The sequence below is a fragment of the Pygocentrus nattereri genome, chromosome 20, assembly GCF_015220715.1.
Source record: "Pygocentrus nattereri isolate fPygNat1 chromosome 20, fPygNat1.pri, whole genome shotgun sequence".
In the NCBI taxonomy this organism is placed as follows: Eukaryota; Metazoa; Chordata; class Actinopteri; order Characiformes; family Serrasalmidae; genus Pygocentrus; species Pygocentrus nattereri.
Window position 1 is genome coordinate 16,706,990 of NC_051230.1, and position 144,179 is coordinate 16,851,168.

Genomic DNA, 144,179 nt, shown 5'->3' on the forward strand with positions numbered 1-144,179 from the left:
AGAATGAACGTTGTCCTTTTCAAATGGATGGGAAATGATTCGAGGGGGGGATTTGCTGACAATTATACGGTGCGGGCTAATCAATTCAGCCCATTCACGGCGTGGAGTGGACTGATCCGCCTGAACAAAGGTCTGGCTGGCGGGGGAGGTACCTGAGAAATGGGCCGTCCCGGTGTAAGTAGCACGGGGAGACGCCTCCCCCCTCCGAAACAGCACCGGAGCATATGGCCCGGCTATGAACTTATTAGCCAGAGGATTAAGACCAAAGCCAAGAGCCAGAGGGCCACACTGCGGCCCCCTCCAGACCTGTGTGCTGAGGTGCGGTCCTCCTCAACCATAATGACATGATACTCTTATTCAAATAGATTCTCTTAGAAATGGACAAGCTTTAGATAGCTTGGATGGAAACCACTTTGCCATCTTCATACTTTTAAGATTACAATGTATATGTAAATATATAAGCATTTATTATATTTCAGCATCCTCCTATGGAATGCATCAGGTTTTAACCATTCTATTTTAAGAATTTGTATATTGTAAATGTCAATGTCAGAAACATTACCTTTACATGAAAATGAAAGAAATATTACCATTCATTAAAGTAACTTCTTTGAAAATTTAAGTCACTAAGATGGACAAAAAGTCATTCAGTGTGGTTCGATGTGCAATACACCATTCTAAAGAAACAGAATGATTCACAGTGTTAGCTATAGGAACCAGACATCCCTCCAAAAGTGCCTCTTAAAGCTACATCAGGACATTGTAAAACATACATTTCCTGATTCCTAGTACTGTATATTACATTAGTTTTGCAATTTGGTATAAAATGTATTAAATTACATTCAGGGCAAAGTGGTACCTGCAGGACATTGTAAGGCACAAATAGTCCCTAAAGACTTACTTGTTTTGGATTTACCACTGTTTTACTATTATCCATATAATATTAAAAAACACAGTGTGTAGGTTCATTGGCTGTTTTAGATAGTAAATTAATTTTCTATATTTGCAGTCTAGACTTCGCAGGCCCTGGTTCCTGTCAGTACCACTGTAAAGAAATACAGTTGGTGAGTTTATACAATGTATCATTTAACATGAACAACTTTGTTTACATCTCATCAATACAGGTGTGAAGAAATGTTGCTCCATAATTCTATTGGTTTGTAAAAAAAACTTTTGAACAGGTTTGCTTTTCAAAATTTAAATTTATATAAATGTATGGGCAGCTATTGTTTTCAAAAACACCAACATTACAGACACAAGGTTACCCTATCACAGCTATGATACACACTTCAAAAGTACGAATAATACTACAATGGTGTTGTGTGGCATAAAAGAATCTTGAATCTTGACTTTGGTCATCAGCCACCAAGCACTATTTTGCCTCATATATGCTGGAGCTTTAAGGTAATTTGACGTTTCTCATTAGCGGTGCTGATGGCTGCTGAGGTGGTATTATGATCAGAGCTGTTGAAAGGGGACTGGAGAAAGGACGGATTGCGCAGTGGGTATATTCATGAGCAGATCTTGCTCAGGAGGGAGACTCTTCTCCCGGACTTTGATGTGATGGAGAGAGTGACAGGTGATCGTGCTGCCCTTTCATGCCTGTCAGCAAGACTCCGTAACCTCCACAACCTCTCCTCTTGCCTAGTGGCAGTCAACAAGCTCTTCCCGATGTGCATTTAGGAGCAGAGGACGCCCAATCTGGTGCCAGACCGTGATGCTACTCTGCCTGGTTCTTCTCGGTTCTAAGAGAAGGTCAGCAAGGTCATCTTCTCAGCATAAACAGGGGGATATTTGTGCTCTTTGATAAATCCCTACTCCACATGGAGAGGACCCAAAGGTAGGACCAGGGTGCCCACCTGGTGCTTAAGACCAGATTATGGAGCAAGAGGAGGTCGTCCTACAAGGTCTGGAACCACACATAGAATAATGGAGGATGGACAAAGAGACTGTTGCATACTTTCTTTTACTATTTGTTCTCCTGTATCTTGTTATCAATCTTCATCCTCTATCTTTGCTTTCTTCATACGTCACCTTCGGCATAATTTTCCTTTTCTTAATTTTGCTGTCCTCCCCTATTGTCTTTTAACTGAATATATGCCTGTTTTGATAACACTGAGGTTCCTAATCACTCTGTAATGGGAACTCATAGAAGGTATAAGTGTTTGGTTTTTTTTTTCTTTTTCGTCTGTGTCCCTACCTCTTTCTCTCCTTATTTCTTTATAGCAGAAGTCAAACAGCTGGAGGGTTCATTAAGACAGTGCTGAGAGGTTAGCTGTTAACGAGAGAGGTTTGAACAGGGCTCGGTGGCTCCAGCAAGCCACACATTCGCTCTCCTCCGTCTGTCACACGACAGCAAGGTTAACCTACTTCACAGAGCTCCGTCTTCTCCGATGTCTCTTAGAACTTCAAGGAGAATTCTTGAGCACACCTCCCTCACTCACTACAGTAAAGACAATGCGATTCCTCCAGTCTCACTTCCCACACACACACACACACACACACACACACAAAACACGAGACAAAAATAGATGAGGCTTGGTGCTTCAAATTGAAGCAAAAGTCCTCCTCGTGGTCAGGCTTGTCACTCTCCAACAATACTCACTCACATGTTCCTTGGGTGGCAATATTTTCCACACAAATTCCTCGCTTGGCACTTTCCAACCTCGGCTGCCTCTCTGAAGAAGGTGACTTCAAAGACGGTGCTGACAGAAGAACAACTAGGAACATATGATTCTGTGTTGCATTCAGGTATTATTGAGAGCATCCATTTGTTTTGTCTAGTCAATTCAACTATAATTTCAGGTCCATTTACTTGATAATTGTCATATCTAAGACTGTGTATGTGAAATGATAGATACCCAAAATGCTTGTACAGTGTACAAATATGCTGTAAAGTAGGAGTACCCTGTTCATAATTTCTGTGTTCAAACACACCTGATTCAGTTCATCATTTAATTATCAGGTTTAACAGTTGTGTTTAAGCAGGGAAATCACCAAACAGTGCTTAACTGCAGACTGTCAGGAATAGACTTGCACTGCTAAAGGGGTGCAAAAGACAATTACTATTATAATAAATTAATCCATTGCCTTTTATTTGATTCATTGAGTAATTGAACCATTAAACCCAACAAAGTGCTTTTATCATACAAGGGTTTATCTGTGTGTCGAACGATTTCTTCTTTTATGGGGTAACATAACAAAAGAAGCCACAGTGCTATTGTTTTAATTGCTGTGTGTGTGTGTCGTATGAACATTGCACAGCACGCTTATTTTTAAGTAAATAAAATGTCAACATGTCAATCATCATCATGACTATTTAACACTGTCACCTAACTGTTGGCTTTCAGAGGCGTCTTATCAAGTCTCGTCCACATTTAGTCTAATATACATGGAGTCTCACATTATAATACAATCTAATCCCAAACACAATAATTGATGTAGAGGCTCTGGGGTGACCAGTCCATTGAACTGTTTGGGGGATTTGAGAACAACAGCAAATCTGAAGCAAGATTGGAGCTTGATTTTCTTTTTGCTCTCAAAGATAAAATAAGCTGTTTATCTGATAAGGAGAATTTCAGTGGTCTATCAGGTCTTGCATGGTTGTTCAGACTCTCAGTTTCTCCAAATACTTTAATAATTTTTTGATCTCCAGTTTTCGAAAAGCTCCTTTTTTTGTACGACTCGTGTACATATACACTCTTGTAAATATACACACTGACCAACATGTGCAGACAGCTGTACATGCAAATGCCCCTCCCACATGTACATTTGTTCAAAAATTAAATTCAAATACAACATTGGAACAATATGAACAACTATTGAGCAAAAACAAACAATACAACATGTACCAACTCTCAAATTCTCACAAATATAAGCATACTAGAGGAATACTAACATCTTCCTATACTTGCACAGATGAAACCACAGAATCGAAACAGTACTCGCTGGAAAACATAAAATCATGTGCTGTTTTATTCAATATTCAAAATAGAAAACTGTCACAGAGCAGAAAAAAGATGCAGGAGAGACAGGCTTAGAGTTTGATTCAATTTCTTTCTTTTTTATATAAACCTGTGCCACATAAACTGTCCCCCTAAACTTCTAATTTTATTGTTTTTAAGGGAGCTTAAGTCTCCCTTGGTGGAGCTAAGCTACGTCCTGGCTCCCCTGTAATCTGAATGCTGGATGTAACCCTATCTATAGGTCTCAGACACTATACATGTCTATGCATGTACTATGCTGTATAAATATCAAAATCTATTCTAAAACTTTGGCACAGGGCCTGAACACTTACAATGCTTAATGGCCATGGGGAATGCTTTGGCAAGGAGCCATTTTTCCCTTGTTGCCATCCTGGGCTTGGCTGCTGTATACCAGCCAAACAAACATAGGCAAATCAGGTTATCCCTATTTACTGTCAACGGCTCTCTTAACTCCACTCAATGTATCATTTTCAGATGGCGCCACAAACACTCAATCTAGCCACAGTGGTACAGCCAGTGTACAGCGACCCGTGTCCAGAGGGTCAGGCAGGTTTGGCTGCAAGCATGTTTGGAAATGGAGGGATGTAAGAGAAACGGGAGAAAGAGAGGAGTCAGTGACACACACTCACACTCTCACCATGACGGACTCACAGAGGTACAGATAGCTGAGGTCAGTCTGATGTCAGTAAGGCTGTGTTAGTAGGAATAGCCACAATGTCACATCCACCTGTCAAGGTGTGATGGCTGGCCCTGAGGTGACCACAGGATGGGGCTGTGTATGCATGTGCATCATGTGTGAATGTGTGTGCAGGTTCAAATCCCCCAAACTCTCAGTCAAGCCACTGACATGACCCATTCACACGTCGCATCAGGTGTGTCAATGTCAACGCCAAATCAGTTTTCAGATTTTTTTTCTTTACAGATTCTGTTGCTGAGGAACAGACTTCAAAAAGTGCAACAGCTCTTGTGTTTCATCCTCTATAACAATCACTATTGTTAAAAAAGAACTAGCGACACACCAATACAGGAATTGTGGGTCAATGCTGATATGTAATATTTTTCACTCATACCTGACGATGCAACACATAAATGTTTACAAAATATAGAAACTAGATCTACCTGCATTAACATTACAGAGAAATATATTTATACTGTAAAATTAATACAATGCTTATATTTTAGCAGAAGCCGAGAGTCACCTAAAGATTCTGCTCTTCCAGAGTAAATACATCTAATATTGGTTTGAAACATTGCTCAGATCAAAATATGATATGACCTTGATATCACTGTGCATCGATAGAAAGACCTATTGATAGATATTTTCTGAAAAAACATCATTGTATCAGACGATATTTAAGTTTGCATTAATGGTGTTAATTATCTCATGCTTCCTGAGGACTGGTTCTCCATGCTAAAGGAATGCCTTACAAACCTCACACAGTTCATGCATGTGGTGAACTTTACTCAGTGTTGTAAATACAAAAAACAGATTTATAGAATGGGAATTTATGTAGTTTTTGCTGTTTTAATTGTTCTTTCAAAATAATCTGTAGCATTCAGCATCTCTTTGTTATCTATCAATACCACTAAAGCTTGGGGAGTGCCCAGACTTTTGTCCTAGGGGGCCAAAGTGTGGTACGCTGAGGGCCAAAATGGCAAAACAATATACAAGTCAATAAGGTAGGTAGACTTCAAATTGAGTTTTTAAAAAAATGTATTTACAAATAACACATGTAACCTTACACTATGCTTAGTTTCTAAAATACTTAAAAATAAAATTTTAAAATGCAATAATTTCTTCCCAAACCTTTCCAGGCCAACTTTGGCCTGCTTGTTTGGCCCAACGTTTCTGTTTCAAATTATGTCAAAAACTGAAAATCGACAAAAATTGAGATATAAGTTCCAACAACAGCTATATATATATATATATATAAAATGCATGTTGGCCTTCATATTTTGCGAGAATTTCATGAGGGATGGACCAAAATAAATGGCCAAAAAATGACTTGTAAAAAAGTCTTACATATATATATATATATATATATATATATATATATATATATATATATATATATATATATACACACACACACACACACACACACACACACACACACACACACACACACATATATATATATATATATATATATATATATATATGTATATATGTATATATATATATGTGACTCTGCGTGTCTGATTAGCAAAATATGTCAATAACCCATTTTAAAAATAAAAGCCAGCAGAAGTGTGTATTTGATAGTGCTCTAGACCTGTGCCTGCTCAGATGGAAAGGTCAAGCTACAAAATAATAAGAAACAAATTGAATAAATGTTCAATGGATGCTGAATCTACATTTGTTAAACTTTAATTTACACTGAAAAATGAATTTATTCATGTCAGTGTCCTATTATAATTGTTATAACCATTTAATTGAATGAAAAATGAATCTAAAGTAGTGAACAGACAATTTGTATTGCTGGAAAACAAAAGAAGAAACAGTTACTGAAGCCAATCAAACAAACAAGAAAAAAAATCTGCTAATCTGTAATAAAAATCTGCAATTCAAGTACTAAAATTATACTGAGACTGTTTCCATTCATTATTGTGAACAAAATATGATCTGTCACTATTTATAGTTGGAGGAATGAAAATCTAAATAAAAAAAACAGATTTTTAAAAAACTGATGCACATAGTGTGGAAGGCCAGCAATCGACACCGGTTTCAGACAAGGTACAAATCACAACCCTGAACCCTGGGAGGGTTTAATTGTCAGGAACAAGCCTGAAAAAAATATTGCTAAGAAGTAGAGGAGAAAAAACGACATCTACCCGTGACAGATGTAATGAAGCTACATCAAACGATAGAACAATAGTAAACAGTGAACGTGTATACTGTACCTGCCGCTCACCAACACGTTCAGGTTCCCATGTCACTCAACAAGCACAGATGAAGAGTGAAGCTCCGTTTTAAATGATAAAAGTAAAAGCCCTAAAACTATATTAATATTGTCTAAAGGAACTGCTAATGAATACTAAAATAAGCCTGCTTTACCCTGTACAAATGACAAATTCCACAACAAGTCATATTACACGCAATGCCCCTCACTCATTATACTGTTAAAAGCTATTTATACACTGTATTTGAGACAACTATCTTTTTGGTTATTTACAAAAATAATGACTCAGGTGTATTCTTAGATTTTTCTTTTCTATTTTTTGCCAGCAGTTGTCAGTAATCTGCTCTGTTTCTCAAGGACATGACTGAAGAACAACGCTGCAAATGTGCATGATCAAAAAAGAAGAAAGGGAGAAACGTGTTTCCAGTTTTATTTCGAAGGGCTGCGCAGATCACGACACACACACACACACACAAAATTATTAAAAGATGCACTGAATAATTCTTAACATCTCACAAATAGTCTAAAGTGTGGAGAGACACAGAGAGACAGGGTAGGGGGAAGGGGTTTCCTTAAAAAAGCCCTGAATTAATTATTGCTGGTAATCTCTTACATTAACAGGTATAAAGGATGTCTTTTTTATTCCCCCTGTCCCTCACACACACAAAACAAAAGCCTCTCCCCCACCCCTTCCTCGACTGAAGTCTGTCTCTAAAAGGGGTTTGTAATTTTAAGGGGGTTTCATACAGCTTTTGTTGATTTTGCTTTTGCACCCTCTATCAAAGGGCTCAGAGGAAGAGTGTTAATCAGGTAGGAGCTGTGGGGCTCAAAGAGGAGGGCCGGGGCCTTTGTGCTGGTATGAAAGGCTCGCCGAAGGGGCGTCTCTTCACGTTTCTTTACTTTCACCTGCTGCGACCCATTTGGTCTCTTTCAAGGAGAAAAAAGGGAGCAAGAAAATGAATAAAGAAAGAGACAGAAGAGCAGCTCGTCCAGGCCGATGGCTTCATCAACAGCCACTTGGACTTGGACTGCCACTGTGTCAGAGCTTTAACTTCGATTTCCATGGAAAAAACACAATCCATATCATAGAAACTTCTACACTCCGGGAAAAGTTTGACTCAAAGATTCATGCATTTTGTGAAGAGCAGTGATGAAGAGAAAATTCAGGACTGTGGCTAAATCCAGATGTCTAAGGTCAAACTGTTTCTCCAACAGTTATATCATGCCGCCATCTAGTGGACAGAGTTCCATTATGTGACAGTAAGGGACATTCTTTTCTTATTCATACCAAAAACTGACCATGAATTGTTTTCACACTGTTGTTGAGAACTCTTCATTATTTTCCTGCATAAGCAGCTCTGAATTGTGCAAACAATTATCACACATTTCATAAAATCACAAATTTGGAAGGTTTCAATTTAACCAGCACTGGAGTAAAATAATCCTTTATTTAAATTCTTAGGTAAACAGAAGCATGATATTATTAAATATATGAAATAAAAAAAGAATAATAACAAGAAAGAGGCGAAAATGAGATTTTCCTCCTTATGACCACAAGGGGGCAAACACCAAGGTGTTTATATTCTACGAGAGAAAGAGAGAGAGAGAGAGAGAGAGAGAGAGAGAGAGAGAGAGAGCAGTCTTGTCTTTCAGCCATTTCCATTCATTTCTGTATTACTGTATTGCTACAGTTATTAATCTGATTGCTATAGTTATTACTCTACCTACCTAAACCTCAAACTTATCCTCAAGAACCTGAAGCTTGGCTCTGTTGACTCAAATAAAATCCATTATCTTCTAATTTCCTTAAAAATAATTTTTTTCTTCTATTTTTCTTGCAATACAACTGCAGACAGTGATCCTAAAAAGCATTAAGACATTTTAATCGTTTAACTATTGGTAAATGAAGTTCTTCAGGTTACTAACAACTGACCTGTTTCATCAGTCTGATAGTAGACTCTTAAAATTATGTCGTGACTGATTTATACGTCTTATATTCAGTACCTAAGAAGCAGCCACCCAAATACTCATCAGTTCAGTTTTTAGATTTTTTTTCACCAGTTTTCACTTTTTGTACTTCTCCATCCATTCCAGCCAGTACTGTGCAAGTACTTAATGACAGACACTTATCACTTGAACATAACAGGATATATGTCTACATGAATAAATACATACAGAATAGTAATATTTTAACTAAAAAAAAAGTAAAATATTCAACAGTACAGTGTACCTGACCACAAACACAAACTGTCCTTAAACAAACACAAACTGTCCTTAAACAAACACAAAATACACCTTAAACAAACACATATCACACATGTCACCAGGGTTCAACACTGCCTATTTCCCAATGTCCTTGGCCATAACATTTCACACTTTGGCCACTACAAATGCAGAGCTTGTGGCCTTTTAACATACCTATTTACTTGGACACAGAACAAATCAGACAAATTATGTTGAAATTTGTTAACAGCAACCACCACGCTAGCTAACGTAGCTGTGTGGCGATTGTGGTGCCCCCCCCTGCTGAGCTGGACCGCCTGGGATCAGAGATGCTGGTTCATTTGCGAACGTTTGCTAATACCGTTCTTTGAAATAAGGTCTTAAATAAAATATGGTGTTGAATAAGCTAGTGTTATACCAAGAGGCCATTATCGCAGCAGCTAAAGAGTACCTAATGAAATAATCTAGATCAGATAACGTCATGGCCAACCGGCTCGGCAGGAGGGACCACTGCAGCCCCCACGACAGCAATTTTATCATTAATGTAAAGTTTTTAATAAATATTCCCTTTTTAAAAGCAAGATCTGCCTGTTTCTTGGTAGTGAAGCATGTTTGTTCATTGTAAATACATGTTATCTATTAATCTGGCCACAGATCCTTTATTTTGGCCACAAGCTTCATTGTTTTGGTGGACACTAGTGGCCAGTGCAAATTGTTTTATCAGTCTGTATATCTATCTTTTTCCTGAAAGTGTTATAGAAGGAAATGCCAATGAAACATGGCCATAAAATTGACCTTAATTAATTGTTAATTGTATCAGCCCTCATATAATACTCGGACTGCAAAAGCATGCACGATGCAAAGAAGCCTCAAATAAATCACTAAACTTGAACCATTTTTGTCATTTTTTGTCTCCAACTACATCACACACTCTTTTTTAATTTATTGCAAGACGTAATAATCGCTGTACTTTTTAATGTAACCACAATATAGTATTTTGTCCATATTGTGCAGCTCAAGCATCATGGTGATCGTAATCACAGTGTTATTTATGCCCCCATCCAATGGTGAACTTTGTGCCACGACGCACACTCAAACACAGGGCCAGAAGCCCAGAACGGTGCGCTGGCAGGCCCTACATTACTTAAGCGGGGCTGGACATGCATCTATTTCTCAAGTCCAGGCCTGCTCTCCACAGAGCTGGTGGACATGCTACATTGATATAAAGGGGTCATTCTGGAGGCTTTGCGGAGGCTGTGTACTGTGGAGGATTGGATTCTCACATGAATGCTTGCACTTTCCTGTCCCTTCCCGTCCTCCCCCTCTTCCACGGCAAGATAGCTTTTGAATGGCAGAACTCAATCTCTGATTGCTGTTCGACTGCCCACGAAATAAATACACACCACCAGATATAGCAGAAGTACACGCTGGTATTGGAAAGCACACACAGAACGAGAAGTGTGGGAAGATAGATTTGGCAAACGTAGTCATCTTACAGCGCAGACAATCAGGGACAGATGTCCGAGATTATGAAATGATTTGGCGTGGATGAATCTCAGCTTATAGTGTATGACAACATGGAGGCAATCATCTAGTGCTTGGAGGGTACAAATAATATTTAATATCATTTTTAGTAAGTTTATCAGTGTCAGAGTATTAGATGATATTTAAGTTAACATTAAGAAAGTGCATGAACCTATTATTCCTGAGTACTGGTACTCTAGGCTAAAAGAAGGTTTGTTTTGATTGAGCTGTTTTTCTTAAAATGACACCAAAAGAACCTTAGAATACTGTAAACTTTGATCGTTACCTTTAGTATTAAACAGACTTTTTCGACAATTTATATTTAAAACTAATGTAAGTATATGCACACTGTTCTGACTGGCAGTCCTGTATTTGTGACTTACTGAATAAGAAGTCTGGGCTAACACACTCCTTATTATATTATACTATATTTATTAGTCAATAAATCGACAGACTAAACTGCTGTAGGCTGAATGTGCAAATGTTTTGGGTTTTGTGACATCACAAAAATAAAGAATTCAAAATGGGATGTTTTCACAGCTTAGTTTCCATATTTTTCTTATGTTTAATGACTTTCACAATGTTTACATAAGCTCTTTTATTTATTTATGTATTTTTTATGTACTTTTAATTGTTCTTTTAAAACAATCTGAAGCACTTACAAATATGTTGCAATGAACTACATTCTTCTATGTAATATTATTTAAGCAATGCTGGTAAACTAGTGTTGACGATATATTGCCTATGAAGAATGGAAAGGAAGAGTGACAAAGCCGATTCTTACATACTTGACTTAGAAAAACAGATGCAGCCATCTACAAGGGTTAGCGATATATCATTATCTTGATGAATTGCTGAGCATACAGTGGGTACTTTCACATCACTGATCAACTGAGTTTATTCCTGGTTTTAGACAGCATTTTTCAAATGGGCCACAACTGGTGCGTAGTGTCTGATCCTACATCAACTCTGGGAAAAACAAAATATTGTTATATGTATCATTTATTGTAAAAATGTCTTTAGGTATCATGATGTTAAATTATTGTCATATCGCCGACTCCTCTTCTACAGTATAGTCAGCTGGTTAATTCAGTTTAACAGTGTGTGGAGAGAGTCAGCGTGTTAGCGGTGTGTTTAGAATGCGAATCACGTAAAATGGGTCTGTGTTTCTCATTTTGTGCCGCCGCGTGCAGCTGGAAACGTGCCAAACTCTGCCATGCAAATGAGAGAGTGTGGAAATGAACGAGAGGCAGACACAAAGGTCAATTATAAAGGGGGAGGGGGTATAGAATGGTAGCATGCTGCTCAGCTAGTGAGGAGGTGTGTGTGTGTGTGTGTGTCTGTTGTGGGGGGCTGGGTGCCTAATGCCAACCTGAGACATTTCGCTTTCCACACCTGAATTCACAGACAGGCGTATGCCTTCATTGGCAGACAAAGCAGAAAAAAACAAACACACACACACACACACACACACACACACACACACACACACACACACATTTTTTCATCGTAGTCATGATCTGGGTGGCAACATGGTCATTGCCGGGCAGGGGAGTGTGACGCCATCTCCGTCTGCTGCAATCGCCTTTTGTCGCAACGCTTGGCAAAAGCCAATGGTGTTCCAGGGCAAAAAAGCCTCCAACCTATTGCTGTTTCTGCTTTAAAAAAACAAACACTGCGTATTTTAGACAATTTTTCTTCAAAATCTGCCTGTCGTTTTTCTAACTATATCACTCACATTCTGATTGCACTTTGAGTGATGCGCTCCATCAGCCAATTCTCATCAAACGTCACAATCAGAATTAGTGACCCCTCAGCAAGAAATAACATACACACACACACAGATATATGGAGCGCTCTGCCGAATTATTTTAAACTGCGGTCACACTGTAAAAAAACATCATTTAAAAAATAATTTAGCATTGAGACCTTAAATATTTTTAAATACTAAGGTTTATGTAATTGTGATTGAAATAGGTATAGGCTAAACATCTACAAAATCATCATTTATAGAGTACTTTTATTGGAAAGTGACTGTTCCAATCCCTAAGCCCTAAATTTCAACTTGTGGAAATACTACTATATTTTTACGTATATTTTTGTCAACATTGTTTTTTTTTTCTTTTTGATTTCTTCAAAGTGAAAATTAAAGATTTTCATGTCATGAATTTTCAAATAAAAAAATCTGGTGCACATCTTCATATCACTACCAAAACACAAACAGTCCACAGAAGGAGCTTTATTTTAGCCACAACTCTGCATTATAGAGCAGGAGGTTGAAACTGCATCCTTGTCCCTCATGTCCACATAGTGAGCAGTTAGATCCCACTGTTTTGAAGTAAATGTAAATGTGTCTGGCCAGCATTTTTGAGTAACGCTCAATATTATGATTGTTTTGGTAGTGACACAATCGAATGTTCAATCATTCATTTAATTAATTTATTTATACCTTTGTTTTAAAACATAATTAAGGTATAGGACCATTCAAAGCAAAAACATTTTAGTCTGAAGTCGAAGTCATAATATATATATATATATAGTTGTGGCTGATGCATATATACACTTAAAATGTATTCACCTGTCTTTTGACTTTGTACTTATAACTATAAACACAAAAGCAGAAACAAAAATGTTTTAAAAAGTAAATAGGGAGAAGTCAGCAGACAAAAACAAAAAATTTGTAGGATGACCTGAATGTAACAGAAACAGCAGAGAACAACAAGCAATGAACTCCACCACAATCATCTCCATTTCTACACCCCGTGCAGAAGTCCTCTGTTCAAAATAAAGCACAGAGATGCGCATCTAAAATTTGCACCCAAGCATTCATTGGTGATAGTTGAGCTCATTATGTCTGGAAAAGAAAGGTTGCGCATAGTATTCCAGGAAAACCACAAAAAAGTATGGAGGTGGGAGCATTATGATTATCTGCAAACAGTACAACGGCATTACACATAATTGAAAGACACATAAACAGAGTGATGTAGCAGGACATATTATAGAAGAATGTAATCTCATTGGTCAAGAAAGGGGAGAAGAAAGATGAGTTTCAACCAGACACTAACCTCAAACCAACAGCCGAAATAACTCAATAATGGTTTCTAAGAAATGAGAAGGTGTTTGCACGGCCAAGGCACTCTCCTGACTTAATTCTCATTGGAAATGCATGGAGGATTTTGAAATTGCAAGTTAAACAGAAGGACCCTTCTATCCTTGGGGAATTGAAGAGGATCTGGCAAGTAGAATGGGCCAGAATTTAACCCCAATGCTGCTAATTACTCCTTCACAATGCTGTAATTCCTAACGATGGCTTTCGAATAAAGCACTGATGTTATTGTCTGAATATATTTATCAGGTTCATGTTTATTTTTTTAACAAATCTTTGTCTATGCTTATGATTATACCCTTTTCTTATTGTGCAAAGTCAAAAGACATTATGTGTGGACTGAACTTGTATAATATACATAGTACATACACACAACACACATTTTAAAATATGAGCAATGGACGTAATCTGTTATTACTGTGTGTTCTTTAAAGAGCGTATGTGCAGTTGATCAAAGAACAGGGATGTGGGAATGCTCCCTGTATAGGAGTATTAAGACCTGATATATGAGATGACAGTGCATTTCGTGACAAAACTCCAGCAAATGAATCATCAGCCAATCCTGGGCAGCCACTATGATTTACGATATGATGCATTGTCCTCGCCTTATGCCTTTTCAGCCATGGCACGGTGCCAGCTAGTCTGCATGCAGGCTTGATGAGGTTGGCGTAATTCAACGGATGCGCAGGGGGAGCCACACTTGTTCCTGCTGTAGCTGTTAATGTCGCAACGGCCCTCCTCCAGTCACCATGGTAACGGGCAACAGAAAAACGAAAGGGAGAAATTAAATCACGCCATCGTGGGGCGGATGCATTAATTTTGCATAAAGAGAGGGTGAAGTGCGGATGTGCCGCCGCTTCTTTTGTTCCTGCCTAAAGCTTAAGGTGCATCGCTGAAACCATGCCAGCTTCACTGAAATATGGATATGACACATTTTTAAACTGGACAAAAAAAAATGGACAAAATCTTACCAAACAATGGCCTATACATCATGCACTGTATGCACCTATTATTACAGTCATACTTGCGGAAAGAAATTATGGAAATCAGGACAAAGTCTGCATTCTGACAACATGAAATTGTCTGTTACGTTGTTGAGTGGATGCTATCTAATCATATCTGGCTTATAGGGAACTACAGGGTTTAAAAGACTAGTTTTGGAAAAGAAAATCTAATTTACACAATTTTATGCTTAAATTAAATGTAGTCAATAAGATATGCTTGAAGATTTTAAACAGTTTGAAAAGCTTAGCATCATTAGGTACTATATCCTTCCAATCAGAATTACCTGTGCCCCTACTGCATCTACAGGCAATAATACTGAATGCATGTGTCTTATTTTTGTGTATAAACAAAGCACTGATAGTAAAGCTTTACAATTGAAAAATTGTTAAAACAAATAAAGCATATGAAAGAGGAAGAGAGAGCATGGGAAACACTATATTCAGTGTTTTCAGTGGCATTACGACCCTTTTTGGTCTCAACCCTACTGAATTTTTACTTTTTATGGTGAACTCTCAGTAGCAGTTGAATGACATAAATAAACAGAATAGGTGTTTTGCTTTTATGCCCCATAAATCCACTAATGTACAAAGAGCTATCAATTAGCACCAAACATAACATTTTGATACCATTAGCCTGTGGCACGTCACACGCAAAGACATTGTTTTGAAATTTTAAACCAGATCAGAGGAATTGATTCATTTTGAACGAAAGTTTTGAATGATTTAGAATGAACCACATACACACTAGTGAGCACACACACACTAGGGGGCAGTGAGCACACTTGCCTGGAGCAGTGGGCAGCCCTATCCACAGCACCCAGGATGCAGTGGGGGATTAGGTGCTTTGCTCAAGGGCACCTGTCAGCTCTGGGGATCAAACCGCTAACCTTCCGGTCAAAGGGTTCCCTAACCTCCAGCCCATGACTTCCCAAACAACAATGCAAGCAATGGAATTTGCAAAATTTGCATTATGCAAAAATGCATGACTAAATCATCACAAACTTTCCTCAAACTGTTAAATATGGGGCATTTGTTTATGTAGTTTCGGACACTAAATGATATTCAATTATCTACAAAAACAGACAAAAGTATGAGCAAAATTTAGGCTTTTAAGAACCTGCTACACTGTTTTCACCTGTGCTACAAACCATTGTCACTTTTTGCAGAAAACTGCCAAAAAGCAAGCCAAAAGTATTCAGTCACCCATCCAAATAATTGAATTCAGGTGTTCCAATCACTTCCATGGGCACACGTGTATAAAACCAAGCACCTAGGCCTGCAGACTGCTTCTATAAACGTTTGTGAAAGAATGGGTCGCTCTCAGGAGCTCAGTGAATTCCAGCATGGTACCGCGATAGGACGCCACCTGTGCAACAAGTCCAGTCCTGAAATTTCCTCACTTCTAAATATTCCACGATCAACTGTCAGCGGTATTATAACAAAGTGGAAGTGATTAGGATCGACAGCAATTCAACCACGAAGTGGGTGGCCACGTAAAATGACAGGGCAGGGTCAGCGGATGCTGAGGCTCGTAGTGTGCAGAGGTCGCCAACTTCCTACAGAGTCAATCACTACAGAGCTCCAAACTTCATGTGGCCTTCAGATTAGCTCAAGAACAGAGTAGAGAGCTTCATGGAATGAGCTTCCATGGCCGAGCAGCTGCATCCAAGCCTAACATCACCAAACACAATGCAAAGCAAACAAGCAAAGTTTATTTATATAGCGCTTTTTACAACAGGTATTGTCACAAAGCAGCTTTACAGAAAGAGAAAGAAAAGAAAATCCAGGTCCAGTCCCCCATGAGCAAGCCAGTGGCGATGGTGGCAAGGAAAAACTGGGTCTTCCTGCGTCAAATGTAGTGGTGTAAAGCGCCGCCACTGGACTCTATAGCAATGGAGACGTGTTCTCTGCAGCAACGAATCGCGCTTCTCCATCTGGCAACCTGATGAACGAGTCTAGGTTTGGCGATTGCCAGGAGAACGGTACTTGTCTGACTGCATTGTGCCAAGCGTAAAGTTTGGTGTAGGAGGGATTATGGTGTGGAGTTGTTTTTCAGGAGTTGGGCTTGACCCCTTAATTCCACTGAAAGGACCTCTTAATGCTTCAGCAGACCAAGAGATTTTGGACAATTTCATACTCCCAACTTTGTGGGAACAGTTTGGGGACGTTTCCTGTTCCAACATGACTGCGCACCAGTGCACAAAGAAAGGTCTATAAAGACATAGATGAGCAAGTTTGGTGTGGAAGAACTTGACTGGCCTGACCTCAACCCAATAGAACACCTTCAGGATGAATTAGAGTGGAGGCCTTCTTGTCTATCAATATCTGTCCTTACAAATGTGCTTCTGGAAGAATGGAAAAAATCCCATAAACACACTCCTAACCTTGTGGAAAACCTTCGCGGAAGAGCTGAAGTTGTTATAGCTGCAAAGGTTGGCCGACATCATATTCAACCCTATGGATTAAGAATAGGACGTCACTCAAGTTCATATGCATGTGAAGGCAGATGAGCGAATACTTTTGGCAATATAGTGTATTTAAGCTCACTTAACAACTTGACTTGGTTTGAGGCAAATGTATGATTAGGCATGCAGTTTACATCATGTTAACTGAAAGGCTTCTATTATTTCAGAAAGCAAACGTTTCTTGTATGATCAGCTGCCTTTGAGTTGGGAAAACTGTCAAAATTTGCCAGACTATTCCTTCAAGTCCTAGAATCTACCAATAAGAACAACCATTGTGTTCAAGCCCTGCCTGACATTCCCATGACGCGAGGAGACAACAGCAATCACGAACCATCGACCACACCAGTTCACCTGATCATCTGATGACAAAAGATCAAACTTGATATGTCAGTTTCTCATGATAAAAGAAGACAGGTTCGGTCTACCTCCACACAGCATACGTTTTTATGCTGATGACAAAAACCCTACACACTACCCTGACTACACAAGTTTATCACAGCGGTATTGATTTGATTAGAGTTCACGGCGCGATTCAGCACTGTCACAACACGGGTGTCTTTGATTTCCTGGCAAAGGCAGCGTGTCTGTGCACATATAGACAGCTGTTCATCATGGTGACAGTAATGCATGGAGTGTTCCCATGGTGCTTGCTGCGTTTTCTTCCTGCGGCAATCTTGGAGTAGCCCTTACCTGAATATTTTGCTGTTTTCCCTGCTCTAACACACCTAATTCAAATTATCAATTCATTAACAAGCCCATTCAAGCTGAAGGGGGCAAGTTAGAGCAGGGAAAACGCTAAATTGTGCAGGGCAGCAGTACTTCGGATCTCACAATGAGATTCTATTGAGAGAACACTGAGAAAATTTAGGAGAAACTAGAGTAAGAACTTATTAGGGAGGGAACAAACTGTGCGTGACATTTCAAAACCAATCCAACACATCTCGAGGGTGAATCTCAAAGTACCAGGCATTGGCACACAGATAAGCGCAAGTCAGCATGGCAACAAAGTCCCCCCAAAAATTCCAGCTGAGTCTTTTAATTGTACTCCAGGCATTAGAAGAGCATGGACTAGACTAGGGCAGGTTTTAGAGGAGGCGTACCCTTGTTAGCGGCCAATCAGCACTAAAAGATTAATACGTTGTCCCAAACATGTATTCATGTTATGAGATCATGTCTGGCCCCACGGCAGGACTGACAACTGCTTCCTTACATTCTTAAAAACAAAGGTGCCAAAATAGCTCTCAGGAGCATTTACTTAAAAGAACCACTTTAGATTCACTAAGGAACTGCTCAAATAGATGACTCTTTAAAGACCCATTGCTGTAAATGAGATGTGCAAAGTCTAAAGAACATAATGCAAAGGTTTTATACCAATTAAAAAGGACTCCTAGAGCCATGTCATGAATCATTCCAGAACCACTGTTTTTGAAAGCGTACTCGACTCTGATGTATGGGTAGCCAATACGGCAAAAATATAACTTTATGATACTTGAAGACGAAATCTTTTTTCTCTTTTTTCAAAACCTTTTTTTCTGCAAGCAAGTTAATAAAGACAAAGTTAAAGAAAATCCACATAATGTAAAGATTCTATATCAATTGAATGTTTTTTTTGTTTTGGTTTTTTTTGTCATCAGGTCAGCAATTGTATAGAAACCTTTATTTCTATGAGTATAGCTATGAGTGTCACTGAAGATTTTCCTAGAACTGTCAAGTCCAAGCCAAGAACCATTTAATAATCTTTATTTTTAACAGTGTAGCACTCAATTCACGCATAATTCAGCTGCAGTCTTAGCAAAAAAGGGTTCTACAAAGTACTAAGAAAATATGTTCTATGACCTGTAACAGTAACACAGCACTGATTTGTGCTATAGAGAACCATTTTTAAAAGATGCATTAAAAGATGCTTTATAAGAAGCATATACAACAGGTGCTCCATCACAGAGAAGAGCTATTCAACCATACAAAGAACCATTTATTCAAATGTGTATTCAAATGGTTCAAGTTATCATGATTCTATAAATATCTACTGCCTTCAAATAAAGAGTCACTGAAGAACCACTTCTTTTTAAGGATATGCGACTCAATGGGCTGCACCAGCGCTGGATGCTTCAAATAACAGGGATCAGTGCCTTGGTATGAGAATAAAAATGAAGTAAGGTTTAAAACAGCAACAAGGGAAAGGATGGAATCAGGATGCCAGACATGATCCATCTCATCAGCTGACCAGCTTGATACCATCAACTATCAAAAGTCCAACAGACCTATCAACACCATTTGACTGCCAAAAAGTCTCCTGATCAAATGAGCCAGACACCTTCTCAGTTCTCAATAACACAAAGCAACCAAGACCCCACTGGACCCAATCTGCATCCGGCGGCAGCTCGGGAAATAGCCGCTATTACATCAAATCTACAAATCCTGTGGATGCACAGCGCCGGACTAAAGGCTTTGCTGACACCGGAGAACCTGCTGCTGCATGACAAATAGATCATGCAAATGACCTTGCGCCGATTCAGAAGGGAGCGACCACATAAGGTGGAAGGAGGTAAACGCTATCCATCAACAATTGCTCTGTCCAAACACACGGAGAAGTCACTCATCAGGGTTCTACATGTACCCTGTGAACACAGTGAGATGCAGACAGCTAGTTCAAGCGCTGGGATGCAGGAAAAAAAAACACATCTGACAAAATCTTTGAAGAATCTTTGGGTACGATACAAGCGAAAGAATAAACCAAAGCCATCACTCTGTCTGTCTGTCGGGGCACCTTCTTGGCTATCTATATAGGCGAGCTGCTGTCTCATCAATAATGCAGCAGAAGTTCATGTTTATGCAATGGAGAGCACATATGCATGCTAGGTATTGTACATCCTGACAAGCCCCTCAACATGCACACGCACACACACACACCAACGTCTAGTCAGACCCATATCCGTTCAACAATTAAAACGGTCACAAAATGTTCAAATGGCACATCGCTGTCTGAGAGCGCGAGAGGGGAAAAAAGCGCAGAGACACAGAAAGAAAAAAGGTATTAAATACTCACCTTTTCTAGCACTTCTTTTGATTCTGTTTTAATGCAGCTTCTTAGTGCTTCATGATAGCACAGCACACGGAAAAAAAATAACTCTAGTGGCATGGTGATATGCAAATTAATGGATCACGCTGAATACTGGTGCATTTATTATTCATAAATTACTCATGTTTATGCAAATCAGGCTACACACAGCTACTGAAATGGGGGGTTGGTAATTCTGCCTTGTTGAAGATACAGACAACATTGGCTGCCTAGCAGGTTAAGGCTTTTTTGTCTTCTGATCATTTGTATACAACCAATTATTTGCTTTAACAAAAACAGTTCTAGTGTTATTTAGGGTTCATTGTGGTCACAGAACAGCCACAACAGTGCATATTTACCCTAAAACCTGCTTTTTTAAAATTATTCAAAGATATATTATGTTCTTCTTACTCTAATGTAACTGAGGCAAACAGTAGTGGTCACTATGGTGGCTTAACACGACTTGTAGCATTACACAAAAGCACTGCAACCTGAGGTTGATCACCATCACATCATAAGCCCCTGCGATATAAAACCACAAAAGCCTAAAATATGATGAAAGTATTATAGTACTTAATATGTTTAGCCAGATGTGCTTGTTATACCAAGCACAATATATAAAAAACCACTGAGATTTCCACTGTGTAATCTCCTGAACCTAGCAGACATTCGAGAAAATGACTGACATTCAGAAAGTCTGAAAAATTAACATTCATGTTTTATGCAGATCTTAACATCACATTGAAACAAAATGCAGCAATAGAATGTTTTGTCCAAATCATGGCACTCATCAGGCACAAAGGCACAATATGTGCAACTAAAGCTTGTGAACCCAACACTTTTACAGTTCTTTACAAACTATTTTCAAAAATTGCAATGCCAGTAAAAAAAAAACTTTAACATAATGCACATGAGAATAAACGACTGACATTCAACAGAACTAGTCAAGTTGAAAAAGAAAATTAACAAAGACGTTTGTGTACATTTCCATCCCTGACAGACTGGGACATTTAAAAAAAAAAAAAAAATCATTGAAATGGTGGCCAACAGCGACCTCATGTGGCCACATTAGAAAGCATTTCTGCAAATATGTCTGTCAAAACATTACTTCACACTGGCCTACAGGTTCTTTGTTGCAGTTTTGCTTGCTACTTCATTTGTTGTGAGGTATCTGCTAAAACAAATAGTGCCCAAAACAGTAACTTGGTAAGTTAAATATCTGTGGATGACTTGTTAAAGATCTATCACAACATAAACCTCTGTAGTGTTAATTACAACCTTGAGTCCATCTTTTAGTACGTAAAGGAGGCCTCTGTAGTTCAGTGCGCATCAGTCACCAAAAATACTTGGCAACATGTTCCTCCTTCAGATGGCAATGGTCAGAAAAAAAGTCTACTAAATTTGCAATACTAAAAAATAAATTCACAAATCCACACAGTGAGAATACAAAGTTTACAAATGTTTTAAACAGTTTTAAAATGAACATGGTGAACATCCCTCAATCTTCTCCGTATTTTCTTTGCCATCTTTTGTAGAAACTGGTCAGTGATCAAAACAAGGCATCCCTACTGAAGTAAAGTGGGAGGGAAGAGGGGAGTGGTGTATACGAAACAAACATTCACCTATGTCTCAAATGACTTGAGTCCCTTTTACACATGCAATTTTACATGCTAATCTAATGGTAATTAAATGAGATGGGGTTAGTGTGAATTTAAGCTGGAGTCAAAATCCCTAGTAAGACTGACTCAGCAATTCCCAAGAATCACTGGAATTTATTAGGAGGACTTGTCTGAACAGAAGTCAATACTTTTCCAGCATAGATAAGGTCCCGATTGTGCATGCAAAAGTGGAATGTTCCTGAGCTTTTAGTTTTGACAGTGGTGAGTTTTCAGTTTTCACAAGTGAAAACCATCACAGGAATGTATTTATTTTACTAGGGATGTATGATTACATCGAAATCGTATTTGCATCGGCAGATATTAGCCCTAAAAACATGCTGACATCAGACAAATGTGTAGATTTGACTCATATTTAACGATGTATCTTTATCCTCCAGAAAAGCAGAATGTTTCGTTGGCACTGGGCTACAGTGCTAAAGTGTCTGTACTTTACTGATTTTATTAATGTTGCCTTTGAATTGAAATGATGAATGTTCCCTTTAATGCTAATTCATTTGGATCTAGTACCAGTTTCTACATTGTCCAGATACGTCCATGAAAAATATCAGTTATCATCAGCATTGTGTCACAATTCCCATATCGGTGCTGCCCCATTTTATACATTATTCTAGCAGCACTGCATTCAAGAAGCAGCTAAAACGACTTGCACAAAAGCGACAGTATGGCCAGAAATGCGAACCGTTTCTGTGACTTTATTCCTAGTCAAATTTCCAGATTTTGAGAGTTTAAAATACAGCACAATTGTACTTTGTATATGATTCAGAAATGAAGGAGCTGCTTGTCGTTCATGCTGAGGATGTTACGTTCTGTATAATGGAACATTCATGGCATTCATAAACATGTACAGTAAAACACTGTTGGAGGCTGCAAGTTTCAATGTATACTGGATTTCAAGTTTTTTTAAGACAATGTTTTTGTTTGTTTGCTTCTGCTTTTTAAAATCTCTTATAAATTCTAGGGGCCATGATTTTTGGGGTTTGTTTTGTTAGAGGGCTATCACGGCAGGCACCTTTTCACCACATTAAATATTAAAAATGGAGTTCAATATTAACCTCGGAATTGAAATGTGATTTTCAGGATGTGTACGGTTACATCCTTACCATCCAGCAGCGCTTGCACTTCACATGACAAGTGCTGTACGAAGCTACATAAAGCCACTAACGCAAAGTTGTCAATAGGGTCCCATTCAATCAGGCCAGGAAACTGTCTTGGCTTCCCTGAGCCATGGATCTCTTCACAACACTAGCCACCTCTTTCTCGAACTGGTGGAGCAGTTTAAAGTCTGAGAACCCCCTATACAACAAGCCCGTAGCTAATGTCTTCATGGCCTCCTTCATCTGGTAAAGCGATGGCACGGTGATTGTCTGCATGCCTCCACTGATTTCAGCCATGACCACGGTGGGCTCACGTTTTACTAGAGGCGGCTCGTTCTGCTCCAAACGGACCTCGGGCCGCTCGGCTCCTTTGGCGTCTCTTTCCCACCCTGCGGTCTGTTGGTGCTCGACGCGTCCGACGCTTCCACCGCTTCCAGCGGCAGGTCGATGCCCATTGTCCGACTCTGGTCCCTCCGTGCGGTCCGCATCGTCCGGGTAGATGTGGTACCTCGCCCTCACCGTGCCTTCTCGTCTCTTAAAGCCGCTGTACCACGTCGGACTCGCCCTGAAGTTCATCACTCCCATACGCACGGCCAGATCCATCGCCTTCCTGTGGATCATCAAGTCGGTTACCGGGTCGCCCTGCCCCCTCGAGCCGTCGATCCAGCGCCACAGCGCGGCCTCCAGCCTCGGCACTTTACCGCAGCGGACGTACTGGTCGCCCCTCATTATGAGGCTCCTGTTTCGCAGGAGCGTCCACAGCAAAGACTGGGTGATGTTCAGGCGACTCGCCGCCTTCTTCTGGCTCATTCGGGGAAGCTGGTCATACATTTCCAGCAGTCTGCGCTTCTCTTCCATGGTGAATTTTCTCCTCGGCGCGGCCATGCTTGTTTACTGAGGAGGAGACGCCAGTGCGCATGCGTCACTTTAACCCGTCCGCGGCTGCGTCCAAAACAGCGACTAACGTTACCACATTAAAGTCCCCTCTTCTCCCGAGCCGTATGATCTTCGAGCCTTTCTGAGCACAAACCTTTTCTTTTCTTTCTTAAAAAAAAAAAAAAACACCATGTGACAAAACAGTGAGTTTTGTTTCTTATCATGTAAATGTATGTGTCAATAAAATTATGAAAATTAGAGGTAAAAATATTATTAGTACTGTTAGATGTTCATTCCAGTTAACACGTTATAATCTGAATCGCTTTAAACCAAGAAGAACTTGATTTGTGTCCTTTATTCCCCTTTTTTGCTAAATTCAGGTGTTTTTCACGAACGGGTTAAGACCGTGTTTATTAGTGTCGCCGGGACTCCTCGCAGAAACTTATCGATCTGTAATTTCTTCTCGTATGAAAGTAGTTGGATTATAAACAACATAAAATCTAGATTTTATTAGAGAAGTAACGGAGACCATGCTTTGATCGGACACGGTGCGCCAGGTGGCAGTATTGCTGTTTTCATTGTCTTCAGTCCGCCGACGAAGAAGAAGCTATCTTAGCTTTCTGGGTTGAGCTCGAGCTTTGTTGATCTCGGATCTGATGAGCTCCGACATTCAAGAAGGAAAGTCACCCTGTGGACACTGAGGTGAGACCAGCGTTGCTTTAGTCATTAGAGTGAAATCAGATAGCAGGTTAACTAGGCATGAACATGAACGGCGGGCTGTCTGTGGCTGCGGTGGCTTCTCCAGGAGGCTCAGCTCCACTGTGGACCATCAGGAAAGAGCGCCCACTTTAGACATATCCTAGAGTATTCCCTCTGGATCAACGAAGATGACGCAGAAATAACGAGCAAACTGCCAAGGAAAGCCTTCATAATTCAGGTCTCGGGACATGGGTGTCTGATATTGCCATATAACACGTTATCCTGTATTTTCTGAGGGTCCTCACTTCCTGAATCCACGCCACTCAGTGTTCCAGGTGCTTACTAATGACGCTTCCTTTTAAGCAGGCTTTCGTTCTTTACTCCCAACTGAGCAAAACTGAACCTAAAAAATATGAGACCAAGTCTCATAAGAGACTGTTTTTTGATATCAGAAATTAAATTTGAACAAATAAAATGGTTTCTGATGTCTTTAATTTTTACATATTAAAATAACTTATACAAGTAAAAAAAAAAAGTTTTAGACTTTAAGATTTCAGTTCTCATTAGTCAGTAATCAGTTCAAACAGATAACAATTAGAATGTCAAGATGTTAAAATGAAAGTTACTTGTTCAGATTGAATTTGTGATATCAAGAAAGTCCAGATGAAAAGCGAAAACAGCTTGGAATAATGAGTCGGCCTTCAGGTTGTACAACATACAGTAGCAGGTCAATACCAAGCTGCTACGTATGGCAGCACTTGGTTCTCTTGATCTTATGGGTGATATATAACCTTCAAGTGTTATCTATTTACAATGTTCTGTGTTTTCATTACTCAACAGATTTATAATTTGAGGAGAAACAGGGCTGCGTTTCAGTGGAAGCAGTACAGATCAAACTTAAAAATATAGAATTAGTGATTTGTGTTAAGATCTGACTTCTTATTAAGCTCTAACTGTGATTTATACTTGCATTAATGATGTGTTTATACTTGCACTCGTGACTAGAGTGTGCAGTGATATCAGAATCATACAAATGTTAAAAAATGAATTTACAGTTTCTACACAAGTGCTTATGCATCGGCATTGACCATTATGTACATGGATTAGATATCAATATGTGCTATTTCCATCTCCAGTCTTCATAGTCATGCGTCTAGCTTGAAAAAAAATAATAAATACTCGTATTGCTGTTCCAGCAGTTATGCATGACTAGCTGTATGTTCACATACCATGCCATTTATTTAATAATCACAATAATATTGCATATGATTAATATTCATAAGCACACTGACTGAAAATAACTGCAATTCTTTTAAAATTCAAACTCATGCAGCTCTGCTAGCTTGTGTAGCCTGTACCTAATCTGGCCAACGTTGACGACAAATGATAAAATATAAATGATTTGAGTTTGCGTGAGTACTGCCGCTATCAGGTGCAAGTGTGAAACATAAGACTGTCGACAGCAGGGTTATAAAAACTACTGCACACAACAATACATTAGCCAATAGCTAACTTGTGTCAATGTCTACAGCATCTCCAGCCATGTATCACAACAGCTCCCAGAAGAAATACTGGACTTTTGAAAATGAGGCAGCCTTGGAAAAATTGAGACAAGAGGCGAACCAGAAGTTTCGCTCAAAAGCCCTCAGTATCAGAAAGGTAAGAACGGTTTTCAGTGTTTCATGGATGACTGTGGTTACCAAAAAATATGTGGATACTGTATGTCATCAAACTAATATTAGGTCTAAAATATGTAATAATTCTTACGTAATAAGGTTTCTATGCAACGAGGGCTCTATTTATTGAAACAAAAATATCCACAAAATTAGTGAATCTTGGACAGTATCACTGTGTAAGTTTGCCTGCATGGGTATACGTATTTACATCTTACACAGATTTGATAATTGCCACAAAAGTTCCTTCTGGAAAGATGAATAGCAGACAGCTCTTGTGTTTGGTAGCTCTTCTCCAGTGCACACAGAAAAAACACTTGGACCTGGCTGTTATATATATTTATTTGTATTGTTTCTAATGCTTTTTTTTTTCCCCCGCTTAACAGCCTGGAATAAATGATTCCATATTTCTTGATCCCCGTGAAGAGAAAGTGCTTTTCAAGCATTATGAGAAGAGACTGCTGGACCTCTGCTCAATATTCAAACCTGCGATGCCCAAATCTGTAGTGGTAATTATTTTTGGTAACAGTTTGGTCAGAGCCTAATGTCGTGTATTCCTCATCATTCTTCATCAAATATTTGTATTCTTCTGTTGTAGGGTACAGCCTGCATGTATTTCAGAAGATTTTATTTAAACAACTCCTTAATGGAGTACCACCCGAGGACAATTATGTAAGTATTATGCCAACTGAATGACCTACCTATGGATTATACATTATATACGAAAGTAGATGATAATTTAATCCAGCAGGCCCTGGAGTACCGTTGTCCTGCATGTTGTAATGTTTTCCAGCTCTAACTAGAGCAGTCATGATCATGTAATTTAAGCTGATGATTATTTGTCATAAATAATTGCAATTAATCGGTTAGAGCACAAGTTAGAAGCTATAAATGCTTTAGTCCATGCTGTCTCTCAATTATTGCATTTACTGCTTTCCTTTATTTACACTTATTGGCTTCAACCCAACAGACACAATTAACACTTTGCTATGCTTTGTTACTGTGAGAAATGTCTGCAGTCAATAACTGTGATTATCTCAAATATCTGTGGTTAGGTGACTGTGACAATTGGCTGAACATGATATGAATATTAACTGGCTAATGTATGTATTATGCTGTAGTTCACTGACTTTCTGACTGTGCCAGAAGTCATTTCAAATGTGACATGTGGCAGTACAGTTACTAGAAGTTACTAGAATCTGTCTGTCTGTATATCTATCTATATAAAAATAATCACATTTTTTCAATTTATTGATTTTAACAATTCAGTACATTAGTGATAAGTCTAGTACATTTCTTGAATTAAAAGTAACAGATGTTTTTTTGTTTTTTTCTTTCTTTCTTGACTTACGCCAGGGTACTCTCACCCTTTTTCTTTAGTTACTGATTTTTCCCTTTTCTCCTTACTGATTTAGTCAGTGACAGACACGACACTTCTACTTCTAAAACCATGCGTTCTGGTTTCTTACCTGTTATTCTTCTGTCACTTGCCCTCCTCCTCTCTCCCTGTCCTCCTCACAACTCTCCTCATTCTCCAGTTTCTGGAGAATAGCAAAAAAAGAAAACACAAAATCTTCATGCAGTACATTTGACTGATTGTGATATAAAATGAACATAGGTATTTAGGAAGTCTTTTCTATAGATGTAGATAGATGGACACAGATACATTTTACAGAATTCATTTAAAATACTCCAGGGGTTTACAAACGTAAAACTCAGTTCTATTTATTTTTTTTAAACATCCATCCATCCATCCATCATCTTCCGCTTCTCCGGGGTTCGGGTCACAGGGGCAGCATCTTAAGCAATGAGACCCAGACCTCCCTTTCCCCAGCCACTTCCACTAGCACTCCGGGGGGGATTCCGAGGCGCTCCCAGGCCAGCTGGGCAATATAGTCACGCCAGCGTGTCCTGGGTCTTCCCCGGGGTCTCCTCCCCGGTGGACTTGCCTGTGACACCTCACGAAGGAGGCGTCCAAGAGGCATCCTAACCAGATGCCCGAACCACCTCAGCTGGCTCCTCTCGACGTGGAGAAGCAGCGGCTCTCGAGTCCCTCCCGGATGACCAAACTTCTCACCCTATCTCTAAGGGAGAGTCCAGACACCCTGCGGAGGAAACTCATTTCAGCCGCTTGTATTCGCGATCTCATTCTTTTGGTCATTACCCAGAGCTCATGACCATAGGTGAGGGTGGGAACATAGATCTACCAGTAAATCGAGAGCTTTGCCTTGTGGCTCAGCTCTTTTTTTACCACAACAGACCGGTAAAGAGCCCGCATCACTGCTGACCAGGCACCAATCCGCCTGTCAATCTCCCGCTCCCTTGTACCATCACTTGTGAACAAGACCCCGAGATACTTAAACTCCTCCACTTGAGGCAAGAGCTTATCCCAGACCCAGAGAGGGCTCTTCACCCTTTTCCGTCTGAGAACCATGGTCTCGGATTTAGAGGTACTGATTCTCATCCTGGCCGCTTCACACTCTGCTGCAAACCGATCCAGCAAAAGCTGAAGTTCACGGCCTGATGTCCCCAATAGGACCAGATCATCTGCAAACAGCAGCGATGTGACCTTGAGGTCACCAAACTGGACACCCTCCGTCCCCTGACTGCGCCTAGAAATTCTATCCATAAAAATTATGAATAGAATCGGTGACAAAGGGCAGCCCTGACGGAGTCCAACTCTCACTGGGAACGAGGTTGACTTGCTGCCGGCCATGCGAACCAAACTCCTGCTTTGTTTGTACAGGGCCTGAATGGCTTTTTAAAACATAGTTCATACAATTTCCATGGAAAGTAGGAACGTGCAGGAAAGCATATATATTTAATAACACACACACACACACAAACATAAATTAAATATGAAAAATCAGGGAGCAGTAGTGGGCTGGAGGTTAGGGAACTGGCCCTGTGACCGGAAGTTTGCCGGTTCAATCCCCAGTGCCGACAGCACATGACTGAGTTGTCCTTGAGCAAGGCACCCAATAGCTCCCCGGGCACCGTGGATAGGGCTGCCCACCGCTCTGGGCAAGTGTGCTCACTGCCCCCTTGTGTGTGTGTGTGTGTGTGTATTCACTAGTGTGTATGTGGTGTTTCACTTCACGGATGGGTTAAGTTTGGAGGTGGAATTTCCCCGTTTGTGGGATTTTAAAAAAAAGTATCACTTATAACCCATTTATAACGTGTGGGTGGGTGTGTGTGATGAGATGTACTTCGCTAGAATGTCGAAAGTAGTCAGTTGGTCATGTTTTGTAAGTTACTAGTTAGCCGGATAGCTGCTAACTAACCTAGCGCTAGCTGGCAGTGAAAGGCTGTCATTAGCAGGCTAGCTATAGTTAACCTAAGTTAGTTTAACAGCTATCGCCGTTTATCGCGGGCATTTTCAAATTAAATGACACAAATTTCCAAGAGCTTACATATAGAGTAGATGTACACTGTATCATCCAGGTTTGAGGACATTAGAAAGTGAGCAGACACCTCTGTTGTGGATAAAGCGTGTTCTCCGCGGTCTCAGCGTGACGGGAAACCGATTCCAAAAGAGCCGATTCCACTGCTCCGTCAGTGAGTCGGGTCGACGGGTGGCCAGCGATGCTTGAGCCGAAGTGTTTGGAGTCGACTCTTGCGCTGTACACTTCAGACGGAGGCGAGTGTAAAGCAGTACAGCTTTAAACATCGTCGAGGACAAACTCCGCGCCCGGAAACGTTTTTGATTCCCTCTGTTTTCTGCGTGATTAGGGTTTCAGTAGAGAATAATTAAAAACGGTACAAGTAACGAAAACCAAAAACAGCGTTTTCATTATTCCACCTTAAAAGGCGCTGCAGGTACATTCGGGCGCAAGCGCACCATTAAGGTAACTGTTCGCTTAGCTTAAGGTGGACCGGAGAAGTCAGAGACCAGAGGCTGAGGCCACTCCAGTCTCTTAAAAAACAAGATAACATCTAACTTTTTCTTTAAAAAACGTGTTTTAGATGTTGAGTATCAAAATATGCTGCAAATACAAATATAGGCAGTTAACCCCCCCCCCCCCCCCCCCCCCCAGAAAGATTACTGCTATTTTAATATACATGTAATACTTATTTTCTCAGTTTTTGCTTTAATTTTATTCTGTTTGCTGATTTTGCTTCTGGACTTGGACTTTTTCTTCTGAATTTTTCTTTTGCTTCTGACTTTTTAACAGGGGGCAGGTTTTAGAAGAGGGCGTTTAGCTGCTCTTTCTATTGCTCAGCTGATTTGGGCTGACAGGTCTTCTGTAAATGTTGCCACTCAGTGTGAACTGCCCCCAGCATGGCGAAACAGTGGTGTGTCCTACATTATGTACAATGTTTGTCATATTGCTTTTAGCTTATTAATGTAATACAGGTTTAGGGGTCCTGTGTTGACCTTTATAAAGGAATAAAACTTAATTTGGGCATTGACAAACAAACTTTTGAGTATGCAGCTGCAAGTACTACCTAGCCTTTTAGTGTCCTCTAGGGCTAACTAGGCGAGCCACACTGGTAATGAAACTAAACTGCTTTCCTCAACTCCATTCATGGAGAGGTACAAACAGGGTTTAGCAGATTTGCTACTAGTTTACTACTATTATTAACATTACATATAAAAACACAGAAGACCTATACGCTCACTGGTAGTTTAGGATGGTAAATAAAATGGCTATATTTGGGTTGTAGATACTGAGACCCAAGGTTTCTATCATTGTAAAGAAATCAGGATTAAAGGTGCAGTGTGTAAGATTTAGTAGCATCTAGCAGTGCAGTGGCAGATTGTAACCAACTGAATACCCCTCCCTCACCCTCCTTTCCTAAGCGCGTAGTAGAACCTGCGGTGGTCATTAGGGTCTCTGCCATCACCTGTCCCCGTTTCATTTTGCTTCTTCATGTTTTCACTTTTTGATGACGAGGATTCACCCTCTGTTGCTTTTTAAATAATAAGTATGATTCTTTCTTTGTCACAATTTGGGTTCTTAAACTTCTCACAACACAAAGTGGTTAGTCAGCACCAGGAACCACTGATTCTTTTTCTTCTTTTTACGGCTTCCAAACGGTTCTGTAGTGCCACCAAATTAAAGCTTAAAAAATGCAAAAGGCACTCTTTACAGCCAGTGTTTGGTTTGACCGTTCTGGGATACTGTAGAAACATGGCCACATGGCTGGTTGTATTGGAAGAGGACTTACTCCCTACTCAGATATGAAGGGGTCATTCTAAGCTATTGAAAACACAATGATTTGTTGTTACAGATGATTATACACAAATGGAAACATGGTTTTGTATATTATATTCCTTTTCTGCTAATAGCACCCCCTAAATCTTACACACTGCTCCTTTTAAAAAAGAGCAGAAGTTAATGAGTCCAGTCTTGGTGTAGGCACTCTATACTAAAAGAATCCTTACAAGTGATAGTTTGCTTTGATTGGGCTTTTGTGTTCTGCTTCTTTCACAGTTGCACTAAAAGAAACCTTTATTGTAAACCAGAGGTCACCAATGTTCCACAAAGGGAATAGTATGGCTGCTGGGTTTCTTTCCCATCGAGCAGGAGAACACCTGATTCTGCTTGTTTAATCAGTTGGTCTCAGTCATCAAACATTGGACTAGTTACATGAGGCATGTTTCTGTTGGGTTAGTATGAAAACCAGCTGTCACACTGGCCTTTTGGAGATGATGTAAATGTTAACCAGACACCACATTTACAGAGAAGAAACGTACCATTTATTTAACTGTTATGATCTTTCAAATCAATATCATTTAAATAAATGAGAGCAGTCTGCTTGGCATCGTGCATGCTGCGTGTTTGTGGAATAGGATGGCTTCACATGTAGTTCATTCACAGAGCAAGGATCATAGAAAGGCTGTAGAATTACTTTCTTTGCATATGGTAACAGTTCATGTGTTAATCTATGGAATTTTGGTCCGCTGTTCTTCCTTTAGGCTGACGTGTGCATACCTGTCCTGCAAGGTGGATGAGTTTAACGTTTCCAGCACTCAGTTTGTGGGGAATCTTCAGGAGAATCCAGCAGCTCAGGAGAGGGCACTGGAACAGATCCTGGAGTACGAGCTTCTCCTCATTCAGCAGCTCAACTTTCACCTGGTGGTGCACAACCCATATCGGCCCATGGAAGGCTTCCTCATCGACCTGAAGGTAGGATGGATGGGTTGTGTGTAGAAGTTGAATCTTTCAAGTAACATGGAGCTTTGAGTGGGCAGTGTGGCAAAAACATGATACTTGAAGACACTTTCATAATACATGATATTCATCACATTTTGTTTTTCTGTGGTTTGATAAGTTGAAACACAGTGTACTAGTAGTGGCATGTTTTGGGGGGTGCATCACATTGTCCAGTCGGTGGTTAGTGATTTTGGGGCCCTAGGCAAAAGCCAGGAATGGGGACCCCTGAATGTTAGTTTTTAAACTGTCTACACTGCTGAAAATGATATCTTGGCAAGTGAAATCATCTTAAATGTTGTTGTTGTTGTTGTTGTTCTATGTAATATTGGTCATTTTGAGTTTCCTGTAAGAATATTATGAGGTTAACTTATTTCTAGACATTTTCTACTTGTCATTTTATTTAGTGAAATTGTATCACTATATTGGTAGACCATTTTGCCTGTTTTATGAAATTTGCTTGACAAAAGTAGTATCTGCTAATATAGTGAGACAGTTTGGTAGGTTGGTCAGTATGTGAGTTAGGTAGAAGTTGAGTAATGAGTACTTTTTTCAGGAAGTAGTAAGTAATGTGATCCAATTACAGTTCGAGAGAATGGTTTATGTTTTTTTGTTTATGTTTTTTATCTTTGGCCAACACTGGAGCTATCTATGCTGACATTAAGGCTGGCATTATGTACGTTCTGCTGAGCCTGTGCCACTTGACTTTTCAGACTAATTCCAAATAAACATTCTCATAACAAATACACACTTTCATGGTTTTCTAAGGTCATAGCACATGACCTGGTAAACTGAACCATTCTAACCATGGCTTAAAAATGACACTTTTTCAAAAATTTGAGAAGCATCTATGGACCTTGGCATTAAACTTCATAATAAATTGTTTTTGGTTATGCCATCTGACATTTGAGGAAGTAAGAAGCTCCGAAGTAAGAAACAGAAGATTTTTAGGGAGTTGAAGTTTTAAAACATGACATTAAAAAAGCCTAAAAGTCATAAAGAAACGATTATATCAGTGCACCAAATACCTTGTTTATGTAAAAGTTTTGTTGAATTATTTGATGCTATATTTATTATATTTGGTAAAATAATGCATGCAAAAAAAATGCAGGTCATGTCAACAATACACATACATGCACATGCAATAATGACATCCATAGTACTGCGATATCATATTGTCATATTGATCTGACCTACATAGAGTTTGTAATGAAGGTTGTGAGTTCATTGCTTGAGACCCAATCATTCAAATTAACCTATCCACAAGATATTTTTCAAGGTGTGATCATCAGAAACGATATGATCTTTCTCTAGACGAGATATCCACTGTTGGAGAACCCGGAGGTCCTCAGGAAGAATGCAGAGGATTTCCTCAACAGAGCCGCAATGACGGACGCTGGGCTTCTTTTCTCACCCTCGCAGATTGCCCTGACCGCTGTGCTGAACAGTGCAGCTCGTACTGGCCTCAACATGGAAACGTGGGTTCACTAAATGCTGTCTTATGTGGAGCTCTAAAACAGCATTTGTTTTAGAATGAAACAAAGTTAGAAATATTGTTCACTACAGTATTCCTGGATATTTTGAATTATGTCCAGTTTGTATATCACACTTGTTAATGACCGTCTTCAAGGCACTGTTTTACAAAGCAGGATTTCTCAGTTAGCCAGATAACCAAGCCCAAAATCCAGCCTTACTAATAGAAGAAGAGTTAAGGGATGTTCCTGTTGGACAATCCTCATGCAGGGCTCAAATAATCTAGTTTACTAAGAAATCCAGTTTTATGAAATCCCCAGATTGTACATTGTACATGGAGCAGGGTTGGTGTCCACAAGAGGGCATGTTAACATGGAACTTCCCTCATTGTACCATCTGAGATTTGTTGACATATGAAACACAGTCTCTCAGATAAGTCATTTGTCCTCATAAAAGTTTACTCTCTACAGATACCTTACTGAGTGCATGGGGCTAAAGGATAATAAGGAGACCCTCTCAAAGATGTATGATGCCATGAGGCGTAAGTATTATTATTATTACTATGACCTGATAGCATATCAAAAATCAAGTCAAAATGCTTTTGTGTCAGGAAATTCAGGATGATCTTTCTGAAATTTTAGGAATAACAATTCTCATTAAGGAATATGAGCTTCCCAGAACAGATGAAGTGAACATCTACAAACAGAAACTGGAGAGGATTCATGCTGAATGTGCCCCAAACACAAATTTGTAAGTACAAAACATCAGATTTTCTCAGCAATCCAATCAACGCGTTTATATGCACTTGAGTAATCAGATAATGGGGAAATTGCAGGTCTACGAGTCAGGCAGTAATCTGATTTCTGCTTTGCAACCAGCCAATAAACTCACAGAAGATGATGTGATGCAAACGTAACGTAAAACTTGAGCTCCATGCTGTGGCTTAAATAAGTAAATTGCGCCTTTTTACCTGAAAATATGAACATACACCATTAAGAATACCATGTCACGGCAACGCTGCTTATTTCTAGTCTGTTTTTGCACATGCGCAGACTGGGAAATCTGAAAGAAGTCAGAGTAAGATTATACATAGTTATTGAGCTAAAATCCAGCTCTCTAACAGATTTCTTAATCAGATTTTTAGGTCAGAGTATGCTGTTAATATGACCATTTGAATAATCAGATAACTGCAGAAATCTGGTCATGATCGGATTATTGAGTGCAAACACACTCATTTATAGCAGTGATTCTCAAACCGGTCCTCACCAACCCCAGAGATGGTCCACATTTTTACTCTATCCAATCTGTTGCAAGTTTGGTTGGAACAAAAATATAGACTGTCAGGTGGTCCCTGAGGACTGGTTTGAGAACCACTGATTGCAGTACATATTCATAGGTATAAGTATTCATATTGGTCATTGAAAGGAAAGCACAAAACAGAACTATAATACAAACAGTTTTATTCAGCCTGGTCAGTTGTGTGGTGTCTTGGTATCTAAGATGCAAAAGTTGTGAATTGGTTTGTCAAATAGAAAAATAAAAATACATGAGCTTTCAGAAATTCACAGGAGTCATATTACATCAGTGTCATGCTGTTTCTCAGGTCAGTTAGATCACTGAACACAGCTAAGCTACATTAAGTTTAATGAAGGTCATTGCCTTGCAGCTACAAAACAGGAATATTTTGGTATATAGTGAAATCAAGTTTGTGGAGGTAAGTACATGCCTAATTAAGCAAAAGGTTTTTTTTGTTTTGTTTTTTTATCTTTAAGACTACCTCGACAACTAATCACGTACAAAAATGATTTGATTCATTGGCAAAGCTGTGTAAACAGGGAACAAATATTTTACCTTCACATAATTGACCAGCATGATGTCAGGGAAGCATAAAGACGTGTTACACAATGTAAAATCAAGATATACACACATCATTTCTTGCATAAATCACACTATGACACCATCCTACTGATTATGTACTGTGAGCAAAGGAGTTTGTAAAAACCCAAGGCAGTCAGTATTGCATTTCTTCATGATGACACTAGGGCAATTCCCAAAACCCCATACTGTCAGTTTGACAGGAAGTGATGCAGTCCACATTAAGTTTCTCAGTCACAGATTAGGTGAGAGTTCTGGGAGGGGGGTGCAGCTTATCAATGTAAACACATGCACAGAGCATGGAGGGGTTGCGGGTGGGGGTGGGGACAGGAACCTTATCTTTGCTTAGAACGTTTTATCCACCTTGTACATCACACAGATGCTGGTTTCTAGATAAAAAACCAAGGTGCAGCATTTCATCAAGCAAAGCAGCTCAGGAAGAGTTAGGATAAGCTCAGCTGCTATCTTTATAGGCTGACGTTTCCAATCGAACGCAGGAAGAGGTTGCATGGTGAAATTTGAGTGTAGTACGTTTCTTAAGGCTTGTACTTCAGGTGCTTCTTGCTTCCCTGATGATTCTTGTCCACTCTAAACAGGGCTTGAGTGCATACTGCAGAGCTCCCAGAGTAGTCTCATACCCTGGGCTGTTATAGGCAGTTGCATTTTTTTTTTTTTTTTTTTTGTAATCCCTAATTATCTGGTATGTAGGGGGACAAATCCAAGTTGATTCCAAGCAGTCCTTCAAAAGCTAGAAGGATCTGACTGCTCATGAATGGACTTTAGAAAGAAAGCTGTTTTAGAGAAGCTTCCAGGGGAGAAATTGGCAAAGGCAGAGGCTTTTCATTTTAGCCCTGAAAAAGATTGCAGTTCAAAAGCCATTTGTCCACACAGCAGTGAGGTTAAAAAAAAAAAAAAAAGGTACCCTGCCTCTTGGAGGACCACCTTCAATAACCTGTGTCCTCACATGATGAGATGTATTTTATGGGGGAGGGCGGGGGATGGCAAAACAGATGGTTTGAAGAGTGGTCCCAAAGTTAGAAGCCACAAAGTCACTGGTCCACAGCTGTAGCTTTGTCCCATGTTTGGATGAGTCCGTGCAGCAGTCGTTCTTATCAGAGGACCTGGATGGTGGCCGCCATAATGGTACATTCAGGTCTGTAAAATTTAGAAAGGTTTAGGCATCAAAGAACTGGCTGAAGATTATAATTGCCTCCATTAATGGGCTGTATGTTAGAAAAAAAATCGAACTTTGAACAGTGCAACACTCATTTTTCTAACTTCTAATTTGCGTAATTTTCAAACCGCAAGAAATTCCTACAAGATTTAAGTGGGGAATTTTACCTAATAGCAGAGCTTGTGAACTGCTTGTAGATGAGTAAGACCAATCAGAAGCAACCTATATACACTAAAATGATGTGTAAATGAGGAAACAACCAAACCTTACTGGCCTTTTGGCACAGCACATTCAGCTGTCAGGCTTGAAGCCACAATAAAATGGGACCTGAAGCTCAATTTATAGAAAATAAATTCAATTTAATTTCCATTCACAATAGTGCTTTGAACATAGCAGTGACATTTTCCCACTTGTTCACACAAAATATAATTCACCTATTAGTGAATTATAATCAACAAATAGTTATAGGTTTAAGTATTAAATCATACCTACCTTGTTCTGTTCTGATGGTGACTTTCAGCTAACTACATCTAATGTGAAACTACAAGAGGACATGGACATGAGTCTATGACTACATGTGGAGGATAAAGAGGGAGGAAGACTAGCATGCTCAGAGATGTGTAGGAGTGATGCTAAACTAAGAAATACAGTATCTACATAATCACATCTCAGAAGAGGCATGCTAGGAATATTCTAATGGGGTCTTGAATGTATTCTGTGCCTGTGTCCTCCAGGAAAAGAAAGCATGGCTATGAAGATGATGACCATGTAGTGAAAAAGCCCCTTATCACTGAGGAGGTAAGTGATGAATTCTGGACCTCCCTCAGTTCCCTTGGTACAATCTTCATCTGTCATATGGTATGTAATGAAAGCTTATCGTCTGTAGGAGTGGACCGATGAAGACCTGGATGCTTTGTGACGATAATACCTTGTCTTCAAGAACAAGCTTTATTTTATGAAGACACATTCCTGAGTTTTGGACAGTTTTACAAAGCTACTTAATCCACGTGTGAAGGGTAAAACCAGCCTTTCAGATTTTGCCACTTAGTCCTACAGACACATCGTGTGGGGAGTTTGTGTTTTTTTTTAATACCTAGACAATATTTGCCTTCTTGTCATACCGATTTATTTACTGAAAATAAAATTCTGTACCTAGTTTCATATAAAATGTTCTTTAAAATGGTTTCCAAGAGACATGGTTACAAGAATGTAGAAATGCTTGGACATTAGAAGACAAGAAAGACTTTAATTTCTCAGAAATTACACTTCCTTTTCATTCTGCGCCCAATCTGAGAAAGAAGTCAGTCAGTACTTTATAAAATGTTTAATACATGCATGCATTCCTGATACAGTCTGTACTATAACAGATTTTTACTGCTGTAAACATTTTATTTATTCTTGCCCTGAGAACAAGTCTGACTTTTCAATTAATCTCAGGGAAGACTGAACCAATCAAAAATATTGCAGGGAAAGGGGCGGGGGGTGGGTTTACGCAAATTATATACTCAGGATTCCAGCAAGAGAATTTATTGGTCTGATATAAAATAATCATACTCTCTTTTAAAAAAAAAAAAAACACAAACAAGAAAAAAAAATCCAGTCTACACCACAATCATAACTAAATGAAACGAAGAGAACACTAGTTTGAGCACATTTTGCATATTCATGACCTTGTAAATCGGTAACAAATTACAGTATAAAAAGCATTGTAGCTCATAATCCAGTTACAGGAGATCGCTGCAGCTTCGTGTCAGTCGAGTTTTCATATCAAGCAGACAAAAAGAGAACGCTTTGGCAACCGTGGTTCAATGGTACTCTGAGCATCATGGTCACTATTTGGACCCATTTTGGAAGAAAGGAAAAAAATTTGTACCCATGATGTGGGGCACAGTCAAACTGAAGTTGCTGTGTGAATAGCTTAAGAAGTCATTGGTGCAGGATTCGGGCCCCAGGCTTTTTTTTTTGTTTTTGTGTCACTGCTGTAGTTGCATAGTTCTCGTGGCGTGGCAGAGGAAGGGGAGGGAGAGTGGGGAAAGAGATGGGGAGAGGTTGCCATGGTGATGAGGGTGGAGCATGCTGGGATCCCACTGGCTACTCCATGGAGACGGAGACAGACTGAGTGACAGACAGAGAGTGGGAGATGGAACTACCTGTTGCTGTTGGACACGTAGTGCGCCTGTTTCTGCTGGAGGAGCTCAGTGATGGCCAGCAGCTTTTTCAGCACATGCTGCAGAGAAAGAGATGAACATAAGACTTAAAAGGAGTATGAAAAATGTGATAAGGCTGTCTGTTATTATGTAATCACCTTTGGGGCTTAATAAAGACAAAGCCTCTAAATAATAAATAAATACTTGAGTGTTGCCATTATTTGGGCCAGCCTTAAAAATAAGTAAAAAAAAAGTGAAAACTAGCCACTTTCAAATTACCTGGTTAACAACATTTTAGTAATTTAGTAAAGATGGCAATACATAACAAAACCTTCTGATCAGAAAGTGTATTTTTTGTAGAACATTTAAATAAGATTCTTCCAATACAACATTATACATATCAGAACTATTAAAACAAATTGAAAACACACCAATACCAAATCAATTTGATTAACCGGTTAACCTTACATTTTTGTTCCGTTGGCTATTTCTAATCCCTGAACAAGAGTTTGATTAAGTAGCCATTTAACTGGAGTTCATGTTTTTAATGAAGAACCTGTGGAGGACACCTGCTTTGGACCAGGCACATTTAAATGAATGTTCTCATTTGAAACGTTTGGCTGCACAAGGATCCACATATACCTGCTGTGCTCCTCTCTCATTGCTGAGGGTGCGGAGTTCATCCGAGTGAGTAGCACAGATCTCATGAAGGGCAGCAAGGTCTCGGGACAGATCAGTCCTAAAGTGCTCTGTAGCATCCGGCAGGTCAGGGACATTCTGAAAAGAACAGGGAGAAAACACCTGTTATCAGCATCTCTTTAGCAGAGCTCTACAATGAAACATTAGGGAAGAAAATACTGCAGATTCAGACAAAGTAACGTGGTGGTTCAACCTTAAATCTAACACACAATTTTCTCTAATACTTCAAAGCATAGATTATCAGTCAAGATATGTTTGGTGTCTGAAGTTTACTTTAGTAATGTAGCTAACAAGTAATGGAAACCTGTAACCACCAATTTGCACTGCACAAACTGCATGTATAAATTGCCTCAACCCATTTTATGTAAAATCAAACTCGACACCAAATCTGATATGTGGCCTATCTGTTGCTTAAAGCCAACCTCTGAACTGTCAGTGACTTTTTACTGAAATTTCTTTAGATAGCCATTTTTTTTGTTCTGTGGTCTAAACTTCCTCTGCATGCAGGAGCTTCTGTTTTGCATTATATGCAACTCACCCCCAACTCATCCAGAAACATGATCATCCGTTGTTTGTTGTTCTTAATGAATGGATTTACTCCTTCCATGTAGGGCTCCTACACCACAAATAGAAAGTCTCTCAAAATTCTCTTTTACCAAAAACAAAATACACTCATATACATAATGTGTTATGACAAACCTTGGCACCAAACTCCACCAGATTTGCCAGGTTCTGGACAGACTTGGCCACCAGGGTGAGCGTTCGGCCTGCGGTGGGGGATGGAGGGTCTGCAGAAGAACATGCACAAAACGCTGTTACATTTACTGCCTTTCTTTTTCTATCGGCCTCAGAATAGAATACCGCTACCCAAGTAAGCACTCTGTTTTAATGTTCTGTATCCACAAGCGAGAATTCTCATTATGTAAGCTGTGTCCTTACCAGCGATGATGTTGAACATTCTGGGGTTGAGAATAGCAGGGCAGATCAACCGCAGGAAGACAAAACCACTGTGGACAGACCAAAATAGAATAATCTTACTCAGCTGAAACAGAGGACTATGCTGTACCTGAGGGTTAGTGACAAAAAGTCTTTGAAAAAAAGTCTTTAAAAAGAAAAAAAAAAAATGCAGTGGTATACCTCACAACTCTTGTCCGCATTGTAGTGTTAGTGGACCATTTCTGCTGCACAGACTTCTGCAGGCAGCCATATATAAACCTCAGAGTCCTGAGACAGTGAAAGAAGAGGAAGGACAACAGCCAGTCTCAATATCAGAAGTCAAAAACAAGTATAACTCATCGCAACATAAAAGCTCCATGTGTTATTTTGCTTACGGAGGCAGGATCTCAGCAGCCATGAAGATTTTCTCCACCAGCTCAGAAAGGATGGTGAGCAAATGTGTTAGATTCAAATTTACATCCTCGTTCTTCTCTAGTTTGGACGGGTTCAGCTTCAAAGGAGAGAGCAGGAAATACTCAAAATTGGGACAACGGTTTGACCTATGATAAACTTCCAGATCAGGCAGTAAATTCATTACCATAACTCAGCTGCAGACTGATTTTAAATCAGTGCACATTTTTTTTTAGCAAAACAGGGGTTAAAGCAAAAACATAAGAAGCTGTTGTTTTGCACCAAAGATAGGTGCCACATTGTTATCAATAGCATCAAATTTAATATGTGCAATGCTACTCTTGCTGTTACAGAAACTTTAACACAGCAGTAAAAGTAACAGCAGAAACAACAAAATGCCAGTCTACATCATCCACAAGGAACTAATGAGTATCATCCCAAAAATATGCACTATGCTCTATGGACAAACCTCACAGGACTGCTTGCTTTCCATAATCTTGAGAATGGTGTCTTTGAGGGCATGGTGGACGAAAGGTGTGGCAGTGGCCTTCATGTACTGCTCCATCAGAGTGCTGGCCAGCGTGGTGGCACGAAAAAGAGTGGTGGCTTCATCTAAATAAATAATAATAAAAAAAAAGAAATTACATACTGTTAGTTACATCATTCTGCTAGTCTTTTCACTGTCTTCATTCACATACCTACCACAGACAGATCAGACAGTTACCTCACCACTTTCTTTATCAAAACACTAAGTTGCATTTTGTCTATTTGTTTATTCCCATCTACAAACCGTAACTCCTTAAACCAGTGATTCTCAGTCTATTTAAGCCCTGACCCTTTCAGCTGCAGCTCACCCTTAAACACTCAAGAGCAGCCTTATGTACGTATCTCCACCCAGAGGGGATGAGAACCTCTTAGTGCCAGTAGATGCAACATGCAAGTTAGTAATATTATACATGCAGCTACCACATGCACAAAAATTCATGGCATCACTGGCTATAAATTAACCGAACAACAAATCTTCGCAGCTTAATCATTCTGAACGAAGCAACATGTACACTTTATATTAATCTTTTAGCACAATTAGCTAAAATTAAAAGTAATATTGACTCACAAAAGTTAGCAGTTTGGTTTAGAGCTAAACACTACTAACCAGCCACACCAGTGAGAGCATTTTTTTCTGCACCCTCCATCACTTATATTGTTTTGATTTATAATGGCATCACAGAACTGGGAGATTTTATAGTGAAGCCATTTTCAAACAGCATAAAAGCATGACCTTTTTGACTAGGTTATTATAGTACAACAGCTGGAATAGGCTCCAGCACCCCCAGAGACCCAGAAGGCGAAGCGGCTTACGAGGTGTGTGTGTGTGAGATAGATACTACACTACCTTGCAGGTTAGGCTGAGCAAAGAAGACACACCTGCTGGGAAAATGTTAACATAATTTTAACTGTTCAGGACTGTCCTATACCTTCCATGTTTATCTCTCTGTCATTGAGAGTCCTCAGCAGGGGAGCCTCTACTCTCTCGTGCCTGAATATCTTGAGCAGGAGGCTGGCTAACAGAGTGCGGTCCTGACCACACACATGGGCCAACGCATAGATCACGTGGAAGTCTTTTTGTAGGATGAGCTGTAGAGGGTGCAAACAGAAGAGTGCTTGAATTAAAACCACAGAAAAAAAGATGAGATTAAACAAAGATAAAATTTGGCAGAAATCACTACTGAATAATGTTGCTTATAGGCAGAATGAGGCACACATTTTAATGCAGTTTAAAAAATTTTTTTAGTGAATTTAGTCCTATTCTAAACTACAGATTAGACTAAGCCAAATGAGTGAGAGAATGGGCTAATATATTAAAATATTAAACAGTGTAGTTTTTTTAAAATTAAGGAACATTTAGCTATTATATTTACATGCTAATATTGCATTTTGCATATTGTGGAGGTCTGAGGTTTCTACCTCTTTGAATTCATTGTATTCCTCCTCTGGCATGATTTTCTCCATGGAATAGCGTGCTCGCACCCGTAGGGTACCTGGTTCGATTCCCTTCAGAGGCACGTGAGAGCTCAAGGGAAACCACTCGTCAATCATCTGGCCCCTCTGCAGCCGGTTCAGCTGGCAGCGCATGAACACTGAATGGACAAACACATGGTACTTTTAGTATAACTAAACTCTTTATTTGAGCAGCAGAGGGTGCTCTCATGCAAAGAAAGGGAAGCGTGTCTAAATCACTCAATGCAGCAGTAACTAAAACCTACAGTAGCAGTGAAATAAAGTGTACACTAACCAATAACTGATATTATTGATTCTAACATCTAAAGTGCCAGTATTATGCATATAAAATATAACACATAATATTTATTTATTTAATATAGCTTCTCATAATGTACCATAAATGTAATCTGTGGTCAATAAAAAACTAAAGTAGATTGAAAGATTGCACTTAATTTCAACAACCCCCCCCCCCCGTGTACATTTACATTATCAACCAGCTTACTGTGCACTGTTCTTTACCCATTATTCAGTCTCATGTGTTGCTTCAATTCAGTTGTTTCAACTGAATGTGTGAGATTTGAAGTGGTATCCATGTATATTTATGCAGACAGTTTCAAATGTACACTTACAAATGTCATTTTCTTTGCTCTTCTTAGTTTTGTTGCTTAGGCTGATTTCAAATCTGTTGATTTCACTGGATAAGTCACTGAAAGAAAGTAAATGGGATGTCATCATTCTCAGCTGAAAGGATTTTTCTTGACACTGCACCATTTCCAAATCAGCTCTCCTGTAGCCATTGACTAAACAAGTCAGAATTAAATACATTTCTACTCACTCAAAAATGAATTCTTCGGTGAATACCGGGTTCTGGCCCTCTCTTGGGTGAGTCTTGGCTACCTGCACACTGTTCAGGTAGATGTTGCAGTAGGGGTTGGTGAAATGCTTAATGGGAAGTTTGTGGGCCTCTTCCACATAAAGCACTAAACTGCTCACCTGAGAAAAGGATGAGAACAGCTGTATACTTTGATACACAATTGATATGAGTTGCTAAATCAACCAATGACAAGCACTTTAGTATACAAAGAAATCAGTGCCCCTTACTTGACGTAGACGCTTGTTAGAGGGGGCCTGCGCTGGCTTCCTTAGGTTACTGCAGAAGGTTTGCAGACATTTCATCCAGTCCTATAAATATTGAACAATATGGTCATACTGAATATCAGTGCCAGTGATAGAAAGAACAAGTGAGGCGCTCCTACATACTTGAGCCTGCTCAGGTATGTCTCCTGCGAAGTAGAAAATGTACTGCTCCTCGCTAAAGTGCTGAACCACGATCTGGAAACAGTTTGGCCTACACAACAACATCATTACACGGTCACACACAAAAAATTACTTTATCAAGTCTATGTTTGGTGGCAAGCAGCATAATGTCCTCAAGTGCACTACGAGAACAGAAGGTGTTGGTTACCTGCCAAACAGACTCTCATGCACTCCATACACAGAGCACACGCTCAGGTCAATCAGCCCTTTGGGTTTGGTAGCACGCTTCTCACTTTCAAAATAGATGAGCTGAGCATCATTGCCCTCCAGGATGAAGTACAGGTTCTTCCAGCGCTTTCCTTTGCCTAGAATAAAAAAAACATGCACTTAAGGTATCATTCTAGGTTCTCGAATTTAGGCTATAAAGCACAGTGTACTGGAAAATATATTGTTTAATGACCATTATGTACCGATCAAAGAAAATGGTATGCTTTAAAAGGCTACCACTGGACCTTTATTAGTGCAGCACAATTTTATATAACCATATTTTATGCCATATTTTAAATAACAAAACCTCCAAAATTATACATTTACTTGAATATACATTAATGCAACAAGATTTAAGTCATTTTGGACCATTTCTATTGGTCAGTTTACCATGAAATGTTCACACAACGTAAAGAGCAGCTGATGTGCTCAAGTGGTGTTTAATAAAATGGAGTTAATGAGGCTTTTCTTTGACAGCGACAATAAGCTTTATGGTTGGTTACTGTTCGACAACATATCAATATTTCCCCCCAAAAGAGACATTTCATCTAGTGTCTAAACCACAATCAGAGAGACAGATGCTTTATTATACAACATTTGCTAAGTTGTGCCTTTGTGACTTTTGCTCATCTTCCCCTGCACCACTCAGAGCCCTGCTGAGCATCTGTGTGGGATGATCAAAGGGGGCTCCATGAGGCTATGAAGGTTTCCTTAAGAAACATCAGCGCACAGCTTATGCTTGTTACAGAGTACCTGATCTCCTTTTACTTTTTTGTCCTGCTGAGAGCAGAAATTGAATACAAATGCAGTTTAGTGTTTCGAACTAATGTGATCCATATAGTAAATGCTGCTAAAGTGAATAAAAAGACACTAGGCTTGTGTAGTTGGCTGCCGTTCAGTACCTTTGTTGAACAGGAGGTATCCTTTCTTGACAATGTTTTTGTAGAAGGCATCTTTCGTTTTTCGCCGGATAGTGTTATAAATTTCTCTTCCGTCGACAGAGTCAGACAGCACTTGTTCTTGTTGCTAAAAGCAAACAAGAAATAAATTGAGTGTGTTATCAAAAACAATAGCCAGCTACAAGAAAAAAAGCAGTTCACTTACCTGGACTGAAACAGGATCTTTCAGGTTATAGCCTTCCACAATCTGCTCTTTTCTGTAATGCTCGATGATATCATCAACACTGCCAAAAAAAGCATTGTGGAAACACTATTAAAGACCACCAGGAACTGACTGACTGCACTTTCCATTACTGATTACAAAAAATGCTCTTTCCCAATATGGTCATGCTTCACCTGAACAGATCACAAAATGCTGAATGTATTATTTTACTGATGGCTCTAACAGACTTACTTTATGAGCTACCTAAAGGAATACTTTGTTGTAAAGTTCTATGAAAAGGGAATACACGTCACATGAACTTTAAGGGACAAAGTAAAATGCTTTTTGAAAAAAGAATTCTCAGATCTTAATTAGTCCCATGAACTAGCACTAGCATAATAAAATTAATCACTTGCAAAAACATTTTCATGTAGGAAACGGTCCAAACAGAGGCTTTCTTTATGAAAGTTGTTAGTAGGACTACTAACCGAGGTTCAGTTTATAAACAAACTACTGCTGTAACAGAATCAAAGTTTCAATAATATAAAATTATTTTGGTTGAAAAACAATGTGTACAATAATAAGAGGAAGAATAAGGAACAATAAAAAGAAAGACAAGAGAAGTAAAACATTAGGAAACTGGAATAAAGAAAGAACTTTTTAAATGTGTATAGAATGGAGCAGCAGATGACTATAAATGACTCAGAAAGCCACATAGCTTCAAAGATGAATAGACTTTTAACTTTTCCTCAACTTCTTGTAGTTCCCAAAATGTTAATATAAATTACAAAGTACATACCAACAGATGTAAAATGTACATAAACATATACAATACTGAATAGGACATCTAAAATACCTTGGCATCAATTTATTTTTTAATTTGCAAGAAATTATTTTTTATATAAATAGATTATTCAGGGCACACTGATCCTAAATTAGCACTACAATGACAAGGTGGTTGAAAATAAGCACTAATGAAGAACCGATGAAGGACCAATACACATATGCATTTTTTTTTACATGGCTGCATCTGCTGATGCCAGTACAAATGCTGAGAAGCATTTATAAAATATTGACATATTTTATAATATGTCAATATAGTATATAGAAACTTAGATTAGCAGCACAGAGAAATTATCGTTTATTTTTGTAGGGTTACAAAAGCACTTTAATATTAAAAAATCTAAACCTCTGTTTAACACCAATATTTTTTATGTATCTATTGTTATGTATGTGTCTTTATCCATGCCCTACAGTTCTATGGTACAAAACCTGTTAAATGAGACATTAAATGTGAATGGATGTGAATTCCCAGTAAAACTCCCTTTTACAGCAGAGCATTGGGGGTGACTGCCTGCCTGTTCCTCAAGGGAAGCCCTCAGGCCTTGCCACTGCACTTCAAAGACATGGCCTTAGGACATACCTGTTGTAGTACCTCCCCCCCATCATGTACTGGTTGTTCGGGGTGGGGCAGATTTTGAACCTTTGGATGTTCTCATTGGTGCGGAAGAAAAGAGAGTAGTCCCCTGGCGTGTTGTCCGATGGCCGCACCAGAAAGCTGCACACCTGGCCCACTAGAGGGAGAGAATGAGGGGATGTTGTGATTCATATGCTGCCCTCATAATGCTATAAAACAGTTATGAGGCAAAGAATACAGTAATAAAGCAATGATAAATGCTGATGTCATGCTGTAATGTAATGAAGTCATGTGCCAGCGTGAGGTCGAGAGACTGAAATTAGCCAACAAAGGAAGTTCTTCATGCTTTTCACAGCAGATAATCTTTAATAGTCATGATGCAATTTCTGAACCTACAAACACTACATTGCTGTAAATTTATAGTTTAGGCTTTATTTCTCAGTTTCAGCCAGTGTGAGCAGCAAGTGTCCTGCACTGTGGTTGAAAAAAATGATCAAGACTGCAAAGGAAATTAACTCTGCACTGACTTGGCACTGCTTTTGTGCTCAGTTTGCATTCAATAATTCACTTGAGTTGAAACATTGAGGTCTTTATGGTATTTTCTTATATAATTAATCTATACAGTTGCATGTGCGTATCAGTCATTGCATATTAAATATACACACCTGTCATCAGCAGATTGTATGCCTCTTGCTTGCTGATTTTTCCATGGTACCAGCTATAAAGACAAAGAAAATGTAGAAAAAGGAAAATAATTAACTGGGCAAATCATGCCAAGAGAGCAACATTATAGCAGTGAATGCCTATGAGTTACAACTGTATTCTCCCATTAAAGCTGCTCCCAAAAGGAGTCATTGATACGTTCCTTTGGAGGCACGGAAAAAAATCTCTCTAAAATATTTCTATCACATTTCTTAAAAAACCTGAAAGCAAGTCTCCTGAATGGAATGGAAGCTGTAATAAAGGCAAAGGCCCAACTTATTAAATACTGAAAATGTGATGATACATTTAGTTGCTGAGGCTGTTTTTTGACTGATGCTGAAAAATTAGAAACTTTTACTTGATTGCAATTTTGACCAGAAATTAAATAAATGAATTAGTGGTTTCAAACCTCTGCACAATACTGCAAATACACACAGGTTTAAACCACTAAACCACTTTTAATCAAACTAACCCAACCAAAAGAAAATTAAAGGACAGCAGTAGGATTGCTAGTGTGGCAAATTGTGATTAACCTAGGGAAGATGGATGGATGGGCAAAAAAACAATATAATAATGAAAAATGACTTCTGAAAATTCAATGTTATTTCTAGGCTTTGAACAAAAAGCTACTTGACACCAAAAATCAGAATTTATGCAATGTGTGATACATTTCCATCCATGCCCCTCTCCAAAAGGCCACAACAGGTTCATTCCTGTGCTTCATACTCTGAAACAGTAGCATCATCAGCATCATGCCAGATATACGCATACAAATCTAAACAAATAAACGATCATTTATAGGGACGTTGCTTGTGTTATGTTGTAGGTCAGTAAAAATGTATTACTCCTTTTTGCGGTTTCTATTCCCTTAAAAGGCAGTTTGAGCATCAATAAAAATGGATTTGATCTGTGCATGCTGAATATTATTTCAATGTATTATCTTTAAACAAAAAAATGTAATTTATTGTATTGAAAAAGCAGGGAAGGGCAATATTTTCTCAGGGGGTTCAGAATTCCTGGCTGCATCTCTAGGGGGCACAGAACAGACAAATGAAAATCAGAGACATGTCTGCTTAATTTTACAGCATACAAATGAACAGTAATTACTGCTGCTTTCATCAGAGTGGAAACCCTGATGCTGTTTCAAGGTCGAGCATTAAAATGCTCTCTCTCTGTGAATGTAATGCAAGCTTCCAGTAAAAGACTGAGCTAAGAGTGGAGTCATTGGCCTTGAGAGAGCAGTAATACCTCTCAATTAAAACAAAGTGGCCTCTTCATGAGTGCTAGATTGCACATCACTTTAAGTAGGGCAGGGGTGTTAATCATTTTCCCTTAAATAAACTGTTAGACTGCGGTTCTATAAAATGGCACCGTCACTGGATGAAGAATTTCAATAAACATGAAACATTGATCACATTAATGCGGCAGCCTCCCCACAATATGAGACAATATAAAACATTGTGGCGGCTTACATTTTGCCCTCGTGGGGATCCTCCTCTCGTCCCTGCAAACAAAGTCAGTCATTAATCACAGTGAGCACCACTTCATGAGAAAACAGCACTACAGCCCATGACCTAGACTTTATAAGAGCTCTCACAGTCAATAGAGGAAGGACAATACAGAAACACTCTTCAGATGGTACTAGAAATGGCACGATACCACTTGTGCCATTTTCTTTTCCAATACTACATAATACAATAAAACTACAACTTTGTCTATTGGCTGATATTAATACCCCTTAAGTTTTTTTTTCTTGAAAAAGATTTAATTTTAAGCACTTCACTTCAGATAACTCTCAACAACCCAATACACAGCCAACAACATGACAAAAACCAACTTTCATGACTTACAGTGAAGGCAAAACTAGAATCCTCAGTAAATTAGTCGTCTATAAATTAGTAAGATACCTGTTTTTATGTTAATGTTAAACTACTGTTATCATGTGACCTACTTTGCTTAATATTATGGAGAAGTTTTTTTTTTTGGAGAATTGGAAAAGGCATTAAAAAAATCAAAAAGGTATTAGGATCTTTGACATGCAAATTAGCTTCTTTCTAATATTTGACACTCTTGTTGAAAAACCATCTAGTCGGTGAATGGACGTCATGTCGTGCTGCACTATGGGATCGTTACGGCATATTGGCAGGGCTGGTTCTTTGTTTATATGCTACAAATAATCAGACCACAAGACCTTAAAGAAATTGTTTCTTTATGTCATGCTTCATACTGAATGAAATGCAATGGAAGAGTATCCTACTAAACTCTAGAGGCCTCACTGAAGGTCTGGATCCATACAAACTCCCAAACCACGAGTGGAGTAATGATCTGGACATGCTAACATTACCTTCTTTTCTATTGATAGACTTTTTTCTTAACTGGTGCATGGGTTAAGTGTCTGTTCCTTTAAGTAGGTCAACATTTTCAGTAGTGTGTACAGTTTGTAAAGGTTTACATATTTACAAACAGTAGTTTCTCCAGAACCACTTTCAGATTGAACTCTAACTTACAGACATCTCAGCTACTGGCAGATTTACCTCAACTAGTTAGCAAACTAATGGCACAACTGCTGTACTGTACAATGTTAACCCCCATAAAAATCCACATCAGATCACACAAAGCTTACATTTACATTGAAGAGAAGAAACATACAAGTAATGTTAATCATCTTATACCTTGTACATTTCAACTGGAAAAACTTTAGGTCCATTTATCAGTAGTGGTGGTGTCACTGCACACCTTGCCACAATGCTAAGGTTTGCTCCCTACTCACCAGCTTCTAATTACAATTTTTTATTCCAACACCAAGTTGAAGTGCCAAAATCAGCACTATTAGTTACATCATAGTCCCAAGCCCTCTACGAAGTGTGCAGAAAAGCATTGATATACAAGAAACCCCAGTTCATTTTACACTCTACTTGTATTAATTTAATGGAATAAAAATTTAATCTAATTTAGTAAATTTATCAGATCTGGTATCAGGTAATTAACTCTTTACAAGCTTCTGCAATTTTTGTGCTAAAAGGTATGGGGTGAAAGTAGATCGGCATTTGTCTGTTTATTGCAAAAACACCTTTACTGCAGTGACACTTTTTCTGGGCGCATATTTCACATCACTTGATTTACATTATGGTGCACTGTAAACAATTCTGTGATCATTTGGGCCAATTTTGGTACCGGTTTATCACATAGGTGCTGTCTAAAAGAGATTCAGTCACTCACCACCTCCTCCACCAGATCGTCCACTATGAGGCCCTGCTCCTCCGTCCTCACGTTGGTCACCCACATCCAGCCGTCTTCAAGTTCATTGTGAACAATAAACATGTCTCCTTTGAGGAAACTGGCACACAAAGGCAGGTGTAATATGAGTAAATGACACTGAAGAGACAGTTTAGACAAAGATAAATATGAATGTACTGCATATTATTTGGAAACATGAGAGATAAACACGCTATGATAAATGAGAGGGCAAGGCTGCTCTAAGCATAAGGCAATATAACTATATGTACACTTAAAGCTACTGCGTGTTCAAACCTGATTTCATCTGTCTCTGGCACTTTGGTGTATGGAAGGATGGCTCTCACTCTTCTCCTGTCTTCGACAGGCTAAATGAAACAGACCCACACACCTCAGGTCAGCATAAGTCTACTAAAACAATTCACGCATCACTGCCATCTCAAATCTTGAGATTTTGACAAGGACATGAGTAAGGAGGGGGAAAAAAAAAGACTGCAACATTCATTTTTTGCAAAGTTCTAGAGGAGTCTGTCACTTCTTCATACATTATTTGACAATGATGCAGTTTATTAAAAATAAATGAGGCCCTCAGATTGCAAACATGATTATTTTTGTTTTAATGTCCTGAAAATCAGGGCTTAGAGAGTTTTGTGAAAAACATTTCTGGCAGCATTTCAGCCATATTACCTCTGGAGGAGCAACTGGTGATAGCAGCTTTTCACCTTTCAGTAGGCAAGACACATAGCTGTAATAACCAATGAGGTCTGACAAAGAAGAGAAACGCCTCCCACCAATGTAGTAATCCCCACACATGGCAATGATCCTGCAACAAAAACATGCATCAAGCTTAGCGTGTCGTGTTGTGTCTTTAAACTTCAGGCTTCTGCATACATGAGTACTAAAATGAAGCATTTAAGTAACACTGAAAGTGAATGTTTGATGCTGATCTTCTAAACGATCATGTTTTTTTTTAATAGTGTGCGCAAATATGTGTATTTATTACATACATACACTCCAGTTTTCTTCAACTGAAGCACTCAAACCTCCCCCTTGGGTCAATGTATCTATCCATCAATGTATCTATCCATCTATCTATTCTATTTTCCTACTAGGAAACTTCGGTGCTGGTGTAACAATCTCCTTGTTAATCTTAACCAAGAAAACCATAACTGAAGTCTGAGGACAACACACAATAATGATGCAGTTTGCTGGACGAATGAGTAAACTTCAGTCATATATTGGTATTAACATTATGCAAAACATGCATTGTGTCACTACGTATCACCTCTTGAGATGCACTTGTGTTTGGACCTAAAATTTAACATTTCACTCCTCTTGCATCCAGCACTTCTGAAAGTAGTGATAAACCAGAGAACTGCAGCACAACTGACAAATGGAGAATTGGTCAGTCCTTATTTCTAGTTCATCACAACAGATAATGACTTTACTGACCACTAGATCAGTATAAAACACACATTACCATCTGTATATATTCAGATAATGTTTAAACAGATGTCTATGCATAATCTATTAGCAGTTTAAATGAGGTCATACAAGGTAACTCGATTTGCCTTAACTTACTAGTGTAGCCTAGCTGTTGGCTACACTTAAGCACTTTCATTTAAAATATGACATTAAATCTTTCAGTATATTCCTACACTCACAACAAAAGATATGCATTTTTGACAGGAGTTGTGTAAAAGCAGCGCTGAAAATAAATGATTGGTGTCTAAAGCCTGAATCGAGCTGGATTTTTAATTTAGGAGGTGCTGTAATGAGTGATAACTGAATAGATCTGTGATTTTATTCCAGTATGAATCTGTCATGTGCACAGTTTTTACAAGTCTACTATGTAATAATTCCAGAGTAAATTACCTTCTGGAATTTGGAATTGCCTCTGATAATGGCCGGCACCCCTCACTAAAATGACAAGTAAAGCCACCTGCCATGTCCGCGTGATGACTATTAGGGAAAATTTGGGGAAATTTCACAGGTCCTCTATCCCATAATTACATGCACAATGCACAAGTTCCATTAATGGACCTCCTCTGGTAAAAGTAATTAAGCTCAAACAGAGTTTAAGTTAGAATAAACCAAATAGGAGCCAAACTGAACCAAATATCTGCATGCAATACAACAGATTAGGGTCCTTAAACAAAGCTCAATTATCCATCAAATAGCAGCCTCTTCCCCACATGCAGGACAGCAGGAAGAATTGTCACAACATTTTATTTACATATAAGTTTATATGTTATTGAGGTGAATTTTTTTTTTTTACCCGACATTGTGTTCAACAGGATTTTTAGTTTTCTGATACTGCAGAGTTTACAGCAGTCAAATACCACTGTTTACCCACTGACAGAAATAAATGAATGAATGTCTCTATCTATCTACATTTGAATGTGAATGTTTAAACATCCCTGGGCAAAGTACATTCTCTTTTCTAAAGTGCAAATAAATTAACATGTCCTCTACAGGGAAAAAACCTCAAATACAGCATTTTCTGTACAGTTTGGTGCAGTTTCTATTTATTTGCTGAATTTAATATTTTGGAAAAATAAACTTCTGCTCAGTCCACATTTTATGTTTTATTTCCACCAATGGGACACCCAAACTTTTGTATTGCACCTATCTATCATCATCAGTACTGAAGTTTTTAGAGATACTTGGGTGGATATTTTTGCTTAAAGAGAATTACTGTATTAGATATTACTCTAATGAAGTTACCTTTTATTCTTTAAACAACAGAAACCCACCAAATGCTGTTTACCACTTTAAAATGTCATCGTGTGTGAGAACGGAATTTAACATTCAAACTGTGGAGGTGTGTCTGTTCATGAGCTGATGAGTTCTGTTTTTCAGGTCCACCCACGCTGTCTGTCCTCAGCCACCCCACAAACAAAAATATCTTCTCTAGTGTCTCTAAAATTTAACTTTAATGAGCTCTGACTTGCCAAATTAAAGCAACAGCTTGTATTCAACCTCAATTTTCTGAGACGCCTGTTTTAGTTGTAGCAGCCGGAATGCTGGGGTAATTCAGCTGTAGGCTGTAAAAATCCATTGATGAATTATGATGCATCAATCTGAAGATGATGATTCACTGAGTTGGAATGTCAATTATAACTGATCATAAAGTTCAATAAACTATGAGCAGATCTGGGATTCTGTTAAGGATCTTTAGGGGCTGAAATATGAAATAAAGCCTGTTGCTTACCTGAAGTGGTTGACCACGTTTGTCATGCTGAGGAAGGAGAGCACAAACGACCCAGGTCGCCGGTCACTCTCCCTGATCAGGTAGCTGCCCGGGGTCCTGGCCTGACGCAGCCGCTCCTCAGCAATGGTCCTGTCTAGCTTCCCATGGTACCATCTGTGGGAAAATAATACAAGCTAGTATCAAGGGTTTGTTTATTTGTCATGAATATTCACAGTTTGTCCTGGTTTATTCTGATAACATAATTAGACCCATTTTTTGCATCTCAGGCTAAATTAGCCTTAGGCATTTGCGCCAGCTGGTCCATGGGGAGTAGAATAATGAACTTATTGTGAAGCATCCAAGTTTGACAAATTCTCCAACAGGCAAGGCGACATGAGAGTGCAGTTCTGAAGCACATTTAGAAACTTCTAAAACAATTTCAAGCTACATGGCCCTCATGGCTCTATGTCATGAACAATATTTTGCAATGGAACTGTCCAAATACAATCAGAAGTGAAATTTCCCTCTACGAAAGCAGTTCAGCTCAGCATGAAAGCTAAAAAGCTTTTAAAAGCCAGAGCGTGGGCCATTAGCAACTTGCCACTCTATAAATTAAACAGTAGCTTTTCAAACAACAATGGTTAAAATTTTAGGCCCCTACAGAGACAGAAAAAATTAACACTCTTGCTTGGTTTAGCACCCTGCAACACAAGACCCAGAGGGGGAGTGCCAGGATGAGGAAGAGTGAGAAAGACACCAAGTGAGAAAGCCTGAAGACAGATAGAAAGAGTGAAAGCAAGACTAAGAAACTGAGAAAGTAACAGATGAACAAATGCTGTGCAAGCAGTTTTCAGTCAGGATTTAAAGAGCCATGTCTGGTACATAAAAGCAAGAGGTTTCAGTTGTAAAGAGTCAAGACAAGACTGATGAAAATGTCCTGAATGCTGCTGACCATGTCTGGTGAAGAAAAGACAGCTGAAGCGGTGGACAGAGACAAAGCTGCTGTGTAGCGACTGAAGAATATGTAGCTTGTGAGCTACATTTAAATGTAGCAGCAAAAAAATATAAATAAATAAATGTTGAGTAAATAGCTACAGTATGCTGTAGGAAAAGGTGCTTAATATTAGGAAAGTGCAAGTGTTTATTTTTATATTTGTGCATCCACAAGAGTTCATAAATGGTTATCAGGTTAAATGACAAACACCAGAAATAAACAAAAATCTTTAAAAAAAAAAAAAAACAAAAAAAAAAAAAGGCTGTTCAAAAACGGCCAAAGGAAATCAGTTAGTTTGTTTGTTGGAGGAGAAACACAGGCTGCCTCTTCATTATTCAAAGCTAACAAGTGTCACAATGAGGTCAAGATGCTGAAGGGGACTTGTCTTCTATGCAAAATGGACAATGTGCCAACATGTTATTGTACATGAGAAATTATTTTCACGGTTTCTGAACCAAGTTAACATCAGCTAGATTGGCTAGCCTAGGTAATGATACAGCTATACTACCCTCTCAGCCACATCCTCAGTAATTTGTTCACGTTCAAGCACTCGTGTGTCAGAGTAGCAAAATATAACATTTACTTGCAGTATGAGCAAAATTTCAACTGTTAGCCTATATATTTTCTTTGCCTTAATGTAACTAATACCTACATAGTGATTTGAGTACATCTACTGCCACCTTGAATTGAAACAGTGTAAAATGTGCACATCCTTATTTAATATACTTTATGACCAAAAGTATCCAGACACGAACTCTAGTCAGTAAATTCAGCTTCTTTAAGGTGCACCTATTACTGGAGGTCTAATGCACAATGCATATATGGAGAAAAAAAATTGTCAATTATTTTCCACAGAAAATCATTGACAATACAATGGGAGACTCTGGCGCAGCTGCACAAGTTCACCATGCCTAATGTCAGCTAGAGGTATATGGAGTACTGGGCTGTGGAGCAGTGGAACTGAGCTCTCTGAAGTGATAGAGCTCCATCCATTACCTTTAGGAAGAGGTGGAAGTTGTTTGTGATGCTGAACCTAACATCTTACATCAGTACCTGACCTCACTAATGCTTCTGTGGCTGAATGCAATCGAATCCTTACATTAAATGTTCCAACATATAGTATAAAGTCTCTCCAGAAGAACAGAGGCTGTTACTGCAGCAAAAAAGGGATAAACTCCCTATTAATACCTTTAATTTCAAAAGTAACTTTGGACAAAAAGCCTACAAAAAGTTTGGTCTACAAACTTTAGCACATACATTCTACATGAACCCAGTAAGAAAGTTGCACGAAGATGCATGACAACATTCATATTTGGTGTCCAATCTTTTTCTGATGTATTATCCACACATAACTATTTATACTTAAATATCAAAATAAAACATCAAAACAGCAAATACTAGAAACTGTCCAGAACATTCAGAGCAAAAAGGCATGGCCTTCGTCTTCTTAAGTACTGTATCAAGATTTGTGGGAGGAGTTTTGAAAGCATGTGTGTCTGTGGTGTGTGAGGAGGAAGTGGAGAGCATGTGGTGATGGTGGGTGAATAAATGACACAGACTTGCATTGAGAAAGGAAGGCCATGTGCTATTTTCAGTATATGCTCTCCACCAAGATAACACATCATGCAGCCTGCCAACACATGGCTCTACAGGTCTCTTGCAAACGTGAGAATCAAGTTCAGCGCTTTTGAAAAACTCTCAGTGTCAAAAATTAGCCTCACCATGCGTAGAATATAAATGATACATAGTATAAACTTTTTGTTCTTTACCACATTTTCAAATAGGCCAAAAGGCCTACGCTGAGATGATTCTGATACTGAGCAGATATGCTAAAGATGAGTTATGGACAGACAATTCTGTTTTACATCCTGACTTCACACAAATTTTCTACAAAATTGCAACAGTGGAACCTCCATTTGATCATCCAAGTATCTCAATAGCCAACTGCTATGTCTGCTTTTGAAAAGATCAACTGAAATGTGGATGCTGTAGCTTTAACAGCTTTAAGAGACCAGGCAGCATGAAGGATTTTATAGAGTAAAACTGCACAGCCAGCAGAAGAAGGGCCCCTATGAATTCAGTCAGCGTCTGCTGCCTTGCAGTACTTTACATAATAAAAATGACATCAGCCAGAGAGAGTTATTAGCAGCTAATGTGCTCTAAGAAAACTCTGGTCACAAGAAGTGTGCTAAGAAAAAGAATGCAGACATATTAGGTATACCAAACCGATACTGCTACCGAACCAATACTGCTCTCATTTACTCACACTCATAAAATGCAACAATATTAACTTCCAATACCATCTGTGACGTAAGCCGAGCGCACAGTGCCACGCTAATGAGCAAACACACTGAAGGAGGCTTTGCTCACACAGGGAAGTGTTACTCTGTCACAGTCAGACACAAAGCAGTTGGTCATTTTAAACATTCCGCTTTGGCAGATTCCCACCAGGAATTATTTGGACTTGTTTTTAAACACACAAACACAAATCACAACTGCTTCCCCAATACAGGTGGAGACACATAGGTCAACATCACCTGGCTTTTAGCTTCAGTGCACAGAGTCAGCAGTGCTGCTGAGTTTCTCAGCCAGTTTGTTCAGTACTTGAAGCATAGCAGGTTATTTTTGAATGAAAGAGCTGCACCTTAATTCATCAAAACACTCACAGAAACATCGATCTGGGACTATGATTGGCAAGAATGCTAACAGGGTACATTAAATATAGTGAGAATAGTTGAGTGCTCATCTGCATATTGCAATATGCTATCAGCATTGAAGAAGTCAAGGGTAACTAACAATATTTTGTCGGCAATACACAGCTCTTCAATGAAACAAGCAGGGCTCAAACTTGCATTGCTTCCTCAATTCCAGAGTTAACTTTCTGCTCTTACGACTGAGATGAGCAGTAAAATATAAGGGGCAAACAGACCCTTCTCCAGCTTAGGAGAGCATACACAAATACAGCTTTCATCACACTGAGGAATGCCTGATCATGTCAGAGCATGAAATCTAGCAACGTGTAGCAACCATGAAGGCAAAAGTAGCAAATGTAAATCTTCTAAAGAACTAGGTAACACCATCAAAACGGTGGATTTATTTATTATTTAACTTATCTTATAGGCTCTATTGCTCCAATAAACTACAAATGAAAAACATCTAACCTGCTGTCCAAGTCTTAAGATTTGACCTACATTACAGACGAAGCTCAATACTGTATCTGGGATGGCTGCGCTTCGAAGCATTATGTGCAGCTGTTGCATTACTCTAAGTGTGTCCAAAGAATGCCAAAGGAACCAAATGGATACCAAATATTTCCTGTTGAGAGTGGGCGTTTTAGATCAAAATGAAAATGCTAGGCCTGAAATTACTATTAAGGGATTTGCTACATTTCATCATTGGAAAAAGGAGAAAATAAACAATTAATTCAGTGAAACTTTAATCTTTTAACAGAACTGTAAAATGTGCAAATGTTACTCACATTTGCGAGTAAGTCAGTTATAGTTTACTCAAAAATGTGACTGTCTTAATGTAGATCCTCTGTGAAAAACCTGAATGTCAAAGCTGAGACAGCACCACTTTTAAGAACACAGGTTTTTTTCAAATATAAAATTAGACAGAATGCACATTCCTAGTTTGTTACATTTGCTTTTACATGACCATTTTCCAACCTTTCGTTATCCTTCAGAATTAAACAGACCGTGTTTGTTACTGATTTACTCTGATTGTGATTTATTATTCGTCCTGATTACTCATTCTGACTGGCTGTGTTGTATGTTGCCTCATTCATAAAGCAGTTCAAGCTGAAACAATCTTCATAACTTCAACATGAATGAATCTGTTGTAGGCCAAAATAGATGGACATACATAAATGAGCTGATTGAATTCCAAATTGTTTCTGTAGCTTCTTTTCTTTATGTTGACAGAATGGATTGAATGGTCATTCTGAAACGAACAATGTTCAATAATAAATTTTCAAAAAAGAAAGAAAACCACTTTTTTTTCTATGATATGGGTTCCTTAACCCTTGTACTTTTTAACAGTTCTCAAGTCTGTACCAGTTTACAAATGTCTTAACTCGTGCATTTTCAGAAGCAGTCGGTAACCTAAGATTAGCATTTGAAAACAAACACTGGCAGTATTTAAGAAAAGAACAGGTTAAAATTATAAGAAATATAATAATTCCTAAGTAAAAAAAATACATAAAATTCAAGCACAATGGGACTATGAATTACACATCTCTTGACTTCATTAACTCCTACAGGAAGCTTTGGTAGCCAATGCTGTGAGAAAGCTGAGGCTTTGGGCGAGATTAGGCACTGTTGTCATACATGCCGAACTGAGCCTATATCTGACAGCAACGCTGCAAGAGCTTGCCTACTGCATTAAAGTGACTCACACTCAAACAGAGGAACAGGAAACATGTTGGGTTGGACAGGCTGCACTCTTGCAGTGGGTGTATGTGTGTATATATGTGTGTTTGAGACAAAACTCAACTGTCACCTCCTTTAGATGCAAACACTTTTACGCCCGAGACCATTTTCAATCCCCGCTGTAGCGAAACTGACGGTTGTGCATTGCATGCTGGACAAAAATAAGTAATGAACTTGCAGAACGGTGAGCCTCTAAATGAACTAGTTTACCTTAGCCATTGCCTGCCTACAATTTTAAGGATGAATGTAGGACTGCCTTGAGGCAATAGAGAGAAAACAATTTAAATTTAGGCTGTAAGGATCTGAGTCGTTAATATGCATGCGAAATACTGAATGTGTTATCTACCTTGCTGACAGTTCTTAACAGGCCCAACACTGCTTTCTATAACCAAGCTTATCTTGTCCTGTCAGTCTGAGTCTGTCAAATATATATATATATATATATATATATATATATATATATATATATATATATATATATATATATATATATATATATATATATATATATATATACACACACACACACACACACACACACACACACACACACACACACACACACACACACACACACAGCGATGGATTATATATACGTATATATTTTAATAAACAACTTGCTTTCCTTTTAAATTTATACTTTTGAAACAAATTAAGGTAATGGTATAAAATACACATTTAAAACTCCACTTGAAACATACCAGCTTCTTCAATGGTACTGTTTTGTCTTTCTGACCCTTGGCCCACCACAGTCATTGCACACTGGTCATTGAAGACAAAATGTTTGGGCACTCATGGTATGGAGGCTCTTCACACTCACATCTCATTTATAAAAATGGAACTTCAAAGAACTAACCACTGAAAGGTTCTTTACAGAACCAAAACACAGCTGTTCTACAGCACCACCACAAAGAACCCTCCTTTTATAAGAATATTGTGCATAACAGATAAGCAATAGCTATATTTTTAGATGCAAACAGCCTTGAGGAGAAGCCTATTAATTATTCACCAAAAAAAAAAAAAAAAAAAAGCTTTCCACAGCTTGCGTGCCCAAGTGGACCAGTACTGACAAGATACCAGCAAATCAGTACAATGTTCTCCTCTCTTTCTCTCTCACTCCCTGAGCTTCAGGCTTGGCTTATTGAAAACAGGACATGACCTTTTTGCGGTTAGTCCATGGCAGCCATCCTGGGGAAAAAAAAAAAAAAAAAAAAAAAAAGAGAGGAGACCTCTCAATTTACAAGGCTTCATCTCAGAGGAAGCAAGGGCAGCCTGGGCTTGTTGAAACTTGATTGAGGGGTCGCTCTCTCACTCTTCCTCCCTCTCTTCCATCCTCGATCAAGGCACTTTTAGTCATCTCCCTTTTCCCTGATGGATCCTGCTCACCTCAACGAAAAAAAAAGAAAAAAAAAAAGGAAATGTCTCCAAAGACGTCCAGTCACCACCACTCATCCTCATCAACAAGTAATGAAACTGCACCACTTTGCATTAGATATGTTCTTCTGCCGCGCTGGCAGCCATCACCAGGGAATCAGAGCTTATCTCACATTCAGGGTGAGGATGTGAAGGATTTCTAAAAACTGAAATAGTCCATCAAAGGGCTTGAAGCCCATGTAAGTGGTTACTGCAATTGGTATTGCAAAAACAGAAGATTTTGCACAACACTGTTTTAAGACAGAAACCAAAAATATGATATTCAGACTGTGTTATTCATTTTCATTTTTGGCAGCACTGATTAAATAATAACTTAGTCATTGCAGTTAACCACAAAATGTAATTCGCTTAGTGCTTAGATTGTTAAGAGAATAAAAAAACGGTAGGTTTTCTTTCTGGAAATAGAAATATTTTCTATTTTGAAAACATTGGAATACCTTGTAAAGTCCATTTGCTGTCATTTTTAGAGAAGCAGAACAGTCCAATCAAAACAAGCTATAGCCAGACATATTTCATTATTGTTATTATTCACAACCAGTTCTCAATGATCTCAAACTTTCTTAATACAAACTTAAATATCCTCTTTTACTGATATAGTGATGTTTGTCTTAATCTTAATACTAGCACTCAACATTAATGCAAATCATGCTGTACAGTTAATTAAATCAAGTTTTAGGACATCATTAAGTCCGTTTCTGCAACTCATGTTGAGTTTTAATGAAGAAGTGTCTTTGAAATAGTAAAAGACAGACAACAACGAACATGCTGCACAAAAGCCTAAACCAACCACTTTAAAGTGTTTTCTAATAGCCAAACTGTTTCAAAGTACACACCAACCAATGATCTTGCAACCTTTCTTACTCTATTAACTAGGCAATGAAGGAGGACACAGGCCACTGTTGTAAATGCTACAACAAAAGGCAAATATTTTACCATTGCTCATGATCAACGAGGCAATCCTCAACCCTCAATCCCAAAGCCTCATAAAATTATCACAGGCATTAAAAATAACAAATTTCCTACACTCTTAGAAATAAAAGGTATGAAACGGTCACTTCTGTGCTTCCCTCAAGGGTACATCTCAATACCTTTAGTCAGGGAACATAATAGTACATTCATAATCAACTGAAATTTTTAATACTGAAATTTTATTGACTCCACACACCCCATCTCATCTCCACGCTTTTAACTGTATTGTTCAGTTTTAAAACATTAGGTTATGAAAACTATGTATTTTTCACCAAGGAAAAACTTATTTAGGCTACACAATTGGACCTTAAAAGCACTGTTGTATCTTTGAGGGTACATTTACATTACAGTACCTTTATTTCTGACAGTATAAAATTATTAAATCAAAATATCCCATGCTGTGATCAAGATAATTAAACAAATAACAAAACAAAAAAAAATTCTCTCCCGCAAGGCAGCAGTGCCAGCAACTGTGACTTTGTGTCCCACTTACGCAGAATTCATCCTTTGCTGCATCTTTGCCTGTACCACTCTCTCCCGCTCACAAGGTAAGCCCAGCTCGTTGCTTAATCACTGGTGTCTGCCTCGTCCATCTTACCAGACATAACTCCAAAGTGGTCTTTGCCATGATTCCATTGAACAGATTCAGTTCTCAACTCATCCCTCCATTTCCTACGTTACCAGAGCAGCATGGCTACATCCATCCCGAATCATATACAGTGAAAGATGAAGTAAAAAAGAATGCACATGGGTTGTCATTTGCTCATGATGACCAAAAGAGTTTCCATGAAAGACAGATCCTTCTCTCGATGAGGGTCTGGCAATATGCCTCGTCTTTATCTCTTGCTTGAAGTCCTTGCTCTGAAGGCAGTCAAATAAAGCCAAGAATGAGCAAGTGCAGGACTGGGGTGGAGAGTAGGCACAGGAGAGAGAGAAAGAGAGAGAAAATGAGAGAAAGAGAGAGACCAAGATGCAAAGGGAGGGGGGCGTGACTGGGGATGGTCCACTTCAACTGTCCACTCACCCTGTCTAATACTTCCATTTGTGAATGGAACTCACCACACCAATAAAGAATGTATCGTTAATCATCTTGGTCCACAAAAACTAAAATGTCTGTAAAACCGTCTGCCAAAGCACTTCTCCAAGTACTCTCAAATCAGGCTGTGATTGCAACACCGCCTGCAGTACTTTTAAAATAAATTTTAAAAATATTTTATAAGTTGTGATGACCACAATGTGAAATAGCTGAAGACTTATTGTATTGAACAACTGTGACTTTGATGAATCACAGGTCCAGAGGTTTCTGCTGATGTTTTACTCAAAGATCATAGCATACAGTAAAAATACTGCTGATAGATTAGAAGGCTCACTGTACGCATATAAACCACAGCCTTGTTTGTAAAGGTCAATATTAGGGGTGAACAATCAGAAAGGTTTTGGCTACCAACACATGATCTGCAATTAGACAATTTATTTAGATAGTTTTAGCTGATTTTTTCTGATGTATATAATCTATAAAAGATAGTATTTGAACTACATTTCCTACTGTAATATATACATTTTAAACAAACAGTATTCAACCATCCCAAAGAAAAACTTACAATGCGTCATATACCAACATACATGCATTCGTGAATTCTCTGCTGTACTACACTCCACTCTCTGTCTTAAACTGGCCTACTGACTTACTAGAAAACATGCTAGGCAAAATTAGTATAGCATGATATCTATGAATATTTATGCTCCTCTAAACACTTTGTCTGAAAAGCTCAGACATTCATGCATCTGCTGAAACTGCAAAATGAAAACCTCAGGTTAATTAATTAAAAGTTAATGTTTTAGCTGCCTGCAAAAATACATAAATAAAATGCATATTAAAAATCGGTCAATAAGCTAATAAAAAAGCCATAAAAAAAATTCAGGACCAGTGGACCTCTAGTCAACGTGACAACAATTCACAGATGAAATATCATGGAGCTTTGCTCTGTAAGTATTTCTCTACACTACCAGGACAACCGTAGCATTTTGGAATTTGAAGACCTCCTGGGTTACTTAAAATCCAACCATTATGCAAACTGCCTGGGCTAACTGGGACGTTTGTTTGGTTTTTTTTCTTCTGGAGTTTCCACAGTGGAAAAAAAGGTAGAGTGGAGAAGGGGTCCAGGAACAGCTGTGAAGCAGCTTTGTTTTTTTTTCACACATGACAGTGTCACAGCTTGTTAGACTCAGCGACAGTGAGAGCAGTAGCACATGGGCACTCTCTGCTGACATACAGATGGAGAGATAAAAGACCATCTTTGGTGAGCAGTGACTATGGAGTAGAGGCAGTGCTTTATCGTGCTGTACGTTTGAGTAAATGCAAAATGCATAATTCTGAGCTTCTGTCCAGTCTGTAGAGCACATATGAAGGACAATCACTTGATGTCAAATACTGTTATTTATAGACAAACAACTAAATTTGAAAAAATAATAGATATTTTTTCAAATGCAATGTAGTTACTGTACAACAGCTTAAAACAATTTAAGTATGGATGATTGTAATTTACTGCACTAAGAGGTTATTTCCTAAACAGGGGGACACAAGCAGACCTATATGATGGCATTTGAAACCCATCTTTGCTTTATTAAGTGATGACACTGCACATGCTTGGAAAGCTTGCTATACAGTATAACAAGCACTGATGAGATGAACTTTTAAAAAAAATGTACAACCCCAATTCCAATGGAAAGTTGGGACAAATAAACACAAATAAAAACAGAATATGATGATTTGCAAATCCTTTTCAACCTATATTCAATTGAATACACTACATAAACAAGATATTTTATGTTCAAACGGATGAACTTTGTTTTTTGCAAATATTCACTCATTGTGAATTTAATGCCTGCAACACGTTCCAAAGAGGTTGGGACAGGGGCAAAGGAAGACTGGGAAAGTTGAGGAATGCTAAAAAAAACACCTGTTTGGAACATTCCACAGGTGAACAGGTTAATTGGAAACAGGTGAGTGACATGATTAGGTATAAACGGAGCATCCCTGAAAGGCTCAGTCGTTCGCAAGCAAGGATGGGGCGAGGTTCACCACTTTGTGAACAACTGCGTGAGCAAATAGTCCAACAGTTTAAGAACAACGTTTCTTAGTGTGTAAGGAATTTAGAGATTTCATCATCTACAGTCAATATTATCAAAAGATTCAGAGAATCTGGAGAAATCTCTGCAAGTAAGCGGCAAGGCAGAAAACCAACACTGAATGCCCATGAACTTAGATTAAACTTAATTAAAAATCAACGTCATTCTGTAATGGATATTACCACATAGGCTCCAGAACACTTCAGAAAACCATTGTCAGTGAACACAGTTCGTCGCTCCATCTACAAGTGCAAGTTAAAACTCTGCCATGCAAAGCGAAAGCCACATATCAACAACACCCAGAAACACTGCTGGCTTCTCTGGGCCCGAGCTCATCTGAGATGGACTGACGCAAAGTGGAAAAGTGTCCTGTGGTCTGACGAGTCAACATTATTTTTGGAAATCATGGACGTCGTGTCCTCCAGGCCAAAGTGTAAATGGACTGTCCAGATTTTTATCAGCGCAAAATTCAAAATCCAGTATCTCTGATGGTGTGGGGGTGTGTTAGTGCCCATGGCATGGGTAACTTACACATCTGTGAAGGCACCATTAATGCTGAAAGGTACATACAGGTTTTGGAGCAACATATGCTGCCATCCAGGCAACGTCTTTTTCAGGGACGTCCCTGCTTATTTCAGCAAGACAATGCCAAGCCACATTCTGCACGTTACAACAGCGTGGCTTTGTCGTAAAAGAGTACGGGTACTAGACCTGTCTCCCACTGAAAATGTGTGGCGCATTATGTAGCGCAAAATACGGCAACAGAGACCCCGGACTGTTGATCAACTGAAGTTGTACATCAAGCAAGAATGGGAAAGAATTCCACCTACAAAGCTCCAACAATTAGTGTCCTCAGTTCCCAAACGCTTATTGAGTGTTGTTAAAAGGAAAGGTGATGTAACACAGTGGTAAACATGCCCCTGTCCCAACTTCTTTGGAATGTGTTGCAGGCATCAAATTCAAAATGAGTGAATAACTGCAAAAAACTAAGTTTATCCATTTGAACATTAAATATCTTGTCTTTGTAGTATATTCAATTGAATATAGGTTGAAAAGGATTTGCAAATCATCGTATTCAGTTTTTATTTATGTTTTACACAACGTCCCAACTTCATTGGAATTGGGGTTATAAATAATGTTATGCTTCACTACAGATGTCTGGGCTTAGCTAAACCATGTAGAAAAGGTTCTTCATTAGTGAGACACTGACAGGTCCTACCGACAAAGCACTGGACCACAGTTCATGTTTCATCTAAGAGGATCACTTGTCTCTAATTGTTACACTACATCAACTGATGTCTACATCAATATTTATAACAGCAAGTAGAATAACACCCCGAAAACAAAGGCACAAACATTCAAACATCATGCAACCTCAAATCTTGAATACATCTGACAGTCGCACCAGGCAATATTGCCAATGTCAGATACTCAAGTTTGCATTAATAAAACTTATCAAATCTATTTCTTCCCAAGTACTCTGGGCTAAGGAATGTCCTACAACCCTGATATAGCTTGTTTGGGTTGAACTGTTCCATTCTGCATCTCTTAAAATTTCACCAAATGGGAATCTTGCACATAATTGTAAACATTAACAAGACAGAAACTACATTTCCACAAAGGAAACTTTATTTTAGCTTTGGTGTATTTTTACTGTTCTTTCAAAACCATGAGATGCACCCAAAAATAATACATTGTAGTTATTCAAGTTTTATTATCCATGAATACCACTAAATTAATACTGTTATGAGACACCAATACAGGTGTGCCAGTACAGATTATACACTTTTAAGCAGCATTGTATTAACAAAAATTATATATGACGTACAAGGATTTTCATGAGGCTAATTTTAAAATACAGAAAATAAGTATATGAACTGCAATTGTTCAAACACTGAGAATGTTGTGAACCCATAAATTCATATTTAAATTTTATATTGTTATTTCAGCATTTTTCCATATAGATGAAATGGCTGTGGCTTTAAAAAAAAGTCATGTGGTGCAATCATGATTTCTCAAAATGTATTCATTTCCTTGACACACAACTTTTTTTTTTTACAAGTTCTCAGCAATAGTGTTTAGAAACAAAGGGTTTGCATTACTTTTGAGTTTTATAATCTCATATTTTTGTTCTGTATTGTCCATCACCTTCTTAAATGAAGTAACAGACTTATTTTGTAAATCGTATAAAATTTATAAAAGGTTTTTAAAAAGCCATTAACTCAAACGTACTGCATCAGCGATTAGCATTTCAGCCACAAAAAAATTATTTTATGTTAAATTTAATACAGTTATTGCTATTATGTACCGCACCACATGATGGAGTCGCTCCAAATAACTTAATATTTTTTTTCAAATCTATTTTAAAAGATCAATAAGCAGTAAATTTTATTAAAAAAACATTTTTTTTACTAAAAATCTCATCACAAGTCATTAAAGGTGCAGCACATTCACAGCTTTGCTTAAAACAAACATTTCATTTGACTTACCAATGGAATAAATTCATTTTGATTTTCAAAAATTTATCAGAACCAAAAATCCTGCATTTGTAAAAGTGGGTGACAAAACAGGACAAATTCTATTTCTACTATAATATTTTTACCTATGGAACCTTTCCTTGTCATTTTTTTCTCTGCTACACATTAAAAAGATTCACAGTAACAAAAATAATTAATGTGGTAACACGTAAATTAACAGTTACTTTTAATTATTGTTTCAAATCAAAGTAAATTGTGAAGTTGACTACAGCTAATTCAATTGTATTGCAAAGCATTTTTTTTTTGTTTGTTTTAGAACTGAACATACATTTTACAGTGTAGCTAAAACAAAAAAAGCAATGTAATACAGTGTCATGCCATAAATCTATGCTGTATAGTTTATTTTAATTTTGGACTAACGATAGACATAATATTAACAAAAAAGGTACCTCCAGGTAATGAAAAAAATACACAACAGCAATTTTTATTTTTAAAAATTAAAAGAAAAAAATACATTCCTTTTTCTTCTCCTAGCAAGGTACTCTATGCTTCTAAAGAGTCAGAATTAACACACTGCCTATGGTGAGAGACATTTACAATGCTATCTGGTAAAATAAATAATAAAAAAATCTCTCATCTATCACATATCATGATATATATCCTTCGAATATAAAGCACAAAAACTGCCAATCTATGACATATCTATTTTAGAAAACACTCTGCATTGGTCGCACCACATGATATTTTCAAGTTCAGTCAAAATTTACCACAGAAGTAGAATTGGGCACAGAAAGAAAATAAGCTAGCTTTTAGCATGATATTTCATAAAATGGACATCGTCAGATGGAAATAAAATTAGAAATGCTTTGCAGTTTTGAACAGGACAACAAAACACCTAGGAAATCATGCCAAATGGGATAAAAATAAAAACGAATAGGTTTAGAGTAATTTCAAAGAAGTTTTCAAAACAGCAGTCATGGCCAGACGGTCACACCACATATTTTGACCCTTTAAGTAACAAGAAAATTACAATTAACTAATATTTTTTTAAAGTTAAAGTGAGTAGATTGGAGAAGTACTACATACATACACAGGTATGCACGGTTTGGAGTGCAAAGAAAGTTGAACCTACTTCCTGGTTTCTACAAGGGATGTAAAACAAGCAAATTATAGTCTGTGTTCATCTTCAGTATTGAGAGGGTACCACGTTCAAAAACCTTAAGTACAGGTGTGAAACTGCTTAAAAAAGACAATATTTTATTTAATATGCAGAAAACAGCTCAAACTACAAGCAATGCCATCCGTAGATAGTTTCAGAAATAACAAAAATATTAACAGAACCAAAGTTGGAAGTGTATCCAGAGTATAGAAAATGGAATGGCCAACTATTCTTGGCAGTCATGAACGTTAGATTTCATAGGTACATTCTGTAGTCTACATGGCACAACAATTTTAGTGATATGTTTATTTTATGTAAACTGTTTTTATTTAAACTGTCATCTCAGTTTTGGCCTAACAAAAACAGATTATCAATTAAAAACAAGATGGCAAATTCTAAAAATAATAATAATAATCTTTGCTGTTTGGCCTGGTGTGTCTTGAATGCATCACTAATGTGTTGTCTTGTAATTTTGTAATGCAAATTTTTACTGCACATTCAGCGCTGAACAGTATATCTGAAACAAACAGCAGCTGATATGGCACCTCATGTTATCCAAAGTGTGCCTTTGTTTAGTCATAACAATATTAAATCTTTTGGAAATTGTTAAAATAGGACAAAACATGCTTGGGAGATGGTCCGTCTATGTGGGGGGAGAGAGTACTTTAACAAAATGGGCAGTAATATATATTATTATTATAATATTAATATAAACAGGGGGGAAAAATCCACCAATTATCCAACTCAGACTGTCTTCAAATACAAAGCAACTCACTGACTGTGAATAACAAGACATAGAGCCTTATCAATGCCAAACAAAAGCATGTTAAACACGAGGCTCATGAGCATGCTTAGCCTACAAGGAATTACTAAAGTTACAGTAAAAGAAAAGAGAGAAGTCTATCCTGAGGCGAGTCTTTTGGTGCTTAAGCAGCCTATGCATATTCTTTGCTACTCTGCATTCCATGTTTCTATAAAGACAACTAAGCAGCAGGAGTGTTCAATTAACACCTCAGTGAATGGAAAGTTTCACGAGCCACTGTATATCTGGCAAAGACGCTAGCAGTGGCACGGATCTCTAAATCCATCTCTCTTTTGTTCCCTGGTCTCAAGAGAAACTGTTTATGACTCAAAATCCGCTCTAATCTTCGTGGAAACTCAAGATCAACTACTCATTTTCAAGCGCGCCGTTTGTTTTAGCTCAGGCTTTGGCGTTTTCAGGCGAGCGTGGCCTCGCTGGGAGTTCTATTTTTTGGCTTCATTAAGCAGCAGGCTACTTAGCATCTGTGCAATATTTATCCCCCTGCCGGCCCTACTGTTTATGAATGAATTACACTGTACAGAGGCATGAATGATTGTGGCTGTCTCTGGCGCACTACAAAGCACTAAGTTTAGTCACACATGCTGCCAACACGGGACCCTGTCTAACCTCGTCAATGTTTTTCACACTGCGCTACACATTGGTGCCTGCTTACAATGCACTAAGGAATAGGGCTGTGCATCCCAGAGCAGACGCTATTTATTCTACAGTGCTCCCCTCGTCACAGTACAAATTCAAGGGAATAGAGTAATACAAGAACAACCACTGTCATGATTGAATTAAGGAAATGGCATAGCAGATAGATGATCAAGCTTCATTTATAGGATTGAGAAGAATGCACCACTCTAGAAGATAAGTGTCCCAATCGTTTATTACATAGAACCGACAGTAATGCATTAAACTTACTCTGAAAAGGACAAGAACCTATTCTAAGTTTAATGCCTCATGTAAAAAAAAGACCTGCTTTAAGACTCACCTTTCTATCCTGACAATATACACTCACCGGTCACTTTTATTAGGTACACCTGTTCAGTTGCCTGTTAACACAAATAGCTAAATCAGCCAATCACATGGCTGCAACTCAATGCATTTAGGCATGTAGAGGTGGTCAAGACAACTTGCTCAAGTGCAGACTGAGCATCAGAACAGGGATGAAAGGTGATTTAAGTGACTTTGAATGTGGCGTGGTTGTTGGTGCCAGATGGGCTGGTCTGAGTATTTCAGAAACTGCTGATCTACTGGGATTTTCATGCACAACCATCTCTAGGGTTTACAGAGAATGGACCGACAAAGAGAAAATATCCAGTGAATGGCAGTTGTGTGGATGAAAATGCCGTGTTGATGTGAGAGGTCAGAGGAGAATGGGCAGACTGGTTCGAGATTATAGAAAGGCGACAGTAACTCAAATAACCAACCAAAATCTCTGCAGAATGTTTCCAACACCTTGTTGAAAGTGTGCCACGAAGAATAAGGCAGTTCTGAAGGCAAAAGGGGGTCTAACCTTTTACTTGCACCTAATAAAGTGGTCGGGGAGTGTATATTGTATACTCAAAATACTGACAAAGTTAAAATACAGAAACACATCAGACTGTGATGATACAACTGCACTGACTATAAAATATCAATTTTAATCAATGATAATAATAATAATAATGACATTCAAAAAAGAATTCACCCAATATAACATTTTTGAACAAATAAAAAAAAGCAAAGTACCTCATTTTTATAGTTTATTAATATATTCTGTGTAGTCCCTCCAGTATACTCAGTTTACTTTTTTTAAATAATTCAGAATCTTAACAAATATTTTTATGTAATTGTGGTGAAATCTAAGACTACAATCAGTCAACATCAAAAATCAGCAGTCTGATACCATACTGAGCAAACTATTTTTTAGTTAAAGTTGATGGTGTAAATGAGTGCAACCTTAAATCATTAAAATCTACATGAAGTGCATTAGCTAGCTATGCTACATTAGTTATCTTGGATCATATTGCAGACAGCAGGCTAGACAGAAGGACAGCAGGTTTTGCTCCTTATCAGAAAAGTGCTTCTATACAGCTAAAAGTAAAGTATGATTCATAGTTTTGAACTTCAAGCTGTCTCTTTCAACAACGGTCTCTGTTGCACAATGAAAGCAAGAATCATATCCAACACATCTGTGGAGCTCACTTGGAGTTTTACGTCTGAAGTGTTTTGTTTGGCTGGTTGAGCTGTAGCTGAATGTCCTCTAAAGCCACACACACACAAACTGTGTGATTTTAGAAATCTTGTTCTTTAGTGACTCACACCATACTCACACTATGAAAACACTGTCCATTCTATTTGAAACACTGTCCCTGAACAATTTCAAATAAAGCGGTTTCATTCAAAACAGCATGCTGCGCACCGAGTACTGAGCAAAGAGAAACTGAGCAGCACTACTAAGACTGTGCACTAAGGCTAAACAAGGCAGTGATTTACACGGTACGATAAGACTGTCTCTCTGCAGCGTATTTTACAAAAATATATATATAAAATCATGTTATTAACATTTATACCTTGTAATTCTACTGAGTCACGCAGAGTAAAGTCAGAATAGACAGACTTTGGCAGAAAATGTCGACTCTTCTGCCTCTCTTTTTTCCTAGCCTTCGTGTCTTCACCCATATTGGGGAAGCAGTTATGATTGTGGGTGTTCAAGAACTGGCTAAAATCACAGTCCCTGTCAGGCGACAATCTGCCAGGGCGGAATGTTTAAAGCAGCCAGTGATTTTGTGTCCAACTGACGCGGAGTCAGCAACACGTCTTGTGAGCAGAACCTCCTTCACTGCGTTTGTTCATTGAAGCAGCAGTGCACTCCAGCTTGTGACGCAGCAGGTATTGAAACGTTTCATTTTTATGAGTCTATTTTAGCCACTTTGATAAAGGAATTGTGTTAGTGTGTTTCATGTGGTCACTTAAAACACACAGTGGGCTAAAAAATATAATAATAATAATAATAATAATAATATTTTTTAAAAATTCAATCAATCAACAACAACAGCAACAACAGTGAATTGAGTCTTCAGTCAACCACAAATATGGCTGCTCCATATCCTTATCTGTACACAGATACAGGCCTTGGATATTGAACAGCCTTTTACTGATATCTTTCTGATTTATAGCTGGGTTTGCATGACAGCTGAAGTGTGAGATTATGGCGGACCTCTGGTCTCAAAGATCAGAATGCAGCCAGGCCTCTGCTGAACGTGCCAACCCTGTCCGTCAGGGTCTATCAGCCGCAAGTTCCGAGTGCACGCTCATCCTTATTTGGGTCACTAGTCTACTGTACAAACACACATTCCACAATAGTGACTAACTGGACAGTCGCATGCCGGCGCGAAGTAGTGGGCGAACTGGATTTTGAGGAGACCAGGACCACTTACTTCCTTTCATAAATCGGGCAAATACAAGACCGTTTTAGCAGATCATGATTAACTAAGACAACCAGTTTATATACACTGTGGTTACTTAGACCATATTAGTGTGAAAAGTCATGATGAATTTCAGAAGTGGAAGGAGGAGCTTAAAGAAGTGTATCCCTCCATTTGCCAACTGTTTGCTGAGAATGTACAATAAGTCCAAGAATGTCACTCCTTACAAGGCAGAGATCAACATTTATTTATTTATTTATTTTAAACTACTGGTACAACTTCAACCTTCTCTGGCAGGCAAAGGCCTTGTTATCGATCTTGTCTTTAATAACTTATAGTCTCACAGTTTTATCTGGTGTTGCTGTGATTACTTGCCAGGCATTTTCAGGCAATCACTGATCACATTGTAATAAACGTACACTGAATTATTATAAACTCTGTTTTTCTGATATGGAAAAATTTTAAATACAGCACTAAGTAAAACTTTTCCATCGTGCCTACACTCAGATCAGGCTGTTTACGGTAAGCGGTATCATTACCTTGGCGACCTCTTTCCAGCTATAATAAAGCTTCAGACTCAACTACCTCAACCATGTAAACAGACATGTTACTTGGTCATGGCAAAGTTTAGATTTTCATTATTTGTTTTTATTTAAATAATACAAATATAGTTTTTATTTTAAAATGTAGTTAAAATAATTTGACGAAAATCTGCAGACATGACTAGCAGACAGACTGGGTGCCCCTGAACACATTACATGTTTTGTTGAATTTCTAAGTGAAAATAATTCCACATTATACAGAGAACACACTTTTTCACATTTTACGGCATGACCATTATTACTTTGCTGAATTTAAAATATTGGGAAAATAAGACATAAAAATGTGGCCTGTGCAAATGTTAAGGCACATTTTATACACAGATTAAAACTTGCAGAAAACGGCATGTTTAATTTTACTTTTGTAGAGGATCTATTTAATTATTTTCACTTAGAAAATCAACACAGCACATAAACTGACTGGGTGTATTCAAACTTTTGCATATGACTGAACACAGCATGCATGCACTTGTGGTCCACTGTTGAAAGACACAGAGAATAAAGTCCCACCTCCACATCCTGTATTGCTACGATTTGTCAGCTTTCTTCATTCTGTATCCATACAGAGAATCTGTCACGCAGTCATAACAAAAATCTAATATATGCTGGACAACACTAAGATAAAGTCTTCATTAGTAAAGCACTCAGAAAGTGTGATTACAAAAAAAAGCAAACAAAAAAGCAAACAAAAAGGACAAGCTCCTGATCACATATTGCCCTGCATCACTACTTGGTAGAGTCACATGCACTACCAACAATCAGCTGAGGTTAAATTAGTGACATTTGGTTTGGGAATATAGTTAAACTCTGGGATGTGCAATCTGCTTGCTGTAAGCAATAAAACAATATGTGACATGCTGCTCATTTAATGATATTGACTTCATGCTGAAAATCAGAAAATTAAGTTCAATCTGTGGGTATGTGAGGTACATAACTCTGCATGCTACATGTGATATGAGGTAAGCATAAGCATCATAAGTACAGAACTGTGTAAAATACAGGAGATTAATTTCTGTGATTTACTCAGATGTTGATAAACTAATTTGAAAATGTGTATGATTATAATATATTTCACACTAAACAGGATTTTTTAGGAGGTAAAAATGCAACATTAATTTGACTTCTGTTAAATTTCTGCAAACTTTCAGAAGCAACATGAACTCTTAAGCAACCAGAGTTATGTACAATGTAGGCACAGCAACAATTAATATGACCAATCGGCTGTGTCCCACCAATTCAGACTTTTGGACAAACGTGAAACGAATCTCTTTGCCTTCTTCTTCGTGACACGGGGTGCATCTCTAAAAGCAACTTTCGCAAACCAATGTTTTTGTGCATTTATTTGTATCACGTTTGGAGATTACCAGCCTCTAGGCAGCAATACAGATATAAATACAACAAAATATAACTTTTACAAAAATAGTGAGCCGACTTCTTTTGCTAGAAGATAACAATTAGAAGACCACAGGTTTTTCACCTGACTTCACTGCTTTCCACCAGTGAATGAATTTATAAAGCATTATCAGCAGGCCCAATTTATTTTAATGAAGGAATGATTAGGTGAGCAGGTATTGAGTGGTAACTGTACATACTGGGCTTCATCAAGTACAGCTTTGGAAATGGTTAAGCTAACACACTGACAGACACCAAATCACAATGTATTGTTCATTGGTATTCATTCTAAAGTTTGTGTTTAACAAATAAGTGCTTACTAGCCAGAAAAAATGACTATATAATACTTTGTTACACGTCTACAGCTTTTACACAGCACTGTATATTAAACCTAAAATGACACCGTCTCAATTGTGAATGGATTAGCTCATTTTAAATAAGGTACACCTTGGCAGTCTGTCAGTTTTTAAAAGATAGACTTTGTTTCCTTTTGAATGTTACCAAAAACACCCACAGGTTTTGATCTAATTACTGTAAAAAAATGAGCATCACAGCATGCATGTACAAAAGAAGTATATCTCCATTTCACTGGCAAGTCATCATCACGTCTCACATAAAAAAAAAAAATTGAAAACACTCGGTTTGGACATGTTCCGGGCTCTGTGAGGAGTATTTCTGATATGATTACTCATTTCAGTACTATTTTGGTGCACTGATAAACCTCAAACAATTGACGTCATTTGGAAACATAACGATACTGCATTTCACGAAACCTTTGCCTTTTACCACATTACTATACCTGTGTGTGACAGGTTACACAGCGTTTAGGCCAGCAGGAACTGAGCAACACAACAATTCTTAGTGCTGTTTCTTTTTCCACAAAAACAAAGAGTACAAGCTACCGTCACATCTGCTGCTGGTCTGCCAGCCTGATGATCAACTAGTGCACAGTACACATATTAGTCATGTGTGTCTTCTGCATGCACATGTACACATTGGTATGAATTCCTTAAATGCATACAGTGTTTGTTGAATGAAGAAGAGGCTATTTTAACCAAGAATAGCCAGCAGGCTTATAACTGTCATAATGTTGTCTGATGTGTCGTTTAGGCCTAGTAACAGATACACAGCCAAGACAAGTGCATAGTTAACGCTTTCTCTACAACCATAAACCACAACCATTCTGAATTGTGTCGAGTTAATTTGGTCATTTGGTAAGAGCGAATGGGTGGGGGTTTTGAGGCCGAACTGAACCCCTTTCAAACCACAGTGTCATAGGCGGCTTTCAATTACATTACAGAGCATCATCACTGTGGTAAACATCACTTTTTTTATGAAATAATCAGTAATCAGCAAGCAGGTTGACTGCATCTGCCTTACATTACTTTAGTAAGGTGGGCCTATATCAGTCAGCTGAAGGCAAGGTGAATCTTAACCTCATAAGCATGCATACCTATCCAGCCGATCATTATGCTTACGAAGTGCATTTCTCCAAATCTTCATGGGTAACTGAAACTGGCCACAGTTTAGAGTGTGGATGGCAGGAGATATGAAGGTATGTTTGTTATATATAAGCCTATTTATTAAGAAGTCACAAATGAAACAACGCTGAAGAGTCATGAAGTGAAGTTTACTCTCTGAACACAATTCTGAAAAGCCAAGTGTGAACTGGGTTGCTTGTCAAGAGCATAAAGAGTTAGCTATTTGAAGAGCAAGGAGGTTTTGATGGACCAGACAGACTGAAATAGATTTCAAACAACCAAACTATCACACCGGAAAGAGAAACATCCTTACTGGTTAGTAGGTGGCGCAGAGAGGGAGAAAACAGCCTCCTCTTCCTCGTATTCCGGTCCATCCTGCTGGTCGCTTTCGTCCACGCTCCCGTGTGCCCCGTAGCCGGGCGGTGGGGGAGGCGGTGGAGGCAGTGGGGGGAAGACAGAAGGCCCATCTAAGCCGGCTGAAGTGGGCGACATCCGGCTATCTGGTCCCTCCGAGGTGGGGGAATAACAGCCTCCCCCAGCAGTCCCTGAGCTCCCTGATCCATGAGCCGCGGGCTGCCCGCCACTCCCCGCGGCCGACAGCTCTTCTCCGACCACCGGGTAAATCATCAGGTCGGGAAGCCCGTCCGGGGATGTGCGAGAGGGCTGCTGGCGAAAGTCGCTCACCCGCACCCGGCTAGTTTTGGGGTAAAACGGAAAGTGGGTCGAGTCGGGCCCTCTGCTGCCGTCCGTAACCGTAACCCCGGTCCCTGACGGTGCGGTGCCCCGGTCTTCGTTCCTGACCTCCGCGTCCATGAAAAGCAGGGGGTTGAGGGTGACTCGAGAAGAGAGCCTTCCCTTCTTTCTCTGTTTTCAGCCTCAAGTTCCGCTTCCAATCTGTTTCCAAGTATTTGTTAAAGCGAAAAAACTTTCTTTGAGGGGAAACTAGCTCGGCTAGCTCGCAGGCTAACTGAACGTTAGCTAGCTCCGGCTAGTCCCACGGCACACACGATGCTAGCCAGGCTAGCTGACGGGCACACTTGATGAGTTATGTCTTCATTGTTTCCTGAGTTTCGAGTTTAGAGAGAGAGAGAGAAAATAAGAAGCCTGCTCCGAAATGATGTACAGAAAAAAACACCAAAGCCAGACGATAAGGAAAGATAACGAACCTTTCTGGCTTCCCGTAAACGCCAGTTCGTGGTAGCGGTCCACTTGACGGGAATGTGCGCTTTTATTGTCGGTGTGTGCGCCAGTCTTCTGCTTCTTATGTGGCTGTTATTTTCTTTCCAGTGAGTTCTGAAAAAAAACACTCCGAGTCGCTCTTTGAACCGACGCGCACTTACGCCCTAGTCTCCGACACTCGTCTCGTTTTTCATTCCTCTCAGTGAATCGGGCTGTAATGTTTTCCTCCTGCGTAAGTTGGCTTTTCTTTCGAGATTAGTTGGACATTTTGCCACAGCTGCTCCCAGTCCCACTCCTTTCCCCCAGACCCTGCTAACAGATCGCCGAGATGCTTGGAGCTCGAGTGTCCGACTCACGAACGAATCGTTCTTGTCCGTAAGCCCGCCGAATCGATTCACAAGTCCGACTGAATCCATTTCTTGCAGCACTTACGCAATAGCAGCGCGTGTGCTACGAGCTGAATGACTGAAATACATTTCCAATGTTACATAATGTAACGCCTCAAAATATAAAAGTACCGAAATAAGGTGCGTGCATTGCTTTGTGGCCACGCTGTAGCCAATTTCCGTCCCGGCGTTAATATGTGAATGGTTCGATTCGTTGAAACAGACAGTTCGAAAGAATCAGTTCGTTAAACTGAATCGAACAGTCTGTCAATAAACTCGATGAGATCTGTTGCGCCTGGAAATATTACAGTCATCCAAATAACGCTCCTCTGGCGGTTACTGTTCCAGGGGGACGCTTGTTTCATTTCATGTTTGCCTTCATATCTTCACGTTCGTGTATCAAATGTAAAATTCCAGCATCTTTAAAAAAGTGTCCTGCAGGAAGCTAGTGGTCTCTAATGGTAACCTTGAATCCAATTCCCATTAGAAAGCAAAGCCAGCAGATTTTACTCCCAATGGTTCGAATGGTATTTTTTCAACAGGGTATTCTTTGGAGCTCCAACTACCAGGAGCTGGACTTCAGGAGGTGATAAGAATTGGGGCAACATGACGAGCCGTGTCTACTATTTTAAATGTTGCTGAGAGACAAATCACCTAAACCTTCTACTGGACTGCACTGTTCCACTTTGCACTGATTGCTACTGATGTAGAGCATCGTGGTTTTTATCATTGAGCTTGTGCTTCATTAAAGGGGCATTGCACAGATTTGTCAAAAAGTTTACATAGTTAAATCATACAATTGGCAAATTCATTCAGACTGGTTTGATGTAAAATGCCATTGCACAATGCACCTTGCTTTGTGCACTGGGGCTTAGTCATGCTGGAACAGAAAAGAGCCTTACGCGGACTGTTCTCCCAAAGTTAGAAGCACACAATTGTCCCAAATGTCTTCTTATGCTGAAGCATCAAGATTCCCCTTCCCTGAAACTAAAGGGTCTAGACCAAACCCTGAGAAACAGCATTATCCCTCCTCCACCAAACTTTACCCTTGGCACAATTCAGTCAGGCAGGTAATGTTCTCCTCCATTCACCAAACCCAGACTCGTCCATCGGACTGCTTGATAGAGAAGCGTGTTTCATCACTCCACATAATATCCAGTCCAGTGGTGGTGTGCTTTACACCTCTCCATTCAATGCTTGCCATTGCGCTGGGTGATGTAAGGCTTACATGCAGCTACTCGGCCTTAGAAACCCATTCCATGAAGCTCCCAGTGCAGTTTTTGTGCTGATGTTGATGCCAGAGGAGTTTTGGAACTCTGCAGTCGGCAGAGCATTAGCAACTTTTATGCTTTATGCACCTCAGCACTGTGCAACCCGCTCTATAACTCTACATGGTCTCCCACTTCGCGGCTGAGTTGCTGTGGTTCCTACACACTTCCACTTTTCAGTAACACCACTCACAGCTGACCGGGGGAAGATCTAGGAGGGAAGAAATTTCATGAACTGACTTGTTGCAACAGTGGCATCCTATTACAGTACCACACTTTAATTCAGTGAGTTCTTTAGAACGACCTTTACTTTCACAAATGTTTCTAAAGGCAGACTGCATGGCTAAGAGCTTGATTTTATACACTTGTTGGAATAGGACTGAATAAAACACCTAAATTCAGTGATTAAGAGGTGTGTCCCAATAATTTAGTCCATATAGTGCATTTGTGATATATTTGAAATCCATATATTGCCATATTTCAGATTTCCGTATTGGGTGCAGGGGTACATACAGAGTGTTTATAGTAAAGTAGATCACAACAAAACTTTTTTTTCCAGATTTATTTGACTATTATCGAAATTATGTAAAAACTCAGACAATATGTGCAGGTTCACTAGTAATTTTGGATAGTAAATAAAATAGCTATATTTGTGTTGGGAATATCACAACCCCTGGTTCCCATCACTACCACTGTAACAAAACATATATATGTTTATCCACAATGTACCATGTTCATATTAAACCAATGATTTCATTTATATCTCTGTGACTGAAATATGCAGAAATAAAAAGAATCCCCCTTTTAGATGTCAGCCCCCACAGTTCCAGCTATATTTTTAAACCTGCTGTTGGCTTTACTTAAGTGCGACTTGGGTTTTTGCTGGAAATGTGGATTCAGACGTAAATCTGATGTAGCCATGGGAGCCTGGAGGGCTGTGGATGCATCTGCGTTCATTGCCACTCCTGTCTCCAGTCCAAACATCTGCTTCCTCTCAGTGGCATTTCCCATATGTACAGTTAGTAATTTGACTGAGCAATGTGCCAGCTCTAAATGTGATTTTGCCGCTATAATTCACTGACAAAACCCAAATCCTTACCATTTAACTGGACTATAGATTCACTTGATGTGATTAGCAGCGCTTACCACTGATTCTCACTACACGGACAAAACAGCCCAGAGAATTCTCACCATAACAATCTGTTTATGCAGCACAGCAGCATCAGTGGTAGGAGGGTGGGTAGGAGCATCATCACCTCTTATCTATTGTTATTATTTATTTATTTGTTTGTTGTATTTTTAATCTGTATTATTCCAAGTGATCTGGTTTATGTTATTTAATCATATTTGTACCTAATATCACTTTGATTCTGTTGAAATTGTATTTTAATTAATTTTATTACTGCTGTTGCATACATTTTATGTTCCTGTTGTCTTTATTCTCTCAGCTGCAGAAAATCAATCAGTAAAGCACTTTGAATTACAGTTGCTTGCAAAAAAAAGTGCTATACAAAATGAATGAATTGATAGATTTATTGATCACACTTTATGGTCAGATGCTGTCTCAAACATCCAGAACGTTTTTATTTTTGATACTTATTGAAAACCAGAACATTTGCTGTCTCCAGTTCCCCTCTACCTCATTGTCCCTCTGTGCCAAAGCTCTGACACTATACGGAAGCTCCATCACACACTCTGGATCTTTTATACCTAAGAAACATTTCTGAACATCCCACTTCTCTTTTCTCCTTGTTTTTTAGTGAAGGAAGGCAGTTTACCCAAAATGGACTTTCAGCTCTCTACAGTCTTTTATGTGCAAGTAGTTTGTGGAATTTTCCCATCTTAAAGGAACATTTCAGCAGTTTTCAAACTAACATGTTGGTTTTTTGCCCCTGTTACTCTTAAAAAAGATGCCTCTTCAGAGTTTTTGGTAAAGAACATGGTTTCTACACAGAATCATGAGCACTGAAAAATCTACTTGCATTATTAAAGGTTCTTCAGATTGATGGAGAATGTATTGTAGCTGGTTCTGAATAGAACCTCTTTGAAAAACATTCTATATAGCACCAAAAAGGGTTCTGCTATTGTGATACACACATACATTCTCTAAACCGCTTATCCTTCTGCGTAACAGGGGCTGCTGGAGCCTATCCCAGCAGTAGTAGGGTGGAAGGCTGTTACGATACTAGCTAGCAATAATAGAAGAACCTTTTTTGGTGCTTTATAGAACTCTTTTCAAAGGGTTCTATATAGAACCATCTACAGCACATTCTCCATAAATCTGAAGAGCCTTTCATGATGCAAAGAACCCTTTAATCATGCAAAGGGTTCTTTGAATGTTCATGGTTCTGTATAGAACCATTTTCTTTACTGAAGAACCCTTGAAGAGCTATCTTTTTAAGAGTGGGAAAAAACAAAAATATGCTCGAACACATACATAAACGAAACAAATGGGCTGTTGGAGAGTTGACCAGTAAGACTGTTATTTGTAAATGAGCTCTGTTCTGATTGGCTGCCCTGAACTGTGCCTTGTTCAGAGAGCTGTTCAGACTGAAACACTGCTTATGGGTTGAGCAGGAATAGGCAGTCATATACAAACGTTGTTTTTCTTGACCACTGTTGAGATAGTTACTCAAAGAAAGGTAATCCATTACAAATTACTTCTGGCAAACTTTAATTGGATTACTTTACTCATTACTTCTCAGAATAACTTCACTATTCATTACTTTACTCCTGTGTTACCCTCTAAAGCCCTGCTGGAAAGTACAAGGAAAAAACAACAACAGTCATTTCAGTACTTTCTTAAGAAAGAAACATCCAATGAGAGTAAACAGCATTTAAAAACCTTGTGACTGTCCATTCTTTGCGCTGAACAGGACATCCAATTGAAAAAACAAAAACTAACCAACAAAAACAAAAGAAAAAATGATTCATAAACTGCTGCCTTGGAGAAAAATCTTTATGAGTAAAGCATAAAACATACAAAAACTCTTCCTGAATGAACAAGAAGCAGGCCGGTTCAGGTGAGTTTGGGGCTCTCTCTTCTTCAGCAGGAATCTTTAACCAGCAGCTTCATATTGGCAGGATTATGCTTCAACTGAAAGTAATGGAAAAATGCCCTTGCATTGCACTGCTCATATTTCACAGTTGCTGTAGTCGACTGAAACAGAATGCATGTGAAAATTATGCACCAGGACAGGCACAGATGCTATATACAAATAAAATATATGCATATTGTGAAAGTACTAATGGACCACATTCACCAATACCATCCTTAGTTTTTTCTTAAATTTGTTCTTAAGAAACGTCCAAAGATCTTTCTCAAGAACAAAGTCTTCAGAAAGTCTATGTCAGACTCATGACATCTTCTTAAACCGCAGAATTGTTCTCTCCTTTGTGCTCTTGAGTGTGTGTAGATACTGCTCTCACCTAAGAACAAACCCCGAATAAGAAAAAACATTGAATGTCAGAATCTTTGTGGAAACTGTAAGTAGGTTTTAAGTAGGTTATAAGAAGAATGGTTGGTGAATGAGGCCCACTGTTCTTAGCCGTGCAAGTAAGAGAGTTTTTATTATGTCAGTAACTATAATGTAATAATTTAATCTGTAATAATGTTACATTACCTATTTAATTATTGCTGCATTACTATGACATGTTGCTTTGCTCTGTGTTACGCCCAACATCACAAAAACAATTAATTTAAACCGGCACTTTTTGCAACGTCCCATATCAGCACTCTATGGATGGGAGAGTGGAGGGTACCTTTTGAAACTGTAGTGTTTGTGTAACATACCCAGTTTAACTCTTTTATTTAAAGAAAGTGGAGAACATTAGTTTTTCCATTATAAAGGCCCTTTAAAAAATACAGCCGCATTTTTTCAAACAAAAATCTATCTGCTGCATCTGTATCACACAGTCAGTCACTATCACATAACTGTAACATTTTCCCCTGATCTGAAGAAAAGAACAGAAAACCTGGTGGCCCTGTTTAGAAGCCAATAAACAGTTGCTTGAGTCTGATGTATATTGGATTAGAAAACACTGGAGTATTGCTTTGCAGTCTATCTGTAGCGCGTGTAATGTGAGCTCCTTTCAGTTTCACTTTCATCACTGTCCCTGTCTCTTGTTGCATCTTCCTAGTGTCCCTCCATCTCTTGCAGCTCATCTCCCATCACAGCCCTCCAGCACTTACACCCCTAACTGCTTGGCGGACTGCTCTTTTTATGCTTCTCTCTCACGTCTCTTAAACAGATGCTAGCAGAGCGGGGGCCTGACGTGGAGCCTGCTGACATATGCTGTCACTCTTCATCAACTTCCTCCTCTTCCTCAGCCTCCCCCGCTTTCCGTGCTGTGGCAAGCTCCGGCTCTGACATGATGTGACCTCCCCTTGATTCTCAAAACCCACCCCCACAGTCTGCACACATGGCCAACAAACAGGAGAGGGGGTGGAGGGAGGTTATAGCGAATAGTAATCAAATCTGGGGTCTGTAGTGCAGCTAGGAGGCTAATGTAGCTTGAAAGTGACTGAAGCTTTCATTCACCTGTTAGCAAATGTACATGCTACGTATGTATTAAAAATATTCTGCATAGCAAAAAAACAGCAGTACACATCTCAGACCATCATACTGGTTGTACCAAGTGTTGCAGAGCTGAGATTAACACGCTGTAATGAGTATATTACTGTTGAGATTTTTGTGATTATAGCTTAAGACATGGATGTAATTTATTGAAAAATGGAAAAATGATTGACGAGACCAAAATCATCATAAAGATCAAAATCATGCCTTAAGAAACTTGTGCTGCAAGCAGAATCATTTATATTTATATTATAACACATATTTATGCATTTATCTACATAGCAAATGACTCATTTGTGTTGATTATGCTTTCACCAAATGCTTCAGTCTTATGTGCTCTTCTTTGTTAACTATAAAAAATGAATGCAAATGGAACATTTGTTTCTTTTTTACTTCTTTACCAAATATGTATCGTATTATGGTGCAAATAGAGCCCTAAGACAAACAGTGTACATGTATGAACTCTACTGACCTCATTTGTAATAGATCAGAAAGGGTAACAAAAGTGAAAGTTTCATCTTTATCTATGGAAGAGTCTCTGTTTGCTAATTATCCGTGACTCAGATTACATTATGATGAAAACATCCCACATCACTTCATCTAAATCTTCAATTTATACTAATGGAAAAGTCTATTAGTACAAATAGCGTTACTCCTTTAAAATCAGTAAATTGTGACATTTACTGGCATTTACTGTTGATCAAAACAATCTGTATGATGACACTTTTCAGCTTCAGCTCGAAGAGCCTTTTAAATAAGGTACAACACAGGGCAGGCAATCAGAACAGATGGTTTATTTTATAACGGTCTTAAAGGCACAGTAACAGAAACAGAGTGTTCAATTCCAAGGGATAAAAATAGTCATGTAAAAATTTATTATGACCATTCTTGGTATATAAAACCACACCAAACCACACCAAACACAACACCAAAAAAAAAGCATTAAAACTTTGCGCATCTACTGTTTAAAATACAAGCATCCAGTTCAATGTTTATTTTATGGGCAAATAATGTACATGTAGGACCCCCACTGACTTTATTTGTTATGAATCAGAAAGCCTAGGACTTCTGCTACACCTCTATCAGCCTAATACCTTTGGATGAGCGTCTGTTTGCTAATTCTATGAGGTAACTTCATCATCATGACATCACATCTCAGTAGAACTGCAAAACCTATTGATCGTAGAAAGAGAAATCCATTGTTATTCTTGTAGTGCCCATATCATGGGAATCACTTGCTTTCTTTGAAGATAAAAGTTAGTAGTGAAAACTGAGTAATGAAGTGAATAATAAAAACAGTCTTACTTCTAGAGTATATGAATATGACATCACATACCGCTACAACTATTCCTATTTATAGTAATCAAAAAGCCTTTGTTTCTTGAATCAGGCATGTACAGCATCTTTGAAATCTGCCAGTCGACAACATTAGCAAATAATGCTTATGTAGAAGATCAGCTGTTTGAGTCACCAGAGCAGATGGTGAAGAAAAATCATGCAAGAAACCCTTTCCATCTTTTTTTCATCTGAGGTGCAATAATTCATTCTTTGTGCTGTAGGTAGGACTGGGCTACTTTCTCTGCGGCATTATTGGAGCACACGGCTGGGCGCCAGGCTACGTGATGGGGGGATGATTTGTGGGGAAGCGGGACGGTCCTTTGTTCTCTCTTACAGACTGCTGGCTGCTGGAGCCGGGCATAATGAGATTCAAAGCAGGGTGCAGCTAATCGTCTGTCTTAGAAGGTAAGCCGAGTGTAGGAGCAGCAGCACCTGCTGAGGAGGCCTGTTCCAGCTTCTCTCAGTGTGTGTGTGAGTGTTAAAGCAGCTGTTGAGGAGTTATGCTCCTCCTGTCTGTCAATGTGTCTGTTAAGAGAGAGGGCATACCTCAGGGAGGAAGCAGTCGAAGATGGAGTGTCAGGGAAAGTAGAGTAGGTGCACTATTGAATCCCCCGCTGCATATACTTACTGGTGGTGTACTGAGTGTTCTGCCACAGCTGGGTGTGATGAATGTGTATATTAAAGTTAACAGTGGAAACCCTCAGTTTCTCCTACACAGTCTGAGCCCCATTAATGACATAGGGCACAGTTCCACCAACGGCCAGTAGCCTGTCTCATTAAATTCGTACACAATTCCCCCTCATCCCAAATGTAGTTGATCAGTCAAAACATGTTGGGTGGAGAGCTTCTTTAGCTTTACACTGGAGATATAATGTGCACTGCGAAAATGACAGCTAGGAAATATCATCATATGCAAACATTTGAGCACACCCCCATGCCACCCTGCAATTGACATGTTGTTTATTTTCTATGTGAAAATAAGTCAACACATCCTCTATAGGAAACACATGAAAATATGACATTTTACTGAATATTTTACTGCACAATTTTTCCTTGATTTATGATGTTGAAAAAAAAAGTGCCATAACTTTTGCACAGGCCACATTTTACGTTTTATTTTTTCCCTTTATGTTAAATTCAGCAAATAAACAGTAACTGTGTATTAAAATGTGCAGAAGACATGCAACTGAACAATGCCCAGACTTTCACATATGACTGCAAAAAAGTCTCATTTTGAGAATGTTACAAGATTATTTAAGCTTATTTAAGCTTTTTTTTTATTATTATTATGTTTAGGTTTGCTTGTTTCAAGACATAATGCACACCATTTTCCTTATTTCAAGAGTTTACCTTTAAAAATGCCATATTTGTCAGTATGAGACAGAAAAAAACACTAGAAAAAAATTACTTTAAATCATAAATTTCATTGTACAATATTCCTACAGAATTCCTACAATATTCCTACTCTCTCAATGAGAAACAGTAGAAGTATTTACAAGATTTAAGATGTTTTCCCTTGCTAAGATTTTTTGCATTGTGGCTAATACTTACCAGCTTACCACTTAGCATTGTGCAAACATGTTTAAACCACCACATACTTACCTCAGACTTCAGACTGGTCTCAAATGGATGTGCTTATGTGGTTTCCATAAAAAATAGACAAAAATACAGAAAAAAGCCAGACTTCAAGATAACTGTGCCACTGTTTTAGTTATGACACACAATGTTTCTCTGATATAAATACAGTTTTAGAAACTACACTATATTGCCAAAAGTATTCGTTCGTCTGCCTTCACACACATATAAAATTGAGTGAGAGCTCATTCTTAATATAGGATATGTATAGTATGTCGGCCCACCCTTTGCAGCTGTAACAGTTTCAACTCTTCTGGGAAGGCTTATCACAAGGTTTAGAAGTGTGTTTGTGGGAATTTTTGACCATTCTTCCAAAAGCGCATTTGTGAGGTCAGACACTGATGTTGGACGAGAAGGCCTGGCTCTCAGTCTACATTCTAATTCATCCCAAAGGTGTTCTATCAGGTTGAGGTCAGTACTCTGTGCAGGCCAGTCAAGTTCTTCCACACCAAACTTGCTCACTGCACTGTTTTTATGGACCTTGCTTTGTGCACTGGTGCGCAGTCATGTTGGAACAGGAAGGGGCCATCCCCAAACTGTTACCACAACATTGGGAGCATGAAATTTTCCAAAATCTCCTGGTCTGCTGAAGCATTAAGTATTCCTTTTACAGGAACTAAGGGGCTGAGCCCAACTCCTGAAAGACAACCCCACACCATAATCCCCCTTTCACCAATCTTTACACTTGGCACAATGCAGTCAGACAAGTACCGTTCTCCCGGCAACCGCCACCCATAGTCATCCATCAGATTTCCAGATGGAGACGCGTGATTCGTCACTCCATAGAACACATCTCCACTGCTCTAGAGTCCAGTGGCGGAGCTTTACACCACTGCATTCGACGCTTTGCATTGTGCTTGGTGATGTAAGTTGGATGCAGCTGCTTGGCCTTGGAAACCCATTCCATGAAGCTCTCTACACTGTTCTTGAGCTAATCTGAAGGCCACATGAAGTTTGGAAGTCTGTAGCGATTGACTCTGCAGAAAGTTGGCAACCTCTATGCACTGTGCGCCTCAGCATCTGCTGACCCCACTCTGTCATTTTACATGGCCAACCACTTTGTGGCTGAGTTGCTGTCATTCCCAATCGCTTCCACTTTGTTATAATACTGCTGACAGTTGACTGTGGAATATTTAGTAGAGAGGAAATTTCAGGACTGGACTTGTTGCACAGTGGTACCACACTGGAATTCACTGAGCTCCTGAGAGCGACCCATTCTTTCACAAATGTTTGTAGAAGCAGTCTGCAGGCCTAGGTGCTTGGTTTCATACACCTGTGGCCATGGAAGTGATTGGAACACCTGAATTAATTGATTTAGATGGGTGAGTGAATACTTTTGGAAACATAGTGAACATAACTCAGTATATTTGAGATTACTTAACAACTCAACACTGTCTGAAGCAAATGCATGATAAAGGCATGCGGTTTGTATGAAGCTTTCATAATTTCCCTGCTAAAAAAAGAAAAAAAAACAGCATTAATCAGTAGAGCTGGTCGCCAGCAAAATCAACACATGTTGTGATGTGGTTGCTGGTATGCTAGTCAACCAGCACAACCATGCTAAGTAATCAGCTAAACCAGTACCAAACCAGCATAAAACTGCTTGGACCAGCATGAAATTCATCCTGGTCTGTGTTAATTTAGCAGGTTTGTTAGCTAAATTAACCTATGCAGATATTTTGTACTACAGTTAATTCAGACCGCACATTCTGATGGATTGAGAAAATTCTAGCCAATGTATCATTTGTGATGACAGCATATTATTGACTTGATGAAAACAACATTCAGGTTAATCTGGCAAGTACTGAAAAAGCTGAGCTGAACTTGATATTGTGACAGGTTTATGGAGCTATATATAAAACAAAGGCTACTCTGTTTTTTGATGGAAGGAATGGCCAATATAAAAGCACATTTGATACAGTGTTCAGGCTTATTTACTTTCCTTTGTTCTTAATTTTGCAGAACTGTTGTATAAAAGCAATAGAACCCTGAAGATTATGTGTTATTACACATAACATCACAGCTGTAATGATCTATAATCATCCTTAGCTTCTACCAGAGACCGAATCACAGCTGTAATAACACACTCCCTCTCACTCCCTCTTTATTGCATGAATAGTTTCAATAGAGAGCTTCTTCACTGAAGGCCACTAGGCCACAAATTCATGCATTCACATAGGACTCATATGTGAATATGGCCGGAGATGCATCACAATTCTCTTGTAACAAATCTTCTTTTACATTAGCATGAAACTTTAACACAGTCTGAGTGTCACCTGAAAGCAGAAATGTGTATTTTGAGGAATTTTAGCATCATTAGAATCCTGAGAAAAAAAGTGTGGCTTGTCCAAAGGTAGCATGTGCCCTTAAAAAATGAATGCGATGCGAGTTTTAAATTTCAAAAATGAGGGTGAAGCTATGAAAGTTTAAGCAGTGTTCTGGCAAACTTGAAGCAGAAGAGTTCTCTCTTGCACACATCTGTGAGAAGAACACACAAGAGTGTTCACACACTTACAAACGCAAATGCATAAAAATCACACATAATAGTGTGGTATTGCATACACTGTTGATTACTGCCACGATTTTACAACATTTAACACTCTGTTTTGGAGGTAAAATACTGTATTCATCATGTTTTGTGAAATCAAATTTTTTCTCTAATAAAAAATTACCTTTGTTGATGTTGGGCTGTACCGCACAGCAGTATGGGATATGACAGCAACTGAAAGTTAAAAAAGCCAAAACATTTGAATAAAATTCCTGATTCATGTTGTGGTGTTATATTGGATTTATTTATTTGTGTGTGTGTGTGTGTGTGTGTGTGTGTGTGTGTGTGTGTGTGTGTGTGTTTATTTATACATTTTTTTGGATTGTTTAAATGCTGGAACATTGAAATGTTGAGGAAAATGTTATTGTTTATTGGTGTTGCCAGATATAATTTTTTGGTCACGTTTGAGTAAATTTTAAGCAAAGTTAAAATGTCTGTAAAACGTGAGTTTGCATTTTTTAAATATTTGAGGTATAATAAAATGTGAGCTATGCTGGTGTCTCAACTGTTATATACTGCAAGTGATGTGCACTGAAATACAATGCAAAACATATTGAATAAATACGTTCACTAATATTGTTTTGTTTAAATGAACACTTTTATAGCTTTAGTAAATTAAAAGTAATATTTTTCTTCCTATCACTGTCATGGGAAACCTTTGGTGACTTTACAGGAAGAGGAAAATGTTTTAATGCAAGTTAAACTTTCAATATAAATTATTACCAATTTTGGATCATTTGAATTGCTGTATTCATCATCTATTATATTCATCCCACAAAGTAAAGTGCTGCTGGTATATTCACAAAAAAGATCTACATTCATCATCACTGGCATAGCCTTAAAGGAACATGTATGCTACTATATGAGCTGTTGTTTTAATGGGGCCCCAAAATATATGCTCTCCTTTTCCTCGTCTTGATTTAAATGTGTTGGAAACTACATGGCCTAGGCTGCCTGCACCACACTTCCCTGAATTCCCCTGGGTCCCTGGGGGGGAAGCAGATGGGCATATGGCTGTGGGTCATCTAAGGCTACAGTCAGTAGGGCTGGTAGAAGTTGTCTTTTAACACTGACTTGAAGTGAATTCCTATCTCTCGGCATGAACTAAGTGTTAAAGGGCATCTTCTGCATGGAGCAATCAGCACACCATTAGCATTTCACTCCTGCAGCCACTGGTGCATTAGGAGAAGAATCCTCAACATCATACACATTTCATAAAGCATTAATATAAGCTATATGGTGAACCCTCTTATATGTACTGTATGTAGGACCCCTGGCACGAACTAGTTTTTGGACCGTAAAGCACTTTGAAATGTACGCATAAGATCATGATTCACTGAACATTTAGGACATTGAAAATCATGTATGACATTTATCTCTATATATAAATGTTCAATGAAACAGACAACTTATATACATGACACATAGATGATGTGAGGCTTTGACAACCAAGATTTAATCTGAAAGATAAAAGGCTCAGGTTTTCCCACAAGACCTTCACTATATCTCTAAAGCAAAGTTCTCTTTCTCTTTACTGTTTATATCTTGAAATTAACCAACTGCACAGCGGAAGACCATTTGGAGAAAAGCTGGAGCACAGAGGAATGAACAGTTGGCACATAGAGAATGTTTATTGGCTGGCCTACATCAAAGAACGCCAACTAGACGCCTCTGAAAAAAACGTCTGCGAAAAAGAACCTTCAGCAGCAGTTTTGAAGTAGCTGTATTAAAGTATACAACACTATTCAAATTCCAGAATAACATCAGAAGACATACAGTAATATGAAAAAAGCCACATAAAGCCCACTGCAAGCCCTTAAACCTCCAAAGCCCAGTGAACTGAGATGTTTGCAGATTTCACGGGTGCACTTATGTCGTGTGGATCCCACGTGTGGAGAGCCGTGGCAAAGAGAAAAGAAAAAGCAAGGAGATTCGTGTGGTAATCTAATTTCTCCTGAGAGCCACTCTTGTGCGCATCATGCCACCTAATTTTGCATGGTGTTATGAGAGTCATTACACTAAACAGAGCATTGTCACACTAAATTACACACGTGAGTGTGCCTCATTGGCCTAAATTGAGAGAGAGAAATTTCACAGAGCGATGGTGATTGGAAAAGGTGAGGGTGTAAACATGTTTTGCTGCTTCATTAAAAGCGTTGGATCAGCCAAAAATCTAATGTACACAATTTTCCCCTTACCTTTAATGCAGTCAGTCAGCCATGAAAAGTTTGGTGTCCAAAGTTGGCTTCTTTAATTTGGCACTGGTGCTCTTAGTCCAGGGTCAGAGTAGGAGTTGTTTTCAGACCGGGTGTTGCATGATGCAGACCAACCCACCCCAAACTCTACTCACACACACACACACACACACACACACATACACACACACACACACACACACACACACACACACACACACACACACACACACAAGGTGGCTAACTAGGGATCAAATGACTAATGAAAGCTTTTATCTTAAATGAGACATACTTATGACAGTTAATTCTCTTCAAGTTAATGCTAGTTAAGTAAGTTTGGGTTAGCGTTTCTCACTGACCGCCTGCTCACACCTGACCTCTTTAAGTAGCTTTTTCATTCTTATCTTCCTTGTTTTTTGCAATTCTTCCGACTCTCCCAACGGCACTGTGTCAGACTATTGTTGCTAACAAGTAATGGAAGCTTACTATCATCACGAACTTTGAGTTCTTGCATATCTGCAAGCTCTTTTTTATGGTATTGTGCAAAAGTCAAACCACCCTTAACATTTAGTCAAAAAGACCAATCATTTTAGAGCATCAGAAAAACAACAGAAAACATACATTTAACAGAATATTACACTCAACGGCAACATATACACCTTCCATTCATTTCAAGAGACTTGTTTTCAGTTTCTCTCAGAGACGTTTAGAAACTTAGAAGTTTCATTTTCTGCTTCTCACAATCCACGTAATCCGCTGACTGGACTCTGGGGTGGTCAGTCCATTGTTCTGAGAACACCACCAGCTTCTTTGTTTGATTTGCAATTTTTGTCCTTTTCTCAGTAATGGCTTTGACAGCTTCACGTCCTCTGAGGCACACAGCACTGAGTCGTCTTCTCACAGTGAAAGGATGGACAGCAACACCTGTGGATGTTTATTTTGCTCTGAAGCAAAAGTGGAGCTTGATTTTCTCCTCTCTGTCAAAGACTCAAAGAAAGGAGTGCTTTTCTGATGGTGACAGTTTTAATGGTCTACCAGGTTCTGCACACTTGGTAGGAGTTAGATTTCAATCACTGAGAACCTCCTGTTTTTTTCACTTCACCTTTTCCCTTCCTTATGCATGTAGATTATCTTATATCTAAACTCCTCAGAAACAAAATGTCCTAAAATGACTAACACGCATAATACACAAGTGTACTGCAGTTTTGTAAGTTGATCTTGTGAACATGCGTTGACAACTAATTCAACAGTGATCACTTGCCTGAGTGCTGTTTGTATCAGCGTGATTTGGTTTCTTGTACATGATCAGTATCGGTAGCTGCAAAGCAAACACATACGAGAGAGAGACAGAGAGAGAGAGAGAGAGAGAGTGGGGAAGAAGGAGAAAGAGAGCGAGAGAGGAGTGAAGAGAAAGCTTTGTCACAGAGAAATGCATTTTGTGGCATGGTGCCTACAGCAGAGCAGCTTTAATGGCATTTTCAGATTATTCTATCCCAGCATCCCTTCTATTCCTGTATGAGGTTGCCCTGGCTAGACTGACAGGAGCGTTCAAGGGAGCCAATAAGCCTTCTATCACTGGAAGCCTTTCCTTTTCCAAAAAAAAGAAAGAAAAAAAAATTACCAAGCACGAATATCAATAACAACCCTTGCCTTAAAGCCTCTTGTGGAAGCCTTTTGTAGATAGAAAAGCTTTTGTCCTCTCTCGGAGCCTCTTAATGCAGGCTGACTGGCATTAATGGCGTATGTGTACAGCTGAAAGGAGCCTTTTAGCCTGCTGCTTCGACCCCAGACAGACGTTATAAAAACCGAGCTGTGGCATGGCGTAGCATTCAGGTTTGCTGCTTGAAACGCTTCGCCCCAGGGCTTGGCTCTGCAGTGTGCCGAGTTCAGGATTAGGTCTTCATTCTGTTGGCTCACCTCCCATGGAAGAGAACGAGTGACACCATAAGCTATTAATGTGAGTCACCTGTTCAGACACATGGTAGATGCCAGAGGGCCTGCAATAGTCTTGAATCTGAGTCTACATGAAATTTAAATTTTTATGCCTCTCGAACAGAGCTTTGAATGTTGATAGTCTGATAAATTTACTTCCAGTCAGGTCAAACAATTTGCTGCCATGTGTAAAAAATATTCTTGGCTTAAATGCAGGCAGGTTCATAATGTTTATGCTAGTCAAGACATGTTTGAGATCCAAGGTTTGCTTGTCAACTACTTTTGGGGTAAAGGGGAAAACTGTAAATTTGATATTTGTAACCATTTTAATGGTCTTATCTGTTCAATCTGAAGGTATATGCTAGCTAAAGGTTAGAACATGAACCCAGTGCCTTGCCTCTCAGGATCTGTGTGAAGTATGGATGGAGACAGTGTCTCAGGAGAGCAAGAAGCACTCATTCAGACAACGTGGCATGGCCTCAATAAAGCAGTCCATTTATCAGAGGCCACTGACAATAGGAGCTATGCCATTTCAGCAGCCAATTATGGCAGAGAGGGAGAGAGAGAGAGAGACAGAAAGTGAGAATGATGTCATCTGCTCTTCTCTGACATATTAGCTGAGTTCATCGTATCCTCTTGCTGGTCAGGGGAAGTAAAGCCACCCTTCCATCCCCACCTCCCAACTTTAACATACTCACTGTGGACACATATACGCCAACACTCCCTCCTCCCCCCAAACCTCCGGCCAGGGTGACACATGCGCTGCAATCTGTGTCTCTCCTCCTGCTTTTAAGGGCCCACTGGTTTATTCATGAGCTTCCTATGGTCGCTGTCAACTTGTATCAGGTGCATGCAAAGCCAGAGTGTAAATAATAAAAACTCCCTAGAGATGTGTTCGGAGCTGGCCTCCTCTCTCCGTGTGCTAATCTCCTCTCTGGAGTAAAGCTGCAGGCCCAGTCAATTCTAACAAGCCAAATACTAACTGTAATTCACAGAGCAGAAAGCATAGGACAGGAAACATGCTAACATGTTAACATTTGAAAAAATAAGGCATTTACAATCATTTAGTTTCAGTGTCATACTGCATTAGACTATTATGTTGCAACAAAGTGCAGATTCTGGGGCAGACTTAGTTATGCTGGGATCTTTCAGCCTTGACTGATCGCCCTTTAAAAGACCATGTGATTAGCGTTAGCAAAAGTGACTTGTGGAGGCAATCTATCAGGGCTTCTGAGATGATTCAATAAGGCCACTGATGAGATAGTTGGATCAATATGGCTCCATGAGAAAATCCATGGAGTAAAAAGACATGAATAGCCAAAGCCTTCTGTGCAACTCTAAAAGAAACCTATCACCACCAGCCTGGCTACTTGTGACTCTCCTCCTTGGAATATGTAACTAGCTAGTTTGCTAGCTAAACATGTATGTCCTATCTTTGAAAGTTAAACCCATTTTAGCAACAATGCTAGCATACTGCAGCTGCGTGTTAAGATGATACAGTCCGGAATTGATCTACCTGACTTCCATCATTGTATATTTTATTCCTATATTGATTCAAAGCCTGAGCCATTTCTGTTAATAACCCTCTCTGAAGAGTCACTCAGTCAACATTCACATGACTGTGCGGTTTAATTCTACTTGATCTGCCAAATTCCCAAGGGCAAACTGAGAAAGGAGAGTGCATATCTCTGCAGATGGGTGTAATTAGGGGTGCACATTGTTATTACAATCATATCAGTATCAGCAGATATTTGCTTTAAAGGATGATTGGCATCACACAAATGCTTAAATTTGACAGATTTTTCAAAGACTATGCTCTATACCAACTGTACTATATACTGGAACAGCAGAGCATTTAAGCTATACTGGACTAAAGCATATATATGCACATCAATACTATACTTACAGTATACTACAGAATATTAAAAATGATGAAAACAGACCTAAAACATATTTTCTCTGTTTTTTGAAGAAGCATGTTTTGAATTAAACTTGTTCTAAAGAGATACACTTGAATAAATGTTTTTCTTAACATACTGAAGCATATCGCTTGCATTTTAGTTGCAGTATAACTTTAATATTTAACTAGAAATGTGCCTTTCCTGAAGGAAACGCAGGATAGTTGCGCAGCTGATACTAATGGAAGTCTATGCGAGAAACGAGGGATGGAATAAAGGAGTGAACTCGTGCTTGGGGGCTGCCCTGTATGCGAAATGGTGTCAATCGGGCAAGCAGAAATACAATAGATTATCATACAATTTTTCACCCCAGCCATTCTCAGTATAAACTCAGTGCTACTTTAAAAGAAGTTCCACCTTAAAATTCAATGCTACCTGAGTGCAGTTCCACCTTAAAAGCAGTTCTACCTTAAAAAATCATTATGTGTGCTGGTAAGGCTGAGTATATTAGGCTGGGAGCAGGTGAGACATTGAGCTCCGTGCGTGAGTTTGTATGTGTTGTGTGAGAGAGGGGGCCATTGTGACATCATGTCTGGCAAGCTGCCAACAGTCTCCCCATTCATTTTCAATGGGACAAAAAATCCCAGATTTTCTGCACCTGCACAGAATCCGTGCATCCGATCAAAAAGCTGTATACAAGCCGGACGGGACAATCTGGAGTTGGAACGGTGTCGATATCTTGAAAACTGCGGGACTAGTTACGCAGCAAAGAAACGGCAGAAAAATAAACAAAATAATAATAAAAAGCGGAAGAATGATATAAATTGAATAACAGTATAGTTGCAAATCAAACATGGGTATTGGTACACATGAGAGTGGACATTTAAAATATGTGTAGTAGACAATTGTTTTAGCAGTGGACAACTCTAACAACTGACAAATCTAACAATTCTCTAATTGGTGTGTGATATTAATTGCAACATAAATGGTTTCATAGCACATATAAGTGTATTTATTAATATTGAAATATAATTTAAAATGCACTTAATTGCATTTGAGCTGTAGTATAACTCAATAAGTACATACAGCTCAGTACATCCAGTAGTATATTTATAACAAATTCCAAGCAAAATAACATGTTTACAAAAGCAAAACTAAATGTATTTAATGTATATTTAAATATAGCTTAATTACAGTTCACATACACTTAAGTTTCATACATGTTCCAAAATAATACATATAGTATGAATTAATGTATGTTTAAACTGCAAACATTAAAATGATGTACTTTATATATGAAATACACTTAAATGCATTTTTCCTTTAAAAGAGAATCCAAGTAGATGTAGTCCCAATTTCTGCATTTTATAAATGTTTATGTATCAACACTTGCATTGGTGGATATATACATGAAAATATTGGATATCAGCCCACAACTCTAATATCAACGCATCCCTAAATGTAACAATACATCTGTTCTAAGCAATGCATCAATTTTTGTGTACATATATGCTAACACTAACAGACATTGTCTATTGTGGGACAAATGTAAAGGCCATATGCTAACATTTATAGATTTCCCTGCAGTTAACACACTGGTAAGGGAGTATTGGCTTTATTTAAGGGAGTATTTAATCTATCTGAATTCACAGTCGATGTACAGTTCCGTGGCATTCTAGTCACCGTTTTTTTGTCAATTGTGTGCTAATAAGGTTTTTGGAGGCCAAGTGAAACTCTTGGCTGTTCTATCACTTACTCTAACTAGCCTACCATGACCTCACATGATGATGCTTGGACAGATCTCAACTTGACTGGAAGAAGCCCCGAGAACAAGTAACATTTTAGCAGACTACAAATGACTTTCCCCAGCGGCTCTTTATGCCAATTCTCTCTGATAACTGAAAGCAAAAAGACTCATTTTGCCTGGGGTGAAATTTACATGAGGATTAATTAGGACTCTCGCTTTCTTACTCTCTCTCTCTCTCTCTCTCTCTCTCTCTCTCTCTCTCTTTCCCCCTCCCTCTCTCTCTCCCCACACATCTCCACCAAGAAGAAAGAGTAGCAGTGTGTGGATCAGCAGAAAGAATTCAGTGCATCATGTATAATATGGACTTAAAAAAAAGACGTCTTTGCCTCCTTAACAACTGAACAGGATTATTCTGACGTTAACAAACATGAGCATATATCGTGACCTAGATAAGATCAGAAAATTCCTAACACAATTGCTTTTCATAGAAAGTCATGCAGAAGAGCTATTATACAGTGTATTAATGTATTATGGAAACTCTACTGCTTCTTGCTCCCTTAAGTCAGTTCCAATTATTTGTGCTGAACTCACTCAACAGAAAAAAGCCAGTTATTGGTCTTGGCTTCTGCGTCTGAGAAAAGATGTTGGTTCGCCTGCGGATCAGTAGGCATGCTTTTGTCATTACTGGCAAGACTGACACTATTTTTATCCAGGCGTACCCTGCTGGTCCATAACACGCTTAAAAATGTTCATGACTCCATCAAAAGTATGATTAAAAACACTGTGCAAAGCTCTTTACTTCTTTTAAAAGAGACCAAACTGTGTTTTCATGTTTTATGGGGCTTGGATGGCTTTAAATTACAGCATAAAGTCTACTTTCCTGATATATATATATATATTGTTTCTGGGTCAAAGACTTTATATAAAAATGACAGCTAACATTGATTATCATGGCACTTGTAATAAAGGCGTTTTGCTCCTATAGGCAACAACACATTTAAGCCAATGCTCCAAAAATACTGTTGGGCTAGTTATATGTATCTCATCAATACACTGTTTCATTTCAACGTTACATTAATAAAATTTAAGTATATTACAACTCATAAACGTACACTTAAATAAATGATTTTGGTTGAATGTATTTAAGTGCATTAAGTAGTATTTGAAATATAATTTAAAATGAACTTTTTTAATTTTACATTTTTAAAAATTCCAAGTTAAATAACTGTTGTGTTTGAAAAAGCACTCAAAAACACCACTAAATGCAGTTAATATATATATTAAAATATAGCTTAATTACAACCAATTTTTTCATAAAAAGTTCATATTCCTAATTTATTATTCCTTTTAATGGTTACACATTAATACATACTAATTGTATTATTTTGGGACACTTATGACTGTTGCTCCTCCATGTGCAACCAAAACAGCATGGGCTCTACAAGGTGCACTGTGGTATCTGGCAACAAAACATTAAACGCAGATCCTTTAAGTGCTGTAATTTGGGAGATGGATCCACCACAGATCAGACCAGTTCTTACAGAACATCACACAGATTGGATTGAGGCCAGGGTAACAACTTGAAATCTTTGTCTTGTTCCTCAAACCCAGGGGTGCCCAATTCTGGTCCTGAATATCTACAACTCTGCAAAGTTTAACTCCCAACCTAATCTAACACAACTGATCCAGGTAACCAAGGCATTCAGGGTCATCTGACTATATGAACCAGGTGTGTTAAATCTGAACTCTGCCGGGTGGTAGATCTCCAGGACCAGGATTGAGTACCGCTGCTCAAATCATTTGCCAACAATCTGTTGTGCCATGAAGGGATGTACCTTGTCCGCACTGATGTACAGGTACTTGCCATGTGTCAAATTGATGTCCACATGAATGCCTGGAGCCAGGGTTTTACAAACTACCTCTACTGGCTTGTCATCACTTTCCCAGGTAAATGCCACACACATACTGTGATGTAAGAAGAAAATGGGAAGGCAACCATCTTACATTGCTCCAAGGTTCAGTTCTGATGTTTGAGTGCCCACTGTAGGTGCTTTGAACAGTGAACAGGGCATGGGCACTCTGACCGGTCTTTGGCTATGTAGCGCCATAGACAGCAGGGTGCACAATGTGTTGTGACACATTCCTCTTATAACCACCACTAAAGAATTCTAAGACCTGTGCCACAGTAGCCTTTCTGTCAGTTCAGAGCAGACGAGATAGGCTTCATTGCTCTTTCACATCTATGAGCCTTGGCCGCCCAATAGCCTGTCTACAGTTCAGGGTTTGCACCCCAAGACCACTATCAGCACCAACCAATCAGTGCACTTATGGAATTCAATTTTCGAATTTTTGGTACTTTTTGCCATTCTTTCTTAAATGCTATAGGCTATTTGTCCAATTTCATATTTATATTTTGCAGTTTCTTATTTCTTGCAAAAGAGAAATCATTTACATGCATAAGGATATTCATACTCTTTAAAATGGAGTGTGCTTTGCTGATGTACTGAAATATAATTTTTTTTTTTAAAGATGTTTTGTAAAACTGCTAATATTGATTAGCGTAACGCTTGCGCTCACACGACATGGAAGTGAGCACACTGTAGCTATTTGAAGCTGTTATATTTTTCTGTATGATACTTCGGCAAGGTCTGTGATATAAATGTTAACAGAATCACATGCAGTATTGATGCGGCAGAACCATATTAACATTAACATGGCCCACACTGACCTCGAGCTGCAGCCATGAATACAAATAGCTTATGTCATGGAGCTGAGATTGTGTGTTATTAGGCCTTAAGAACATGTAATTCTAGGGAAAGTAAGAGGATTGGACCTTATATGTATTTTCATTATTGATTCAGAAAAAGCAACTGGTACACCTGGAATTGCTCGCTTTGTCTACCTTTCAGTTAGTGTTGCCTGAGGCACTGTATTGTTTAATGTGGGTTTGTTTAGATGTATGTTCTTTATATTTCCAGAGGCAATATTGGAAATTGCCATGTTGCTTTAATTCATGTGTACATATGTACTGAGGACACAAACAAACATTGTCTAAGCTTCTTATCTTCCAGTACATCGCAGGGCAGACACACAGACATACACACTCACACCTAGGGACAATTCTGACTGCCTGTCTTTGGACTGTGAGAAGAAACCCACACAGACACAGGGAGAACATGCAAACTCCACACAGAAAGGATTCTGGTCACCTGGCCTAGGAATCAAACCCAGGCCCTTGCTGTGAGGTGACAGAGCTATATCCTGAGGACACATAATGTTAACAAATAAGATCTTTATCTGTTTGGAATAGCTTATGAAAATGTATAAAAGCTGTATTAAAGACTAACCAGTAGTGATGTTTTGATCAGGAACAAGTTGGCTCTTCAAGTGAATGTGTTGGAAGTGTTGATTTTTCATTTGTTTGTTTTTTTGTTGGTAAATTATGACAAAGCAAGTATGTAAGTCTTATGATGTTGGTAATGGAACTCGCAGGACCTCATCCTGGAATCTCCTTAGCACAATCTGGCGCTGCCCCCTCAATATCCCTAAACCGGTTTTGTGTATGTATTTTTTGCCATGTTTCCATGCCTCAATAGCTCTTCTGATTATTGACTTCTGCCTGTATTTGTTGATAATACAAATACTCACAAGAGTTGATGATTTACCTGTAAATTTGCCTGTATGCCAATACTCACCTCTCAGAGTTCATCCAGTGAAAAAAAAATCAATATCTTAAAAAAAGATCAATATTTGATATTCTTAAAACAGTACCATGTACTTTTTTGTTAAAATTTATCAAAATAGCTTTGCTGAGTGAGGAGGAAATAAAAACATGTTAAAATATGGTGTGCACGAGTCTGCCTGTAACGCTTGAAATAATCATTTAAATCTGAGAGATACAGAGTTTTCCAGACAGACCACATGATACATCTGTCATACAGACAGGCTCAAAAAGAAGGTCTGGCTTGATTTCAAATGCAAAATCAAAATTATGGTGATTAAAGTATAAAGATGAATTATCTACAAACGTATAGCAAATAACAAATACAGTACAAATAGCATTGGTGTTAGGAGGACAACACACTGTTGTGCTTTAAAGATTAAACTGAAAAACTTTTGATGTATTTTCTTAAATAGGACTAGGCTGGTCAACTGGCTAACAGGGGTAAAGATAGCTAACAGCCTAAACAACTCCATCATTAATATCACAGGCTTAAATTAAAGTGTGCTTATGATATGATTCACTGTAAAAGGGAAATAGAAAACACTAAAAAACACTAAAAAATGTCACTTGCATGACTTACACACTTCAAATGTCTGTATTTCAATCAGAAGTAGTGTTATATGCCAAATAGTGCATCATTTATCAAGTATTGATATGGCTGAATCCCAAATGATGATTTTTTTTAGCTATATTATTCACTGTTGGGCTGCAGGATCCAGTATTTAAATTCTTACATAGTGCACTATGTTTGGAGCAAGGAGCCATTTGAGATTTAGCTCCAGTGTGAGAGGAAGGTCGCTGCTGGATTTGGTGCTACATACAACTCAGTGATAATTCAGCAGTCCATGGTCGCTTGGCAAAGACACCATACGCCAAAGGAACTGCATTTCTTGGTGGAATACTGGTCTATGTTGATTATTATTAATAATAAGTTTGATTATTTTCTGAAGTGTGTATTTTATCATTGTTTATGTTTGCCGTGTTTTATAAAAGCAATAAGCCACTTTAGAATGTGTGTTACTGCAGTTTTATTTTGGGGAAGGGAAGATTTTAGGCACTCTGCTTGGTGTGGCATGCAAGAACACCCTTCCCATGACAAAATCACAGTAACTCATGGCCTCTCATGGCTTATTGCTTTATCAAGTTTCATCAACTATTGAGTTCTTTTTGAATACTCACTCACCAACACCAGATTCACCCACTCTGGGAAGGCACTACAACAATCATGCACTTCCACCAGACGGGTCCCCAAATCTTACAAAGTGCTGCTTTAAATAACCAAGATAATGCTGTGGCCAATTATTTAAATAGTAGGTAGACTGAGGTTTTGTTGTAAATTAAATGATAGATAATATCATCAACTCTGCAAATTCTGGCCAAAATAAAAAACAACAGTTCTACTGAATGAAGAGCCTTCCTGAGCTAAGTCTGTTAATCTGACTCACTATAAAGAGCCTAGACGTGATACTATAAGGAAAACAATCACTTGTTAGAATCACTTAAGAATAATCCCATGAATTATTCCCTTGTTGTGGTGTTAATCCTTTCAGCTGTTTAAATAACCTTTGAAAAGATGTTCAGGATGTGCTTTTAACAAAGAAAATCATTTGAGGGTCACAACATAATACTAAATGCTAAAGTATTAGCAAATACTTGTGCAGATTCTTTTCACTTGTTAAATAGAAAAGTAACAGTGAGACAATAAAAATAAAAAAAAAAAAAATGCAAGGTGTCCTCAAATGAATGGAAAATACACTTAAAAAGCTGTTTAAACAGGGCTGGTAAATTCTCACGCTTTGGCTATGCTGTAAACTGGCTGTTCAGGAGGAGTTGTGTGGAACTGGCGAAGTGATGGCTGAGCATGAGTTTGGCTAAGACTGCCCATCTGTGACTGGAGCCCTCCGAGAGCACTGCTGTCACAGCCTTCTGCTCTGCTCCACACGCACCCACACACACACACACACACACCCACACACACACACACACACATGCACAGGTTTGTATTAATGTCTTTGTGTGGTATTTTCATTGACGTCTGCATTGCAGTAACAAAATACTGCTATGCCACATCTAACTTAGGCCTAACTGTAAGCTGCATAGCTTTAGTAAAGTTTTTTTTGAAAAAAAAAACAAAAAACAGAGATGTAAGGAGAAGTATATTGTCCCCACAATGTAAACACATTTTCCATCATTCTGGGGACATTTGTTTCAGACAAAGAGTTTAATACACAGACATGCACACATTTTTTGTGGACATGTCAGGACATGGGGTCCATACGTGTCGCCTATGTATTATATACAAACCCAATTCCACAAAATTGGGGGCAGTCGTGGGCTGAAGGTTAGGGAACCAGCCCTGTGACCGGAAGGTTGCCGGTTCGATCCCCTCAGCTGACAGTCCATGACTGAAGTGCCCTTGAGCAAGGCACCTAACCCCCGATTACTCCCCGGGCACTGTGGATAGGGCTGCCCACTGCTCCAGGCAAGTGTGCTCACTGCCCCCTAGTGTGTGCGCTCACTAGCGTGCATGTATGTGGGTGTTTCACTGCACGGATGGGTTAAATGCAGAGGTCTAATTTCACAGTGTGCAAACACAGTGACAAATGGTTATAAATTCTATTTCTATTCTAAAAGTTGGGACAGTAGTTAAAAAGCAAATATAAAAAATATAAAGCAGTGGTTTATAAATCTACTTTGACCTATATTTAGCCAAAAGCAGTACAAAGACAAGACATTTACTGTTTTATCTAATCAACCTATCATGATATAATCATGCATGAATATAAATGAGCTTCATTTATGAGTGAGGATGGGTTGAGGTTCACCAAAAAATTTATCAGCAGATAGTCCAACTGTTTAAACAAAATATTTATTAAACCTCTCACAATTAGAATGCTGATCTGGGATACGTTTACAGTAAAACACTGTATAGAATTACATTGTTGAAACTTGATTTTAGATCACTGTTCTCTCTTTGAAATGCATGATAAATATGGGCCTGTGTTCCTCGGAGAGTGTTGGTAGGCTTGGTAGGTGTTTCACCCTCGACAGTGTGAAATATCATCAAAAGATTTTGGGAATCTATAAAAATTTCTATGTGTGAAAACTACAATCGAATGCCTTTGACCTTAAATCCCTCAGACTGCACTGCATTAAGAACCAACACCCTTCTTTAATGAATATTTTATAGAGAATTGGGTTTGTACACACTACTGTGCAGAAGTCAGAGACCATCCATCATTTATTTAATATCCTGTCAAAATGGCCCTTGAATTCATGTCAATTCATGTTCAGAAGAGAGTTCCAAAGAGACATAAAATAATCCACTTGCATAAGAAAAGAGAAAGTCAAAGGAAAACATACAGGAGTTAAAAAATATATTAAAAGATAGAGAATAAATGGGGCTTCTAACAGTTGTGCAAGATCTGGTAGACCATCGAAACTGTCACTGTCAGATAAACAGTACTTAAAGCTTTCATCTTGGAGAGATGGGAAAAGCAAGCTCCGGTCTTACTTCCGATCTGAAAAAACTCAACACAAAGAGTCTGAAAAGATGAGTGAGAAGCCTTAACTGAGAAAAGAAAACAAGACAAAAAAATGAGCAAATCAAACAATGAAGCTGGTGGTGTTCTCAGAACAATGAACTGACCACCCCAGAGCCCAGATCTCAACATCACAGAAAGTGTTTGGGAAGCAAAAAAGGCACCTTCTAAGACTTTGGAGGTATGGAAAATATCCCTGCAGATTTCTTTTAAAAACTGAAAGCAAGTATTTTGAAAAGAATGCAGTCTATTATACAAGTAACAGCTGAGCATATTAAATACTGAAAAAAGTGATGTTACATGAAGTTGTTGAGGCTTCTGTGTAATTGTCTGTTAAGTATTTGTTTACTATTTTTGTTCCTCGCTCTGAAATATAAATATCTTGTAATAATAGCCGTTTGTCTGGAAATCAAATAATTAATGATGGTTTGTGACTCCTGTATATGTAATTACCTATATGTAATAATAACAATGCCCCATGTGTAAAGATCACTTCAGCCTTCTGGACGATTTGTCCTGGAAATGTCCATAAACCCACATGCACACACACACAGCACACACACACTCTCACCCTCCCTCTCTTGCTTGCACACATTTGGACGGATGGATGGACACATGCATAGTCGCACACCCACACACAAGTGGACAGATGGACAGACGCAGCTATACTCGAACCCCCCCCCCCCCCCCCCCCCCCCCCCCCCCCCCGACTGTACTCACAGACACACTTAGACGACAGAACTCTATGAAACACACAGCAGTTGTTTTTCAACATACAGTATATCTGGAATTATATTTGATGTCCAGTTGCTTCAGTATCATTGGAACTCCCATGAGACCATGTGCTATAAATCTCTGCTCAGCTTGCTCTCCTTGGCCTGTAATACATGTTCTCTGGACTGAATCACTGTCATTTAGCTTTCTGGCCCACCATCTTTCATTAGCTTTCTCTCTGGCCAGCCTCAGGCCAGTCCTGTCCAAGCGCTCCTTTATGAGGGACCATAATGAAGATCCAAAAAAAAAACACATTTACCCAGAAGCACTTGGCAAACTCTTGTATCTGTGGGTTTCCAAGTCCTGACCTCTTCAGTGTGTTGGGAAAAGGGCATGGAAACAAATTAGATAATGGACAGATATTCTTCAATTGAAAAAAAAGATGCAGTGAATTTGCTTGATTGAAATGTGAAATTAATTTCTACATGAATAAAATAATGTTATGTCAGTGGAATGGCTGGACAAAATTGTGTGGAAGTGTTATATTCTATTGAAGTGGAAATGTTTTGCCCTTATGAATCAAATAAATTCTAGTTGTCTGTGATGTACGAATGGAGTGAAAAACTTTTGATACATTCAACCCTCGTTAAAGCTGTTGGGGTATTTTGTGAGGTTTGTAGTCAGATTTCAGCTCAGTGTGCAATGTTGGGTAGCATGGAGCAATATTGATATTTTGGCTTCTTAAGGATCTTGCAGAAAATGTATGTACAGCAGAGTATCGGCTTTGGAACATTTTTGTTCACCACAAAATGAAGTATTAATTCCATTCAGGTTTTCTCAAAGAGAAAAAACAGCTTAGACCTGGTGTTCCTAATATGGGCATAAAGCTAACTCCAGCATGATGACACAACTTCAGAAATCTATAACCCCACTGCGCTACTGGCCACTCCACTCCTCTCCATTACACTATGGAGTCACATAGCGGAAAAGTGGTATAACATCAAAGAAATGTGTTTGTGTTGCCCCCATCTGGTCAAACATGGTACTACAGAAAAGAGGGTGTTAAAATAGTTAACATCAGTAAATGCTATCATATTCCAAAACATAAGAATTAATCTGTTTAATTGAGTTGAATGGCCTAATAACAGTGGATGCATCAGTATGAATGGGGAATTCCACCCATTTTTCATAAGTTCAGCATAATCTAATATTTAAGATGCACGTCATTTATAGTGATGTGATCTGTGGAGAAACTTACCAACGATTCCTTTACAATGGCAGGGATATGAGCCATGGGTTGCCATGTCTTCAACACAAGTATTGCCAATGTACTGATGATCAGTGAACCTGGTCTTGTCTTTTGAGTTTGTGTATTTAATGTTCATTATAGTAATACTAGTAAACCTACCTGTTCATTTTAGGCCAAAACCAGATGTCAAACTACAACTCCAATTCCAGTGAAGTTGGGACATTGTGTAAAACATAAATAAAAACAGAATATGATGATTTGCAAATTATTTTCAATCTACATTCAATTGAATACACTACAATGACAATATATTTAATGTTAAAACGGATAAACTTTATTGTTTTTGCAAATATTCACTCATTATGAATTTGATGCCTGCAGCACGCTCCAAAGAAGTTGGGACAGGGGTAACAAAAGACTGGGAAAGTTGAGGAATGCTCAAAAAACAACCTTCGATCCCTCAGGCGGCACTGCATTAAAAACCGACATCATTCTGTAACGGATATTACCACATGGGCTCAGGAACACTTCAGAAAACCACTGTCAGTGAACACAGTTCGTCGCTCCATCTACAAGTGCAAGTAAAACTCTGCCATGCAAAGCGAAAGCCATATATCACCAACACCCAGAAACGCTGCCGGCTTCTCTGGGCCCGAGCTCATCTGAGATGGACTGACGCAAAGTGGAAAAGTGTCCTGTGGTCTGACGAGCCCACATTTCAAACTGTTTTTGGAAATCATGGACGTCGTGTCCTCCGGGCCAAAGAGGAAAAGGACTGTCCGGATTGTTATCAGCGCAAAGTTCAAAAGCCAGCATCTCTGATGGTGTGGAGGTGTGTTAGTGCCCATGACATGGGTAACTTACACATCTGTGAAGGCACCATTAATGTTGAAAGGTACATACAGGTTTTGGAGCAACATATGCTGCCATCCAAGCAACGTCTTTTTCAGGGACGTCCCTGCTTATTTCAGCAAGACAATGCCAAGCCACATTCTGCATGTGTTACAACGGCGTGGCTTCGTAGTAAAAGAGTGCGAGTACTAGACTGGCCTGCCTGCAGTCCAGACCTGTCTCCCATTGAAAATGTGTGGCGCATTATGAAGCACAAAATACGACAAAGGAGACCCCGGACTGCTGAGCAACTGAAGCAAGAATGGGAAAGAATTCCACCTACAAAGCTTCAACAATTAGTGTCCTCAGTTCCCAAACGCTTATTGAGTGTTGTTAAAAGGAAAGGTGATGTAACACAGTGGTAAACATGCCCCTGTCCCAACTTCTTTGGAGCGTGCTGCAGGCATCAAATTCAAAATGAGTGAATATTTGTAAAAAACAATAAAGTTTATCCATTTGAACATTAAATATCTTGTCTTTGTAGTGTATTCAATTGAATATAGGTTGAAAAGGATTTGCAAATCATCGTATTCTGTTTTTATTTATGTTTTACACAATGTCCCAACTTCATTGGAATTGGGTTTGTATGCTAAAAACAATTTTTCAGCCATCAGTCAGCATATTTGTAACTATTTTGTGTGATAACGTTCTGTAAAGTAGCCTTTAGAAGCATTAAACTCTTTAGATCCCTGGTTCCTATCACCACCACTGTGAACAATTCTGACTGTTTAAGTTTCTCCAGAATGGCACATCATATCCAACCAATCTGAATGAATTTTATCATCTAATTATGCAGAAGTATTTTTAAAAGATCAATGCATATATAAAGAATTGTGCATTTCATTTTCTGAACAAAAGCCTGTGTTCATGTAATGTCTGGTAAGTATGTCTCACTATCTGCATTATGCACATGAAAAGGAAAAATTGCTATTGTTTCATGCTTATTTGAAATTTAGTCAAAATTGGATTAGCCAAGACATGTTTGTTCCTGTCTTTAGGAACATCTCCATTGATTTCTTTATCACCATTGTTAAATGCTAGTGTGCTACACCTAAATAATCCATAATCTTAACCTCAGGAACCAAAAGCTAATATTTTTGCTCTTTAACAATCAAATAAAAGCTCAGCATTGGGGAGCAAATGGCTTTAGGTTCTTCTTGGGAAGCAGCCAATGTTCCTTCAGTGTGAGAATGTTCTCCATCATCCTGAGCACATTTCACAAGGAAAGAGCTAAATACGCAAACAACCTCATTAATCCTGAATCCATGGAGTGCTCCAGCAGGGGTCACTCTAACTACATCGACCAGGCCGCTGCAGTCCCCCCGCTATATTTATAACCACCATCTGTCTCACTGTAAAGGGAGCAGCTATTCATTTATGGGAGGAGAACTATATTCCCACTGAAACCATAGATGCTCAGCATGATGATGAGACTCCTCAATATGATGGCACAATTATTTTATGACTAGTTTATTATGAAGGACAATAAGGTTGTCTCTTCTAATCCACAGTGAGAAGCCCATAGAAAACAGAGAGTCATACGGTTCAAAGTCGGCCAGAATTGCTTTGTTGTTAATAAACAAACAAATAAACCCAGCTGCAGCCTCGGAATAGCTGTCCACCTCCTAATTTGTTGAGGAGCCTCAAAACTGAGTGGTAAAACTAACAGGACTGTTCAGGACAGAAGTGTTTTACAGCCCTTACATGTAATGTAACAGTCAGTCAGCCAAGCTTGTGGTTTGTGACACTGTATAACATACTGTTGTCTATAAAATTAACAACGTATAAACAAAATTCAGGCTCAGGGTAGTAACCGATAGTAATCCTACTACAGGCCAAGACAACGATCAATTGATGCACACTTGTCGCTGCCTCCATTTTATTGACATACCACCAGTCAACATGGTGATGGCAGTGGTGACAGAGGTGCTCGTACACTCTCAAAAAGGAGGGTTCTTCAAGGGTTCTTTAGTATAGAAAATGGTCTATATAAAGCCACCAACACTCAAAGAACCCTTCCCATGATTAAAGGGTTCATGAAAGGGTTCTTCAGACTGATGGAGAAAAATCGGTCTATATAGCACCGAAAAGCATTTCAGATTGTAACAATAAAAGAGCCCTTTTTGGTGCTATTTAAATTCCTTTAAAAAAGATTCTATATAGAACCATCTTTAACACACTCATGCACATTTTCCATCAGTCTAAAGAACCCTTTCATTATGTGAAGAACCTTTTAATCACCAAAGGTTCAATATATCAAAAATCTATTTTCTTTGCTAAAGGACCCTTAAAGAACCATCTTTTTTTTAGAGCCATCGTTTTACACATTAATTAATAAGGTATCATGACAGACACAGCCGTGATGTGTTAAATGGATCATGCCTGTAGTAACATCTGTAGCAAAAACAAAATGGTTTAACTTTTATAGCATCCCAGCTGTCCAGTTTGGTGAGGGAGCATGAGGCTGAAGAGCTGAGCCAGTGAAGAAGAAAGGTTCTGTGAATACTATCTTGCAGCTATATTTGGAGTAAGAGGAAAAAATGTGTAACTTAGATTTTTTGCTGGACTGTTCCTTCAATGGTGTGGACAGACGCATGACTCAGAATACTGTAGCACTAGAGAACATATTAGTGCCTGGAACTGTCACCAAAATGGTGAGAGTGAGATGCTGAGGTGATCTATGCTGAAGTAGCCTTTCTCTCTCTCTCTCTCTCTCTCTCTCTCTCTCTCTCTCTCTCTCTTTAATTACCTGATCCATGGAATTGATTACAACACAAATCGCCAAAGCAGATCAATGGCTTTCAGGATGGGAATGCAAAGGGCCCAGCCATGCATGGCATGTACGCTCATAAGGGCTGTGTTCTTGGACAATGAGAGCAATGGGAAGAGAATTACGAGCCCCCAGATGCCGGGACAGGCCGTCCGCCGCAGTCATAAATAAACCTAATTCTACAAATGTTTAATTAAATTACATAAATCCTGTTTACAATCGCCGGGCACCAGAAGCATTTTCGGCTGCAGACGAAGAAAAGAGGGTATTACACAAACTCCGCAGACCCCTGCCTTCCTGGGTTCACCTCTCTTTGCCACTTGCTCTCCTTCTATCTCATACACACACACACACACACACACACACACACACACACACACACACACACACACACACACACACACACACACACACACACACACACTCCAGGGAGCACATCACATTGTGCTGAGCTTTGTATCTGGGGAAACATGAGCAATGGTATACTGATCTCCCTTTGCTGATATGGCTAAGGTGACCGCTCGGGCTTCAGCACCCCTCATCTCTGAGACCGCTTGGATGTTGGTAGATGTTGATGTGAAACCAGTTATACTGTTGGCGCTGCAAGGATTAAAGTGATAGTTTGACAAAAATGAAACATACACAGTTCTTCACGTTTCCCCAATAGCAGCTGAAGGGTTTATGGTTTATCTTCAAAATGACCTTTGAGTGACTTGGGATGCCCCAGAAAGAGCTGAAAAGTTTAGATGTGTAACTATGTAAGTTACACTGTAAGACGTCATTGGTTCAGCGAGTGTTCCTACAACATCAGTTCAAATGAAAATTTGAACCAACATTAGGGAGGTGAGTAATCGAGGCGGCAGTCAGTGTTGAACAAAGTACACAAACCATGTACTTGAGTTAAAGTAGAGATACCCAAGGTAAACTATTACTCCAGTAAAGGTAGAAGTTCCTCCCTTTAGACCTCAACTTGAGTAAAAGTACAAAAGTATTTGCCTTCAAATTTACTTAAGTATCAAAAGTAAAAGTACTAAAAGATTAATTATGTCCTATTATCACTTTTCTAACAAGACGCTTGCTTCATTAACTCATTTTAGATGAAAATATTCTAGTGTCACTCTTGGTAAGCCAATCTTTTTAATAGAATGTCATTCATTAATTAGTCTAATAATGATGTCCATTTAAAATGATCAAAGGCACAAAACACTGAAGGCAAACAATCTCAATTAGGTAGAACCAAGTGGCTCTGAAATAACGTTTTGCAAACGAGCGAAGTTTCAGTTTTAGATTGATTTGCAATTTAATTAAATTTAAACACATTTAAATAAAAAAAACTTGCTTTAAAAACATTTTCCTTTACCATAATTCATCTGTAGGTCTCTGTTCATAAACATAAACTAGCAAAAATGAATTTACTATAAAATGAAATAGTGTTCATATCAATTCAGAAAAAAAGAAACCTGAAAATGCTAAATACCACAGAAAGGCAAGAAAAAATCTAAGAATCATAAGAAGTAGAGTGAGGAAAGAATGTCAGAAGCAATAGAGGAGTACACAGAAGAAGGGAAAGCAGGGAGGATCCATCAGTCAGGGCCTGTGACAGCCAACCTTTAATATGTTTACATTAGGAAAATTGGGCCTAATCTCAGGTATGTTTAATATCTTGGCTAAACAGAGTTTCTTAATTTAATTTAATGGGTTTCATTTAAGCTTTATTTTCATGATTGACCATGATACAATCAGTTCCAGTCCATCTACACAGGTTAGGCTAATGTTCATATTGGCTTCTTGACAGCTACACATCCTTTCATCCTTTCATTAATCTCAGGTATGTTTAATATCTTGGCTAAACAGAGTTACTTTTGAAATAGCACATCTAAAATACTATTAGGCTGTGTTAATTTATCAAATAGAGCTTGAAATGTGGCCAGTCTGTGATTTAAAGCTTTCTCTAACTATGCTGTCTCAAATGACCTAATTTGCTGCCCCATTTGTGAAAATATTATCAATATATTGCATTTACACTGATCAGCCATAGCATTAAAACATGTTTCTACACTCATTGCCCATTTTATCAGCTCCACGTAACACATAAGTGCACTCTGTAGGTCTACAATTACAGTAGCGATGTGTTGGTGTTGTGTTAGTGTGTGTTGTGCTGACGCAAGTGGATCAGACACAGCAGTGCTGCTGGATTTTTTTAAACACCTTAGTGTCACTGTTGGACTGAGAATAATCCACCAACCAAAAACATTCAGCTAACAGCGTCCTGTGTGCAGCATCCTCTGACCATTAATGAAGGACTAGAGGATGACTAAAATGAACTGTGCAGCAACAGAAGAGCTGCTGTCTCTGACTTTACATCTGCAAGGTGGAGCAACAAGGTAGGAGTGCCTAGACTGGACAGTGAGTGGACACACTTTTGTGTTTAAAACAGTGTTTAAAAACTCCACTGTCTCTGCAGTGCTGAGAATGATTCTCTACCCAAATAATACCTGCTTTATGGTGGTCCTGTGGGTTTCCTGGGCATTGAAGAACAGGGTAAAAGGGGGCTAACAAATTATGCAGAGAAACAGATGGACGACAGTCTGTAATGGTAAAACTACAAAGTGCACCTGTAAGGTAAGTGAAGCTGACAAAATGGACAAAAATGCAAAATTAAAGGTCGGATTTGAACCAGTATCCACCCCTTTTCCATAGCATTAACCAGTGCTAGAGATACTCTAGGTAAAATATTACTTCTGTAAAGGTAGAAGTTCCTCCCTTTAAACCTCCACTTGAATAAAAGTACAAAAGTATTTGCCTTCAATTGTACTTAAGTATCAAAGGTAAAAGTAATAAAAGACTAATTATGACTCTAATGTCCTATTACTGCTTTTGTAACAAGACTCTTGCTTCTTTAACTCATTTTAGGTAAAAATACACCTGTGTCACTCTTGGTAAACCAGTCTTTTTAATAGAATGTCATTAATTAGTCTGACACTGATGTCTATTAAATTTGACATAAGCACAAAACACAGAAAGTAAATAGTCTCCATTAGGTAGAACCAAGTGGCTATGTAATAATCGTCTGTGAACAAGAAAAGTTTCAGTTTAAGATTTATTTGCAACTTACAAGTTTTTTTTTTTTTTAAAGTATCACTTAAGTTTAATAGAAACTTGCTTTAAACGCAGGTTCACAAATGAGATTTCCTTTACTACATTGCATCTGTAGGACTTTGCTCATAAAGATAAACTAGCAGAAACAAATTTACTATAAAATGAAAGTGTTTGTACATATTCAGAAAAAAGACACATCAGTCACAACTACATATGTGTGCATATTTCTATATTGTGGTCTATTTACACAAAGTTAGTTCCATCATCCACCTTGGCATAGGCACTCCCAAACTTTTACGCTGCTACACTGCATTCACTGACGTTGAACTGTACAACAGCGTTTTAGGGCCACTGTTAATAAAAAGAAAAATAGTAGACTTTGAGAACAAAGTTGTAATATTTCGAGAAAAAGTTGTTAAATTACGACATTAAAGTGGCATTAATACCAGGAAAAGTACAATATTGTGGTCAAAGGCTTTGCAAAGGGAAGACAACACCTCCTTGTGTTAAGTGAGGGGCGTTGAGTTGGTGGAGTTATACTTTCATATCGATTTCCCCCACAAAGGAACACTCAGAAGTCTCTTTGTCTCTCCTCATACATCAGCACCAGCCTGTTATTAGAATAAGAAATGGCTGAAACGAGCAGGAAACTGAATCAGACGGACTCTGAGGAAACTGTCTGTCTCTGTTGTTGAAGGAGAATTTCAGGCAGGGTCGTCTACACAGCTATCAGTGCTACATCTCCGCCATTCAAAGAGAGCATGAAGCTTCACAGACACTGAGAATGATGATTAAAATGATCGATCCACAAAGAGACAAGAGTGAGTGGAACTCAGGCGCCAGTGTAGCAACAGAGACCCTAATGAGTTATGGCAGCCCCCTACAGATAGCCCACTGTATCCTCAAAATATTACGACTTTATTCTTGAAGTCTATTATTTTTATTTTTATGATTAGTGGCCCTAAAACGCCACCGTAGAACCGTATGCTTGAACTGGGCAGGTATGTCCAACAGGTCAAAACAAGCCCAAAACAAAGTGCGCTGTACCCTGATTGGTGTGTTTGCTTTGCGTTTCTCTTGTTTTGACTTTGAAAAATGTTACGTTTTTATACACAAATAAGCCAAAAGGAATGACAGATTTCACATAATGTACATTGAGCTACCAAGTACAAGTGTGGACAGTCTGCCCATTTGGACATCTGTTTTTAATACAATGGATAAAAAATTGTTTGAAGTAGAAGCAATATTCTTAGAATGTAGCACATCTTATTGTAAAAAAAACATATTTTAAGGTATAAAACTTATGTGATCCAACCTCAGTACTGTAGCCTAGACTGGCATACATACTTTAGGTATTATTTCTTGTCATGGGTTTCATTTAAGCTTTATTTTCATGATTGACCATGATACAATCAGTTCCAGTCCACCTGCACAGGTTAGGCTAATGTTCATAGGCATTTTGGCAGGCTATCTGCTACAACTTCCATTAAAGACAGATCAAACCACTGCAGTTCAAACTAAGCTGCTTCTAACTAACATAACTACTGTGTTTTGACCAAGCTGCCATGGCTTTGGAAAACAGTTAGTTGGCTGTTCATTAGATTCCATTCGTTAGTTTCCAATGATCCATTGTACTATGTTGGTTCAGTGGTAACTTGCATTGGTGTTCCAGAAATGAACTCCAGCACATTTGTCCACGCTTGTAAAGTTTAGTCTTAGAAGTTGGTTGCATTTTCTGCTTCTCATGATCCAAGTACTCGCAAACATATTCAGTGATGAGGTCTGGACTCTAGAGTTCGATGTCCTGCGAACACCAGCAGCTTCTTTGATTATTTTGCAACTATTCTTTTTTTGTCTATTTCTTTTTCTCAGTACTGGCTTCTTGACAGCTACACATCCTTTCAGACCAATAGTGATGAGTCTTCTCACAGTGGAAGGATGGACAGAAACACCTGTGGATTTTTTCAGACCTGAAACAACAGCGGAGCTTGATTTTCTCCTCTCTCTCCAAGATAAAAGCCACCATTGCTGATTCGAGTTTCAATTCGAGTTTGTTTTATTAGCCAAGCTATTTCTGTAGCCTCTTAAATTCCTTTCATCATGTTCTTCATAACCTTCACATTTTGTAAGCTACATTCAAAAGGTGGGTGTCATATGAGAGCTATAACCGTCTTCTTTCCAGTCAAACAGATGGATAATGTAATTTTAAACCCTTATAATAAAAGAAGCTGAACTCACAATTTCTTTGTCTACTGAAAATCGCAGTACCCATTTTTCCACAAATCTGAGCTATAAACTATAAACAGATGGCGTCTCTTCAATGATCTGCTCTGTAAAAATGATTTTTATAAAAAAATCCATAGAGCATCTAATATTTTTGGCTTTCAGCAGTAAATTGTAAGCATATAGAAATATGTGTATCATAATAAAGCACATTTTCTGTTAATTTGAGGGCAGCTTTTATAAAGAATCAAATAAAAATGAGCATTTATTTCATGCAGTTACTGAATAATTTGCCTTACGATTTGATCATATAAATTCAGATGGAAAAACCAAAATACACCCTGTAGAATAAGAGGTTAATGTTAGGAATTGATAAGAGAGAACTGTTGCAAGATCAGAAAAAAGTAACCTTAAAATGCCCTCTAGCCCTCTCATCTAGTCCAAGCAATAGGAGGGCCACTGAAACACACAACCATTTTATTCCAACAGTAGCCTCACAGAGGGTCAGATGATATTTTGTTTTGAGTTCTTACTGCATCATTAGGCATCCCTAATGTGATTAATAACGTACAGGACGGGTGCAAAAACAAAGATTGATGAGCCTTTATGTGCAAATCAAAAAAAAAAAAAATCATATCCGCAGAGATTCAGCAGACATTCTTCCCAGTCATTCTCTCTCTCTCTCTCTCTCTCTCTCTCTCTCTCTCTCTCTCTCTCTCTCTCTATCTCCCTCCCTCCCTCCCCCATTTCTCTTGCTTTGGCACTGATGGAGAGAGTCAGATATTCATTCTTTAGCTCTCTCTCTCCTCCTCTGGCTCTTCCTCTTCTACACAGTGCAGTCACTAAACAGCAGTTTGACTGATTGATAATAAATTACGCCGACTGCTGTAGCAAACCCACCCCAGCCCTTCTCTGAGATTATATCTGTGATTGTGTTCCAATTTTTTTTTTAAACAGAAGCCACCAAAATAAGAAAGGAGCTCCGCTGGGTTCGCATGCCATGCTTCGTTCCATTAGTGGTGTTCAGAAAGACAAATTGAGTACATTACCAACAACCTAATGTTCATTTATTATCCTTATAACTAAATGGTTTTGTGCTTTTGCGTGCCACCGCAATTGATTAGGATGTAAGGATTGATGTTTTTCTCTGAGCCTCCTAAGTCATTTTTCATCACACTTTTATGAAGTGTGGCTGAAACAAATGTGACTGTCATCTTCTATTACTGTTATAAGCTGTTGATGTGTTCAGCCCTTTAAGATGTCTCTGTCTCCTCCCTTGGGGGGGGGGGGCATTTCCCAGTTTTTTACACCAAAGGAAGACTCTTAGCTGTTATGCCATTCCCTCTCTGTCATTCCATGATTGAATCTGAAAAAAAATCTGTGGAAGAAATGGCAGCAGGGAGTTAGACAATCCTGTTAATTAACATTAAAAATATATTTTTCTCAGCGATGGTAAAAATCTGTAAAATTACAGTCATTTAATTTCTTAGAAATGCTGCAGTTGACTGTTAACAATCAGTTTCATTTTTCTGACATACAGTATTTTACCATAACAACAACAGTAACAACCATTCGAATAAACGCAAATGTCTGAAATAAAGGTGATCATTTGTTTTCGTGAATTTACATTCAATTTCTGTAAATGAACAACAGCAGTGTTCAAATACAGTATACGTATGGTCTTTTTTTACATGGATAAGTATTTTATATACTTGTCTGTGTCTGTGTATCTAACTTTACATTTTGACCAAACTATTGTGATAAGTGGGAATCTACGAAACAAGGATCGCGTTTCAATCCATTCTTAAAGCAAGTTCTGGCTCTTGGATTTTTGAGTGAAATGTCTATGTGCACAAGCTTGTGTAAAGCATTTGCTAGGTGGCGATGACTCAGGAAAGCCTGTCACCATTCCCAAAGTGAAGGCACCCTCCGTACATCACGCCCAACTCATTGGCGCCATGACATGCAAGCGCTTTAACATCGATGAGTCTCTCAGCTTAGCTGTAAAATTTCCAGCGACTTCACAAGTCCAAAACACAATGCTGCGTTCGGCGAGACGGAAAACTTCAGCTCGATTTTTAACTCCTGGGGTGTTAATTATTCAGCACAGGAAACCGCAGGCCTGAAAAAAAATGTACATGACGAGCAGCTCACTTCCAGAGCGGTTAGAGCCCGTGATTGCTCAGAGCGCAGCAGTGTAGCACAAGCCAGGAATAGAGCCTGTCAGCAGCTGGTGAGCACTGGGGGTGACAGGACAAGAACTCAGCCCGTCACGACATCCCAAAAGCTCTTAAAGACATATTCACTGCACATCTTCTCAACCGGCCAGAGAAAGTCCATATGTTGCAGAAAGCCCATATGGTGCAGAGACCGCAGCTTGCTAATGCAAAACGGAGTGCTACTTACAGTAACCTACATAGTGAGAGAGATTATTAAATGGGGTGCTGAAATGACAAAGTTGCTTTATTTACAGAAACTATTGGGCTACACTGGTCGTCCACATTATTCTTTTTTAACACATGGTGGTGTACAAGCTTTGTAGTAGTAATGTGTGTTACCCATCCTCTAGCCCATGGACTGTGCCATGACTCACATGTAGAGGTAGTGTTTGTCCAGAGAACTTCCAGATACGGTTAGAAATAAAGATACTGTACAGGTACATTTTTCTTTCATCAAGGTAAAAACAATGCAAATGTATGTATTTGTACCTTTTCAAAGCATAATGTTTTAAAACAGAACAATAAAAAAAATGTCGAGACAGGGTGTGTGGAGTCAACACAACCTAGAAAATATAATTTCCGTGGATTATGGTACAATTATGTTCCCTGACTAAAGATGCTGAGATGTACCCTTGAGGATACCACCCCAGTGACAGGAGGGGTACTGCCCCAGTTTTATACCTTTTTTTCTGAGAATGTAAGACATAACTTATCAAGTTCTTAAGCTATTGGTCTACTTTTACTCACCATGCCATTCTTTAAACCATGATAAAAGTCTGAAAAATCCACTAAATGTATACCTGTCCACTATAATATGTGACACCACATGACCACACTGTGACCACACATCACTTGTGTTGTTCGAGCAGCAATACCCTGCCACTTCTAAATTGTGTATTACAACAGATGGCCTGGAGTCTGTAATTGTATAGTGGACCTATAAGGTAGGTGGACCTCATAAAGTGTCCAGAGAGTGAGTGGAAGTGCAGGTAGGTGTTTTCATTAAAGTAAGTGTACGAGAAAACTATTTGTCTTGCTTGAAACCTCGATGTTTCTAGGCGGCCATAGATACCCCTCATTTTCTGCAATAGGAGAACAGAAAGCAGGCTCTTCTCAAAGATCAGGCACTGCTGTGACTTTGTGACTTTCAGCAATAAGGGAGCTGACACCCAGCAAAACCAAATATCAGTGAAAGCTGCTATAAGGCATTGTACACTGACAGAGAGAGGGGAAAACAATGGAAAACATTTCCTGAGATCCCATCTCTCCTTTTTGGGGGGCTGTGATAAATAGACTTTGATGTTTTTGCTGAACAGCACTGCATACTCCCAGAGCAGAAATCCAGGTATGAGCAGTCAGCAGTTCAGGAACTGCAGAATCCTGCTGCTTACTGCAACAACACCTCATACGCTTGCACACACACACACACACACACACACACACACACACACACACACACACACACAAACACAAATTCCATATCTCTCCTCCTTAGCATTACCCACTCTCACATTCTCTGCTCACTTGGCCTATTACAAAGGTATAAATGAAGTGCTGGTCTAAGCAGTGATGACTGTGTGTGTGTCGGGGGAGTCCTGATTTGACATACTGAAGTCACTGGTGTTGGTGAGCAGGCAAAATGGTAACTGTAGTAATATTAATCCCTTAAACCCTAAGGGCCCATATGTGGGTCCACAATTAAGCTCCTCACATAATGTACTTAATGCAAGGTAACTTGTGGGAAGAAGCCCTCAGGATAAGATGCCTCCATCCTTAAATTGTCTCCTGATCAAATGATGGGGCCAAATCTAATCTCAACATATTTATTGAATGGCTTTGTGTAAATTCATTCTGAAATGTCATCTGGATCATTGCTTTCTTGAGCTTTATTGCCCCAGTAAAATGACAATTTTAGGGTCAGATGATTTACATTTACATTATGTTGTACAAGAACATAAATGATTGTGAAGATAGAGAGGAAAATAGGGTGATCAGGCTATAAATACCTGTGGGGTGTGCAACAGGGTTCATACATTAAGAAGAGGTGGTACAGTGCAATAAACTTCTCGTTTGATCTGTGAAAAAAGGGTCACAAAGCAGATGTTAATGATTGACAAAAAAGAGCGATTGCATTTGGGTGTACCAAAGGCCATAGTGTGAAAGGAGTAACTGAATATGCAGGTGTATCAAAGTACTAAAAATTCTCATCAAACTAACAGACAGGGACCGTTGTTGTCTTTCATGGCTTGTGAATAAAAATAAAAAGACAAGAATTGCTTCTAGAAGTCAACACAGGTCCTTCACAAGCAATTTCTGAAAGAACACTCCACTGAAAACTGCATACCATGAATATATGGAACAGAGTGGCACGCAAGAGATGCTAGGCCGCATATTCATTGTAGTCCCCTGGAAGCGTTCAATGATGACTGCGTGCAAAGTGTGGTTCAAGCTGGAGGAAGCTCTGTGATGTTCTGGGGATGTTTCAATCATGCAAAAAAGGGTCCTTTGATTCAGCTGACAGTAAATTTGGACCACAGTGCCTACACTGAGCTGCTGGACAACCAGGTTTTGCCTTTTGCTCATTGTCTTATCTAGGAACATAACATTCCTATCCCTGCATTCCAAGATGACAATTCTCACATTCACCAGGCAGCAAATATGAATGATTAGCATGATGAACATTCAGGTGGATAATACATCTAGACTGGCCTGTAAAATCCCCAGATTTGAATCCTCTTGAAAATCTGTGGGACTACCTGGAACAACGAGTAAGTATATATATATTTTTATTATTATTTTTTCTCTCAGAAATATTAAGTTTAATTTTCAACATATAAACACAGGTTGTTCACTCGCTACTATGATATAGTTATATGTCATCAAGCTGAAGAAGGAGTCCTACCGGGCATGGTTGACCTGTGGGACACCAGAGGCAGCTGGCAGGTATCAACAGGCCAAGCGATCTGCGGCTTCAGTCATCGCCAAGGCAAAAACCTGTGTGTGGGAGGAGTTTGGTGAGGCCTTGGAAAGTGACTTTAAGTCGCCACCGACACGTTCTCCAGTGAGGAGGCAGAGTCTGGGGACATGGGAATAGGCTTGTCCATTACTGAGGCCGAAGTCGCTAAGGTAGTTAAGAAGCTCCATGGCGGCAGGGCTCCAGGAGTGGATGAAATCCGTCCCAAGTTCCTCAAGGCTCTGGATGTTGTGGGGCTGTCTTGGCTGACACGCCTTTTCAACATTGCGTGGACATCAGGGGCGGTGCCACTGGATTGGCAGAGTGGGGTGGTGGTGCCTCTTTTTAAAAAAGGGGACCGGAGGGTGTGTTCCAACTACAGGGGAATCACACTCCTCAGCCTCCCTGGTAAGGTCTATGCAGGGGTACTGGAGAAGAGAGTCCGGCTTATAGTCGAACCTCGGATCCAGGAGGAGCAGTGCGGGTTCCGCCCTGGTCGTGGAACACTGGACCAACTCTTCACCCTCTCCAGGATTCTGGAGGGTTCAGGGGAGTTTGCCCAACCAGTCCACATGTGCTTTGTGGATTTGGTGAAGGCATTCAAGGTGCTTCGGGAGTATGGGGTACATGGCTCTTTGCTACAAGCCATTCAGACCCTGTACAACCAAAGCTGGAGTTTGGTTCGCATAAGTCAGACTCGTTACCAGTGAGAGTTGGACTGCCCGTCAGGGCTGCCCTTTGTCACCGACTCTATTCATAATTTTTATGGATAGAATTTCTAGGCGCAGTCAGGGGATGGAGGGTGTCCGGTTTGGTGACCTCAGGGTCACATCGCTGCTGTTTGCAGATGATGTGGTCCTATTGGGGACATCATGCCGCGAACTTCAGCTTTCGCTGGATTGTTTTGCAGCCAAGTGTGAAGCGGCCAGGATGAGAATCAGTACCTCTAATTCCGAGACCATGGTCCTCAGACGGAAAAGAACCGGGTAAAGAAACAGCTGAGCCATAAGGCAAGGCTCTCGATTTACCAATCGATCTACGTTCCCACCCTCACCTATGGTCATGAGCTTTGGGTAATGACCGAAAGAATAAAATCGCGAATACAAGTAGCCGAAATGAGTTTCCTCCGCAGGGTGTGTGGACTCTCCCTTAGAGATAGGGTGAGAAGTTCGGTCATCCGGGAGGGACTCGGAGTAGAGCCGCTGCTTCTTTACGTCGAGAGGAGCCAGCTGAGGTGGTTTGGGCATCTATTTAGGACGTCTCCTGGACGCCTCCCTCGGGAGGTGTCACAGGCAAGTCCACCTGGGAGGAGACCCCGGGGAAGACCCAGGACACGCTGGCGTGTCTATATCGCCCAGCTGGCCTGGGAGCGCCTCGGAATCCCCCTTGGAGAGCTAGTAGAAGGGAGGACTGGGCCTCATTGCTTAGGATGCTGCCCCTGCGATCCGAACCCCGGAGAAGCGGAAGATAATGGATGGATGGATGGATGGATGGATGATCACAATAACACCTGAAAACACAAAACTGACATTTCAAAATATTTCTGTTTTAATATTGTCTGCTGTCTATTTTGTTTTTGTCTTATCTTATTAAATTTAGTCCTTACTTCCATTTTAAAATATAACAGAAAAAGACATGATTTAATTGCGGCAGTGCTGACTGTTTGACACATTTTCTACTTGGGAACAGGTGAACACATTGCACATGGAACTATTTAGAGGCAGTGCGAGTTGCCACTCCCTTTTGTTTAATTTATAGAGGGTTTCCTAATACCATGTGAATCAGCAATAAATATATATCAACTTTCTGCTGGAATATGAAATGACCCCCAATGTCACCATTTAAAATGAATCCTGTCCAAATAGAAGTGAATACTGTGCATTGCAATAAATCTTTGCAGGTTGAATATCAATTGGTATTTTCATGTTTCTTCTTTTTGTGTTTTGGGTAAGACTGTCCAATGCATGGGCTGACGTTGAATCCAACCTACGCAAATCTCTGTGAACTGTATATGTTAACAGATTTGCAAATGCAGAAGTATAACTGAGCCTTCAGGATTGGCTGCCATTTCCAAATATTTTAAAGGTAGTACAAGGTTTTCATCTGACAGTGATGAATATTTGCAGTACTGTGCAAAAGTTGTAGTCACGAAGAAGAGTTTGTTCGTTCAGAAAAACACTAATATTAGAAAAATACCTTCAGTATTAATACAAGTAGTGATATTATATGTGATATGATACATGTATGTTTATGTATTTGTTTAACCATTCTTAGACCTATCCTCATGGCAGCCCAGTGTCATTTGTTATCATTCAGTAAGTGGTTTGGATAAAAAATGTTTAATCAGGACTGTTGAATTTAATAAATCCATGTGATGGGGGCATTCAAGAGACAACTGGAATCAAATTTTGTTCTTCTAACTAGTTCACAAGAAATTCATGAAATTCTATGTTGAAAATTTCACTTTCAATTTTGTTCACTTGTTGCTGTATTTACGTTCATTTGCATTTGTTCTCCCCTTAAATGGCCAGGGCCCACTGGTGGGCCCAAAGTTTTATTACATACATCCATAACCTAAGAATAGCTCAGCTACTTTGCATTGAAGCCCCTGTAGCTACTGAAAAATAAGCCTTAGTCTGTAATACGCTTGGAATTTTAAATGGGGTAATAATAACAGAAAGTCAACATTTAATGAGTATCATGTTTTGGAATGACATTCCATTCCATTTTAGATTAATTGTGACCATCAGTTTCATCAGGCCGCTGAACAGCTAGTAGTGCTGGTGTATCAGTTTATGAGCCTGTCACTACATTTCTGAATTATCATCATGATGATCTCCATGGACAATCCAAACTGCATCCACATCTCAAACAGACTCACTGTAACTTCAGTCTAACAAACCTATGCTTCCATGTGTAGATGGTCATCTTGCACATCTTCAATTCATATCTTGCATAATCTCGACTTGTACATTTCAGTATTCTTCTTATCTCCTGTGTCTCATTTATCTACGTCAGACTCACAAATTGCATACATGTAAACTGTACATATCATAGCTTTTCATTTCATTTCATTTCATGTATATATATATATATATATATATATATATATATATATATATATATATATATATATTTAAGTTACACAAGGGAACTACGCACATAAGGTTTTCACTCACCTTTGGACCTGTGTATATGTGATGTGACAAAGGTGATTTGATTTGATTATGATTAAAATATTGTATCAATAGTGTCTCAGGCTATTTAATAAGGTGCTGATACCAACCTTGTATTGGATTAGCACACCACTACTTTTTTCCTTTCTTGTTTTCTTTTCTAAGGTTGTTAAAGGACTAAATCACAATCTTAATTAATCACAAACACAATGGCATGTGTAATTAATCATATTTTTCTTATTCACTCTAATGCAACCCAAAAGAAAGATGCAGTAATCAATGGGTGTGTTGGGTTGGTACACCACTGCTTTTAATTATTTTGTTTTTACAGGACTGTCAAATGATTAAACAATGTGCTTAGGGGCACAATACTTTACACAGCAGTTACATGGCAGTTACCAAGCAATCTTAATAAGTTAATAAAATATTGCTGTACTGGCATACACACTAGTTTGTTTCCCTTAGGTCTGTTTTGAACATCCAGTTAAAGTAACTGGTTCTTGACCAAGATTTTGCAGTGAAACCTACCAGAATTTCTGTTGATTAAAGTTTGCCAGGAAAGCTATCAAAAAACTTATAGTGGATACTGAATAATAAGCCTTAAACAAATAAACAAAAAGCCTGAAGTTTAAAGGGCCCAAATGACAGAGTGAGTGAGAATGAGTGGGCAAGTCACAGACAGCTCTGACTGCAGCGATAACTCTACTAGCTAGGTGCCCAAAATCCCACGGAGTAGGAATAGGAAGTTATGGCCTACAAAAATAGCTCTCCACACGGACGTGCAGACTGAATGTAGCCCTCCACTGCAGCCTGAAAGTTTATTCATCCCTCAGAAGTGCCTGCAATCCACCCAAACTCAACCCTAATGAGCGCAGCTAAGTCGAGTGCACTGTAACCACCAGTCACCATCAGCTATTTTCTACTGCTGCCGTTTTCTGAACGATGCTATTCCAGATAACATTTACATTTTTTTTCAGAGTATTTGGAATCACTTGGTTTTATTATCTCACTGGCTTGTGTAATACCAGTCCCAAATGTCAAGTGCCCTCTCATCTTGTGTGCCTCCACTTCTCTGTTTATCTGCCCGCCTCACTGGTTTACTCTCGATCTCTCCTTCAATTTCTATGTCTCTCTCTCTCTCTCTCTCTCTCTCTCTCTCTCTTTACAAGCAGTCTAGGGTTGTAAGCAGCACAGATAGAAACTCCAGTGGGACCTTGCATTTCATCGGAGGCCTTTATCAAGACGAACGCACTCTCGCACACATACACACACACACAGTCTTATACATGCTCCGTTCCATGTATCTCTTTTTTGCAGCTGGGAGCAATGATTTGATTCAGTGCTTCAGAGAGATTGGGCTTCCCTACTGCTCAGGCCGAGCGAGCCCTATACTCTGAGCTCTCTCTCTCACTCCCTCTCCAGAGAACCCTCGGGGGCTTCAAATTGTGTACAGTACATTTTCTTTCCTCAGCTCATGTATCTTTTGATGTTTCTTCTTTCACAGTTGGACTCACACACAAACATACAGACGACAGAGGCCGTATTCACGAGGCAAGAGCCAAAATAAAAGCCACCGTGCGTTAAGCTAGTAGTAAGAGAACATGTTGCGTCATAGTCAACATGGCGTCTGCGTGGTATACAGTGCACACCAGCAGTCACGGGTTAATAGAAGCCATGTCTTATCCTTTTAAGTCTACAAAGAAAGCAATGTGTTCTGTTGTGCCACTTGACCATGTGTTTGAGAATGATAAAGTGCGAGCGCGAGCTATGCTAACCGGCTCTGTGCTGCGATATCTAATACGTTTCTTCAGCGCACGTGTTTGTAATTCCAACCTGGCTGTTCTCGGCGACTAATTCATCTCGCAGAGGTCAGAGGTCGGTGGCGGAGTGTTGGGGTAGCACAGCGCTTGAACCCAGTGCTAATTGCATTGCCTCCATGTCAAATATTCTCCAGCATGAGGGAGGGGAGAGGAGGAGAAGTAGCTGAAAATTAAATTAGCAAACAGCTAATGCAAATGATCAGGGTTGCTGGAGCGCTCTCCTAAAGCCTTCTGTCTGGAGTGATGAAAGAGCCGGGAGGAAGTTTTTTTCATCAGACCAATATCTCAAAGCGTCAGACAGAGGGTGCAGTAACTATGTGCTGTGTCAGATCCCTATGAACAAATCTTTAAGAACTTTTAGATTAATCAATTTAATGGAGTTTTTTTTGACACACACACACACACACACACACACACACACACACACACACACACACACACACACATGCCAAAATCGAACCCCTCGTTCCCGACAAAAAGGGGCGGCCACACAGCGCTTCGAACTGAAAACAATTTTCATCTTCCACAAGAAAGCAATTAACGTATTATTTCTTTCTCATATTCTCAGAAGAAATGGCTCATAAAGGACAGGCCCATTACATAGCCGGTGTGAGATAAGAAATCTCAATTGTGCAGCACTTAAAGAAGTATATTTCACTGCAGATATTCCATTTACCAAGACGAACAAAGCCTTATTGATCTTTTAGGAAATCAATCTGCCTTTGGACAGAAAAAGGCATTTGCACACTCATTTAGACATTAAAGCGGAGTTTCTGAATAATGTTGAAGCAAACTGATAATAGCATTTAATGAACTCAGTATGGAATCACAAATGGCGTATAATATAATATAAAAATGTACAGTCCTAGGGAGGAACTCTGGGTAACAGTGTACTGAAATATGAAGCCAAATTCTGAACTGACTTCCAATTAAATGACCAAGGTCACCTACACAAGGACATGTGTTTCAATAAGAACCGTCTGTTGTTGGACACCGGACACCAACGCCTGGCAATGCATAAAACTGTGCTCCTTTTTTGGGGAAGAAATTCACCAGAACTTTTAACAAAGGATACTGGCAGTCATGCCATTGGACCTCATTCACCAATATCTTCCTAAGCTTTTTCTTAAATTTGTTCTTGAGAAAGATCCTTAGAAAAATTCCATGACGTGTTCTTAAACCGCAGAACTGTTCACACTTTTGAGCTCTTGATTGTGTGTAGATACTGTTCTTATGTAAGAACAAATTCCAAATAAGAAAGCACTAGTGAATATGAGAATCTTCGGGAAAAAGATAGAAACAGCTAGGAAAGTAGCAAGGACTTCAAACACAGCATAAATTGGGCTATTTCTGCTGTTCAATATGCTATTATCTGTTATTGACATGATTTCATGGTGATTGCATGCATAGATCGTGTCACTGCTGGGCTGAGAATAGTCCACCAAAATGTCCAGCCAGCAGTGTCCTTTGACCCATTATGATTGTTTAGAACAGGGTTGGGTTAGCTACTGAAAAATTAGTTGTTAGCTACTTTGTAGCTACTTTACTGAAATTTTTGCTAGGTACAATTTAGTTACTTTTCCAGAAAGAGTAGTGACTACTTTTTAGCTACTTTTTGAAAAGTAGTGCACTGCTTTTTAACTTTCAAAGTGCAATTGTCAGAATGTTTGTGAATCTCAACCTGACACATCAAACAAGCCCAACTGACAGTGTGAACAAGACACTGCATTTAATCATGTGCCAGAAAGAAACACACAACTGAAAAGCTGCAACTGTACAGGGAGATCACCAAAAAGTGTAACTGACAATCAAATTTACACACTTAAAGGCGTGATATCCAACAAAAATTAAGATTAAATGCAAAGTCAGTCATTCCAGGTTTTTCCTAAGAAAAGTCAATAAAAATGAACAAATACAAACCATTTTGTGCAAAGCATTGTCAACTGTTAAAATAAAACTGCTCCAATTTAAACTTATTTCAGCAAGATACACTGATCAGGCATAACATTATGACCAATGTTTCTGCGCTCATTGTCCATTTTATCAGCTCTACTTACTATATAGGTGCACTTTGCATTTCTACAATTACAGACTGTAGTCCATCAGGCCTGAATAATCTCTCCACTGCTGCAGAGTTGCTGCAGCTCCACAGCAGAACTAGATTTCTAGGTAAAATAACCTAGAATCCTCCTTTGCTGTAAAATCGTTATAACACAGGTCTAACACAGTTTTCACAATAAATGGTCTTAAACGCTGGAGTTAACGCAGAACTGCTAATTCACCAACCTTTAATGCTGAAGACTGACACACAGACTGCTGGACACACAGCAATGCAGAGAATGAAATGGCAAAGAGAAAGAAGAAGAACATTGATCATTTGGACTTATTTACATTTATAAATCACTCTGGTTTCCTGATATAATTAACCTGCAGCAATTTGTGAAACTTAAGTCAGCTTCTCTTTCTTCTGCTTCTTGTTCGAATTCTCCTGTTCCACCTTAAATGGTGCAGCAGGACAATCTGGCCCCTGAGTTAAGCCTACTAGTTAGTGGTGATCAGCATGTGCGGCGAGTGTGTGCCAGTCGCCACCAGCCCAGTTAATGACTGTGTTCTGTGGTTCATTTTGCACAGATTGACTGTAGTGAAAATATAGCAAAAATGTTCCCTATAGCTACACGAAAATTTATAGGTGCTACATTTCATAAAACTGTAGTGACTACAGCTACTAGCTACTAAAATTTGTAGCTAACTACAAAAAGTAGTTAGTACTTAGCTACTCTCCCATCCCTGGTTTAAACAATGAACAACACAAACAGATGAGCTACTGTCTCTGACTTTACATCTACAAGGTGGACCAACAGGGTAGGAGAGTCTAGTATTGTGGACAGGGAATGTTTAAATACTCCAGAAACACTGCTGTGTCTGATCCACTCATACTAGTACAACATACACTGACATACTACCACTACATCAGTGTCATTGCATCACTGAGATCTACCACCCAAATAGTTCCTGCTCTGAGATGGTCCTGTGGGGGTCCTGGTCATTGAAATACCTAAATCTAAATCTAAAACATACCTACAGCAAACCACAGTGCAAATATGCAATTTTTTGTTGTATTGGCACAGCTTCTTGGCATCTTGAAACTAGCTAAACCTGCCAATGGAAAACAGAAATAACTGGAATAATGTTACAATGTTCTTGCAACAATCTGAAAATGAGAAATATTTGATATATTCATTAGATTTAAGATGTTCACGTGCCAAGATGGCATTTATTTATTTATTTTTTGTAGTGCAGCAACATATCGGTGCTGTCCGAAGAAAACCTTGTATCTCCAAAATGGTAGCTTTACAGGAGAAAGAAAAACTATTTTAGTTTTAATGTAGGTAAATGGAACCAGACATTTTCCAAGTCAGTTCTTTTAGCCCATTCATAATGAAATTTACATACACTGTAAAAGGTAACAGGTATTTGCAAATTTTGTCAAAAAGTGAAAAACATCAAAAGTGCAGATACGAGGTTTCATCCAAAAACAGCAATATATTAACGCTTGTGTCCTTGTGAATGTGCCTTGGTGTAAAAGCTACATGCTTATAGTTTGAAGGGCAATATTAGTAGTGGACATAAAAGTTATGCTTAGATGCCCTTGCACTGTTTCACCAAAGCAATTACATCTTTACTGCAAATTTCTGAAGTTTTGCTCCTGCATGTGTTACTTTGCAGTGAAGGAAAGAACCTTCAATTCCAATTAGTTATAATAGTTGACTTTTTAGCAGACTTTTTCCCCACCACATAAGCGCATGGAAAGCTTGAGGTAGCACCCATGCACAAAAGCCATATACAGACTACAGACTTAGAGAAGTTAAGACATTTCGCTGCTCTGTGGGCATCCAGAGCACTAAGTCAAAGTCACAGGATGTGGCACAAAAGGCAGCTGTTGATCTCGGATGGATACAAACACTAAAGCCAGCAGAAGGATTTTCCTGGAGTGGGCTATATCATTCTGTGAGTGTCTTCTCACACAGAGCTGTCTGTTCTGATATCAATAACTTGGGATGTTCTATATCGCTGCATCCTCTGAGCTTTATTACAGTCACAACTATCAATCTGGTGCAGTTCACTTTCTTGGAGAAATTGGAAAAAGTCAAATGAGCAACGCCTTTGTAGAACTGCCTGAGTGGAGAAAACGAGTCAGCCTGGTTTCAAACATTACCAGCTATGTTCCTGTTTTATGAGTTGGAGGAGCCATGCTGTGCAACAGATTGGTTGTTTCTTTATGGACAACAGTGACTGTGACAATACGAAGCCAATTTAACTGCTAAACAAAGCTGCTCATGTAATGGAAGACCAAAGAAAATAACACACGAAAGGACTTTATAAGACATGACAGAAAAAGGGACATTGCTTCTGATCTGCCAGTTGAATGGATTTTTGCAGTTTTGATGGCAAAATGGAGTGTAAAGTGAAAATAAGACATTCACATGACATGAAAAGAAGGCATTAAATACAGTCTTATTTTGGCAGAAACGAGTTTAATATTGTTATGATATAATAGTTAATTATCTGAAAGCAAGATAACTACAGAAATGCTTTAGCAAGTAAAAGACAAATTAAATTATTGACATCGGTGTTTTTTTTATATTCGTTTGCAGAGAACATTTACATTTCAGAAGGGTTTCCTTTGTCAACTGCTGCCTGCTGTGGAGGCATATTGCTAAGATGCAAGGAGATTTAGCCGTCCAGAGTACAAGTGCATGCAGTGTCGACTAGTTCTGTGTTCCAATGAAACTCAGATAAGAAAAGGCCTAATATTGGATTCAAAATGTTCAACCAATGTAATAATCAAACTAACTTCACATTAATTTCCCTTCCATCTTCTTGACAGTAGTCATGTCTCAAAGTCAAGGCTACAGTGAGATAGGAGACCTCACTCGTGCTGGTGTGCTAAGGGTCCTCCTCAGTGCTTACTAATGCATATTTGGGATGCCTTAGTAGTCTATACCAACACAGCATGGCTTACTGATATAAACAATGGGATGCATTTAAATCTAATTTTAAAACATGAAACTTTAAAAATCAATTAATTAAAAATGTAATTACTAAAATATTATTCAGGTACCACAGCATCTCATCACTCACAGCCATGTGCTGAAGTGCATAGCACATAAAAATCACCCACTCAACCTGCCTGTGGAAGCAACATCAGCACAAGAACTATAGAAGTATCTCAGTATCAAAATTACAATGAAAATGTATATGTAAAACGGCAATGTATTTTCCACGCATATATGCAACATTGAGCTCAAAATGAACATTTCAATTCAAAACTGTGATCTTATTTTGCCATTTGGTAAACTAGTATTGACAATTCATTTACAAAAAGATTTAGATGCTTTATGAGTAGCTTTAGTTCAATTTAAATGTATTTCCTAAAGTGCATATTTATTTTAGGTGATGGTGCAATCATTGTGTCAAAATCATAATTAAAATGTAATATATCTTCTATGCATTTTCCATCTCTAGTAATGCGTTTAAATTGCATAATCAAAGAGAACATCAAGCCAGAAAGAAGTCACAATTCAAAAGTAAATGGGAAACAGTGCCTTTCCTGTTTGCCAGTTACATATTCTAACCTATTGCGTTTTCAGTTTATAAAATGAGGCTAAAGTTAGCTTCATTTTTAAATGTTCCATTCCAATTTTCCAAACAGTGCTGCTGTAACATCTATGCGCACTGGTGCACCAGAATATAACTGCTGGACTGTTTAAGGTGGAGCAAAAAAATTGAGAAAAAACTGACTAGAAGCCAATGTCAGCTTCATTTTTATAAACCAGATTGATAAACCATAAAACGTAAATTAAATTATTTTCTCATGTGGTCATGTATAAAGACATTAAGCATCACAAGCAGCTGTATTTCTCTTCTTCACCTCACCTACCAACGTAAAAGTAGCTATAAACGCCATGTTTTCAGATAAAGATCACAGTGTGCAGTGGCAAGCATTGGCTGGAGTAGTGTAAGGCATGCAGCCAGTGGACTCTGGAGGAGTGGAAACGTTCTCTGGAGTGACAAATTACGCTTCACTAGCTGGCATTCTGGTAGACGAATCTGGGTTTGTCAGGTGCCAGGAGAACGCTACCAATCAGAATGCATTGTGCCAATTGTAAAGTTTGGTGGAAGAGGGATAATAGTCTGGGGTTGTTGTTTAGGGTTTTGGCTTGGCCTCTTAGTTCTCGTGAAGAGTGATGTTATTGCTACAGCATACAAAGATATTATAGATTTTCCTCTTTGGTAGGACCATAAAGACATGATTTGATGAGACTAGTGTGAAGAAACTGAACAAAGCCCTGACCCCAACCCTTAATGGACACTTTTATGGTGAACTGGAATGCTGATTGTGAGCCTGGCCTTCTTGTCAAACATCAGTGCCTGAGTTTGCAAATGCTCTTTTGACAGACTGGGCATAAATTCCCGCAAACACACTTCGAAATCTTGTAGCAATCCTTGCCAAAATGGTGGAATGAGATGTCCAACAAACTCTTTTAAATGTGATGCTAAGCCATCCACATACTTTTGTCATATATGGCAAAATAACACTGAAATCAAGAGCACTTTGAAATCACGTGATTTACAGAGAACATTTTAAACCGCAGAAATAACTACGTTTATGTGTTGGCCTTAAATGATTAAAAAAACAAAGAGAGAAGGAAAAATGCTGACTGTTCCCTTTATATACTGACAATGGAGCATACATCTTTAAAATGCACATAGTTATGATTAAATTAGCTTACAGCACAATGTGTCTTTACAACAATATGGATCTAAGTGATTTATTACAGAACTGTCAGGGAGAAACGAGAACTGTTAGAATCAGACATATTCACAGTATCTGCCTCCCCATTTCATGGTGCTGTAAAAGTCTCCCACCCACATTTTGTTTTGGCAGTGATCAATGTCTGACACTTCATAATTCATCAGTGGGGTTTTTCACATTTCATACATAATGCAATTTTACTCAACTGCTGGGTCACGTTCCTATTACTCCCTGTGTTGGCAGCATGCACAGTGCAAAGCATGAGGCTTTACTCTGCATTGCTCTGTATTCTCCATTAGTGATTCAGTAATATTCTCTGTTTCCCAGTTGCTCATTTGCCAGGCGAAACAGAATGAGCTGGGGTTGCGCTCCTCCTTCAGCCTTCATCATTATTCTCATTCCCCCTTTTGTTGCTCTTGTTCCACTGCGGCTGCCCATCTTTGGCACAGTGTTAAAGGAAAACGTTTTTCAACCTAATCTCCATTTGCTGCACCTATATTGTATCGATTATCACAGACAGTCACATCAGTGCGTTTTGTTGTAGAATGGGCAGCTGCTCAGTTCTGTCAATACCTATTGGTCAATGTATTCTTGTACAGATTAGCGATTACCTGATCACCAATTCTAATCCTATATTAAAGCAATGTTATTTGATTTTTGCCATTTTATGGATTTCTGGACTTTTGAAAATCGCATACAGTAATAACAAGAGAAAATCAATTTTAAGGTAAACAGGAAAACTACACAGCTGAAACAAACAGTGTAGGTGAGGTATAACTGGTTGTGCTTTATGTTTATGTCCATTTGAAAACATAAATAAAAACTTAGTAATGCATGTGCAGTTTTGAATAAAAAATTAAATATTTTTTATTGTTAATGCTCTGCAATACGTTCCTGCATGTCCTGCAAGGAAGCCCCTCAAACTGCACATTTGCTAGCTGAAATATGTTATGAATAGAGCTGTATTCTACCATTCTCAGTCTGGTTCATTTTCTAGAATGGAGGGAAAGCTTTTCATCCCAACCTGATTTTCACAATGTTCTAGACAACGTATGCTCATACGTAGACCAGTAGTAAAGAACAGTAGTAATACAAACTGTGAAAGAAAAGTTACATTTATCACATAAAAAGTGAAACTTAGCTTACCTCCGATCTATTGGTTACAAGTTATCATCATTCCCACAGTAAATATGAGAGAAACATGAAAGAAAAATATACAAACACAGGTGAGAAAATCACCATGAAACCTTTTTTAATGCAACTCTGCTACTCACCTTGTTTTCATAATGTGTCTGTAATCTAATACTATTTTTATTTCCTGTAACTGTAACGGAATACTGTTACCTTTTGGTAGCCGGATTACGTAACACTGTTCCATGCATTCTGTTACTATCATTATACTCTAACTAACTCAGTCTTAGCATGAAGCAGACATGAATTAATGTCTTCCCAAAGCTTCTTTAAAGGAAGTTTTATTCAACTTTTGAACAGTAACATAGAAAAAAAATTCCAAATACTTTAGCTTTCCCAGAAATGTCTGGTATCCCACAGCACTACATCAGTAACAAACTACCACAAACTTTCTTCCTCTTTAAAACTAGTCCCATCTCTGAAAGAATGTGTTATACAGATTTACAGCTTCACTTATAAATATCTTTGAATGAAGACTTCATGGATGACGCAAATGTTCTAATAAAATATGTTTTTCTCTTAAACATTCAGCAACTGCCCATTGGCTTATATTAAATTACATTGCATTTTGTGTCAGTTTTCTGTTCAGTTTTTTAAATACTGGAGAATGTTGGGAAATTATCTGCCATACTAATAAACCATCAGATTGGTTCAAAAAGCTGGAATATTCCTTTAAATGAGGTTACACTCACACATTCACACACAGACAAAACCTCCTTCCCACACAATGAGCCTCAAGTACCCTCTAGCTGGCAGAGGGTGATTAGTGATTAGGTTGGCTCTTTTTTCGGTTACAACTTTTCCATACCTTTCTCCACTTCCTCTGCAATTATTGAGGAAGTCAACGAGCCTCTAACAAGTGAACCGCTCTTCTGAACGAAACGACAGAACATGGAAAAGGTGAAGTGTTTGAGCGTTGTGCATAAGGCAAGATGGATTTGAAGCGAGGGAAAGTCTTTCATCTTCTGGTACAATAGTTGCTCCAGTTTTTAGGCTTCACTGGAGAGCCATTTTCTGTGGAAAGTTAGGATAACTTCACTATTGTGTACCTAGTGGCTGAACACTCATGCAAAGCTGGCACTCAGAAAAAAAGCCATGATGTGCTTCCTCAAGTAGGAGAGCAGCCAGCGAAGGCTTTAGGCCTACTTTCGGGTATGAAGACTATTCATTTGGCCTTCAAAAAGAAAAAAAAATTCAAAGCAAGCCATCACCTGAAAGGAGAGTAGTTTGTAGTTGTGGTGACGATTGATCCTCCATATGTGACTGCAGAAACCAGTTCTGACATAAACCTTGGTGCGGACTGCCTTTTAGCTCTTTTCAGTTTTTAAAATGGAAACATTTGAAATGACTGAAATGATTAGTTTTTCTGTTTTGGCCTTCAATCCATGACAGAATGGCATTTTTGACCACCAAAAATTGACCTTTTTGAAACACTTTCCAGTGAGGACAAATTTGGAAAAGGCTAAATGTATCATGCACAGGGAAGACTTTTGAAAACACTGACTCATCCTGTGATGGTCGCATAATCACTCTGCTTTGAAATGAACTACAGTGTCTTTTTTTAAAAAGACACTCAAGCTGGGTTTTCTATGGTTTTGTCTGTCTTATGAGCTGCTTGTTAGGTTTAACCCCTTTCCGCAAATTTGAAAGATTAGACAAAAAGGCGAAATAAGTTTTGGAAATCAATTGACCAATCAACAGTGATGCCACAGCCATCTGTAACCAGGAGTCCAAGAAAAGCAAAATTGACCTTGCTGTCTTTGGATGGGTAGAATGGGCTAAGTTCCCCGCCCATCACATGGTAGTCTACACAGGTGACTATTAGCTGATGTAACAGACTTGGAAGTGCTTTCCTCTACGTATGTTGAACTGTCTGTTGGCATGAGTTGTGATGCAGGGCTGCTTGACAAGTCTGAGGTAATTCATGCTAGTGTTTACTTCTCTTCAAGCTTCATCCAGCTTGGTAACATCATTTGATAGCGGGAGAACTGGCAAGCGGAACTCACCATGACCAAATCGTAGGAAAGTTTGGTTTAAAAAAAAAACAAAAAACCCTCAAACCTCAATAATGTTTGAAAATAAGGGGAAAAAACAATATGGATGAACAGTGCTCAAAAACAATATAAAAAGCAGAAATTTGGGACTGTTTTTAAAACAATTCAAAATGCTAACATTTTGAAAATGACAAACAGACGTGTTGTGAAAAGAAATCTTTTTGAAATATATGTAAAAACACTAATTTGTTTTGAAGGGATGTTTTTGCTTCATGTTCCAAATGCTAATGTGTTGAAAACAAAAGAATTGTTGCCATAAAATATGCCCCCTCAATTGTATAGATTTATTGGTGTGGACAAGACTTAAAACTTTAACTCTGCCTATTTTCAGAAGTGAGTTAGTTCCAGATAAAGAAACAGGCAAATATTTGCAAACTGAGCTGAGTTTCCACTGAAAGGTCAGAGTTAGCTAATAAATCCTGCACATCCCCAGAGTTCGCTTTCACCTCAGCACCTCCACGGAGGATGGCATCATTAACAAGATAAGTGTCTGTCTATCTGTGGTCTCTCCACAGGCTGTGTCTGAGAATTGTGTCTGAGCACTGGCGACTTTGTGTGCGAGGGCGTTTTTTTCCCCCCGCTTTCTCCAGTAGGCATATGATATTTGTCACCATTTGAAACACCACAAGTAGAAACCAACAAGTGGAAGCGCAGTAGCGGTGTCTCTGCCTCGGATTTTAAAAGTCAAGCCTTTCTGTCTGTGGGTGGAAAAAAGGATTGCAACCTGGTGAAAAACAAGTAATGATCCACAAACAGTGCAGCAAAACTAGAGCCCTGGAGGTCTGGGGGTGGAGAACAATATCAGGAAAACACATACATAGAACTGTATTACTATAGAACAAATGGTCTCTATCACTTCAGTGTCTGTCATTATTAATGCATGAATATTTAACACATGTAGCTGCCAAAGAAGTATATGAAGGTAAAATCAGAATATCTTAACATGCTTTATTAAACAGCCTTGAACAAATCACACATTCTGTAGTGTGTTCAGAATGTACCTATTAAAACAGAGGCCTAGCTATGAGTGGGCCTGGTTAATCTTTTCCCACTCAAATGAAATTCAAATTCAAACTGCCATCATTTATTTTTTTCTGCACTTGATGATGGGCTACTTTTAATGTCTTACAAACATACAGAATTTAAGCAGCATTACTGCTGTTTCAACAGGTAAACATCTGGAGTGGGTTTAAAGGACAGGGCTTAAGCCTAATCCTGAACTACACAGTATTCCTAATGGACATTCTCCCATGAGGACTAGGCTTAATCCCTGACCTGAAAACCAACCCCAAGCAACAAACTCAGAAAACAAAAATGACTTTTGTTTCCTTTTCATTTTTAGTATTAGACACAGCCAGCTTTACATAGGTCTTTTTGAAGCACTGCTTAGCTGCTAGCTTGCTAGACTTGCAAAGCCAAACATGATATTGTAGCAAGAATACACGTCTGGGGACAACCTGTTAAACTTTTGTTGCTGGATTGTGATGAAATCCACCTCAAATAAGGGTACGTCCTGTAAAACCCACCCCCAAATCCCTCTAGTCTGTTTAACTCATTAAAATCCCAGGCTCATTTTATATTAAGGCTTATTATTCAGTAACTGCAGGGACTTCACTGCAAACTGGTTGAGCTATTCTTAGGTTATAGAAGTTATAGTGTGTAATAAAACTTGTGGACCCTGGCCATTTAAGGGGTTAACTCAAAAACAAATCTGATAGCTTGTCTTTTCCTGGAAATAGCTGCCAACTATTTCAACATCACATATACTCCAGCTGTGCTGTCATTAATGCGAAGGGCATAAGCCACAGACAGCCGTTGGTAACCCATTATCAAGTTATCGCTAAACCAGTGACGATATACACAGCTAAAATACTTTGCTTTAATGGACCTGTTCTTCACTTGCAAGAGGTAATATTCATTTATATCTCATGTAATGTGTGAAACACACTTCTACATGCTTATGTGGAGTTTTTTGAGTGTATTTTTCATCCATGCTAACTTATTCTACATCCATTGCTTAACAACAGGCTTTCCGTGTGTGAGATATTGTTGACGAGCGCACCATCATTACCTACACTGAATTCCACCTTCGTGAAGCATTGGATTGATCTAGAAATCTCAGACTCAGTTTGTTCCTGTAAGAGTAAGTCTACTTTTCTACCCACATTTAGCCCACATGTTTGTCCCCAGACGTTCTTGTTAAAATACCATGTCAGGCCTGGTGAGACTGCTAGCTTGCTAGTTTTACTAGTTGACTATATTACCTTTTGTCTTGTGAATGAATTGATGGCTTATCAAAAAATAAGTGCATGGAAATCTTAGAAATTCTACAATACACTAATGAAATACAACGCTGTGCTTTCTAATGTTCAACTTTAATATTTTATCAGAATGTCTTTCCTAATATGTTCCCAATTAGTGTAGCTGCCCACCCTAGGATCCATCCATGTAATGCTACATAACAAAAAAATCTAATTAAAAAAATCATTATAGCTATGTAGCATTTCCAGTCCAACTGCATACTGTATACGCTAATAGATAACAATGTTTTTGTCCCTGCAGAAAACTAAAGATTATTTGTTCAGACGTGCTTGTTGAAAGGCCTCATCTGTACTTCATGAGTAGCTGCATCCACACAAAAAGGAATCCAGGCTTTTCATTCAAGAGAAATATGGCAGCTTAATGTAACCCATATGTATATTGCATGAGGACAAGAAACCCACATTCAGTTCCCCAGAGTGGTATAGGGCACACGGCTTTTCACAGGAAAACCAAAAATTGGCATTATTCTTCAAAAGAAGAACTTCTTCTACAAAGCTTTTCCACTAAGCTATTAACAACAGCCGAGGAAGGTGTTGCATTATTGAAACATCATCTTGTATCAGCTCCTAAATTGAGGCTGTGGTCCTTGTCAAGAATAATGACACGCATGCTTCAGAGGTCCAAGTTGGTCCAAGTTCCCATTACTGTAGTTTCTAAATGTAATGGAGGGAATGGGGGAAAGTGTTACAGTTAGGCACTCGAGCAATCTTATGTAAGCTGTGACTCTTTCGCTCTCTCTCATACACATTCACACAGTCCTGCTCTCACCTCTTCCGAACAGTGGTTCCCCAGAGACCTGATGCTAATTGAGTTCCTGCGAGATAAGATGGAGTCAGAGGCTGTTGAAGAGGGAGGTGCTTTCACACTTCATCTTCTGCTCTGACAATGCATTCCCTCCAGTCAGCATATTTACAGGTCTAGTGTCATAAACAGATTGCGTGAATGACTATCAGAGAGAGAGAGAGAGAGAGAGAGAGAGAGAGAGAGAGAGAGAGAGAGAGAGAGAGAGAGCGAGAGAGAGAGAGACAGAGACAGAGAAAAATCTGGAGTCATTGAAGATACCCTTGAATAAGATGAGGCTCGAGTTAGAAAGTAAAGTATGCACAAGTCAACTTTCATCTGGAGCAAGGAAATGTTGGTATTAGTTAATATTAAAACCCTCTCCTTGTATCTACACTCTTTGTCCATTGTATCAGCTCCAATTACTATATAGGTGCACTTTGTATCTCTACAATTACAGACTGTAGTCCATCTGTTTCTCTGCCCACTTTGTTAGCCCCCTTTTTACCCTGTTCTTCAATAGTCAGGACCCCCACAGGACCATGACAGAGCATTTATTATTTGAGTGGTAGATCATTCGCACAGCGGTGACACTGACGTGGTGGTGGCGTGTTAGTGTGTGTTATGCTGGCATGATGCTGTTAATTTACTGAACAAGTTAATCTTTTAATGTATTCCTGTGATGATGGTGCCAAAGGAATAAGAACAGATGATGAAAATAAATAGCAAAAACTTAATTTCCCCTCACTAGAAATGTCCCGGTCTGCAGATAGTGGCCTTCTACAAATACCCTCTGTAAAATATAGAAAACATGGACAGATTCTTTCAGCTGTTATGCTTCTAAACTGTGGAACTCAATTCCACCTTTTATTACACAGTCAAGCTCAGTGCTCACTTTTAAGAAGCATCTAAAAACATATCTGTCTAAGTAAGCATTTAATTAAAACTCTATGTCTCTTGTTCTAATTTGATCTTTTTCATTTTGTTCTGATACTAAATAAACACTAATATTAAGATTTCTTGTATAACTATGTTTTATCCCGTCTGTAAAGCACGTTGAGCTGCCACCGACGTGAAAAGTGCTAGATAAATAAAAATAATGATGATGATGATTATTATTAATAACCTTATTTTCATCCCTGTTACCTTTGAGACTGAAAAATGTAAATGACCTCTGTTCTGATTGTGCCCCATTCAAAAGCAGGCCAAACTACTTATAACTGGATACCTGCTTTAGGCTATAGGTAGATATATGTAAATGTGTTGTGCTTTTGTGACATCACCAAAACAATGAATTCAAAACAGACTGTTTTTGCACCTTAATTTCTACATATGTATTGGGGAGTAAATGGTACATTTGGAAATTTTGCTTGTTCTTATATATTAGAAAAAAACTCTTTTATTGAAAAATAAAAGAGGAAAATCCTATTTTCCATTACATGGGCCCTTTAAAGAAAGTATAAGTTCTGTAAGTAGCAGCTTTTTTCTGAACATGAGAGTATAAACAGTTTATTATTGCATTTGCTTCTATTGCTTCAGGGCAATTTAATGGTACATTAACTTTATGGAGCTGCATCACAGTTCAAAATCATTAAATGCTCATATATAATTGTGATATCGATTTTTAATGGCTGTGCTTTATTTTTAACTAGCGCCTACATCCATGGGTGGAGTTTCAAAGAAGACTGGCAGATGTTGGAATTGGACAGTGAGATATTTTAATGAGCCTCATTTGTGACTTTAATGCAGTTGCCAGAAGCCATGATAATACATTTCCACTTACAGTGTGGGACCAGCAAGTAGAATTAAAACATCCGAGGTTTCTGAGTACCCCCTGTGAATAAAATAAAAGTGGCTACTTGAGGCAATGCATGATCTTAACATCACTTTACCACGTACATACATCACTTCATGTATTATTAAACCTATATGAAGTGGGAAAACAGTTCAGAAGTTTTTATGTGTTCATACATTTGCTCCCATAGTCCCTCTGTCTTCTCATGAACTGAGCAAGCAAGTTGCATATGCCAATGACATCTGGCAAATTTAATTATAGATTGGTCAGCTATGTGATTTTCAGTTAACGAAATGAATGTAACTTGCCACAAAACACCTGCAGTCCAGTATAAAACCATGAACATGTCTACTACTGAGGAGACATTTCCACCATCCCTCAAAGGAGTTTAGTAAAACTGAGATTAATAACTGGCTACTCACACTGATTTATCAGTCTACTCAGGTTTTAGCAGAGCTCAGTAACACTGAGATTAATAACTGATCAACACATTGGCTTAATAGTCTGCTCAGGCTTTAGCAGAGCTCAGTAACACTGAGATTAATAGCTAATTTTATTACTATTATTATTTTTTTTTAATTTGCTGGGTATGTATTCCCCCAAAAATTTAAAAAGGTAACTGGATTCTGGTTCTTACCTCTTCAAAATGTAATGTGGACTCACAACAAATAATTTCTGTAAAGTAATCCTGAAGGTAATCAAAAATAGATTCATGTGTGGTCCACATTAGTTGAATCAGAGTCTTTAGCATAGCTCTCAGTGGTCACTGCTTATCAGACAGTGTTTATCAGTCTGATTACTTTTAATGGGCCTTTCATAGTAAACATTACTATTAGTGATATTAAGATAAAGAGACCCTTAGTAGTCCCACAACGGGGAAATTTCACCTCCGCATTTAACCCATCCGTATAGTGAAACACCACATACACTCTAGTGAGCACACTTGCCTGGAGCAGTGGGCAGCCCAATCCGCAGCGCACTGTAAGCAGTTGGGGGTTAGGTGTCTTGCTCAAGGACCCCTCAGTCATGTGCTTTCAGCTCTGGGGATCAAACCAGCGACCTTCTGATCACGAGGCTGGTTCCCTAACCTCCAGCCCATGACTGCCCCCAAGTACTGATCAAACACTGAAGTTATTTAACATTGTCATATCTATCTTACGCAGGAAAACAGATAAATTTAATTTCTCAACTGAACTAAATGAAATCTAATAAAATCAGTGTTTTTCAATTAAATCTGCAGATATATTTTTACACTTCTCTAAAGGTCAGTCTTAGAAATTGGTTGCATTTTCTGCTGCTTATGATGTAGGCAATCCCAAACATATTCAGTAATGTTGAGGTCTGGTCTCTGGGGTGGTCAGTCCACTGTTTTGAGAACAGCAGCAGCTTGTTTATTTGGTTTTTCTTCTCTTTTGTCAGTTTCCTTTCTTAATAACAGCTGCTTGACAGCTACACATCCTTTCAGACCCACCGTGCTGAGTTTTTCTTCTCACAGTGGAAGGATGGACAGAAGCACCTGTAGATTTTTTTCAAATCTGAAGCAACAGCGGAGCTTGATTTTCTCCTCTCTTTAAAAGATTAAAGCTTTAAGTCCTATTTATCTGGTAGTGACTTTTCCCTTTCTTTATGCAAGTAGATTATCTATACTCTCCTCAGAAATACCTCCTGAAAACGAATAACTTATACTTGATGGCAGTTCTCTGGCTTTTGTGCAGTACTGTACATTCACCTTTTCAGTCTGCCGTTTAGTTCTGTCTGTCAAACTTAAGTTATAAGGAGTGTTTCACCCAGACTGCTTTAAGAATACAAGACAGCCAGTTTCCAGAACAGAGGTAATTTCCATAAAGACACAGTAACAAGAATAGCCTGTTTCATTCTAAGGGATGAAGCAATGGGCATATAAAAATGAAGTCTGACTGTTTTTTGCACATAAACCCACAGAAGCATTATAAGTGGACTGCAGGGAAAAAACTAAAGAAACTAGAGGAAAGATGTAGGATATGGCCCTTTACATAACTCTCCTTTCTTCCCTCCTAGGACTCCTTGCAGGCCTACACAAGACTAATGTGTCAGCCATAACTCTCAGATGATGTGTTTTCGAAATCCATACAAAAGGCTTGCTCAGTAGACAGCTCCCGAAATGAGGCGAGGCTCATGTACTTTTCATAGGTTGTCACTGCAGTGTTGTAGCTTGGTCGTCTTCCAAAAAGAGTGCTGTTGTGCCTAATTGGTCTTCACATACCGGGAGACAAGTTGAAATCTGGGATGTTTATGTCCCTTTGGAAAAATCCAGGATGGAGAGTACATAATTGGGGCAATTTTGTCTCCATAACTGGTTTGGTATTCTTTATTCTTTGATGTGACTCATGTGATCATGGCTTTTGAGCAGGAAATTATGCTCCAGTCATTTTCTCGGCATGGGTCTTCTGGAGCATAGAGGAGTATGATGTTATTTCCAAATGAAATGTTCTTCAGGAAATACGAGCCCAATTTCATATGCTAGAGCAATGAAAGGCAGATCCTGGCAGGCTTAATGGAAGAAAGCAACTCAATCAACTGTAATTCAGGTGGAAGAGAAATTCCTGGGAGGGAACATTTCCCCTACAACAATTCTATACCCCAACTAACTATGGTGAAATACTACAAGTGTACATACTCAGTTTTAACGTGATTACAGTATTCACTGCAGGGAGGGCAGAAAGGAAAGCCGAAGAGAACGAGAACAAGTGTCTCTCTGTGGATGAATATGCTGTATTTAAATTTCACATTGAGATTTTGTTACTCTTCAGACAGAGAGTATGACGTACTGTTCCCACTGGAAATAAGAATATTTCAAGTTAGAAGAGTTTCTCTTCATGTAAAAACTTTAGTAGTTTTCTTTTACAGTCTTTCACTTTGGGCCACACATTAGCTCTTCTCAATGAAAGAAACTATGAATTTGGGGGGAAAAAAACAGCATTTAAAAATATATGAAAATGGACAAAATATTCAGTGCCCTTTTGGAATTAAATAAAACAAACAAATGAAAGAAAAATGTCATTTAATTCAAGTAACTATGATAATAGCAGTGAGGCATTGTACCTACATTAGTGGCATTTATATATGTATGTATGTATGTATGTATGTATGTATGTATGTATGTATAAGTGTAACAATGCCAGTAGCCCATGTGGTAAAATTTCAAGGTGAATGGACCAATAGTAACAGCCCAAAATTATATGGGAAAAAATCTTGTTCCATCAAATTTTGCTCAAAATTAAGAACATTTTTCTCCTGTAAAATTACTGCATGAGGTTTTGTCCTGACAATAATTCTATGCAAATTTAGGCTGAGTTTAATTTAAATGATAATGTTTTGACCTCTATGCTATGCACTTATTGGCCTTTTCTACTGGTGTTGCTACTGTCTCTCTCTCTCTCTCTCTCTCTCTCTCTCTCTCTCTCTCTCTCTTTCTCCGGGTTTATACTAATGCCTGAAACACATTATAAAAAACTTGGGACAGTTACAATTTATGACTAGGAAC

At 38.8% G+C, this 144,179-nt stretch overlaps 3 protein-coding genes and 1 long non-coding RNA gene across 8 annotated transcripts; 2 read left to right on the plus strand and 2 right to left on the minus strand.

Annotated features, from left to right (window-relative positions):
* Window positions 1–20,965: 20,965 nt before the first annotated feature.
* LOC108443997 lies at window positions 20,966–23,950 on the minus strand. The gene has a single exon (XM_017724943.2). The coding sequence runs from the start codon at window positions 23,925–23,927 to the stop codon at window positions 23,139–23,141; it is 789 nt and encodes a 262-aa protein (XP_017580432.1). The 5' UTR covers window positions 23,928–23,950; the 3' UTR covers window positions 20,966–23,138.
* Window positions 23,951–24,471: 521 nt separating this feature from the next.
* ccnh (cyclin H) lies at window positions 24,472–38,546 on the plus strand. Of its 3 annotated transcripts, XM_017724948.2 has the most exons (10): window positions 24,478–24,620; window positions 26,149–26,276; window positions 26,677–26,799; window positions 26,889–26,962; window positions 32,214–32,424; window positions 33,763–33,926; window positions 34,392–34,462; window positions 34,563–34,671; window positions 37,705–37,768; window positions 37,857–38,546. In XM_017724948.2, exons 2-10 carry the CDS (start codon window positions 26,160–26,162, stop codon window positions 37,887–37,889), a joined length of 966 nt encoding a protein of 321 aa, XP_017580437.1. In that variant the 5' UTR covers window positions 24,478–24,620; window positions 26,149–26,159; the 3' UTR covers window positions 37,890–38,546. The 3 variants fall into 3 exon arrangements, with proteins under 3 accessions (XP_017580435.1, XP_017580437.1, XP_017580436.1); XM_017724946.2 differs by having other exon boundaries at window positions 24,472–24,620; window positions 37,705–38,546; XM_017724947.2 differs by lacking the exon at window positions 24,478–24,620 and adding an exon at window positions 24,653–24,952 and having other exon boundaries at window positions 37,705–38,546.
* On the minus strand, window positions 36,422–78,146 carry rasa1a (RAS p21 protein activator (GTPase activating protein) 1a). Of its 3 annotated transcripts, none has more exons than XM_017724945.2 (26): window positions 62,656–63,074; window positions 54,357–54,509; window positions 51,830–51,965; window positions 51,440–51,510; window positions 51,128–51,245; window positions 49,381–49,412; window positions 47,872–47,924; window positions 47,213–47,363; window positions 45,793–45,871; window positions 45,591–45,714; window positions 44,630–44,786; window positions 44,425–44,512; window positions 44,266–44,346; window positions 44,000–44,157; window positions 43,794–43,870; window positions 43,129–43,301; window positions 42,639–42,798; window positions 41,633–41,775; window positions 41,148–41,263; window positions 40,954–41,040; window positions 40,756–40,823; window positions 40,516–40,604; window positions 40,355–40,432; window positions 39,760–39,894; window positions 39,121–39,197; window positions 36,422–36,951 (listed from the first exon to the last, which is right to left on the minus strand). In XM_017724945.2, the coding sequence occupies exons 1-26, from the start codon at window positions 62,676–62,678 to the stop codon at window positions 36,909–36,911; spliced, it is 2,670 nt and encodes an 889-aa protein (XP_017580434.2). In that variant the 5' UTR covers window positions 62,679–63,074; the 3' UTR covers window positions 36,422–36,908. The 3 variants fall into 3 exon arrangements, with proteins under 3 accessions (XP_017580434.2, XP_037387497.1, XP_017580433.1); XM_037531600.1 differs by lacking the exon at window positions 62,656–63,074 and adding an exon at window positions 76,928–77,427 and having other exon boundaries at window positions 36,909–36,951; XM_017724944.2 differs by lacking the exons at window positions 36,422–36,951; window positions 62,656–63,074 and adding exons at window positions 76,928–77,677; window positions 77,781–78,146 and having other exon boundaries at window positions 38,280–39,197.
* A 59,414-nt stretch (window positions 78,147–137,560) lies between these two features.
* On the plus strand, window positions 137,561–140,729 carry LOC108426184. The gene is made up of 3 exons (XR_001857755.1): window positions 137,561–137,667; window positions 137,787–137,902; window positions 140,514–140,729. It is a non-coding gene; the product is annotated as an uncharacterized LOC108426184 (long non-coding RNA).
* Window positions 140,730–144,179: the final 3,450 nt, after the last annotated feature.

Bases quoted from the DNA above. Each gene is read 5' to 3' on its own strand.
- LOC108443997 (XM_017724943.2), bottom strand. From the start codon at position 23,927: ATGGCCGCGCCGAGGAGAAAATTCACCATGGAAGAGAAGCGCAGACTG.
- ccnh (XM_017724946.2), top strand. From the start codon at position 26,160: ATGTATCACAACAGCTCCCAGAAGAAATACTGGACTTTTGAAAATGAG. The intron at 34,463-34,562 runs GTAAGTATTATT...CTGAAATTTTAG, and splicing joins GATGTATGATGCCATGAGGC to GAATAACAATTCTCATTAAG. The intron at 34,672-37,704 runs GTAAGTACAAAA...TGTGTCCTCCAG, and splicing joins TGTGCCCCAAACACAAATTT to GAAAAGAAAGCATGGCTATG.
- rasa1a (XM_037531600.1), bottom strand. From the start codon at position 77,427: ATGGACGCGGAGGTCAGGAACGAAGACCGGGGCACCGCACCGTCAGGG. The intron at 44,513-44,629 runs GTAACCAACACC...GTTGTTGTGTAG, and splicing joins CATGAGAGTCTGTTTGGCAG to GCCAAACTGTTTCCAGATCG. The intron at 43,871-43,999 runs GTGAGTAGAAAT...ACTTTCTTTCAG, and splicing joins ACCGAAGAATTCATTTTTGA to TGACTTATCCAGTGAAATCA.